The sequence below is a fragment of the Grampus griseus genome, assembly GCF_964374135.1.
Source record: "Grampus griseus genome assembly, chromosome: 18".
NCBI classification, from domain to species: Eukaryota; Metazoa; Chordata; class Mammalia; order Artiodactyla; family Delphinidae; genus Grampus; species Grampus griseus.
The window spans coordinates 38,158,367-38,302,545 of NC_139012.1; positions in this window are offsets into that span (position 1 = coordinate 38,158,367).

Below are 144,179 nucleotides of genomic sequence, written 5' to 3' on the forward strand. Positions count from 1 at the left end.
ACTCTAGTCCACCATCTTCTCAGACTCCTGGCTTTCTGAATAAAGTCATTATTTCTTGCTCCAGCACCTCGTCTCCCAATTTATTGGCCTGTCATGCAGTGAGTTGAATGAGCTTGGACTAGGTAATACCTTGATGCTTAGCTGTATACTGAACAGCAGAAAACATAAGCATCTGTTGAGTCTCACAGTAAGGGTTTTCTGACTGAATGGGTCTGAAGCTGTTTCCTAGAATCTGTAGCTGTTAGGGGACTGTTGACTGAAACCACCTGTCTTGGACAGGCCTGCTTGCCTGAGTTGTCTCACAACAGAAGGTCCCTATATAGAACATGGTACTGCTGCTGAAGAGTAACCTGGAGAATTCTGAAAGGGTCAAAAGAGGAAGAGGATGACCAACCTCCCAGTGTCTTTCTCGCTGAAATCCATCTTGGCTGAGAGACGCTTGCACCACCAGGAAGGACCGAGTCAGACTATGGGCCAAGAAGATGATTGGCCAGAGACAAGCTGGAAACCAACCACATGACCATAAAACATGAGACTGCAAGCCACATGCAGAGCAGTTCTCCTGGATTCCCTTACCCTGCGGCTCTCTGCCCGGGTGTCCCTTCCCAATAAAGTTTCTTGCTTTGTCAGCACATGTGTCTCCTCGGACATTCATTGCTGAGTGTTGTACAAGAGCCCATTCTCAGGCCATGGAAGGGGTCCCCCTTGCTGCAACATAGTTATAAAAGAAAACATACCAAAAGCAAAGCAAAACAAACAAACAAAACAACTTTTCCCAGGTAATGCAGATGATCAGTAAATTTTAAATACTAGTGCCTACAGCACATATAATGTCAAAGTTAAATAACTTTAACTGTTTCTTTAAGTAACTAGAAATGTCTTAAAGAGTTAAAGAAGTATGGTTATAGGATTATTAAAAATGTTGCTAATTAAACATGGAACTGATTTTGAAATTAGTACAATTAAAATTACTAGTTATATTAAGATATTTAAGAAATTGAAAACGTAAAAAATATTTAAACATTACATTTTTACTTAGTGTGGCTTATTCTAGGAAATAATTACTTGCTATTAGTATAACTACTAATATAATTCATCATAACAATGGATCTATTGAGGAATATCAAATGTTTATCTCTGCAAATGCCAAATGTTATTTATACAGATATATTTTATTTATTTTCCTTCAGTTATTCCTTGGAAGAATTGAGCTCTTCTCTGTATATGAAAGCTAATAATAATATTTATTTATTATAATTTATCATTTAAAAGTTAATGTATTTATTGAAAATACTTTATTAATTCATCTGTAGAGATTCTTTAAATCAAATTTTTTTCTAAATATATGTGTAAATTACCACTTGCCAAACAATCTATATTTTTGCATTTGGTCTGTGTGCTTCTATTCATTCCACTGTCAACTGAAAAAAAAGCACAATCTAAAAGTTGAGAATTACATTTTATTCAGTGGGCTTCCTGAAGCCTTCAAGCCCCGGAGGCAGCCTCTCAGATAGCTCTAAGGGACTGCTCCAAAGAGGTAAGGGAGGAGCCAGAGTATGTAGGAGTTTTAAACCAAAAAACAGGTAGTCAGAACATCAAAAGATTACTATTGATTAAAGAAAACCAGACATCTCAAGTTAATGAATTTAGGGCTTTTCTATATGTGGGAAGATGCAAGAGTCTGGACTCATTGAAATCATTCCTTTGATATGCACCTCAGCTATCTGGGGCCAGTATCCTGTGCTTTCCAATTCTGACTCTCCTCAGGGTGCATCACTGGGGTTGGCTACAGTGGCTGACTGCTTGATGGAGGGCATCCTGTTTCCATCATGATTTTCCTCAGGGTTCACCATTGGGGGTGGCTGTAATGGATGACAGTTTGATGGACACAACATCCATTGTTTATTGATATGGCTGGGTGGAATTCTTAGTCCACGCCATCTTTGGGGGATTTTGTTAACATCAGAGCTTTGAACAAAGATTAACTATTAACTTTTCATTACTCATGAGTAATTGGGAAGACTTGTACTATGAAGCTTAAAGGATATAAAGTTATCCACCTTCTCCCTATGAGATACAACTTAATCTACCACTTTAGAGTACTAATTCTATGATAGATCTAAACATTAAAGAAAGGTAAACAATGTTATGCTAATAAGATAGCTGCAATAAAAAGCACATTTGGGGTAAATCATACCACTACGACAGAATATTGTAAAATATATACTGATATAAGAACTTAGATTAGAAATAAAGATGTATTTCTGCAATTACAATTAGAAATAAAATAGTACATGCAAAATACTGCTTACTTAATATAGAAAACACTGGCATTTAATACAGAAAATATTGGTATAGAAAAACACTGTTCAACATGCATTTCTCCCCCACCTATCTTGCTAGTAGAACATTGCTTTCTTTCAGGTCTCCTACCCTACTCAATATGACTCAGAGGATGGTGACTTCATCATCTGTTCCACGTTAAATCTGTTGACCAGGTTTGTCCTTTGATCTGCATGAACCCAGAGAGTTCCCCATGGTCATACATGGTTTTCTCATTGGATAGTGTCCTTACTTGGGATGCATATCTTTAGGATCCCACTTTCCTTTTGTGGGACTCTAGTAGGCTAGTGATAACCTTGGGGATGAAAAGTCGTAGGCTATTTCAGGACATACTGGGGTTTTGGGACAAGGTAGTAGTCTTCAGAATTTATTAGATTTATGGTTTAGCTGTCATATAAGAAAATAATTTATTATTATGAAATACTTCTTTTTTTACATCTTTATTGGAGTATAATTGCTTTACAATGGTGTGTTAGTTTCTGCTTTATAACAAAGTGAATCAGTTATACATATACCTATGTTCCCATATCTCTTCCCTCTTGCGTCTCCCTCCCTCCCTATACCACCCCTCTAGGTGGTCAGAAAGCACTGAGCTGATCTCCCTGTGCTATGTGGCGGCTCGCCACTAGCGATCTATTTTACGTTTGGTAGTGTATATATGTCCATGCCACTCTCTCGCTTTGTCACAGCTTACCCTTCCCCCTCCCCATGTCCTCAAGTCCATTCTCTAGCAGGTCTGTGTCTTTATTCCTGTCTTACCCTAGCTTCTTCATGACATTTTTTTTTCTTAAATTCCATATATATGTGTTAGCATATGGTATTTGTCTTTCTCTTTCTGACACACTTCCTGACATACTTCACTCTGTATGACAGACTCTAGGTCCATCCACCTCATTACAAATAGCTCAATTTCATTTCTTTTAATGGCTCAGTAATATTCCATTGTATATATGTGCCACATCTTCTTTAACCATTCATCCGATGATGGACACTTAGGTTGTTTTCATCTCTGGGCTATTGTAAATACAGCTGTAATAAATATTGTGGTACATGACTATTTTTGAATTATGGTTTTCTCAGGGTATATGCCCAGTAGTGGGATTGCTGGGTCATATGGTAGTTCTATTTGTTGTTCTTTAAGAAACCTCCATACGGTTCTCCATAGTGGCTGTACCAATTCACATTCCGACCAGCAGTGCAAGAGTGTTCCCTTTTTTCCACACCCTCTCCAACATTTCTTGTTTCTAGATTTTTTGATGATGGCCATTCTGACCAGTGTGAGATGATATCTTATTGTAGTTTTGATTTGCATTTCTCTAATGATTAATGATGTTGAGCATTCTTTCGTGTGTTTGTTGGCAGTCTGTATATCTTCTTTGGAGAAATGTCTATTTAGATCTTCTGCCCATATTTGGATTTTTTTTTTTTTAATGAGCTGCATGAGATTCTTGCAAATTTTGGAGATTAATCCTTTGTCAGTTGCTTCATTTGCAAATATTTTCTCCCATTCTGAGGGTCATCTTTTGGTCTTGTTTATGGTTTCCTTTGCTGTGGAAAAGCTTTGAAGTTTCATTAGGTCTCATTTGTTTATTTTTGTTTTTATTTCCATTTCTCTAGGAGGTGGGTCAAAAAGGATCTTGCTGTGATTTATGTCATAGAGTGTTCTGCCTACGTTTTCCTCTAAGAGTTTGATAGTTTCTGGCCTTACATTTAGGTCTTTAATCCATTTTGAGCTTATTTTTGTGTATTGTGTTAGGGAGTGATCTAATCTCATACTTTTACATGTACCTGTCCAGTTTTCCCAGCACCATTTATTGAAGAGGCTGTCCTTTCTCCACTGTACATTCCTGCCTCCTTTATCAAAGATAAAGTGAACATATGTGTGTGGGTCTACCTCTGGGCTTTCTATCCTGTTCCATTGATCTATATTTCTGTTTTTGTGCCAGTACCATACTGTCTTGATCACTGAAGCTTTATAGTATAGTCTGAAGTCAGGGAGCCTGATTCCTCCAGCTCTATTTTTCATTTTCAAGATTGCTTTGGCTCTTCGGGGTCTTTTGTGTTTCCATACAAATTGTGAAATATTTTGTTCTAGTTCTGTGAAAAATGCCAGTGGTAGTTTGATAGAGATTGCATTGAATCTGTAGATTGCTTTGGGAAGTAGAGTCATTTTCACAATGTTGAGTCTTCCAATCCAAGAACATGGTATATCTTTCCATCTATTTGTATCATCTTTAATTTCTTTCATCAGTGTCTTATAATTTGCTGCATAGAGGTCTTTTGTCTCCTAGGTAGGTTTATTCCTAGATATTTTATTCTTTTTCTTACAATGGTAAGTGGGAGTGTTTTCTTGATTTCACTTTCAGATTTTTCATCATTAGTGTATAGGAATGCCAGAGATTTGTGTGCATTAATTTTGTAACCTGCTACTTTACCAAATTTATTGATTAGCTCTAGTAGTTTTCTGGTAGCATCTTTAGGATTCTCTATGTATAGTATCATGTCATCTGCAAACAGTGACAGCTTTATTTCTTCTTTTCTGACTTGATTCCTTTTATTTCCTTTCTTCTCTGATTGCTGTAGCTAAAACTTCCAAAACTCTGTTGAATAAGAGTGGTGAGAGTGGGCAAACTTGTCTTATCCCTGATCTTAGTGGAAATGCTTTCAGTTTTTCACCATTGAGGACGATGTTGGCTGTGGATTTGTCATATATGGCTTTTATTATGTTGAGGAAAGTTCCCTCTACGCCTAGTTTCTGCAGGGTACTTTTCATAAATGGGTGCTGAATTTTGTTGAAAGCTTTCTCTGCATCTATTGAGATGATCATATGGTTTTTCTCCTTCAATTTGTTAATATGGCGTATCACGTTGATTGATTTGCGTATATTGAAGAATCCTGGCATTCCTGGAATAAATACCACTTGATCATGGTGTATGATCCTTTTAATGTGCTGTTGGATTCTGTTTGCTAGTATTTTGTTGAGGATTTTTGCATCTATGTTCATCAGTGATACTGGCCTGTAGTTTTCTTTCTTTGTGACATCCTTGTCTGGTTTTGGTATCAGGGTGATGGTGGCCTCCTAGAATGAGTTTGGGAGTGTTCCTCCCTCTGCTATATTTTGGAAGAGTTTGAAATGATAGGTGTTATCTCTTCTCTAAATGTTTGATAGAATTCGCCTGTGAAGCCATCTGGTCCTGGGCTTTTTTTTGTTGGAAGATTTTTAATCACAGTTTCAATTTTAGAAAGACTTGTTGAGTGAGGTTTTCTCTTACTTGGAATCAAATGCATTCTAAATACCATATAATACATATCTATGGGTTCCATATATAGTTCCATGCATTTAATTAAGCAGTTTACAGATATTAACTGATATAATTATCAAAATAACACTATGATGAATTATATTGTTAATAGTCAGATTATTAATTAATATACAGGTTAATTTTTACAGATTAACAAATAAAACTTGCAGAGATTTGGTAAACTGCAATGGTCAACCAAAATGAAAGTGATTCCAAGGTCCTTCTTATGTGGTCTTTATCTCAAACTTATAACTTTCTCTCCTAAAATTAAAAGATATAAGCTCCTTTTTAATTTCATAGTTCACATATTAGAAGTGCATTTAATCTATATTTTCTTTGAAACTTATGCAAAAATACATTTGAGTCAAGAAATCTTAGCACAGGAAGAAAATCTCTTGAGTTAACATTTTTAAAATAAAAAGAACCTCATTTTTTTCTTATTATCCAAACTATATATAAATATCATGAGTAATTTTCAGCTTTACTGCCTTTAACATTAGAAGAAAAACACACAATAAAATTATAAGTAATAATTCCTTCTCCCTTAAATTTTTGGCCAGTGAGTCTGAATTTCTATATGATTCTATCCAAACTTTTCAATGAATAATAAAGAAATAATGCATTATTTATCTTACTATTCCATTGAATCAGATTCTGAAGTATCTTTATAATCAGAATTCTGTTCACTTAAAGCTGAAACATATCACAGACAGCTTTATGTTATGTGACAGTCATTCAAGATAAGAGATACAAAAATAATAGCACCAGAAGAAGCAGGGAACCATGGGGATGTTATTTGTTTAACACATGTCAGTAATTTAGCTCTCTAAAAGAAGAAAAAAAATCACTCTTACTTGAAATAGACATCAAAATTTTTTAATGCTTTTGGTATTAATAAATAGGTATCAGCCTTTATTCTAAAGTCTAAACATGCTTAACATTTTAAAATATATTTTATTTGGGTCAATGTAGTTCTAGAATTAAAGAAGTCTATGTGCAATTAGCCTTTTAAAACTTTGTAGTGCTTACAGATATTTTTCAAATTTATATATCATATAACGTGCAGCTCTGAAGGGGTATGGAATATTGGAAGAATGTAATGCTTGTGTTTTGAATTTGAGATAAATCTGAGCCAAAATGTTTACTAAATAAGAAATCATAATCAGAAAGCAGAAGACAGAACCCAACTTGAAGCAGTATAATAAAACATTGTGTGAAGTAGTTATGGCAAGAATAATCAAAAAACAAAAAAGTCAATAGGTTGAATATAACAATGGGGATAAGAGTTTAATGTGATCAATGAAGCAAGAACTCAGATTCAGGATTCCAGTCACAGTAATAAAGTATGAGACCAGGCTTTAATCCTGGAAGAAATGGTCTCTTCAAGTGTAATAATAAATTAGATGAGGTAGAAAAATTGGACATTGTATTAAGGAAGAGGGTATGACATGGCAGAGAATGGTGGAACCAAAGTAAGTTTTGCTTATTTGTCTTTTTTTTTCCAGAAATGATTAGGAATATCCTTACCAGCAATGAATCATTAAATCAGAGCAATGCCAAAAGGAGAAATTTTTAATTTGTAGCAGAATCACTTCTGTACAAATCTAAATAATTCTTAAAATAATTAGTTTTGATTTCAGAGACAGGATTGTGATGTGGCCAACTCTGTGATAATTTTTTAGCTGTTGCAAAAATATTTATTTTGCATTAAAATTTTATCTGGCACTTCCTTTTGCAGCATAAATTCCTGCCTATTACATTGTGTAGGTTGACTTTCACAGAAAAAAAAAAATATTTATTTAAAGATAAACATAAAGTAACAGTTGGGACATGGACAGGGACATGGACAAGGACTTAGGACTGTTAAGAATTTCCACTACTTGAGTAGTTTTGTATTCCAGAGTGTATAGTTTCTTTGGTTGTTGTAGTGGCATCTGTGTCAACAAGAAAGCCCCTTTATTGTTCAAATGTATTTATAAATAATGCATTGGTTTTTGTCCTATGATGACATAGTCAACTAGTCGGTACAATACAAGACCACAGTTGGTTACAAGGTGTATTTATGAATAAGGGCTAGAGAAAGCTCTAATCACTGACCTCAGAATTTGGACTAAACAAGTGATATTGATATATTACTTCCCAAATTGATAAGACATGCATGTTTGCACAATTTGTTCTCTTTTCTAAAGAAACTTAACCCTTAGTCCTCAAGGCCGGGTTTAATCAGAAGTTTCTTTAACCTATTCTTCATATATTTTCCATGGGGTACTCTATTATAACATCCAGTGGACAAAGGGAAGCAAGGTACTGTTGCTGGAAGAAATGTTCTATACATGTCAATTAGGTAAATTTGGCTGATAGAGATATTGAGGTCTTCTACATCCTTCGTGATTTTTCACCTACTTGTTCTATTGATTACTAAGAGATGCTTACCTTGCAGAGTTGTCTAATTTCTCCTTTGAAAGTTCTAGCAGTATTTACTTCATGAACTTTGAAACTTTGCTGTTAGGTACATACATGTTTAAAATTGTTATATCTTCTTGGTAAATTGAACTTTTAAATCAATTTTAATAACCTTTTTATCCATGGTAATTTTCATCATCTCAATGACTACATTGTTGATACAATAGAACCATTCTAGCTTTCTATGGGTTATCTTTGTATAGTATATCACTTTTAGTCCTTTTATCAATATAATGTTCACTATTAAAATATTAATCTTATTTACATCATGTAGTTGAGTAGTATCTTCTTAATCTGCCCTGAAAATCCGTCTTTTAACTTGTGTGTTTTGATCATTTTCATTACAATACTTATTAATGTGGTTGGATTTAGGTATACCATTTTGTTTGTTTTGCATTTGTCTGGTCTGTTTTTGATCAGTTTCCCCTTTCCTGCCTTTCTTTGGGATTATCTGAATATTTGTAGCGCTCCACTTCAATTTAGATATTGGCTTCTTTGTCTGTTTCTCTTTGTATTATTTTATAGTGGTTTTGGGAATATGTGTATAACATATATAATTATATATATATCATATACATATAAAGCACATAAACAAATACACATATGCATATACAATTGTTTATTTTTAAAATTGATTTACAATGTTGTGTTAGTTTCTGGTGTACAGCAAAGTGAATATATATATGCTTTTCTCTTATGTTTTATCACAGGATATTGAATATAGTTCTTTGTGCTATACAGTAAGATCTTGTTATCTATTTTATATATTGTAGTTTGTATCTGCTAATCCCAAACTCCTAATTTATCCCTACCCTACCCCTTTTCCCCTTTGGTAACCACAAGTTTGTTTCTATGTCTCTGAGTCTTTTTGTTTCATTAAAAAGTTCATTTGTATTACATTTTAAATTCTACATATTGTGATATCATATGGTATTTGTCTTTCTCTTTCTGACTTATTTCTCTTTCACTTAGCATGATAAACTCTAGGTACATCCATGTTGCTGTAAATTGCATTATTTCATTCTTTTTATGGCTGAGTAGTATTCCCTTTATCCATTCATCTGTCAAGGGCCCTTTAGGTTGCTTCCATGTCTTGGTTATTGTAAGTAATGCTGTATGAACATTGGGGTGCATGTAGGTTTTCAAATTACAGTTTTCTCCAGGTATTTGCCCAGGGGTGGGATTACTGGATCATGTGGCAGCTCTATGTTTAGTTTTTTTTTTTTTTTTCCTTTGGCCCCAATTCATGGCATGTGGGATCTTAGTTCTCTGACCAGGGATTGAACATATGCTCCCTGCAGTGGAAGCACAGAGTCTTAACCTCTGGACTGCCAGGCAAGACTTTATTTTTAGTTTTATAAGGAACCTCCATACTGTTTCCATAGTGGCTGCACCAATTTACATTTCCACCAACAGTACAGGGGAGTTCCCTTTTCTCCACAACCTCTCCAACATTTATTTTTCATAGATTTTTGATGATGGTCTTTCTGACTGCTGTGAGGTGATACCCCTCACTCTAGTTTTGATTTGCATATCTTAATAATTAACCATATTGAGCATCTTTTCATGTGCCTGTTGGCCATCTGTGTGTCTTCTTTGGAGGAATGTCTGTTTAGGTCTTTGGCCCATTTTTTGATAGGGTTGTTTGATTTTTGGTATTGGGTTATATGTGCTATTTGTATATTTTGGAAATTAACCCCTTGTTGGTTGCATTGTTTGCAAGTATTTTCTTCCAGTCTATAGATTATCATTTCATCTTGTTTATGGTTTCCTTGCTGTGCAAAAGTTTATAAGTTTGATTAAGTCCCATTTACTTTTATTTCTATTGCTTTGGGAGACTGACCTAAGAAAACATTGGTAATATTTATAAAAATTGTTTATTTTTAAATTTTATACAATAATATTCACTCTTGGTATACAGTTTTATAAATTTTGACAAATTTAACCAAACAGTTCAGTAATCCCTACAACAATGACTCCCTCATGCTACCAACTTTATAATAATCCAAATCACCTCTCTTCTTAATCACTGGCAACCACTGATCTTTTATCCTTCATTAAAGTTTTGTTTTTTCCAGTGTGTGATAAAGTTAGATTCATAGCGTTTTGAGACTTCTTTTATTTGGCAAAGTTCATTCAAGCTCATCCATACTGTTGTTTTTATCAATAGTTCATTCCATTTTATTGCTGAGGAGAATTTAATTGGATATACTACAGCTTATTTATTTACCACCTTATTGGGACATTTCAGTTATTTCCAGTTTTTAGTAATTATGAGTAAAGCAACTATAAACACTTGATAATTGTGGGCTATGTGTGTATCTGTGTATAAACAGTCTTTTATTTCACTTGTGTAAATACCTAGAATTGGGATTGCTGGATAATATGGTAATGCATGTTTATAAGAAACTTCCAAACTGTTTTGCAAATCTGATATACCATTTTATATTCCCACTATCAACACATGAGTTTTTGTGTTACCCTTTGTCCTCACCAGTAATTAACATTATCAGGTTTTTTTCTCCTTTCTAACAGCTATTTCACTGATGTCTCATTGTGGTGTTACTTTATTTTTCCTGAATAACTAGTGAGATTAAGCATCTTTTCATGGATATCTTTGTTATCTGTATGCCTTCTTTGAATTAGTATTTGTTCAGTTTTTCCCACATTTTTGTATGGTTGGTTGTCTTATTGTTGTGTTGTGAACTTTCTTTTTATAGTCTTATTTATATATATATATTTTTTAATATATTCATCATTATTTGAAAACATTTTCTCCCATTTTTAACTTTTTCCATTCTCTTAGCATTGTAGTTTTCAGAGCAAAAACTTCAAATGTTGATGAAATGTGATTTATTGTTTTTTTCTTTTAAAGCATGGTTTTGATGTTATATCTAAGAACTTGTTGCTTTATGTTTTATTCTAAAACTTTAATTTTTTATTTGTTATATTTAGTGCTATTATTCAATTTTTAACAATATTGAGGTATATATTGAGGTTTATATTTTATGTTTGCATGTCCAATTAAAAATAATATCCTTGCTTTTGCACTTTTTTTCAAAAATCAATTGCTCATATTTGTTTAATGTCACCCTTTATATCTGGTAATTTTCCTGGTTCTGAAGTAATATTGTATGCTGTTAATATATACATTCCAGCTTTCTTTTGGTTGGTGTTTGCATGGTATATTTTTTACCATCTTTTGCTTTTAATTTACTGATACTTTTGTAATTAAATTTTATTTTCTGTTGACAGCATATAATTCTTATATTTTTATCTGATCTCACCAATAAGCTCTATATTTAAATTGTTGTGTTTTGGTAAGTTACATTATTTTTAATTCTAATTTTATTTTGTTTGCTATTTGACTATCTCTATTTTTATTTTTATTACTTTAGCATGGAGATTATAACCTGCATACTTAATTATTCACAGGCTATTTGCAGGTAATATTTTACCAGTTAACTAAAACTTAGAAGGCTTACGAGCTAATGAAATAAAATTATTTTAAGGCAGAGCAAGAAAAAGTCAAACATAAAATTCTTCTCTGCCCATGTGGGCCACTACTCCCTCACTTTTAATGTGCAATGTTTATTTGCATTATACATTAACCAGATCTCCTTAGAAGAAACAGGCGTGCCTACTAGACCAAAAAGAGCAATTTTCTGGTGACAGCAAGGTAATCTCTTAGGAGATAATTCCTTTCTTAATCCTGTAAGAGATCATGATGACTCACCATGTATGTGCAGACCTGGATTATGTAAACTATCAGTATGTTACTTTAATGTGTAATCCTCTGTCTTGAAAATATATATAATATGTTTTGATCGCTAAGGGGTAGAACAGTCCTCAGAGCTTACTGAAACACTGTATCCCAAGTTATAATCCTCAAATTGGCTCAAATAAAATTTTTGATTTCTTTCTTAGACTGAAAGAAATTGAATTTTTTGGTTGTTTTTGACAAATCATATGTCCCTTTACTCTTCTCTCTTTATTATTGTTAATAATATTATGATTATTCTCACATGAACTATACCTGCATATATTACAATTCTTCAGACAATAAAAGAATTTTTGCTTCCTAATCTAGTCTATTATATTTACCAGATACCTACCAATTATGCTGCTCTTCCTTTATTTCTGAAATTCCTAATTTCTATCTGGTATAATTTGTCTTCAACCTGGAAATCTTCTTTTGCATTTCTTTTGGAGCAGGTTGATTGGTCACAAATTCTCATACCTTCCCCTAATCTGCAAAGATCTTTATTTCATCCTATCCCTTATGAAGTTGATAACTGTTCATAAAATTTTGAGTTATTAGTTCTTTGATTTAGCACTTTGATTATGATGTTGCTGGGCATTGTTTTCCTTCAGTTTATCTCTCCACTCCAGGGATTATTTCTCACCCCCTGGCTTCCATGGGCACTTTTACTGGTCTACTGGCTAGAAAGCAGGGGTAACTCAGAATTTTAGCCACCCTCACCCTTCCCTGCTCTCTTACAGTTCCATGAAACTTGGGGGAAGTGTCTTGTGTTGAAGTGGTAAGAGAAAAGACAGAAAAAATACCACAGATTTCCCTCACACTCCATGGATCACAGGAGCCCCTTTCCTAGTTCCTCTGCATAGAGAGATGAACTCTCTCTGTGTCTTTTTTTAAATTGAGATAAGTTGACATATAATATTGTGTAAGTTTAAGGTGAATAATATGTTGATGTGATGCATTTCTATATTGCAGCATGATTACTACCTTAGCTTTACCTAAAAACTATATCACTTCACATATTAATTTTCTTTTTTGTGGTGAGAACATTTAAAATGCAGTCTCTCAATAATTGTGAAGTATATAATACAGTATTTTTGGCTATAATCACTATGTAGTCCATTAAATCTCCAGAAGTTATTTCTTTACAAGTTGCAAGTTTGTACCTTTTAACATCTATGAGTCTTATTAATATGTAATACTGTGGCTTGTTGCTTGGACTTGACTTTGAAAATGGTTTGAGAAAAAGTTTTTTCTCCCACACTCTCCTGAATGCATAGACCCTTTTTCTTATTCCTCTAGCTGGAAAGTGTAGCTTTCTCTCTGATTTTTTGCAATCTGCATTCAATGTCCAGTTCCAAGAATTGGCCTATTCTTAGATGAAAATCAATAGATAAAGGAAGGGGGAAAATAATAAGAAGAAAATAAACAGTGAAAACTAAGACACCTACTAGGCACTGGTGGGAGACCTCGGACATCTAAGGGGATAGGAGGAATCCCTGTGCAACCAGGTAAGAAGTAGGAAAGAAAGATGGGGGAAGAAGAGTGGAGGCAGGATGGGACTGGTGCCCCTGAAGGGGGATGGAGGAGGAGTGAGGTTCCCACACACAGAAGGGTCCACTCACAGTGAGAGGATCATCAGGGACAGAGAAGGACCTTTGGGGGGTTGGGGGATTAGATGCAAACATGGCCAGAATCTCCCCAACCCTTTCATGCCTCAGTGATCCTGCTGAGGTCCCAGATCTGAACCCCAACCTCCTGGGACCACCTCTGGATGCACAGGTCCTGGGCTTGAACCCACCTGTACTCCCTGCTAAGGCCTCTTTTGGTCATATGAGTCCTGGGCCTGAGCTGAGCCCCCCACCAGACTCCCCATGGTTGCATGGGTCCTGGGCCTGAACCATCTCCTGCCAAGGCCTCTTCTAACCATGCAGGTCTTGGGCCTGAACCCCAAACCTGCCAAAGCCTCCGCAGGCTGCGTGTGTCCCAGCTGACCTGAGTACCGCCCTCCACAAGGCCTGCACAAGCTGTGTGGGTTGCAAAAGCCTGTGTACTGACCCAATAAAGCCACTTCCAGCTGAGCAGGTCCCAGTCCTGAGGCCTGTCTCCACCAAAACTTCCTCTGGCCTTGTGGGTACTGGCAAACCAAGTGCCACCCCTCACAGGGCTTCTTCTGGCTGTGTGATCCAGGTGGGCATGGCTGTGTAAGCCTATGCAACAACTGGCTTACATGGGTACATGTGCTAAGGACCATCTCCAGAAACAGATGCTGGTGAGAAGGACACATCCAGAGGTGGGACTGACACAGTGGGTCCAGAGTCCTACCTAGAGGTCTTGGAGGCCTACTGTGGAGGCAGGGGTAGGCTATAACTCACTGTGACCACAAGGACACTAATAGAGGAGGCACCAGGGAATTTTTTATTTAAATTTTTTTTAATTTTTCTTAAACTTTTAAAATTTTTTTATCTTTTATTTTTATTCTTTTTCATCTTTTAATTTTCCTTATTTTATTTTTTTTATTTTTCTTTGCTGTTGTGGTTTTGTTTTGTTTTTTTGATTTTACTTCTTTATTGTTATTTTCTCTAATATGTTTTAATTTTTCTAATTTTATTTTATTCTTTTTTATTGTTCTGCTCCTTTCTGTTTTTTGCTTTTATTCCTTTTCTTTCTTTCTTTTCTCTTCTGTGCCACAGGGCTTGTGGGGTCTTGCTTCCCAGGCCTTTGGTGGAAGCGCCAAGTCCAAGCCACAGAACAAAGAGAGATCTTCAGGTACCAGGGACTATTAATCAGTGTGAGGTCTCCAAGAGGTCCTCATCTCAGCACCAAGACCCTGCTCCACCTAATTGCCTGCAAACTCCAGTGCTGGACACCTAAGGCCAAACAAACAGCAAGATAAGAACACAGCCCCAGCCATCAACAAAGATGAGATGACAGAAAAGTATGTTACAGACAAAGAAGCAAAGTAAAAACCTACAGGACCAAATAAATGAAGAAGAAATAGGCAATCTAAATGAAAAAAAATTCAGAGTAATTATGCAAAGATGATCCAAAATCTTGGAAATAGAATAGAGGCACAGATTGAGAAAATACAAGAAATGTTTAACAAGAACCTAGAAAAACTAAAGAACAAACAAACAGTGATGGACAGCACAATAACTGAAATGAAAAATACACTAGAAGGAATCAATAGCAAAATAACTGAGCCAGAAGAATGAATAGGTGAGCTGGAAGATAGAAAGGTGGAAATAACTGCTGAGAAGCAGAATAAAGAAAAAAGAATGAAAAGAAATGAGGACAGTCTCAGAGACCTCTGGGACAACATCAACATTCAAATTATAGGGGTCCCAGAAGAAGAAGAGAAAGAGAAAGTGTCTGAGAAAATATTTGAAGAGATTACAGTTGAAAACTTCCCTAACATGGGAAAGGAAATAGCCACCAAAGTCCAGGAGGCAGAGAGAGTCCCATACAGGATAAATCCAAGGAGAAATACACCAAGACACATATCAATCAAACTAACAAAAATTTAATTCAAAGAAAAAATATTAAAAGCAGCAAGGGCAAAGCAACAAATAATATACAAGGGATTCCTCATAAGGTTATCAAATGATGTTTCTGCGGAAACTCTGCAGGCCAGAAGGAAGTGGCAGGATATATTTAAAGTAATGAAAGGGAAAAACATACAACCAAGATTACTCTGAACAGCAAAGATCTAATTCAGATTTAATGGAGAAATCAAAAGCTTTACAGACAAGCTAAAGCTGAGAGAATTCAACACCACCAAAGCAACTTTACAACAAATGCTACAGGAACTTCTCTAAGTGGGAAACACAAGAGAAGGAAAAGACCTACAAAAATAACACCCCCTGGGCTTCCCTGGTGGCGCAGTGGTTGAGAGTCTGCCTGCCGATACAGGGGACACGGGTTCGTGCCCTGGTCCGGGAAGATCCCACATGCCATAGAGTGTCTGGGCCCATGAACCATGGCCGCCGAGCCTGCGCGTCTGGAGCCTCTGCTCCGCAACAGGAGAGGCCACAACAGTAAGAGGCACACGTACCACAAAATAAATAAATAAATACATAAAATAAACCCCAAACAATAAAGGAAATGGTAATAGGAACATGCATACTGATAATTACCTTAAATGTAAATGAGTTAAATGTTCCAACAAAAAAGCACACACTGGCTGAATGGATACAAAACTAGACCCATATATATGCAGTCTAAAGAGATCCACTTCAGGCCTAGAGAAACATACAGACTGAAAGTGAGGGGATGGAAAAATGATACTCCATGCAAAAGGAAATCAAAAGAAACCTGGAGTAGCAATGCTCATACCAGATAAACTAGACTTTTAAAGAAAAACTGTTATGAGAGACAAGGAAGGACACTACATAATGATCAAAGGATCAATCCAAGAAGAAGACATAACAATTATAAATATTTATGCAACACAATACATAAGGTATATATTAACAGGCATAAAGGGGAAATTGATAGTAACACAATAATAGTGGGGGAATTTAACACCACACTTACACCAATGGACAGATCATCCAGACAGAAATTTATGAACTTTAAATCACACAACAGACCAGATAGACTTAACTGATATTTATAGGACATTCCATGTGAAAGCAGCAGAATACACTTTCTTCTCAAGTGGGCTAGGAACATTCTCCAGGGTAGATCACATCTTAGGGCACAGATCAAGCCTCAGTAAATTTAAGAAAATTGAAATTGTATCAAGCACCTTTCCAATGACACCACTATGAAATTAGAAATCAATCACAGAAAAAAAAAATTGTAAAAAACACAAACCAATGAGGCTAAACAATACACTACTAAACAACGAAGAGATCACTGAAGAAATCAAAAAGGAAATTAAAAAATACATAGAAACAAATGACAACAAAAGCACGACAACTCAAAACTTGTGGGGTGCAGCAAAAGCAGCCCTAGGACGAAAGTTTATAGCAATTCAAACCTACCTCAAGAAACAAGAAAATTGCAAATAAACAACCTAATCTTACACCTAAAGCAACTCGAGAAAGAAGAACAGATAAGACCTAAATTTAGCAGAAGGAAAGAAATCATAAAAATCAGAGCAGAAATAAATGAAACGGAAACAAAGAAAACAATAGCAAAGATCAATGAAACTAAAAGCTGGTCCTTTGAGAAGATGAACAAAACTGATAAACATTTAGCCAGACTCATCAAGAAAAAAGGGAGAGGATTCAAATCAATAAAATAATAAATGAAAAAGAAGAAATTACAACTGACACTGCAAAATACAAAGGATCATAAGAGACTACTACAAACAACTCTATGACAATAAAATAGACAACTTGGAAGAAATGGAGAAATTCTTGGAAATGTACAGCCTTCCAAGATTGAACCAAGAAGAAACAGAAAATATGAACAGACAGATCACAAGTAATGAAATTGAAAATGCAATTAAAAATCTTCCAACAAATAAAAGCTCAGGACCAGATGGCTTCAGAGATGAGTTCTATCAAACATTTAGAGAAGAGCTAATACCCATTCTTTTCAAACTCTTCCAAAAAATTGCAGAGGAAGGAACACTCCCAAGCTCATTCCACAAGCCCACCATCTACCTGATACAAAAACCAGACAAAGATATATATATATAAAAAAAAGAAAATTACGACCAATATCACTGATTAACATACATACAAATATCCTCAACAAAACACTGGCAAACAGAATCCAACAACATATTAAAAGGAGTATACATCATGATAAAATGGGATTTATCCCAGGAATGCAAGGATACTTCAATATATACAAATCAATCAATGTAGTACACCATATTAACAAATTAAAAATAAAAATCATATGATCATCTCAATAGATGCAAGAAGAAGCTTTTGACAAAATTCGACACAAATTTATGATAAAAACTCCAGAAAGAGAGCATAGAAGGAACTTACCTCAATATAATAAAGGCCAAATATGACAAACCCACAGTAAACATCATTCGCAATGGTGAAAAACTGAAAACATTTCCTCTAAGATCAGGAATAAGACAAGGATGTCCACACTCACCACTCTTATTCAACATAGTTTTGGAAATCCTAGCCACGGCAATCAGAGAAGAAAAAGAAATAAAAGGAATCCAGATTGGAAAAGAAGTAAAACTGTCACTGTCTGCAGATGACATGATACTATATATAGAAAATCCTAAAGATGCCACCAGAAAACTGCTAGAGCTAATCAATAAATTTGGTAAAGATGCACAGTACAAAATTAATGCACAGAAATTTCTTGATTCCTATACACTAAGAATGAAAAATCAGTAAGAGAAATGAAGAAACACACCATTTACATTGAAACAAAAAGAATAAAATACCTAAGAATAAGCCTACCTAAGGTGGTAAAAGCCATGTACTCACAAAACTATAAGACACTCATGAAAGAAATCAAAGATGACTCAAACAGATGGAGACGTATACTATGTCCTTGGATTGGAAGAATCAATATTGTGAAAATGAATAGCCAAAGCAACCTTGAGAAAGAAAAACAGAGCTGGAAGAATCAGGCTCCCAGACTTAAGATTATACTACAAGGTTACAGTAATCAAGGCAGTATGGTGCTGGCACAAAAACAGAAATATAGATCAACACAACATGATAGAAAGCCCAGAGATAAACTCACGCACATATGGTCACCTTATTTTTGATAAAGGAGGCAAGAATATTCAATGGAGAAAAGGCAGCCCCTTCAATAAGTGGTGCTGGGAAAACTGGACAGCTACATGCAAAAGAATGAAATTAGAACACTCCCTAACACCATACACGAAAATAAACTCAAAATGGATTAAAGATTTAAATGTAAGGCCGGACACTATAAACCTCTTAGAGGAAAACATAAGCAGAACACTCTGACATAAACCACATCAAGATCTTCTTTGACCCCCCTCCTAGAGTAATGAAAATAAAAACAAAAATAAACAAATGGAACCTACTTAAATTTAAAAGCTTTTGCACAGCAAAGGAAGCCATAAACAACATGAAAAGACAACCCTCAGAATGGCAGAATTCATTTGCACATGAAGCAACTGACAAGGGATTTTTCTCCAAAATATACAAACAGCACATGCAGCTCAATATCAAAAAGACTAACAACCCAATCAAAAAATGCGTGGAAGACCTAAATAGACATTTCTCCCAAGAAGATGTACAATGGCCAAAAGGCACATGAAAGGATGGTCAACATCACTAATTATTAGAGAAATGCAGATCAAAACTACAATGAGGTATCACCTCACACCAGCGAGAATGGCCATCATCAAAAAATCTACAAACAATAAATTCTGGAGAGGGTGTGGAGGAAAGGTAACCCTTTTGCACTGTTGGTAGGAATGTAAATTTATACAGTCACTATGAAGAACAGTATGGAGGTTCCTTAAAAAAACTAAAAATAGAAGTACCATATGACCCAACAATCCCAGTACTGGGCACGTACTCTGAGAAAACCATAATTCAAAGAGACACATGCACCCCAATGTTCATTGCAACACTATTTACAATATCCAGGTCAAGTAAGCAATACAAATGTCCATTGACAGATGAATGGATAAAGAAGATGTGGTACATATATACAATGGAATATTACTCAGCCATTAAAATGAATGAAATTGGGTCATTTGTAGAGATGTGGATGGACATAGGGTCTGTTATACAGAGTGAAGTAAGTCAGAATGAGAGAAAAAACTATCGTATATTAACACATATATGCAGAATCTGGAAAAAGTTAGATATGAACCTATTTTCAGGGCAGGAATAGTGACACAGATGTAGAGAATTGATGTATGGACATTTCAGGGGGAAGGGGGATAGGATGAATTGGGAGATTGAGATTGACATATATACACTACCATGTGTAAAACAGATAGCTAGTGTGAACCTGCTGTATAGCACAGGGATATCAGCTTGGTGCTCTGTGTTGACCTAGATATGTAGAATGGTGGGGTTGAAGGAGGTCCAAAAGGGAGAGAATATATGTATACATATAGCTGATTCACTTCATTGTATAGTGGAAAGAAACACAACATTGTAAAGCAAATCTACCCCCACAAAAATATAACAGTGTAAGTTACCACAATAGAGATTCTTCAATTATGATTTCTGCCTTCCTCCACCTGTTATTCTTTAGTTTTTGGAGTTATCATAGAGTTGCTTTTTGTTCTGTCCAGACATTTTTTAGATACAGTCAAAGGGAAAGATAGGCTGATGTAGACTCTCTCCATCTTAACTAACTAAGAAGTCAAACCAGTGTCTTTTAATCTGAAATTTGTTAAAAGGAAAATAAAAGTGTTTAGAGTAGTTTTGGGTTAATTGAAATTTGAGAATAATAAACACATATAATTATCTTTATCAATTACCTTTATAATTATCTTTATCAAAATGAAAAGCAAGTCTTTATGTTAGTAGTCATTCCAACAAACTCTGAAAGAACTAACATTTAAAACACATCTTTCCAGGTTTTGTGCTCTAAATTTAGAAAATTTGTTGGAAAAGGCAAAATGAAGACCAGTTATCAGAAGAGAGAAGATATAAACATATTTTCTTAGAGAAAAAAAGCAATCTATACTCAAGATTTTCAAAATTTACAATAATAAATAGCAATCTTAAGGAATTTAGAAATAGAAATTTAACACATTGTCTTTATAAAATACAAACTGTTTTCTGGGCACAGGATGACTTAACCATTTTATGGAAAGAAACAAATTCATATTTGTCTCTTCTTGTATAATATTCATATAAAATACCTAAGGGTTTTTGTTATTCTTGTTTTTTACTAGTATATATATACCTGTAAATACATGTGGTTAGACATATACCAATACATAATTATAAATACAGATGATATATTTAAAATACTTCACTTTTAAACATACTTAGATCCACAGCATAATATGTAGATAACATACGTATTATAATACATTTTTATCTCAACAAATTGAAAGCTTTTTCTTGTAAAACAAAAAGATCATATTTATTTTCCTTTCTATGTTCATGTATTATAATAACTATTATACCTAGTAAAATCTCAAATATTATATAAAATACCAGTTAAATTGGTAATCAAAGTAACCAAGTTTTATTTATAAGACACAAGAACAAAATAAAAGATGGAAAATCAGGAATTTCCAAAATGCCTTCTCATAATCACACATTTCATTTTAATTTACACAATTTGATTAACAAATAAAAGGAAATATTAATGTCAACATTTTATATTGTATAAAAAGTAAGAGTAAATTAAAGAAATGTAAAATGATCAATATTTTGTGCTTTTTCTTCATCAGAAATATTTCAGGTTTCCACAGAGTAATCATTATTTAATTCAATTTAATAAAAGTATAGTATTTAAAAGTTAACTAAGAATCTGGATATTAATTATAAAACCAATTGAAAGATTAAAAAATAAATAAGTCATAAGAAGTAAAACCCTAATCTTGCAAACAATAAAAATTCAGATATGGTATTACATTATTTTTACAAGGTGGTAGAAGTCAGGAAGAAGTCAGAGTTACTTTTAAATTAAAATTATTCAGTCATTGAATTAGTTCAAAGAGTCACACTGATAAGTATATAATATAAAGTTCTTAATACTAATTTCTATCTCTATCTTTCAAAGATGTTAAAATCATGTTAATGTTTTTCTATGTTTGTGAACCGATAACCAATGCCTTTCTGTCTTGTCCAGTGTTCTAATACCAAAGCCATATTTTACTTGTTCTCAATTGCAGTTTTGAAAAACAACAAAATCATATTTTACTTATTCACATTTAAAGCATTAAAAAGCTTTATTTTTTTCTTTGTTTTAAATTCAGGTGTGGACTGGATGGATTCCATGACTGAGGGAACATCTCTGCATCAACAAACTGTTTGAGGGCTTGCACACTCATATCTATATCATGCTAGAATCTGAGTGTTTATTTCTTTTTGTTTGTTTGTTTTCTATGTTTTAACTATCTTGGGTATTTATTTATTTGAAAATATTTTAATTTTATCTTGGAGTATAATTGGTTTGCAATGTTCTGTTTGTTTCAGGTGTAGATCAAACTTATGTTATACATATACATATATCTATTCATTTTCAGATTCTTTTCCCATATAGGTTATTCCAGAGTATTGAGTAGAGTTCCCTGTGCTATACAGTAGGTCCTTGTGGATTATTCATTTTATATATAGTAGTGTGTATATGCTAAACCTAACATCCTAATTTTCCCTTTCCCCCCAACTTTCCCTTTGGTAACCATAAGTTTGCTTTTAAGTCTCTTAGTCTGTTTCTGTTTTATAAATAAGTTCATTTGCAACTTTAGATTCCACATGTAAGTGATATGATATTTTTCTTTCTCTGTCTAATTTACTTCACTGAGAATGATAATCTCTAGGTCCGTCAATATAGCTGCAAATGGCATTATTTCATTCTTCTTATGGCTAAGTAGTATTCTGTTGCATATATGTACCACACCTTCTTTATCCATTCATCTCTCAATGGACATTTAGGTTGCTTCTATGTCCTGGCTACTGTAAATAGTACTGCAATGAACATTGAGGTGCATGTGTCTTTTGAAGTATGGTTTTCTCTGGATATATGTCCAGAAGTGGCATTGCTGTATCATATGGTGGCTCTATTTTTAGCTTTTTAAGGAACTTCCATACTGTTTTCCAGAGTGGCTGCACCAATTTACAATCCCACCAACAGTGTAGGTGGGTTCCTTTTTCTCCACACCGTCTCCAGTATGTATTATTTGTGGACTTTTTTTTTTTTAAGATTTTTTTATTTGGTTTTTGGGGCTGTGTTTGGTCTTCGTTGCTGTTCAGGCTTTCTCTAGTTGTGGTGAGTGGGGGCTACTCTTCATTGAGGTGAGGGGGCTTCACATTACAGTGGCTTCTCTTGTTATAGAGCATGGGCTCTAGGCACGTGGGCTTCAGTAGTTGTGACACATGGGCTCTAGAGTGCAGGCTCAGTAGTTGTGGCACATAGAGTTAGTTGCTTTGTGATATGTGGGATCTTCCCCAACCAGGGATTGAACCCATGTCCCCTGCATTGGCAGGCGGATTCTTAACCATTGTGCCACCAGGAAAGTCCATTTGTGGACTTTTCGATGATGGCCATTCTGACCAGTGTCAGGTGATACCTCATTGTAGTTTTGAATTGTATTTCTCTAATAATTAATGATGTTGAGCACCTTTTCATGTGCTTTTTGGTCATCTGTATGTTTTCTTTAGAAAAATATTTTTTTAGGTCATCTGCCCATTTTTTATTGGGTTGTTTGTTCATTTATTTTTGATATTTAGCTGCATGAGCTGTTTACATATTTTAGATATTAATCTCTTGTCAGTGTCAGGGTTTGTAAATATTTTCTCCCATTCTGTGTGTTGTCTTTTCATTTTCTTTTATGGCTTCTTTTGCTGTGCAAAAGCTTTTAAGTTTAGTTAGATCTCACTTGTTTATTTTTTTGTTTTTATTTTCATTACTCTAGGAGGTGGATACAAAAAGATTTTCCTGCAATTTATGTCAGAGATTGTTCTGCCTATGTTTTCCTCTAAGAGTTTTATAGTAACCAGTCTTACATTTAGGTTTTTAATTAATTTTGAGTTTATTTTTGTATATGAAGTTAGAGAATGTGAAAATTTCATTCCTTTACATGTAACTGTCCAGTTTTCCCAGCACTACTATTGAAGAGAGTATCTTTACTCCATTGTATATTCTTATCTCCTTTGTCATAGATTAATTGAAACATAGGTGCATGGGTTTTTCCTCAGCTTTCTATCCTGTACCAATGATCTATAAGTCTGTCTTTGTGCCAGTATAATACTGTTTTGCTTAATGTACTTTGTAGTATTGTCTGAAGTCATGAAGCTTGATTCTTCCAGCTCTGTTTTTCTTTCTCAAGATTGCTTTTGCTATTCAGGGTCTTTTGTAATTCCATACAAATTTTAATATTTTTAAATTGTAGATCTGCAAAAAATGCCATTGACAATTTGATAGGAATTGCATTGAATCTATAGATTACCTTGGGTAGTATAGTCATTTTGACAATATTGACTCTTCCAATCTGAGAACATGATATATCTTTCCATCTGTTTGTGTCATCTTCAGTTACTTTCGTCAGCGTCTTATAGTTTTCAGAGCACAGGTTTCTGTCTCATTAGGTAGGTTTATTCCCAGGTATTTTATTCTTTTTGATGCAATAGTAAATGCTGTTCCCTTAATTTCTCTTTCTGATATTTCATTGTTGGTGTATAGGAATGCAAGGGATTTCTGTGGATTAATTTTTTATCCTGCATCTTTACTGAATTCATTGAAGTCTTCTAGTAGTTTTCTGGCATCATCTTTAGGATTTTCTGTGTATAGTATCATGTCATCTGCAAGCACTGACAGTTTTACTTCTTCTTTTCCAATTTAGATTCCTTTTATTTCTTTTTCTTCTCACATTGGCGTGGCTAAGACTTCCAAAATTATGCTGAGTAAAAGTGACTAGTGTGAACATCTTTGTTTTGTTCCTGTTCTTAGAGCAAATGCTTTCAGCTTTGCACCATTGAATATGATTTTAGCTGAGAGCTTGTCATATATGGCTTTTATTATGTTGAGATAAGTTCCCTCTCTGCCCTTTTTCTGGAGAGATTTTATCATAAACTGGTATTGAATTTTGTCAAAAGCTTTTTCTGCGTGTTTTCAGATGATCATATGGTTTTTATTCTAGTTTGTTAATGTGGTGTATCACACTGATTGATTTGTGGATATTGAAGAATGCTTGCATCCCTGGGATAAATCCCACTTGATCATGGTATATCATCCTTTTACTTTTTTGTCGGACTCAGTTTGCTAGTATTTTGTTGAGTATTTTTGCATCTGTGTTCATCAGTGTTTTGGTCTGTAATTTTCTTTTTTTGTAGTATCTTTGTCTGGTTTTCGTATCATGGTGATGGTGGCCTCATACAATGAATTTGGAAGTGTTATTTCGTCTGAAATTTTCTGAAATATTTCCAGAAGGATAGGTGCTAGGTCTTCTCTAAATGTTTGATAGAATTCATCTTTGAAGACATTGTGTTCTCTACATTTGTTTGTTAAGAGATTTTTAATCACAGTTTCATTTTACATATGATTGATTTGTTTATATTTTCTATTTTTTCCTGGTTCAGTCTTGGGAGATTGAACCTTTCTAAAGATTTGTCCATTTCTTTGAGGTTGTCCATTTTATTGGGATATAGTTGCTTGTATTACTCTCTTATGATCCTTTGTATTTCTGTGGTGTCAGTTGTAACTTCTTTTTCTTTTCTAATTTTATTGATTTGAGTCCTCTACCTTTTTTTCTTGATAAGTCTGGCTAAAGGATTATCAATTTCGTTTATCTTTTCAAAGAACCGACTTTTCGTTTCATTGATATTTTTATTGTTTTCTTCATCTAAATTTCTCTTATTTCTGCTCTAAATTTTATGATTTCTTTCCTTCTATTAACTTTAGGTTTTGTTTGTTCTTCTTTCTCTAGTTGCTTTAGGTTTAAGGTTAAGTAGTTTGAGATTTTCCTTGTTTCCTGAGATAAGGTTTTATCACTATAAATGTCCTTTTAGAACAGCTTTTGCTCCATTGAATAGGTTCTGGATCACCATGGTTTCGTTTTCAATTGTCTAGGTGTTTTTTGATTTCCTCTTGGATTTTTCCAGTGATCCGTTGGTTGTTTAGTAGCATTTTGTTTAGCTTCCATGTGTTTGTGTTTTTTACATTTTTTTATCTTGTAGTTGATTTCAAACACATATCTTTGTGATTTGAAAAGATGATTGATATTATTTCAATTTTCTTAAATTTATCAAGACTTCCTTTATGGCCCAGCATGTGATCTATCCTGAAGAATGTTCCATGTGCACTTGAGAAGAATGTGTAGTCTGTTTCTTTCGAATGGAATGATCTGTAAATATCAATAAATATCTATAATTATCAATAAATATCTATTTGTTCTAATGTCATTTAAGGCCTGTGTTTCCTTATTGATTTTCTGTCTGTATATTCAGACCATTGATGTAAGTTAGGTGTTAAATTTCCCCACTATTATTGTGTTACAGTTGATTTCTCCTTTTATGCCTGTTAGGATTTGCCTTATAAATTGAATTGCTCCTATGTTGGGTGCATATGTATTTAAATTGTCATATCTTCTTCTTTGAATGATCCCTTGATGGTTATGTTATGTCCTTCTTGGCCTCTTATAAGAGTCTTTATTTTAAAGCTCTTATAAGAGCTGACATGAGTATTGCTACTCCAGCTTTCTTTAGATTTCCATTTGCATGGAATACTGTTTCCATCCCCTCACTTTCAGTCTGAATGTGTCCCTGGATCTGAAGTGGGTCTTTTGTTGACAGCATATATATACTGTTATTATTTTTGTATACATTCAGCCAATTTATGCTTTTTGGTTGGAGCAATTAATCCATTTACATTTAAGGTCATTACCAATATATATGTTCTTATTGCCATTTTGTTAATTGCTTTGGGGTTTTTTTTAGGTCATTTTTCTTCCTTTCTTCTTTTATTCTCTACTATTGTGTTGATGACTATCTTTAGTGTGGTGCTTTTTATTCTTTTGTTTTTTGGTGTGCATATGCTTATTGTAGATTTTTGTTTTCAGTTTCCATCAGGTGTTTTTGTTTTAACTTTTTATTTTATATTGCAATATAGCTGACTAAAACTTTTGTGTTAGATTCAGGTGTACATCAAAATGATTCAGTTGTACGTATACGTGTATCTATTCTTTTTCAAATTGTTTTTCCATATTGGTCTTTACGTAATATTGAGCAGAAGTACCTGTCCTATACAGTAGGTCCTTGTTGGTTAACCATTTCATATATATCAGTTTGTACATGTCAATCCTAAAGTCTCTCACTTACTCCCATCACCCTTGCCCTCTGGAAACCATAAGTTCATTCTCTGAGTCTGTTTTTGTTTTGTAAATGAGTTCATTTGTATCATTTTTTTTAAGATTCCACATATAAGTGATATCATACAATATTTCTTTCTCTGACTTACTTCACTCTGTATGACAGTCTCTAGGTCCATCCATGCTGCTGTAAATGACATTATTTCATTATTTTTAATGGCTGAGTAATATTCCATTGCATATATGTACCACATCTTTATCCATTCTTCTGTTGATGGACATATAGTTTACTTCCCTGTCTTGGCTATTGTAAACAATGCTGCAAAGAGCATTGGGGTGCATGTATCCTTTCAGATGAAGTTTTTCTCGGTATATACACTCAGGACTGGGATTGCAACATCATATTGTAGCTCCATTTTTAGTTTAAGTAGTCATGAGGTTATTGTGTGGTGTGCCTGGCAATAGAGTGTGCATATATTTATGTGAAGATATAAATTGTACTCAAGGTTTTAAATACAAAACGAACATATTAGAAACTGAGTTTTTCTTTAAAGTAACCAGATGTAGAAAAAAATTGATGACACCTATTACACAATAATTTTGGGAAGTTATTAAGTTCCTAATATTTTTACAAGAAGAAATTCTTAAATTTATTCATGTTGCTCTTTGGTGCTCAGTGTAATCCAGTAATTGTCTGAAATACATACACATATACTACTTAACTAATCATTGGTACATATAACAAAATGTATATTCACACAAAAATAATTTCTACATTTACAAAATATGTGCTAAACAGTATCTCTAAACCAACACTTTCAGAAAATTCAGATTTCATCTTTTCTGTTTAAAGTTGCTCCAAGCTTCTTTTGCACTTTAAGACTTAATTTGTATAATAGTTATTGTCTATGTAGTAACACTGAGCTTTTCATGGTTCTTCAAATAGTTCCTCATTATCCACTTCTTCCTAAATGGACAAAAAGTTTCAGAAATTCACATATTAAAATTTTAAACTTCTCTTTGATCTCACATCACTTACCACTTTGCATAATGCCTGATTTTGATATCTTTTTTATATGGTTTTTCAAATTAATATCCACTCTCCAAACCATCAATCTGTATTAAGCTGTAATATATATGAATGTTTGAATCATTACTAATATTCCTGCTAAAAGGTTAAAATTTGTGTCATGCATTACAGTTTTATAATAATTTTATGCCAAGACTACCTTACATTAACTTCAATTTCCAGCACGTCTGTCAGAAACTTTTATTTTGCCAGAGACTTCTCAGTGGAGAAGTGATTCTTGTAGCATGTAAAAACTTGAGTCCAGCTCCTTGATTTCATTAGTATCAATTATGATAAACTCAAATAACAAAGCAATGATAAAAAGTATAAATTGCAAAGAACATATTATATCAATGAACAAGACTGACCATTTGCTACTAGTTTGTTTCCAAAGACTATTTATAGTATTGACTTCAGTTTTTAATTTTCTATATCATTGGAACAGTTATTTTGTGAAAGTATTTCTATTTCACCTTAGGCTAACAAGGATAAGGTGGAGTATTTCTGCTAAACAACTACTAGATTCCTTTGTTTTTACATGTTTGTTTTTGAAAGAAAATCTCATTTCAGACTTGTTAAAAATAATGTGAAAGAGTTCATTGGAGGAAAATACCACATTGTTTGATGGACATATTGTACCGACTTTCAATTATTATGTACCGACTTTATTTAGTCAATCCCCTGGTACATTTAAATCTGTCTATATAAAACTTTTAATAAAATGTTATGATTGGTAAATTTGATACCATCACAAATGAAAATTCTACTAAAATTACTTTTTAATTGGAGAAAAGTATTTTAACTGAGAATAATTTGTAAAGTTTTTAAAATTCAAAAACAAACTAGTCTAAGGAAATTCAATATAATGTGAACAAGTTATCCTTTTCTGATGAGAAGGAGACAAGAAAGTCAGAGAAAGAGTAGTGGACATAATGATGGAAGCAGAGGTAAGAGAAACTTGAAGATGTTGCACTATTGTTTTGAAAATTGAGGAAGGGGGCCATGATCCATGGAATGCAGGTAACCTCTAAAATCTGTAAAAGACAAGGAAAGAGATTCTCTCCTGGGGCTTCCACAGTATAGCCTACCAACACATGGATTTTAGGTCTTCAGATCTCCTTAACTGAAAGATACAAAATCTGTGTTGTTTTAATCCACTAAGTTTATGGTAATTTGTTACAGCAACTACAGGAAATTAATACACTGTTATTAACTAATTAATGTAATAATACATTCATTAAAACAAACTTTGACTTGTTTATGAACTGAGAATAAATGTGTTAAAAATTTTTATTTATGATTTTAGCTTTTACTTATGAATATTTGCTATGAGACATCTCTGTGCTAATCACTTATCTCAATTAATACTCCAAAGGTTAAGAGATAAAATTTATCCAGGTTTTATTTTTGTAGCACCTTGTTTTTATATCAATTAACAGAACTGAAATGCAATCTATTTTAGATATATTTATTACATTTACTTTTATCACTGAAATACAATAACATCTTTTTATTATACAGATATTTAGTTGTTTTAACTACTTTTTATCATACTTAGAAAACTTAGTCTTAAGTTTAGTCCTAACAAAATGTTTTTGGTGATATGGTGAACTTTTATCAATAACTTCTTAAAGCTCCTAAAATTTGCAAATTCTCAACTTTTTACAAGGTAGATGAGTATAAAAGTTATTTTCAGTCTTAATTTAGCACATTAAAATTTTATCTCAGAAATTATTCAGTCCAGGTATACCTCATTTTATTGCATTTAAAAATTTTTTTTTAATTTTTTTACAAACTGAAGGTTCGTGACAACCCTGAGTCAAGCAAGTCTATTGGTGCCATTTTTCCAACAGCATTTTCTTACTTCCTGTCATAGTGTGACATTTTGATAATACTCATAGGATTTCAAACTTTCTAACTATTGTCATGGCGATCTGTGATCAGTGATCTTTGATGTTGTTGTTGTAATAGTTTCAGGGAGCTACAAACCACCCCCATTAAAACTGGCAAACTTAATTGATAAAGGTATGTTCTGACTGCTCCCCTTACACTCCATTGTCTATCTCTGTTCCCCTCCTCAACCTCCCTGTCCCCTGAGACAAAATAATAGTCAAGTTTGGCCAGTTAATGACCCTACAATAGTCTCTAAGTATTAAGGTGAAAGGAAGATTTGTCCATATTTCACTTTAAATCAAAAGCTAGAAATAGCTTAGCAAAGAAGGGATGTTGATAGCTGAGACAGGCTGAAAGCTAGGCCTCTTGTGCCAAACAGGCAGGTTGTGAATACAAAGCAAAAGTTATTGAAGTAAATTAAAAGTGCTACTTCAATGAACATGTGGATGAAACAGCCTTTTTGTTAATATGGAGAAAATTCTAGTGGTCTGGATAGAAGATCAAACCAGCCACAACATTTCATTAAGCCAAAACCTAATCCAGGGCAAGGTCCTAACTCTCTTCAATTCTGTGAAGGCTGAGAGAGGTGAGGAAGCTGTAGAAGAGAAGCTTAAGCTAGCAAAGGTTGTTTCATAAGGTTTAAGGAAAGAAGCTCTCTTCATAATATAAAAGTACAAGATGAAGCAGAAAGTGCTAATGTAGAAGCTGTAGCAAGTTATCCAGATCTAGCTAAGACAATAAATGAAGGTAAGTACACGAACAACAGATTTTTTATGTAGATGAAATAACCTTTTATTGAAAGAAGGTCCCATTTAGGACTTTCATAGCTAGAGAGGAGAAGTCAATGCCTGGCTTCAAAGGACAGGCTGGCTTTCTTGTTAGGGGCTAATGCAGCTAATGTCTTGAAATTTAAGCAAATTTAAGCTCATTTACCATTCTGAAAATTCTAGGTCCCTTAAGAATTGTGCTAAATTTACTCTGCCTGTGCTCTATAAACGGAACAACAAAGGCTTGATGACAGCAAATCTATTTATAACATGGTTTAGTAAATATTTGAAGCCTACTCTTGAGACCTACTGCTCAGAAAAAAAAATATTCTTCTCAAAATATTACTGTTCAATGACAGTGCACCTGGTCACCTAGGAGGTCTGATGGAGATATAAAATGGGATGAATGGTGTTTGCATACTTACTAATACAACACTCATGCTGCAGTCCACGGATCTAGTAATACTTTTGACTTTCAAGTCTTATTATTTAAGAAATACATTTTCTAAGGCTATAGCTGCATAGTGATTCTTCTGATGGATCTGGGAAAAGTCGATTGAAAACTTTCTGGAAATTATTTGCTTCTTATGGATGAGCAAAGAAAGTGGTTTCTTGAGAGGGAATATACTACAAATGAAGACTGTTGAAATGCAAACAAAGAATTTAGAATATTACTAAACTTAGCTGATAAATTAGGGGCAGGCTCTCAGAGGATAGACTCCAATTTTGAAAGAAGTTTGACAGGGGGTAAAATGATATCAAAGAACTTAAAGAGAAATCATTTGTGAAAGAAAGAGTTAATGTAGCAAAATTCACTGTTGTCTTTGCCACAACCATGCCAGCCTTCAGCAACCACCACTTTGATCAGTCAGCAGCCATCAACATTGTGGCAACACTCCAGCCTGAGAGGCAGACAGGACAGTCTCACTGCATGAGTGACCTGTAGGAGAGGCAAACCCAATTTATAGGCAGTGCAAGAAGGTGGTCTGGAGATCAGTCCAACCATTTGGAAAGCGTGGAACTCTGCCAAAGGATCCTTTTAAAATCTGTTAAAAAGAAAAATCCTGCTGTGTTCTAAAAAAAAACAAACCAAACAAAACAAAACATTGAGGCAAGACACACCACCAGCAAAAAATTACAAGTCACTGAATGATCAGATGACGGTTAGCAGTTTTTAGCAATAAAGACTTTTTAAATTAATGTATGTGTATTATGTTTTAGACATGCTATTTTGCATTTAATAGACTACAGTATATTGTAAACATAACTTTTATATGCACTGAGAAATGAAAAAAATCATGAACTTACTTTATTGTGATATTTACTTTATTGTGGTGGTCTGGAACTGAACCTGAAATATCTCTGAGATATGCTTGGGTTCATTAATGCTCTTCACCTTATAAGCCCTGTTTCCTTTTTTCTGGAACATAATAGAATTGCACATTCCCTACTTTTTTGAAGATAAGCACAGTCGTTACATTGGCCAGTGAAATGCAAGAACAAGAAATAGATATCAGTACCCTGTTGAAATATTCATTAAATGCCAGTACACATTTCCATGTCAAAGCACAGGTGAATAATTGCATTGATATGAGGTCTTCATTAGCTTCTATCTATTTGTGACCTGTCTGCCCCTTCTTGGTCATGTGGTGTAAATGAGAAATAAACTTTGTTGTTTTTAGACAATAAGATTTTAGGTTAAATTTTGTTAACCACCACATAACAATTTAACCTAACTGATATACTAGCACCCAAAACAAAGTAATTTTAATTAAAAAAACTATACCACATTTAAGCTAATTACTAGTTTTTTCACTCTCATTTACACTGTCATTATAGAATCTATATTCAATTTTGGAGATAAGGTGATAAATATCTGTATCTTGATTATCTACCTATTCTCTATAAAGGAATACATTTTAATTGTTATAAAATCAACTGAATTTCTGTTCATAAATTTAATTTCTGCTTGAGATATAACATATGCAGGGCATAAATGCTTAAAAAATAATTTGGTTCTGCCACTGTGCCAGAGAGGCTTGCTGTCAGATTTGATATAGGAAACTTGCAAGAGACAATATATTCTTGACTTTCAAATGCAAAAGTATAAATTATAAAAGTTATTTGAAAGAAGCAAATTTGAATTCAGGATTTTATTGGAATGTAAACCTTATATTTCTCCTTGTTTATAACTTTACTCTTTTCTTAAATTTTTGTCAAGTTGTAGAGCCCCACAATATTAAATTCTTCTCTGTCATATTTAGTAATTTAATATTTTACTTCTATAGCAGGTATGTAATGTGTGAACTTAAGCCAAAGATCTAGCCACCTCCTTCCCAACCTAACATGGCATTTACCACTCTACAAATACCCTCTCTCTCTCTCTCTCTCTCACACACACACACACACACACACATACACACAGAAATTTATGACTATCTCCATTTTTCATTAAGAATTTCAGCTGATACCACAAAAGAAGCTCCAGTTGAATATTATATAGGTGATATATTTAATTGAACTGGCCTATTATATGCTGTTATGTTTTAATATACATAACATTTACCATATTGTTCTAAGATTACCTGAGACAACAAAATTCATTTTTAAGCCATTCTTTGGTCCTATATTATATTCCACACTCAATCCCACTTCCATCAGGAAAAAAAATTATGAACTTATGCTTTTAGTATACAATACAATTGTCTCCCTTCTTCACACTTACTAATTTGTACAGTTCCAAATTATCATTTCCCCACGCTGGAAGTTTCCTGCCAGATTATATTTTTCATGTTATACTGGTACATTTCTCATGTGTTCTCCTACTTCCTATCACCACTGAGTTCTCATTTCAGAAAAAGTTTCAAAGTTAATTTATTTTATAACAGTTTTATTGTGGTATAATTCACATACCCCCTTTAAAAATTATACAATTCAGTGGATTTTGGTATATATCCACAGAGTTTTGTTATTGTTATTACTTTCTAACTTTCAAATATTTTATAACTCCCCTCAAAAAGCCCATAGATATTATTACTCATTTTCCATTCCTCTCTTGCAAACTAGCCCTAGCAATCACTAATCCACTTTCTGTCCTTAAGGGTTTGTCTATTCTGGACATTTCACAAGAAAGGAGTTATAGGCAACTGTGAAATCAAAGGCAAGTAGGCAAATTCACAGGATATTAAAAAGCAAGTTCATACCACACCAATAAAAGTATTCAGTATAATAAAAAAAAAAAACTAGTGTTTCACTAATGATGGACTTTTCTACGTAAAGAGTTGATTCCATTTGTATTTTCTATTCTGCAACCTAAAGCCTTCAAGATAATGAATAATTCTAACCACTAGAATCACTCAATGAAAAGGATAGTGTATAAACAGGCAAGGACATTGATTTTTCTAAAACCTTAAGTCTATAATTACATTTAACTTATTCGTTTTTGTACCAAGACTCGAATGGAACAACTGGAGAGCTAAATGCTTCTGTGGGACAGATAGCTAATGGGAGATAGTTCTTTTGGTATTACTTATAACAACTTTATGCAATATTCAAACACTATCATGTGATTGCTGTTTTGATAAATTATTGCTATTTAGAATTAACAAACTTTTATTTTGTCTGTTCCAATTTATTCATAGATATGAAGAAAACAGGAGATAACTTTCTAAAATATTTACAATAAAATATATTGAAATTTTAACCTAAAGATTCAAAGTATTTTAAAATGATTAGAATTAGTCTTTGGAAATCTAGCTTCATAAAGTCATTATTTACATTGTTCTGCATAATAATGCAATAAACAATACAAATCACATATAAAATAAATTATTGCATTATTTGATTTACTATTTGAAACTATTATTAAATTTGAGTATTTTGCAAGAAGAAAAACACTTCAAGAAGTCTTCTACTTTCACAAAAAAGTTGAATAAGATTATACTTTCTAATGATTTGAGGAATATGAATAAGTTATCTGTCCTCAAAGTAGCAGAAAGAATTAATTTTTGAGCACAATGAAATTAAAATTTTTTAGCTTGCCTGATCTGAACAAAGTAAGATAAAATTTTAATACAGTGAATTAATTAGGCACATAATGAGGAATAGAATACATAATATTTCTAATTCAGATAAATAGCAAAATATCTCAGATTCTAAAAGAGATAAATATCATCCATCATAGACACATCTTAAGTTATGTTTATTGGAAAATATTAATGGCAACAGACATAATAGAATATTAGATGGATTCTATGGCTGATTTTGTTTCATGAAACTACATTTTATTTTGACCTTCATTTGTAACTTTCTGTGGAGTTAATCTTAGAACATTACTCATTTCTGAAGGTGTTAATGTACAATAAAGGATTTGTATTATTGTTAGACATTATCTTTTCCAAGTTTTACATGTTCTCTGCATCTGACCTGAAGTTCATTTAACAGCTTAAAAATCTTTGTGATCATATGATGTGTTTCTTTAACTGTCTGCATTTTTTAAGATTCTGAAACATGCATTATAAAATTATAATTTTAAAAACTTTTTAATATAACACAACTCCTATGTATTAATTTTAAATCTTCCAATGTATATACATATATGGAGATTATATTAATATGCTGTATGATATGGTGACTTGGGATCGAATCTCTGAAAGACAAACCATTTTACATTTTCCAAATTCAGTTTCTTAATCTACAAACCATTGTGTTTGAACTGGATGACATACAAGCAGTAGCATTTAAAAAATTGTTTTTGGTTTTATGATCATTACTAAATTTCAAAGTATTATGCACAATAAAATGATGAATAAAATATTATTTCATATGTTAAAGAGATTCCTTAGACAATCACATAGACTATACAAAAATATATTTTATATTTATTTTACATTCCGTATTTTTAAGCATACATGCCTAAATATACACCCTTTTTGGTGCCAATTAAGTAGAATTTGAATTAACTATTTAAAGAAATAGAATCAAAATATGTCTTTATATAGTTTGATCACTCAACTACATGAACAAGAGGCTAAGAAAAATATTTAATTGAAACATGTCTTCTTTCTAAATAAAAATTATTTAATGATAATTAGGCTAAAATATACATCTAAAAATATAAAGCCATTTCACAAATACTATTGTAAAATAAGAGGTTGAGACTGAACTTTAGTCCTTATGTTAATTTGTTAATGATCCTTTAAAATCTATTTCATAAACCATTATGAGTTAAGCAGCTTTCTTATAGTAACTTGTGCATATATCTGACTTGAGAACACACCCTTCTGGGTACCACTGCATACCCACTGAATCAGAAATTCCAAGATTTAAAATTTTCTTTCCCCCTTCTCTTCCCCACTCCTTCTCTTTCTTTCTCTCTCTTTTTCTTTCTTTCCATCTCCCTCCTCTTTCTTTTTTTTTTTTTGTGGTACACGGGCCTCTCACTGTTGTGGCCTCTCCCGTTTTGGAGCACAGGCTCCGGACGTGCAGGCTCAGCGGCCATGGCTCATGGGCCCAGCTGCTCCACGGAATGTGGGATCTTCCCGGACCAGGGTACGAACCCGTGTCCCCTGCATCTGCAGGCGGACTCTCAACCACTGCACCACCAGGGAAGCCCTTCTCCTCTTTTTTTTAAGTAATGTCTCTGTGGTTCTTATCAACAGCAACATTTAGGAAAATATTTAGATTTATCATTGGAAATAATGTTTAGAGTTTAAGTGATAAACCTGTTTTTTTAATAACACATTTAATTAATTAGAAAGAAGTTGTATATATCATTAAGCCATAAACTAATATTGAATAGAATTTTTTTTAAGTCAGAATGCATACATTGGGTTCTTTGTAGGCTCCTCATGAACTTTCTTCTTTTTTTTTTAACATCTTTGTTGGAGTATAATTGCTTTACAATGGTGTGTTAGTTTCTGCTTTATAACAAAATGAATCAGTTATACATATACATATGTTCCCATATCTCTTCCCTCTTGTGTCTCCCTCCCTCCCACCATCCTTATCCCACCCCTCTAGGTGGTCACAAACCACCGAGCTGATCTCTCTGTGCTATGAGGCTGCTTCCCACTAGCTACCTATTTTATGTTTGGTAATATACATATGTCCATGTCACTCTCTCACTTTGTCACAGCTTTCCTTTCCCCCTCCCCATATTAAATCGATGGTTACAATGGACTTGTTTTGGAACTACAATATAACTATACTTCCTACAAGTGCAGCATATATTCAGAAATTCTAAAAACCTGTACTATCCAGTAGCTCTATTTTTCCAATATTTTTTTTTTAATTTACAAATAAGAAACAGAGACTCAATAAGGTAATAGATTATTTTAGCAGATGTCTAGGCAAAGTTGTTATGTAGTTTCAGTCCTTACTTTGACAGGTATTTGGTTTTTTACAGAACTGCAAATTGAAATTCAGACATGATACCTCTAATATAACATTTAAGGAAAGCTACATTTTAATATAGATTTAAACTAGTATGATTGAGTGGCATGAGTTCCTAATGCTTTGTGTGTGCTTACTCATTTGATTCTTGCAATAACTCAATGAGATAAGTAGAAACTTATAAATAAAATTATAAATGTAAAGTTGTTAAATGTTCATTCCAAATGTTTGACAAAACATTTGGCAAATTGTTGTTGGTTTTGGTATCAACTATTATGTGACTGTGGACATTTTATAGTAATAAGAGAGGATGTTTTAAGCTGTTACTATTTACTTGAATCCTTGGTCTCTGGATTAGTTATCTTGTTTCCCATTGCTTTTTGATTCCTTGGTATTACTCTGTTCTCTCATCTCTCATTTGATGTAATAAGAAGACCTAAATTAACAGTTATACAGTTAATATTATCTTCTTATGAAAAATACAAACATCTAATATATATCCTTAGATATAGTAAATTTTTTTCCTATACTGAGAAATTATTACAAGGTAGGATATATACATATTCTTGTCACTGGCTGGTAGGTTCATTATCAGAGTTATTAACAAGTGCACATAGCTATTTATACATGACCAGGAATGGAGAATCTCTTAAAAACATAACTTATGGATTTCCAAACATTAATTATTACTGGACTGTGGGTATTGTTCCCAATAGAGGCTTCCAAATTTTTATATAATAAAAAAATATAATTAAAAATCAAAAAAAGTTAAATTTTACCTAATTTCATAATAGAATTACACTTAGGTCAAAGAGAAAAGAATGATAGTCATAGTCATCATATTAATGACTTATTCTAAAATAATAGAGTGAGGAATAAATATTGGTTAGATATACTCAATCTATTCATTATCTTCCTTATTTCATTCAACATTTTTTTTCCAAAGTGAGGCATTTAGGGACACGGTAGTGGCCAAAAATATCAAGAGACTGGCCCCATGTAGGTCATTACTCAAGCTGTGAAGACTAGTAATAAATAAACAAGATAATTCAAATTTTAATAAATGCTGAATGAAATTAATAGAGTGATGAAATTTCAAAGGAATGATGGTACTATTTTATATAAATAGATCTAAAAGCCTCTGTGAGGAGGTGTCAGATGACCTGAGACCTGATGGATGAAAATATATCAACTATAGAAGCAAGAATACTAATTTGAGGAATATGAGGAGTGCATTATGATTAAGGAAAATAAGAAAGACCAACTGACATGGCTGAAACAAAGGCATTAAAAGCAAGGAGTTGAATAAATTGGAGATTTAATCAAGCTGAAGATTATACACTATATAGAAGGTAATAGTAAGGAGTTTATTCCAAGCTCCAAGGGATGACAAAAGTATATATGTGGGGAAATTGTATGACTTCTCTGGATACTGTGGGAGTAATAGGACTGTAAAGTTGTTGTCTCAGAAGAGATTTTTACCAATATATAATAACAAAACATAAATAAATATTATGTAGAAATAAATATAAATACTATATTAAATATTTATAATATACATATATATTTTCTTTTTTTAATGAAACTCTGGTTTGATTGTGGTACCATTTACTGAGATGGGAAAGCTGAGAGTAGGACAAGCCCAAAATGGTGGAATGAGTAGTGAGAGAAACAAGAGCTCCATTTTGGGACATTTTAAATTTGAGGTCTATTTAAGTGGAAAGGTCAAATAAGCTTTGGAATATATGTTGTGAAACCTAGAAAGGAGTTTGTGGATTTCAGTCTTTTTAAATTGTCATAATCTATTTTTAGACAAAACTATATGATTTTGTAACTGATTTCATGAAAGAAATGTAGAAGGAATAGACTGGGTCCAAAATCAGTCTGGAACATAGGAGAAAAGCTAATATGAGAATAAAGGGAACAGAAAGTGAGGGAATAGAAACACCAGGAACCTATGTTGTCAATGCAACTTCAGGACTCAACATGATTGTAAGCCTCAGGTCAGAATTTTCTGCCCCTAGATTTGTAGTTTATTTGGAAATAGATTTCCCACAAATGTTTACTTGATTTCTAATCTTATTGAGTTTTATACTCTAGTAACAAAATGCTAATATACTTCTCAATTCTGCTTTATTTCTTATTTTCTTGCTCCATTCCTCTCTCTCAACCTAATGGTGTCTACATTGAAAATATCAGGAAAAATAGGTGTAAAGTCTTCATCCTTAATCTATTTATCCCTGAATCATTATATTATTTTGTTCAAAGCTTTTTTTAATCCCCTTTCTACCTATTTAGGATATAAGAGCAGTAGTTTTGTCTAGTTCTATAAGGCTCTTATCTTTTTTTGAAAATTATTGAATCTGCTGATTCTTTCCTCCATCTCCTTCTTGTAATATCTTGATAAACATAGTCAATAAATATCAATGCATATTTTTAAACCTCTTTTTTTTTTCTTAAATGTCATGGCTGAGGGAGGAAAGAGTCTTCTTTCCTACTTAGAACAGATAGCAGTATTACTAAATATTTTACCATTGCCTGATACAGATAATCATCATTCCAATCTTCAAGAATAATTTTGTCACTGATATCCGTTCAGATACTAAGCCAGATATTATTTTTTGTGAGAGCTACACCCTCCTTTTGGCACTAATTTCTATATCACATTCACTTACATTTTTTATTGAAGTAAATTAATTTACAATACTTGATTTAGATTTACAACATGGTGATTTTGTTGTTTTTATACACAACAAAATGATCACCCCAATAAGTCTAGTTACCATTTGTCACCATACAAGATTATTACAATATTATTGGCTCTATTCCCTATGCTGTGCATTATACCCTGCTCACATTTTTTTTTACAACAGAACTAGTCACATGGCTCTAACCCAATTTCATGAAGGACTGGTTTTAGAGGTGTGGATGGGAATTCTCTGAGCACTAACAGTATTGTCCACACTGTATTATAATGATTTCCCTTTTAACTTGTTTTCTTTCTTCAAATAGTAGAGGAGAGGAAGGAACAGGACAGAAGAAGGAATCAGTTCTGCACAAGAATGAAAGACTTTTTTCCCTAAGGTAATGTTTTTAAGGGGTTGCTTACAGAAAGTTGTGCAGAAGCAACAGAATGTAAATTCAGACTTGCAAGAAGATTTTCTTAGGGCAGAAAGACTGGATATAGCAGTGATGTCCAAAACTGGCTCATCAAAATCTTTAGTTTCTTTTTTATAAGTGTAAGCATCAGTCCATTCTCATTCCTAGATCCATGAAATGAGACTAGCTAAATATAGTACCCTGCATTCTATGTTTGCTACAAATATGGTATCATCTTTTTATGCAGCTGCTTATAATATGAAAACAAATTTCCACTTTCTGTGATTCACAAAACATTCTTTTCATAATATAGTGAGCTACGTAAAATATATTCTCAAATGAACTCAATATTAAAAGTCACCAGTTTGGTCACTACAAATAGAATTCTAAATTTCATGAATGTAAGTCATAAACTTTAATTGCTCTGTTGAATATTGTGACATTTTTAGGGTTCCAAATAAATTTTCAGTACCAGAATAGGTCTGCAAATTGCATTACAGAAATCTGACTCATACATTATGATTACTGAGATTAGTAATTCTAAGTTGGCACATAGATAATTTGGAGAAAATCAGTTTAAATAACTTTTTTTATGCTTTAAATTGAGGACATTAGCATCATATTATTAACATAACTTACAGAAGTTCTCTCAAAATGAAAAGTATCTGTTTTGGAAGTTTCAGACAGGGTATTAGCATAAAAGATTTACTAAATAGAAAAACACAGGGAGTGCTTAATAAAGAGAACATTTATAAAGTGTGAGCAGAGTATAGCAAATCAGAAAGGCTGATATGATTCTAGGGAGTTTATAACAGCAAAGCTATTACCACTTCTAGAACTAAGATAAAGAAGGGAGGGAACAATTAACAAAACCTGGACGAAAAGTACAGATAGCTTGTGAAAATCAGTGCTCTACAATCATGGAACCCAACCAAACTAGGTTAACATGGCAGGGAAAGATAAATGCCTTCACTTCATGCTCCAACTTCTGGTTGACATCCTGTCTAGGATCTCATTCACTGAAATAAACCAGTAGCCAGGAAACAGACAAAAAAAATTCTAATGATAGAGTACATATATGCCAGGGTAGACATTTAGGTGAAGAAGTGTAATGAGTAGATCTAGAGGGGCAAATGGAAGTTATCCAACACAGTTTGAGATTAGATGAAAGGGAAAAATTAAGTTGCCCATTAAAAATAGGAAAAGAATAGAATAATGAAATATTGACCATTTACTTTATTTTATAAATATTTTTCATCACAATTCTTCTAGTTGATACCATTTACTGACTATTGTTGACTGACGGATATGGCAAAATTTTCTTTATAATGATCTTATCAAAGCTGACATTAAAACTACAGTGTATTTGGGTAACTATTGCTGGAACCACATTTCTAACAGAATATTAATACTTTATGAAGTTTATTTGATATATAGCTCTAATACAATACGATTTTTGATTGATAAAAACAAAGTATACTTTAAAGGAAAAGATTAAATGTTATTAAAATTACTGAATTTGCTAAAGTAAACAAGTGTCATATTCAATTAAAAAAATCTGAACTTCTAAAATTTTTGTAAACATTCCATGCAATACAGTTGGCTTCAGTACATATAAATGAACAGATATGTGATTGTTCTGTATATGCTTTTTTTCCATATAATATATCAAATTAAATCTGATTTTGGCCCCAGCCTTATGATTTCTTTTAACCTTAATTATCTCCTTAAAGACCTTGTCTCCAAACACAGTCACATTGGGCATTAGGGTTGCAGCATATGAATTTGGGGAGAACACAATTTATAATTCAATCCATAACAAATGGTATTTTATTAGTTCAAAATTATGACTACTTTTGTCCATAAAGCCAATTAAAATAATAATTAGTATTTTTATAAACACAAATTTTGTAATATCTAATTATTCACTTTCTATAGTTTGCATGTTGATAAAATACATTTTTTTATGAAAAATAGGTATAAATTTAAAAGTTTTGTTTTTAAAGGATAAATTACATAGCTGAAATTCCAAAACAGAGTCTTGGAATAATTTTTACTCCTCTTTTATTAGAGTAACAGTCTAAGTACTCTCTAGATTCCATAATTGACAAAAGATTACTTTTGAAGCAATCAATGAGAATATTTTTAAAATTCTTATTATTTAATAGAACTTATAATATTATAAGTTGTGCATTCTTTTTAACATTTCAGCTATTAATGTACCCAACTCTACTGAGTATTCATACAAAATGTCAAGCATTAAAGAGCTAATTCCTTTGCTTTTGTATTGTAAGTTCAAACATTTAAGTTGTCATTTATCACTAATGGTTTTTCTTAAAGCCATGTTAATTCAATGAATCTACATTAGCTGACAGTAGTAATTTCAACTGTTAAAATTATCACCAAGATTTTAGAGGTGTTCAGTAATGGAAAAGTTTTTTTTTTCCTGCTATTGTATATCCACATCAGTACATTTTACTTCTTAGATATGGCACCAAAAAATAAGTGACAAAAGAAAAAGTATATAAACATTAAAAATTTTTGTGCTTCAAAGGACACCATCAAGTGAGAAGACAACTCACAGAATGAGATAAAATGTTTGCAAATCTATATTTGACAAGGGACTTGCATCCAGAATGTATATTAAAAAAAGAAACAAAACAAAACTCTTACAATTACACAATTAAAGGACAAGTCACCCAATTAAAAAATAGAGATTTCTTAAACAGTATATACAAAGTACAGTGAAAAGATGTTCAAAATAATCACCCACATGGGAAATGCAAATCAATATGACTTCACTTCCTCTAGGGTGGCTATGACCTAAAGGACAGATAAAAACATGAATGTGGAGAATGTGGAGAAATTGCAACCCTCATTTATTGCTTATGACAATTGTGAAATGATGCAGCTCCTTGAAAAACATCTTGGCTGTTCATCAAAATGTTAAATATAAGGTTTTCATATGACTAATCAATTCCACTTCTACGTACATAGACAATAGATATAATAGTATACATCTAAACAAAAACTTGTAAATGAAGGTTTATAACAGCATTATTCATACTAGACAAAAATATAAAGAGCTCAAGTGTCCATCAACTGATAATGCATAAAAAATATGGTATATTTATGCAAAGGAATATTTTTCAGCAATAAAAAGAATGAAGTACTGATACATGATACAACATGGATGGACATTGAAAACACTATGTGGAGTGAAAGAAGCCAGTCCTAAAAGACTATGTATTATATGATTCCATTTACATGAAATGTCCAAGATAGACAAATCAAAAGAAAGGAAAGGAAAGTAGTGGTTGCTAGGGGTCAGGGATAGGTGGGATGGAAAGAGATGTGTATGGTATGGGGATTCCTCTAGGGGGATACATATTTTCAAAAATTATTTTCAATGGTTGTACAACTATGGTGAATGTATTAAAAATAAGTTGATACTAGTGATGTTGAACAATTTGTCATGCACCTGTTAGTCATCTGTAAGTCTACTCTGGACAAATGTCTATTCAGGTCATCTGAACACTTTTTGATTGGGTTGTTTGTTTGTTTTTGATAATGAAGAGTATGAGTTGTTAATATATTTTGGGCATTAACCTCCTGTCAGTCATATCATTTGCAAATATTTTCTCCATACCCTAGGCTGTCTTTTCATTTTGTTAAATTTTTTTCTGTGTAAAAGGTTTTAAGTTTAATTAGGTCTTGTTTCCTTATTTTTGCTTTTTTTCTTTTGCCTTAGAAGATAGATCCAAAAAACTATTGCTCCAATTTGTGTCAAAGTGTGTTCCACATATATTCTCTTCTAGGAGTTTTATGGTTTCTGGTCTTATATTTAGATTTTTAATCCATTTTGTTTACTTTTGTATATGGTGTGAACTAATGTTCTATTCTTACTGCTTTACATGTAACTCTCCAGTTTTCCCAGCACCACTTATTGAAAGACTGTCTTTTCACCATTGTATATTTCTGCTCCTTTTGTTGTAGATTAATTAACCATAGGTACATGGGTTTATTTCTGGGCTCTCTATCCTGTTTCATTGATCTATGTGTTTGCTTTTGTGCCAGTAGCATGCCATTTTGATTAGCTTTGCAGTATAGTCTGAAGTCTGGGAGGAAATGCAAATCAAAAAAAGCAATGATATATTACCATATACTTGTCAGAATGGTTATCATCAAAAGTCTACAAATAACAAATGTTGGCAAGGATGTGGAGAAAATAGAACCTTTGTACACTGTTGGTGGGGATGTGAATTGGTGCAGCCACCATGGAAAGCAGTATGAAAGTTCCTCAAAAAAAAAAAAAAAAAAAAAGATAGAACTACCATATAATCCAGTAATTCTACTCCTGGGTATATATCTGGAAAAAAATGAAAACACTAATTTGAAAAGATACATGCACCCCAATCTTTATAGCAGCACTATTTACAATAACCAGGTATAGAAGCAACACAAGTGCCCATCAACAGATGAATGGATAAAGATGTGGTATACAATATTGGGATACTACTCAGCTATTAAAAAAATAAAGCAGTGAAATTCTGCCATTTGCAGCAAGGTGGATGGACTTAGAGAATATTATGCTTAAGGAAATAAGAAAGAAAATGACAAACACTGTATGATATCAATTATATGTGGGATCTAAAAATAATACAAATTAATGTATGTGTAAAACAGAAACAGACAATATAGAAAACAAGCTAGTTCTTACCAAAGGGGAGAGGGAAAGGGTGAGGGGCAAGATAGGGGTATGGGATTAAGAGATACAAACTACTATGCATAAAATAGACAAGCAACAAGGACATATCATATAGCACAGGGAATTACAACCATTATCTTATAATATTTTTTAATGGAAAATTAAATCTCAAATAAAAAACTTAACCTACCTCCTAAAATAACTAGAAAAAGAACAAAAAAACTAAAATCAACAGAAGGAAGGAAATAACAAAGATCAGGGAATAAATAAAATATGTACAAAAAACAGTGGAAGTGCTTCCCTGGTGGCGCAGTGGTTGAGAGCCCAACTGCCGATGCAGGGGACATGGGTTTGTGCCCCAGTCCAGGAAGATCCCACATGCTGTGGAGCAGCTAGGCTCATGAGCCATGGCTGCTGAGCCTGCGCATCTGGAGCCTGTGCTCTGCAATGGGAGAGGCCACAAAAGTGAGAGACCTGCATAGCGCCAAAAAAAAAAAAAATGCAATGGAAAAAATTTAATAAAACCAACAGCTGGGTCTTTGAAATGGTAAACAAAATTGACAAACTTCTGGCCAGGCTCACCAAGAAAAGAGAGCTCAAAAATTATATATAAATAAATAAAAATGACACATAGGAAATTACAACTGATACCACAGAAATACAAAAAACAAACAGACAAACAAAAAACTATAAGAGAATGCTATGAACAATTATATGTCAACAAATTGGGCAACCTAGAAGAAATTGACAAGTTTCTGGAAACATACAGTCCACCAGAACTGAATCAAGAAGAAATAGATAATTTGAACAGATCAACCACTAGCAATGAAATAGAATCTGTAATAAAAAAACAGAACAAAAACCTCCCTGAAAACAAAAGTCCAGAACTAGATGGCTTCACTGGGGAATTCTGCCAAACATACAAAGAAGAAATTTTACCAATCCTTCTCAAACTCTTCCAAAAGATTGAAGAGAAGGAAACACTCCCAAAGTCATTCTATGAAGCCACCATCACCCTGATACCGAAACCAGACAAAGACACTATCAAAAAATAAAATTACAGTCCTATATCTTTGATGAATGGAGATGCAAAAATTCTCAACAAAATATTAGCAAACTGAATCTAACAACACATAAAAACTGTCATACACCATGAGCAAGTCAGATTCATCCCAGGGCCACAAGCATTGTTCAACGTATGCAAAAGAATCAATGTGATACACTAACCACATCAACAAAAGAAAACACAAAAACCACATGATCATCTCAATAGATGCAGAAAATACATTTGATAAAATTCAGTGTCCATGCATGATAAAAACTCTTACCTAAGTGGGCATGGAAGGAACATATCTCAACATAATAAAAGCTATTTATGACAAACACACAAGCAACATAATATTCAATGGTGAAAAGCTGGAAGCCTTCCTCCTAAAATCTGGAAAAAGTCAAGGATATCCACTCTCACCACTTCTATTCAACATAGTACTTGAAATCCAAGCCACCATAATCGGACAAGAAAAAGAAATAAAAGGTATCCAAATTGGAGGGGAAGAGGTAAATTGTCATTATATGCAGATGACATGATACTATATATAGAAAACCCTAAATTCTCTGCACAAAATCTACTAGAACTGATTGACAAATTCAGCAAGGTAGCAGGATACGTGATCAACGTACAGAAATCTGTTGCATTTCTTTACACTAACAATGAAATATCAGAAGGGGAAAGTTAAAAAAAAATTCCCTTTTAAAATCACATAAAAAAAAAAAAACAACTTATGAATAAACCTGCCAAGGAGGTGAAAGATTTACATTCTAAGAACTATAAAACCTGGATAAAGGAAATTGAAGATGATTTAAAGAAATGGAAAGATATCGCATGCCCTTGGATTGGAAGAATTAATATTTTTTAAATGGCCATACTACCAAAAACAATCTACAGATTAAATGCAATCCCTATCAAATTACCCATACTTTTTTCACAGTTCTAGAATAACTAATCCAAACATGTATATGAAACCATAAAAAACCCAGAATGGCCAAAGCAATTTTGAGGAAAAAGAACAAAGCAGGAGGCATAACCCTCCCAGACTCCAGGCAAAACTACAAAGCTACAGTAAACAAAAAAGCATGGTATTGGCACAAAAACAGACATATGGATCAATGGAACAGAACAGAGAACTTAGAAATAAACCCACACATGTACCTATGATCAATTAATCTTTGAAAAAAGAGGCAAGAATATACAATGGGGGAAAGACAATCTCTTCAGCAAGTGGTGTTGGGAAAGTTGCACTGCTGTCTGTAAATCAATGCAGTTAGAACACACCGTCACACCATACACAAAAATAAACTCAAAATGGTTTAAAGACTTCAATATAAGATATTACACTATAAAACTCCTAGAAGAGAATATAGGTAAAACATTCTCTGACATAAATTGTAACAATGTTTTCTCAGGTCAGTCTCCCCAGGCAATAGAAATAAAAGCAAAAATAAACAAATGGGACCTAATCAAACTTATAAGCTTTTGCACAGCAAGAGCAACCATAAACAACATGAAAAAACAACCTATGGACTAGGAGAAAATATTGCAAATGGTGTGACCAACAAGGGCTTAATTCCCAAAATACACAAACACTTCATACAACTCAATAACAAACAAAACAAACAAAACAAAACAAAAAAAACAATTGAAAAATGGGCAGAAGACATAGACATTTCTCCAAAGAAGACATACAAATGGCCAACAGGCACATGAAAAGATGATCAACATCACTAATTATTAGAGCAAATCAAAACTACAATGACATACCACTTCACATCAGTCAGAATGGCCATCATTAAAAAGTCTACAAATAACAAATGCTGGAGAGGGTGTGGAGAAAAGGAAACCCTCCTACTCTGTTGGTGGGAATGTAAATTTGTGCAGCCATATGGAGAACAGTATGGAGTTTCCTCAAAAAAAAAACAAAAATAGAGTTACCACATGATCCAGGAATCCCACTCCTGGACATATATCTGGACAAAACTGTTATTCAAAAAACTACATGCACCCTTATGTTCATAGCAATATTTACAATAGTCAAGATATGTAAACAACCCAAATGTCCATTGACAGATGAATGGAGAAAGAATATGTTGTATGCATATAATGGAATATTACTCATACATTAAAAAAAAACAGTAAAATAATGCCAGTTGCAGCTACATGGATGGACATAGAGGTTATCATACTAAGTGAAGTAAGTCAGAAGGAGAAAGACAAATACCATATGACATCACTTACATATGGAATCTAAAATATGACACAAAAATCTACAAAATGAAAATGTACAAAAATCTACAAAACATAAAAAGACTCACAGACATAGAAAACAGACTTGTGGTTGCCAAGGCAGAGGGGGATGGGGGAGGATTGGAGTGAGGGTTTGAGACTAGAAGATGCAAACTATTATATATAGAATGTATAAACAAAAAGGTTCTATTGTATAGAACAGGGAACTGTATTTAATATACTGTAATAAACCATAATGGAAGAGAATATGAGAAAGAATGTATATATATATATATATATATATATATATATATGTATACTTATTTAGTATATATATGTATACATATTCAGTATATATATATAACTGAATCACTTTGCTGTACACCAGAAACTAACACATTGTAAATCAACCGCACTTCAATTAAAAAAAAAGAAAATATTCCTAATGTATATTTTAATGTTGTATCAGAAGCAATCTTCACATGCAACGATCATTCAAAAATTACCCATTAATCAATGGGTGGTGCTTTTGAAACTATTGAAAATTAAACAAATTTTAATTGCTCAATTTCAAAAATTGGAAATTTTAATGAATTATAAACGCATTTTCTTAAGATTATATTTTTAAGAAAAAAAGGATAAATACAATTCAGTGCCAATGCTCCCTTATAATTAAAGCCTTCACTGAACACTAAAATGTCATATTTTCACCTCCCATTAACTACTGTCTACCCTCTCTTCCCCATTACATTTTTTTAAATAGAATTTTTTATACCTACTATTCTACATACTTTGCTTATATTCTTATTATATTTCTCCCCCAACAAAATATGAACTCCTTGAGGGGAGGGATTTCATTCATTGCTAAATCCTTTTTGCTTGCAACAATGGCCATAGATTGCACACACTTAGTACAGTGTTTTGGAAGGAAGGAAAAATTTCACTCTCAATACACATAAACATACTTAGACATAAGTTTGAAGTTGATGTATCTTTTTTTACTCAGGCCTAATATACATTTTGTATGTTTGTTAATTCCCATTTCTCTTTTATTTCTCTAATTAGCAGTAAGAATTTTAAAAACATCTTTTTAATCTACATATAAAAGTATATTTTACGATATGTATGCATTAATCTGTACATTTAAAAATTATACTTCTGACATCCTCATAAGACTTATATTTTCACTACACCTTTTGTATTAGACATCTGTCCATTCTTCATACACATAGATCTATTCATTTATTTTATTTCTTAATTTGAATACCATTACATGAATATATAATATTGATCTTTTTTATTCTCCCTATTTAGGTTAGTTCCAAGTTAGGCTATTGGAAAAAAATAATGATGCAATGTACTTCTTTGAACACTTTTCCCTAGTTTGCATAAACAAGAATTTCTCATATATACATACATATGCACTAACTCAAGATTGTGCATTTTTCAACATTTCGAGTAAAAATTTGCCTCTCAAAAGTTTATACAAAGTTATATTTCCAAAAGCAACTTCAGAGTTCCCATTTCACTACATCATCACTAACACTGAGCATTAGCATGCATTAACATTCTTTTCCAGTCTAATAATTGTGGCATATTTAATTTAGTTTCTTGATGACTAGTGCAACTGGATATTATTTCATATGCCTTGCCCATTTGTATCTATTTCTAGATGAATTTCCTGTTTTTTAACTTTGTCCAATTTTATTGGACCATTTTTCTTTCCTTTTTTTTTCTTACTTCAAAAATGTCTCTTACACAGTGAAAATACACATTACTTGTCTGTTTCTGGTCTTGTAATATCATACCTTTTCATCTAGTTTGCTTATTAAGTGTAATAATACTCATCAGTCCTTTATTTTATGATTTGTGCTGTTTATGCTTTTTAAAGCAGACATTTGCTATGCCAATTCTCAAAGATATATATGAAATATGTTCAAATTTTAAGCATTTTTATTTGTAAGTTGCTTTGGGAAATACGCTGAAATAGTGTTGTAATTTCATTTTTTCCCCCTATGGATAGGATATTGTCCCAAGTCACATATTGAGTTTCTTTTTCTATACTGGTTTGTAAAGCTAATCTCTATAGCAAGTATGAATATATTTGTGGATTTAACTCTGTGATTTCTGTTTTGTTTCATTGAAATAGGTTTTAAATCATGTGACCATAACAATATTATTTTACTTATTTTTTAATTTAAGCAATATTGTTTTAAATTTTTTAGCTTTATTGGGATATAATTGACATGTAACTTTGGGTAAGTTTAAGGTGTGCAATATGATAATTTGATACATATATATATATTGCAAAATGATGACTACAAGAGGGTTACTTAGCATTTCCATCACCTCACATAATTACCATGTTTTTTTTCATGGTATGAAGTAGCTCTTCATTTAAGAGCTACTCTCTCAGCAAATTTAAGTATATGATACAGATTTGCTAACTGTAGTTACCATGTTCTATATTAGATCCCCAGAAATTATTCATCTAATAACTAGAAGTTTATGCCCTTTGACCAACATCTCCCCATTATCTCCATCTTCCCAGCCCCTAGAAACCACCATTCTAATCTGTTTCTATGAGTTTGACTTTTTAAGATTCCACATATAAATGAGATCATACATCTTTTAATGTACCTGTTTGGCATTTGGATGTCTTCCTTGGAAAGATGTCTATTCAGTTCCTCTGCCCATTTTTTAATCAGACTGTGCTTTGTTGTTGTTGCTATTGGGCTGTATGAGTTTCTTTTATATTTTGGATATTAACGCTTTATCAGACATTTAGTTTGCAACTATTTTCTCCCATTTTGTAAGTTGTCTTTTCATTTTGTTGATTATTTATTTTGTTGGGCTGAAGCTTTTTAGTTATTTATTTTTTGTTGCTTATGCTTTTAGTACCATATCAAAAAAAAAATCATTGCCAAGCTCAATGTCAAAGGGCTTTTAACCTGTTTTACACTTAGATTTTTATGAATAAAGGTGTTACATTTAAGTCTTTGATACATTTTGAGTTAATTTTTCTGTGATGTAAGAGACAGGTTTAATTTCATTTTTCTGTATGAGATTATTCAGTTTTTCCAAACCATTTATTGACAAGACTATTCTTTCTCCATTAAGATTTCTTGACCACTTTGTCAAATATTGTTTGACCTTTTATATGTGAGAGTTTATAAATTTAGTAGTGAGGCAGGTAAGAACAAATCATATACAACACTGAAGAATTACTGAGAATTTTTATATTATAGGAAAGGTACTTGATTCATTTTATTTACTTCATGTTTCTCTTATAAAATACTACTTTCCTATTTCCTGTCTATTTACCAAAAAAAAAAAAAAATCATAAACAATGTAAAACTTTGTTATCAATTAGATTTTTTTTTTTTTCATTTTGAAGGGTCCTTTATTGCCTCTTTCAGAAGGGAGAAAGGCTGTTTTAAGTCCTAAGTTATAAGCACAGGCTCTATTTTGTGAAGCATAAAGATTATATTTTTAAAAATATGAACTGCAGTTTAATTAACTATGTATTCAATAATCACACAGTAAGGCAATAGGATGTTAATATATACTCACAAAGATTTTGTGAATGACTCCTGACTACTTTATTCATTTTATTTATTTTATTTTTATTATTTTATTTATTTACTTATTTTTACATCTTTATTGGAGTGTAATTGCTTTACAATTGTATGTTAGTTTCTGCTTTATAACAAAGTGAATCAGTTACACATACACATATGTCCCCATATGTCTTCCCAATAGAGTCTACCTCCCTCCCAGTCTCCTTATCCCACCCCTCTAGGTGGTCACAAAACACCGAGCTGATCTCCCTGTGCTAGGCAGCTGCTACCCACTAGCTATATATTTTACGTTTGGTAGTGTATATATGTCCATGCCACTCTCTCACTTTGTCACAGCTTAACCTTCCCCCTCTCCATATCATCAAGTCCATTCTCTAGTAGGTCTGTGTCTTTATTCCTGTCTTACCCCTAGGTTGTTCATGATATTTTTTTTCTTAACTTCCATATATATGTGTTAGCATACGGTATTTGTCTCTCTCTTTCTGACTTACTTCATTCTGTATGACAGACTCTAGGTCCACCCACCTCATTAAAAATAGCTCAATTTTGTTTATTTTCATGGCTGAGTAATATTCCATTGTATATATGAGCCACATCTTCTTTATCCATTCATCCGATGATGGACACTTAGGTTACTTCCATCTCCTGGCTATTGTAGATAGAGCTGCAATGAACATTTTGGTATGTGATGCTTTTTGAATTATGGTTTCCTCAGGGTATATCCCCATTAGTGGATTGCTGGGTCATATGGTATTTTTATTTGTAGTTTTTTAAGGAACCTCCATATCATTCTCCATAGTGGCTGTACCAATTCACTTTCCCTCAGGCAGTGCAAGAGTGATCCCTTTTCTCCACACACTCTCCAGCATTTATTGTTTCTAGATTTTTTGATGATGACCATTCTTAAGGGTGTGAGATGATATCTCATTGTAGTTTTGCTTTTCATTTCTCTAATGATTAATAATGTTGAACATTATTTCATGTGTTTGTTGGCAGTCTGTATATCTTCTTTGGAGAAATGTCTATTTAGGTCTTCTGCCCATTTTTGGATTGGGTTGTTTGTTTGGTTTTTTTTCTTTTTTTTTTTTATTGAGCTGCATGAGCTTCTTGTAAATTTTGGAGATTAATCCTTTGTCAGTTGCTTCATTTGCAAATATTTTCTCCCATTCTGAGGGTCATCTTTTGGTCTTGTTTATGGTTTCCTTTGCTGTGGAAAAGCTTTGAAGTTTCATTAGGTCTCATTTGTTTATTTTTGTTTTTATTTCCATTTCTCTAGGAGGTGGGTCAAAAAGGATCTTGCTGTGATTTATGTCATAGAGTGTTCTGCCTACGTTTTCCTCTAAGAGTTTGATAGTTTCTGGCCTTACATTTAGGTCTTTAATCCATTTTGAGCTTATTTTTGTGTATTGTGTTAGGGAGTGATCTAATCTCATACTTTTACATGTACCTGTCCAGTTTTCCCAGCACCACTTATTGAAGAGGCTGTCCTTTCTCCACTGTACATTCCTGCCTCCTTTACCAAATATACGATGACCATAGGTGCATGGGTTTATTTCTGGGCTTTCTATCCTCTTCCATTGATCTATATTTCTGTTTTTGTGCCAGTACCATACTGTCTTGATTATTGTAGCTTTGTAGTATAGTCTGAAGTCAGGGAGCCTAATTCTTCCAGCTCTGTTATTCGTTCTCAAGATTGCTTTGGCTATTCAGGGTCTTTTTGTTTCCATACAAATTGTGAAATTTTATGTTCTAGTTCTGTGAAAAATGCCAGTGGTAGTTTGATACGGATTGCATTGAATCTGTAGATTGCTTTGTGTAGTAGGGTCATTTTCACAATGTTGATTCTTCCAATCCAAGAACATGGTATCTCTGCGTCTATTTGTATCATCTTTAATTTCTTTCATCAGTGTCTTATAATAGGCTGCATAGAGGTCTTTTGTCTCCTTAGGTAGGTTTATTCCTAGATATTTTATTCTTTTTGTTTCAATGGTAAATGGGAGTGTTTTCTTAATTTCACTTTCAGATTTTTCATCATTAGTGGTACGAATGCCAGAGTTTTTTGTGCATTAATTTTGTATCCTGCAACTTTACCAAATTCATTGATTAGCTCTAGTAGTTTTCTGGTAGCATCTTTAGGATTCTCTATGTATAGTATCATGTAATCTGCAAACAGTGACAGCTTTACTTCTTCTTTTCCAATTTGGATTCCTTTTATTTCCTTTTCTTCTCTGATTACTGTGGCCAAAACTTCCAAAACTATGTTGAATAAGAATGGTGAGAATTGTCTTGTCTTGTTCCTGATCTTAGTGATAATCCTTTTAGTATTTCACCATTGAGAACGATGTTGGCTGTGGGTTTGGCATATATGGCCTTTATTATGTTGAGGAAAGTTTCCTCTATGCCTCCTTTCTGCAGGATTTTTATCATAAATGGGTGTTGAATTTTGTCAGAAGCTTTCTCTGCATCTATTGAGATGATCATATGGCTTTTCCCCTTCAATTTTTTAATATGGTGTATCACGTTGAATGATTTGCATATATTGAAGAACCCTTGCATTCATGGAATAAACCCCACTTGATCATGGTGTACGATCCTTTTAATGTGCTGTTGGATTGTGTGCTAGTATTTTGTGGAGGATTTTTTTAAACATCATATTGGAGTATAATTGCGCCACAATGGTGTGTTACTTTCTGCCCTACAACAAAACGAATCAGCCACATATATACATGTGCTCCCATATCTCCTCCCTACCATGTCTCCCTCCCTCCCACCCTCCATATCCCACCCCTCCAGGCGACCACAAAGCACCAAGCAGATCTCCCTGCACCACGTGGCTTCTTCCCACCAGCTAACTACCCCACGCTTGGCAGTGTATATATATCCATACCTCTCTCTCACCCTGTCACACCTTATGCTTCCCCCTCCTTACATCTGTTGAGGATTTTTGCATCTATGCTCATCAGTGATATTGGCCTTTAGTTTTCTTTCTTTGTAACATCTATCTCTGGTTTTGGTATCAAGGTGATGGTGGCCTCATAGATGAGTTTGGGAGTGTTCTTCCCTCTGCTATATTTTGGAAGAGTTTGAGAAGGATATTTGTTAGCTCTTCTCTAAATGTTTGATAGAATTCGACTGTGAAGCCATCTGGTCCTGGGCTTTGTTTGTTGGAAGATTTTTAATCACAGTTTCAATTACAGTGCTTGTGATTGGTCTGTTCATATTTTCTATTTCTTCCTGATTCAGTCTTGGCAGGTTGTGCATTTCTAAGAATTTGTCCATTTCTTCCAGGTTGTCCATTTTATTGGCATAGAGTTTCTTGCAGTAATCTCTCATGATCTTTTGTATTTCTGCAGTGTCATTTGTTACTTCTCCTTTTTCATTTCTAATTCTATTGATTTGAGTCTTCTCCCTTTTTTTCTTGATGAGACTGGTTAATGGTTTATCAATTTTATTTATCTTCTCAAAGACCCACCTTTTAGTTTTATTGATCTTTGCTATCATATTCTTCATTTCTTTTTCCTTTATTTCTGATCTGATTTTTATGATTTCTTTCCTTCTGCTAACTTTGGGAGTTTTTTGTTCTTCTTTCTCTAATTGCTTTAGGTGCAAGGTTAGGTTGTTTATTTGAGATGTTTCCTGTTTCTTATGGTAGGACTGTATTACTATAAAATTCCCTCTTAGAACTTCTTTTGCTGTATCCCATAGGTTTTGGGTCATCGTGTCTCCATTTTCATTTGTTTCTAGGTTTTTTTGTATTTGCTCTTTGATATCTTCAGTGATCACTTCTTTATTCAGTTGTGTATTGTTTAGCCTCCATGTGTTTGTATTTTTTACAGATCTTTTCCTGTAATTGATATCTAGTCTCATAGCATTGTGCTCAGAAAAGAAACTTGATACAATTTCAATTTTCTTCAATTTACCAAGGCTTGTTTCTTGACCCAAGATATGATCTATCTTGGAGAATGTTCCATGAGCACTTGAGAAAAATGTGTATTCTGTTGTTTTTTGATGGAATGTCCTATAAATATCAATTAAGTCCATCTTGTTTAATGTATCATTTAAAGCTTGTGTTTCCTTATTTATTTTCACTTTGGATGACCTGTCCATTGGTGAAAGTGGGGTGTTAAAGTCCCCTACTGTGAATGTGTTACTGTCGATTTCCCCTTTTTATGGCTCTTAGTATTTGCCTTATGTATTGAGGTGCTCCTATGTTGGGTGCATAAATATTTACAATTGTTATATCTTCTTCTTGGATTGATCCATTGATAATTATGTAGTGCCCTTCTTTGTCTCTTTTAATAGTCTTGATTTTAAAGTCTATTTTGTCTGATATGAGAATTGCTACTCCAGCTTTCTTTTGGTTTCCATTTGCATTGAATATCTTTTTCATTCCCTTCACTTTCAGTCTGTATGTGTCTCTAGGTCTGAAGTGCATCTCTTGTAGACAGCATATATATGGGTCTTGTTTTTGTATCCATTGAGCCAGTCTGTGTCTTTTGGTGGGAGCATTTAGTCCATTTACATTTAAGGTAATTATCAATATGTATGTTCCTATTCCCATTTTCTTAATTGTTTTGGGTTTGTAATTGTAGGTCTTTTCCTTTTCTTGTGTTTCTTGCCTAGAGAAGTTCCTTTACCATTTGATGTAAAGCTGGTTTGGTGGTGCTGAACTCTCTCAGCTTTTGCTTGTCTGTAAAGATTTTAATTTCTCCATCAAATCTGAATGAGATCCTTGCTGGATAGAGTAATCTTGGTTATAGGTTTTTCTCCTTCATCAGTTTAAATATGTCCTGCCAGTCCCTTCTGGCTTGCAGAGTTTCTGCTGAAAAATCAGCTGCTAACCTTATGGGGATTCCCTTGTGTGTTATTTGTTGTTTTTCCCTTGCTGCTTTTAATATGTTTTCTTTGTATTTAATTTTTGACAGTGTGATTTATGTGTCTTGGCATATTTCTCCTTGGACTTACCCTGTATGGGACTCTCTGTGCTTCCTGGACTTGATTAACTATTTCCTTTTCTATATTTTGGAAGTTTTCAACTATAATCTCTTCAAATATTTTCTCAGTCCCTTTCTTTTTCTCTTCTTCTTCTGGAACCCCTATAATTCGAATGTTGGTGCATTTAATGTTGTCCCAGAGGTCTCTGAGACTGTCCTCATTTCTTTTCATTCTTTCTTCTTTATTTTGCTCTCCAGTAGTTATTTCCACTATTTTATCTTCCATGTCACTTATCTCTTCTTCTGTCTCAGTTATTCTGCTATTGATCCCATCTAGAGTATTTTTAATTTCATTTATTGTGTTGTGCATTGTTGCTTGTTTCATCTTTAGTCCTTCTAGGTCCTTGTTAAATGTTTCTTGCATTTTTTCTATTCTATTTCCAAGATTTTGGATCAACTTTACTATCATTATTCTGAATTCTTTTTCAGGTAGACTGCCTATTTCCTCTTCATTTGTTAGGTTTGTTGGGTTTTTACCTTGCTCCTTCACCTGCTGTGTGTTTTTCTGTCTTCTCATTTTGCTTATCTTACTGTGTTTGGGGTCTCCTTTTTGCAGGCTGCAGGTTCATAGTTCCCGTTGATTTTTCTGTCTGTCCCCCGTGGCTAAAATTGGTTCAGTTGGTTGTGTAGGCTTCCTGGTGGAGGGGACTTGTGCCTGTTTTCTGGTGAATGAGGCTGGATCTTGTCCTTCTGGTGAGCAGGTCCGTGTCTGGTGGTGTGTTTTAGGGTGTCTGTGAACTTATTATGATTTTAGGCAACCTCTCTGCTAATGGGTGGTGTTGTGTTTCTGTTTTGCTAGTTGTTTGGCATAGGGTGTCCAGCACTGCAGCTTGCTGGTCGTTGAGTGAAACTGGGTGTTGGCGTTGATATGGAGATATCTGGGAGGTTTTTGGCATTTGATATTATGTGGAACTGGGAGGTCTCTTGTGGACCAGTGTCCTGAACTTGGCTCTCCCACCTCAGAAGCGCAGCACTGACTGCTGGCTGCATCACCAAGAGCATTTCATTCACACAGCTGAGAATAAAAGGGAGAAAAAGTCAAAAGAAAGAAAGAAAGAAAGAAAGATAGATAGAAAGAAAGAAAGAAAGAATGGATGAAAGCAAGTAAACAAGTAAGAAAGAAAGAAAGAAGGAAGGAAAGAAGGAAGGAGGGAAGAAAGGAAAGAATGAAAGAAGATAAAATAAAATAAAGTTATGAAAATAATAAATATAATTATTAAGAAAATTTTTTTTATTTTAAAAAAGAAAAAATAAACAGACGGATAGAACCATAGGACAAATGGTGGAAGCAAAGCTCACAGACAAAATTTCACACAGAAGCATACACACTCACAAAAACAGGAAAAGTTGCAAAAATAATAAATCTTGCTCTCAAAGTCCTCCTCCTCAATTTGGGATGATTCGTAGTCTATTCATGAATTCCACAGATGCAGGGTACATCTCGTTGATTGTGGAGCTTTAATTCACTGTTTCTGAGGTTGCTGGGAGAGTTTTCCCTTTCTCTTCTTTGTTCATACAGCTCTCGGGGTTCAGCCTTGGATTTGTGACCGCCTCTGCATATAGGTTGCCGGATAGCATCTGTTCTTCGCTCAGAGAGGGTGGGGTTAAAGAAACCGCTGATTCGGGGGCTCTGGCTCACTTAGGCTGGGGGGAGGGAGGGGTATGGAGTGCGGGGTGAGCCTGTGGGAGCAGAGGCAGGCGTGACATTACACCAGCCTGAGGCGTGCTATGTGTTCTCCTGGGGAAGTTGTCCCTGGATCCTGGGACCCTGGCAGTAGCTGGCTGCACAGGCTTCCCAGAAGAGAGTTGTGGAGAGTGACCTGTGCTCACACACAGGCTTCCTGGTGGTGGCAGCAGCAAACTTAGCGTCTCATGCCCGTCTCTGTGGTCTGCACTGTTAGCCGAGGCTCACGCTGGTCTCTGGGCCTCCTTTAAGCAGTGCTCTTAATCCCCTTTCCTTGCACACCAGGAAAAAAAGAGGAAAGAAAAAGTCTCTTGCCTCTTCCGCAGTCCAGACATTTCCCCGAATCCCTCCCGGCTAGCCGTGGTGCACTAACCCCCTGTAGGTTGTGTTCACGCCATCAACCCCAGTCCTCTCCCTGCCCTCTGCTCCGACAGAAGCCCGAGCCTCAGCTCCCAGCCCCTCCCACCCCAGTGGGTGAGCAGACAAGCCTTTCGGCCTGGTGAGTGCTGGTCGGTACTGATCCTCTGTGGGGGAATCTCTCCACTTTGCCCTCCGCACCCCTGTTGCTGTGCTCTCCTCTGTGGCTCTGAAGCTTCCCCCCTCTGCCACCCACAGTCTTCACCTGTGAAGGGGCTTCCTAGTGTGTGGAAACCTTTCCTCCTTCACAGCTCCCTCCCACTGGTGCAGGTCCCTTCTCTATCGTTTTGTCTCTGTTTATTGTTTTTTCTTTTGCCCTACCCAGGTACGTGGGGGGATTTCTTGCCTTTTGGGATGTCTGAGGTCTTCTGCCAGCGTTCAGTAGGTGTTCTGTAGGAGTTGTTCCACGTGTAGATTTATTTCTGGTGTATCTGTGGGGAGGAAGGTGATCTCCACGTCTTACTCTTCTGCCATCTTCCCGATGGCCCCCTGACTACTTTATTCTTTATCTTCAACAGCAGGAGATTCTTGCTTTTACTGTAATATATATAATTTTACCCTCCTTTGTCATATAGCCTCCTGTAATAGAAATAGATATTTCTCTGCTATTAATAGCTTTTTATCCTCAAAATCTTTAGATATTTATCTTATTTGAATAGATAAAATTGTGCTAACTTTGTATTTATATTGGCCAAAAAAATAAGATTGATGTAGACTGAAAACAAATCTATGCTTAGAAAATAAGAAATGCATTCATAGTTTGTGTAGGTAACATTAGAATGAAAAAATATAAACTTTATTTTTAGTTTACCCTTCCTTCCTCTCTCATTTCTTTCTTTCTTTCTTTCTTCCACTATTTCACTTAATGCATAGACTGAATGCATTAGATACCTTTTAAAGTAATATAAAAATTATATTATAAAATTTTCTCTCTTCTTATAACATGCAAAATTATACATAGTAGGTAAATCAAGACTTGTTTATTTTTAAACCAGGATGGCATTTTGCTGTTAATATTATACTAACTTAATAACAAATTGATTTCCTCAAACTGATAAGGAAATTGCTGATTATATGAGGTTTCCATATTTAGTAGAGATGAATATTAATATGTAAAATGATGAATTGCTAATATGGGACACTGAACTTGCAATCAACTATAAAATATCAACAGTATAAAAGAAAAGAATTTATAGCAGTAATTTTAGAACTCAATTCCATTTCTAATGTCTTGTATAACAAAGAAGTAGGTAATTCAACACCTTTGTATAGGAAGAAATGATTTTTTTCTTTAAAAATGCTTATTTTATTATATTTGGCAAAAAAATTAGCTGTGCAATCATTATCAGAATTTTATTTTAAAATGTGTTCCAGGGGCTTCCCTGGTGGCGCAGTGGTTAAGAGTCCGCCTGTCAATGCAGGGGACACGGGTTCGAGCCCTGGTTCAGGAAGATCCCACATGCTGCAAAGCAACTAGGCCCGTGCGCCACAACTACTGAGCCTGCGCTCTAGAGCCCTTACGCCTAGAGCCGGTGCTCCGTGACAAGAGAAGCCACCCAATGAGAAGCCCACGCACTGCAATGAAGAGTAGCCCCCACTGCCCTCACCGCAACTACAAAGAAAGCCCATGCGCAGCAACAAAGACCCAACACAGCCAAAAATAAGTAAATAAATAAACAAATTAAAAAAAAAATGTGTTCCAGAAAGAAAGGAAAATAAGAAAAAAATGCCTGCATGGTGGTATAAAATAAATGCTTATTGAAAATGTTATTTAATTAAAATTATAGAAGTCATTCTTCATTCATAACCACAAGTAATCAAGAAACGTTATGTTAAATTTAGCTCCATTTCAGTCAAGATGTATTGCTGTATTGTCTTGTTTTTCTTTAAATGTAATAGAACACCACTCTTTGTATCTAATTTTGTTTAAATATATTAGAATTGTAATCTTAACAGACAAAAATATAAACTTAACTATTAATTCCTTTTATTGACATTAAGGAAAAGTTCTAAGATTATGCTAAGTAACCAAGTATGATATATTGATATATATGTATAACTAGGTATGATATAAATTCAACCCAATAAAACATCTTTTAAAACAGAGGTATCAGACTATATGCATTTAACTATTTATTTGTTCCAGATTTTAAAAGAAACCTCAGAAAATGTTATAACATATATGACAAAAGATTAACATCCCTGTTATTTGTATGAAGAACCTCTTGTGTACCACTTCAGATCCTCCTGTGTCTCCCTGGTCTTGGATAGGTGTTCCAAACCAGATATTGCTATAGCACCTGTCACTTTGCAGCTTGCCCCTGATTTCATGTGCACGGGTCCTTACTAAGGCCAAGCTCATGTAAGCTTGGTTTGGCCAAGCTCAGGCCAAGATTTTCCCTCCAAACCTGGGTCTTCCCTGAAACTTGGGGCTTCCCAAGTCGACCTTGAGGCTTAAAATGTCTCAGCTCATATGCATGAAAAACTGAACTTTGCAGGTCAGTTAAATGTAAAATGTAGGAGTGCAAATCTTTGACTAACATCATTTAGGATGTAATTTCTTACCTCTCCCTCTTTCATATAGTCTCTGCTAAGATGCATCCATTTTACTGTTACTCAAAAGAATATAATAAGATCAAGCAGTCAGTAGTGTTAATATTAAGTGATAACCATCTTGCACTGACTTCCTCTTTCCCTTCTTGTCCCCTTGTTCTTCACTCTCACTCTTCTGATTTTACATTTCCTCAAAAAATAAGTATGACATAAACACTTGTCTCCAGCTATGCTTTCTGGGAATCCCACCATACAAACCTTTGTTAGAAATAAAAACGGCGAGAGGTAAATTCTATAATATAAAAATAAGCAAATAACATGAAACATAATTCACAAACCAAGAAATGCTACAAAAATATTGAAAAAAAATTTCTATTTATGAGACACAATGTAAAATGTGATCTCCCCAAATTTAACTGTGTTTTTATACTAATAAGAACATCAAACATTGCTAATTTTGAGGGAGAAATCATACATTGTTGAATAAAATGAAAATTGTTCATTCTCTCTTCAAAAAAATATGTTTACTAATTGATTACTATAGGACAGTTATTTTTCTTAGTGCTTTGCATAAATAATGCAATTCTTAAACTAACTCTACTATAGGTAACATTGCTTTTATTTTTCAGATAAAAAGTGGAGAATCAGAGGTGAAGTTGTTAAGAGTTCAAACTCAGCACTCTCACTCCAGAAGACCTGTTCTTTATTGCCTGCCCACTCTCCTGCCTATTATGGATTGCAGACACTATGGTAAGTTGTAGACATATGTACTTCCAACTTCAGGGTATCCTCCTGGTGCTGACTTCAGTGCCTAAACTTCAGATTACTGAGACAGCCTCCCCAAACTCAAGGTCATCAAATATCTGACTTACAAAAAGGGTTGATTAATCATTTTTATGCCATGGAACCCTTTGGCAGTCTGGTAAAACCAATGGATCCCTTCTGAGAATAATAAAGGTTTAATTTAATAAAATAAATTAGAATTAAGGAAAATAATTTTATTTAAATATAGTTTACAAATATTGAATAAGTAAATTTGTGATAAAGAAATGTATATGCTTCTTTAACAAGATCTTGTCATGGTTCCAATAACTAATTTCAAAGTAAGGATGGCTCAGAATGACTCTGAATGATATTTCAAGATATCACTGCAAGAATTCATGAGCCCTGAATTAGAATTTCTGCCAAAGGTTTCAAAAAACCCAGTTTTTAGGACAATGGTTAGTTCGAGTGGATTTGAGTTGGGTATTTCCTTTCTCCAGGTTAGTTAAGCTCAGATAATATCCCAGGAATTTAGGCTCTGGTTAACTAGTTATCCCTGAGGGCAGGCCTTTTTAAGAATAACAGAGTTGTCCTAGGATATTTCAAAATGGTTCATTTCCACTCCCCCTGTCAGAAACATGAAAGGATTTTTCTTTGATATTTACTGTGAGAACTTATTCAATCTCCTGGAGATAAAACTCAAAAAAGTATGGAAGCCTGACTATAACTATGTCCCCTGGAATTTTTAACTCTTAGAATTGTCCACACTGAGCCTCCAGCAATTTAATTACCATTCAGTTTTTTCTATCTCAGCACTGGTTCCCACAGCAGTTTCTGCTCATCGGTCTCTTCTCCAGTAAGCCATGACTCCCTATATTCACCTCTCTCTGTCTCACCACCATTGGAGGCAGTCATTGTCCCTGTGTCCTTATGTAAGGATTTGAAAGGAATTGGTGAATTTTCAGTCTGCTCAGCTTTTTGCTTATTGTTAGGACAGAGTGGAGGCATTCAGGCTTCCTACATGTTGAACTAGAAGCAGGAAGTCCTATTATTTATTTGGGAAGAAAATAAATTTTAAAAAATTTAGTGTATGTCTGTCAAATTTACGCAGGATAACTTGATTGTTAAATTTCAAAGTCAGGGCCATATGTGGCTAGAGTATAAATAGATAACTAGGCTGTTTTTATAATTGTAAAAGATGTAAAAAACATCTTTTCCTATCACCTTGTCAAAAATTTTATATTTAAATGGTAGAAAATGGATAGAGTCAATATTCCAATTATATATTTCATTTACATTTCAAATGTCAAAAAAGTAATTTCATTAAATTAATGCTGCTCTTTACTAGAGTGAAATGTGTTTTATTTCACTTTAGTCATCCATTTAATGTAGCCACATTTAATATAAGCAATATTTTCACAAGCATTGTTTAGCAACATAGACCGAATTAAAACAAATCTTCAGCTCCAGCGATAAAATTTAAATTTGACCCCATTTCTCCCATGCTTAAATCTTTCAGTAACTCCCCATTATATATAAGAGGTTCATGACTTTTTCTGTAGAGATAATAAACATTTTAGGTTCTGTGGACCATACAGTCTCTGTCACAACTATATAATTCTGTTTTAACATGAACGTAATCACAACCACTACGTGACCATATTCAAATAAAACTTTATTTACCAAAAAGATAGCAGGGTTGATTTGACAACCTCTAATATGTAAGAAAAAAACCCACAATTTTAAGAATGTTTTACAAAGCACTTCAATACCTGCCCAACCTACATACGCATTTACATTGACTACTAGCCACTGCCCTCACTTTATAGCCTAGCCATTCTAAACAGCTTACCTTTCCTTAAAGGTATTGTTATGGAGGATCTTCAAGACTACCCTCGGGTAAATGATTCATTAGAAGGAATCACAGAACTCAGCAAAGCTACCATGCTATCAGTTGTAGTTTATTACAGTGAAAGGAAACAGGTTAAAATTAGCAAAAGAAAAAAGTGCATAGGGTAGAGTCTGGAAGAGACCAGGTGCAAGCTTCCAATTTTTCTCTCCAAGTGGAGTCACTGAGACCATGCTTATATGCCTAGCAACAATGTGTAGCCACATACATAAAGTATTGACAACCATGGAAGGTCATCTAATAATTGGTGTCCAGGGTTTTTACTGGGGATTGGACATGTTGGCACAGCTTGACTGCCTGCATAGATGACCTTAGTTACTCAGTCTGAAGCCCCTCTCAAGGTCAAACTGACATAAGGTGGTCAAAGCCTTCACCGTTTATCACATTGTTAGCATAAACTATCCGGCATGGCCAAAGCCTCAGATAAACAGAGATGTCAAAGGCATTCTTTTTTTTCTTTTTAACTTAAATATTGGAAGTGCATTTTAAATGTTTAAGTTAATACAACAGGAAACATAGGGGACCAAAATAACTTGGAAAGAACAAGAATCTATAAGCTCGACAGGCCATTCTTAACAGGAAGGATAGTGTAAGTGTTTAGCGATTAACTTCCATAAGTGAGGCAAACACCAAAACTTTCTTTGAAATGCACAAAATTTGTGCAACCCAGACCTGCGGAGTTAATTCTTTACTGTGCAGGTACCCAACTGTTTTGTACCTTTGTAGCTTTGCTCATACAAATGCTTTTCTACCTGTCCCATCCTCCAAAGAGAAATAAAGCTGACACTTAGTGTAAATTCCTTTTAGTATGGGCATTCTCTTAATTAGCTTTGTGTTCCTAGTGCATATATAGTGCCAAAAATATAGTAGTGGATAAGTGTTAAAAAAATGTGAACATGATATCACAATTCCACTCCTGGGTATTTATCCAAAGAAAATAAAAACACTAATTAGAAAGGATATATGCAACCTTATGTTCATTGCAGCACTATTTACAATAGCCAAGATATGGAAGGAACCTTAGTGCCCATAAATACATGAATGGATAAAGAAAATGTAGAATATTACTCAGCCATAGAAAAGAATAAAATCTGGCTATTCATAACAACATGGATGGACCTAAAGGTATTATGCTAAGTGAAATAAGTCAGACAAAAAATAATAAATACTTTATGATATTATTTATATATGTGGAATCTAAAAAACAAAACAAATGAACAAACATATCAAAACTGAAACAGAGTTATAGATACAGAGGACAAACAGGTTGTTGCCAGAGGGGAAGAGGTTGGGGGAAGGGAGAAGTAGGTGAAAGGAGATTAAAAGGTACAAACTTTCAGTTGCAAAATAAATGAATCATGGATATGAAATTTACAGTGTGGGAAATATAATCAATAATAGTGTAATATCCTTGTATTATGGCATACTGTAACTAGACTTATTATGGTTATTATTTTGAAATGTACAGAAATATCCAATCTCCATGTTGTGTAACAGGAAATAACACGGTTTTATAGGTAAATTATATTTCAAAAAAACAAAGAAACTCATAGAAAAAGAGATCAGATTTGTAGTCACCAGAGGCAGAGGGTGGGGTGAGGTGAAGTTGGATGAAGGCACTCAAAAGATATAAACTCCCAGTTATAGAATAGATAAGTACTAAGGATGTAATGCACAACATGATAAATATAATTAACACTGTTGTTACATTATATATTAAAATTGTTAAGAGAATAAATCCTATGAATTCTCATCACAAGGAAATTTAATTAAATTAATTAATTAATTTTGTATCTATATGAGATAAGGGATGTTCACTAAACTTGTGATAATCAGATCACGATGTACGTAATTCAAATCATTATGCTGTACACCTTAAACTTATACAGTGCTGTATGTCAGTTACATCTCAATAAAACTGGAAGAAAAAAAATTATTCTGAACAAAAATAAATCAAAATTTATTCTTTTCTTAAATTTATTTTTATTTATTTATTTTTTACGGTACGCGGGCCTCTCACTGTTGTGGCCTCTCCCATCACGGAGCACAGGCTCTGTACGTGCAGGCTCAGTGGCCATGGCTCACAGGCCCACCTGCTCCGCGGCATGTGGGATCCTCCCAGACCGGGGTATGAACCCGTGTCCCCTGCATTGGCAGGCAGACTCTCAACCACTGTGCCACCAGGGAAGCCCTTTTTTTAATTTTTTTTAAAAAATTATGTTGTTCAGGAAGTATACATTGGAATGCATCAATAACATAAAAATGCCCTCTAGTTATTGTCAACAATTTTTCATCTTACTGAATTAAAACATCTGCATATAGCTTTCATATTAGAAACAGATGAAATGTGGGAAAAGAAATCTAATAATTAAGGATAAAAATTAAAGCAGGGGGCTTCCCTGGTGACGCAGTGGTTGAGAGTCCACTTGCCGATGCAGGGGACACGGGTTCGTGTCCCGGTCCGGGAAGATCCCACATGCCGCGGAGTGGCTGGGCCCGTGAGCCATGGCTGCTGAGCCTGTGTGTCCAGAGCCTGTGCTCCACAGTGGGAGAGGCCACAACGGTGAGAGCCTAGTGTACAGCAAAAAAAAAAAAAAAAAAAAAAAAAAAAAAAAATTAAAGCAGGAAATATACAATATCATTAAGGAGAAATTAAATTTTATATTATGTAATTTTCAAGCATTATTCCTGTAAGTTTCATATAGTTCTAATAGGTCAACAAACTATAACCTGCCATCTAAATCTGGTCTGGTGCTCCTTTTTTTGTAAATAAAGTTTTATTGGAGCTCAGCCATTCCCATTCATTTATGTATTGTGTATGGCTGCTTTTACATTAAAGTGGCAAATTTGAATACAGTAGTTTACCCTTTGCCATGGTTTCACTTTCTGCATTTCAGTTACCTGTGCTCAACCATAGTCCAAAAATATTGAATGGAAGATTCCAAAAATAGTTCAGAAGTTTTAAATCGTGTACTGTTCTGAGTAGCATGATGAAATCTCATGCTATTCCCTCCATCCTACCGTGGACATAAATCATCCCTTTTTTCTGAATATTCCACTTAGTAGCCCTTGGTTATTATATTGATTGTGTTCAAGTCATCCCTATTTTACTTAATAATGGTTTTAAAATGCAAGAGCATTAGTGCTGGCAATTCGGACATGCCAAAGGTAAGGTGTAAAGTGCTTCTTTAGGTGAAAAGGTGTAAGTTCTCAACTTAATAAGGAAAGAAAAGAAAAAAAAATATCTTGAGGTTGTTGAGATCTATGGTAAGAACAAATCTTCCATCCATGAAATTGCGAAGAAGGAAAAAAATTTGCACTAGTTTTGCTGTCACAACTCAAACTGAAAAAGTTATGGCTGCAGTGCAAAATAAGTACTTAGTTAAGATGGAATAGGCATTAAATTTATACTATGAGATATTTTGAGAGAGAGAGACCATATTCCCATAACTTTTTCCATAGTATTTTATGATTAGTTATGGTTAATCTCTTACTGTGCCTAATTATATTTTTAATTTTTAAAATTTTTTAAAATTAATTTTTATTAGGGTATAGTTGACTTAAAATGTTGTGTTAGTTCCTGCTGTACAGCAGAGTGAATCAGTTATACATATACACATATCCACTCTTTGTTTTAGATTCTATTCTCATATAGGTTATTAGAGTATTGAGTAGACTTCTCTTTGCTATACAGTAGGTTCTTATTAATTATCTATTTTATATAAAGTAGTGTGTATATGTCAATACCAATCTCTCAATTTATCCCTCCCCCTCCTTTCCCCCTTGGTAACCATAAGTTTGTTTTCTATATCTGTGACTCTATTTCTGTCTTGAAAATACGTTCATTTGTACCATTTTTTTTTTAGATTTCATATATAAACAATATCGTATGATATTTGTCTTTATTTGTCTGACTTACTTCACTCAGTATGAACATCTCTAGGTTTCAAATGGCATTATTTCATTCTTTTTATGACTAATATTCCATTGTATATATGGACAACATCTTCTTTCTCCATTCCTCCATCAATGGACATTTAGGTTGCTTCCATGTCCTGGATATTGGAACTAGTGCTTCCGTGAACATTAGGGTACATGTATATTTTTGGATTATGATTTTCTCCAGATATATGCCCAGGAGTGGGATTGCTAGATCATATGGTACCTCTATTTTTAGTTTTTTAAGGAACCTCCATACTGTTCTCCATAGTGGCTGTACCAAATTACATTCCCACCAACAGTATAGGAGGGTTCCCTTTTCTACACACACTCTTCAGCATTTATGGATTGTAGATTTATTTATTTATTTATTTATTTGTGATACGCAGGTCTCTCACTGTTGTGGCCTCTCCCACTGTGGAGCACAGGCTCCGGACGTGCAGGCTCAGCAGCCATGGCTCACAGGCGCAGCCTCTCTACGGCATATGGGGTCTTCCTGGATTGGGGTACGAACCCGTGTCCCCTGCATCGGCAAGTGGATTCTCAACCACTGCGCCACCAGGGAAGCCCAGATTGTAGATTTTTTGATAATGGTCACTCTGACTGGTGTGAGTTGATACCTCATTGTAGATTTGATTTGCATTTCTCTACAATTAGTGATGTTGAGCATCTTTTCATGTGCCTCTTGGCTATCTGTTTGTATTCTTTGGAGAGACAAGGAAGGACACTACATAATGATCAAGGGATCAATCCAAGAAGAAGATATAACAAATTTAAATAAATATGCACACAACATAGGAACACCTAAATATATAAGGCAAATGCTAACAGCCATAAAAGGGGAAACCAACAATAACAAAATAATAGTGGGGGATTTTAACATCCCACTTACACCAGTGGCAGATCATCCAGACAGAAAATTAATAAGGAAACACAAACCTTGAATGACACATTAGACCAGATAGACTTAATTGATATCTATAGGCCATTCTATAGATATGAAAGCAGCAGAATACACTTTCTTGTCAAGTGCACATGGAACCTTCTCCAGGATAGATCACATTTTGTGTCACAAATCAAGCCTTGGTAAATTTAAGAAAATTGAAGTAATATCAGCATATTTGCTGACCACAACACTATGAGATAGGAAATCAATTACAGTAAAAACTGTACAAATCACAAACAAATGGAGGCAATACAATATGTTATTAAATAACCAATGGATTACTGAAGAAATCAAGGAAGAAATCAAAAAATACCTAGAGTCAAATGACAACAAAAACACAATAATCCAAAACCTATGGGACACAGCAAAAGCAGTTGTAAAAGGGAAGTTTATAGCAATACAATCTTACATCAGGAAACAAGAAAAAATTCAAATAAACAACCTATCCTTACACCTAAAGTAACTAGAGAAAGAAAAACAAACAAAACCCAAAGTTAGTAAAGGAAAGAAATCATAAATATCAGGGGAGAAATAAATGAAATAGAGATGAAGACAACAGTAGCAAAGATCAATGAAACTAAAAGCTAATTCTTTGAGAAGATAAACAAAATTGATAAACCTTTAGCCAGACTGATCAAGAAAAAAGCGAGAGAACTCAAATCAGTAAAATTAGAAATGAAAAAGCATAAGTTACAATAGAAACCACAGAAATGCAAAGGATTATAAGACATTACTACAAGCAACTATGTGCCAATAAAATGGACAACGTAGAAGAAATGGCCAAATTCTTAGAAAGGTACACCTTCCAAGACTAAACCAGGAAGAAATAGAAAATATGAACAGACTAATCACAAGTACTGAAATTGAAACTAATTTTAAATTAAACTTTATTTTAGATATATCTGTAGAGGAAAAAACAGTGTATATTGGGTTTGGTACTATCAATGGTTTCAGGCATCCACTGGAGATCTTAGAATGTAGTCCCTGAAGATAAGGGGGGACTACTGCAGTTGCAAGGAAACCAGAGATCATATGGCCCAGAAAGCCTAGGATATTTTCTATCTGACTCTTTTCAAAGTTTAGTGAGTTCTGCCTTAGGTGAACAAAAACAACTATAAATTCAAAATATATAGTTTTAGTCACTTGATTGGTTGTACTTCTAAAGCTTACTTCCACTTAATCTATTAAAATTTTCCAGGAAAATAATTGGTAATATTAAAAGTATCTCATATATATATTTATATCAGAGTTTTCTCTTTTATACTGTCTCCCTGTCCTTTCTTTGAAAGAGGTTACTTCCTAAATATATTGTTTTATAAATTGGTCTTCTGGTATAAAAAATACTGACTTTTATCTATAAGATCTAAATTTATGATAGCTAATGCTTTAACAGTATTAATTCTGTTTCAATAATATTACTATTAATTTGCCTTTAATGTGTATCTAGTGATGAAATAATGGTTCCCATTTTTCCCCATTAAATAAGGCTTTTTAAAAAATCCATATCCTTGGACCAGGAGTGCTGAGTGCTTTGAAATTGTTTCAGATCTGGTATTGAAGAGGTTGTTCCCCATGACATTTTTTTTCTTAACTAGGGTTTGGCTGATTAGGTCAAGGAGATCATATTGAGCTCTGTGTGAAAGATCCATATTAAATCAATTTCAAATAGCAGGCAGGAGGATGAAGTTCTTGCTGCTTAGCTCTTACTTCCAAAGAGATGTAGCAAGAAGGATGGGAAGAGATCCCAACAGACACTCAAATCACACCATCAGAAACAATATGGCCACAAGTATAAGAGGTGAACACAGTTATAGGACACAGATGTTTGCCAAATTTTAAAAAATCAAGTTGTATTTTATGACAAAATTCAATGATAATGTGAGGGAAACTGGGTCACTGGGCTTTGAACCAGGCAGATATTTGGAAACACAGAAGAAATTGGGAACCTAGATATGGGAAGAAAGTGAGAGGCAAGGAACCAGTTCCCAGTAATATGGAACAAATTCATAGTGGAAGCAACTGAAAAGATATTTAATGAATAACTAATAATCTCGTTCTTTGATTTAATTTTTTTTTTTTAGATTGGTCAATGAATCTGAGGAAAGGTGAAAATGTTAGGTGGCATTAAATGCTCCAAAATTCAAAATTAACATGACACAGGGTCATGGAGCTAAGAAAAACATTACAAATAATTATTTATACTCATTTTAAATGTTTTCTTTATGAAATGTACGTAAAAATAGACCAATTTCTCTCTTGATTACATTCTTGATTACATTTTACTTTTTCTCTCTAGAATCTAGAAGAAATCTAGAAATAATTTCCTTTCTGGATTTGATTTGTTTTTTTTACCAAGTATTTATATTTACAGAATAAAAGAAGTATAATGCCATGACTTTATCAGAAAATAAAATTGAAACTATGTCAGCCAAAATTAATGAAGTGAAAAACACTGTGACAACTCAAAGGAGTTTAGAAGGAGAACACTGCTAGAGTAAACACTGTTTTTGCTATTTATTTTATTACTTCAACTTGTTGTTATTCAATGAAACATGCAGAAATAAGCACCAATCAAGTTTATTAGAAAAATATAGACTATAGCATAGATGGATTATTATCCATCATAATGTTATTATTCATGAGAGTTACTGAATAACTTTTATAGAGTATTTTTGTTATAAATGGACATATAAGAAGGCCATAAGGAGAATAGATTTTGAATTCAGACAGCCTGCTTTTGATCTTGGCTCTGCCACTTAAAAAACTCACTTAATCCCTTTGTTCTTTGGAGTCATTTTATCTGAAAAGCAATGGAAGAAGAGCATCTCTTTATTGTGCTGTGAGGATTAAATAGGTTAGTTCAAGTTGTGTTCACACCTGCGCCTTACTGAAACAAGTCTCAATAAACATTAGCCATTACCTTATACCACAAGAACTGGAAAAATATAGATATATATAAAATCCAAAATATATTTTAATGTGAAATTTATATTGGAAGGTTATTGGTCTGTATACTTCTGTAACTAAGTTGCTAACTTAGAACTGAGATGTTAAAAGCTTTGCAACTTGAGAGCCATCATGGCTCAGAATTAAAGTGCTATCGGCTGCAAGTAACAAAAAATCCAAGTAAAACATAAAGTGTAAACAAAGAATAAAATAGAATATTATTCAACATAGCATTAGGTAGGAAAACAACCAGTTTCTTTATCTCTGGTCTTTTAATCAATGCTTGTGTTTCCTCTAAGATTATTCCCTCATTGACATAAAATGTCAGTCAGAGAAACTGGAGCAATATTCTAGGTTCTAGTTCACAGCCAAAGAGAGAAAGTGATAACCGTTTCTTCTCAAGCATGGAGTAGGAGTCTTTCCCTTTAAACTGATTGTTTCTTGTTCACCTTGTCCATGCACCAATTGGCTTACTTAACTGCATCTATTCCTACAGGATAGGGGCACGGGTTTTAGGAAGTTTCTCTAGATTTATGCAGTTCTGTGGCATTCAGCAGAGAATAGAATAATATTGTTTATTTGGTAGAAAACAATTAGGAGTAAGTAAATTCTAAATAGACAAAAACAATGTCAATAATAGACCACAGTAGTAGACACTTTAATTATATCTTACTGATTTTGTTCTATTTAAGATGTTATTTTAGCAGGTAAATTATGCACCAATAGAGTAAGTTGTTGCTAATGTAAAGAATTTCTTCCCCACCTGTGTATCAGTGCATGGATTTTTATTTTTCTAAACAGTGACATGTTGTTATAGGTAATAGTGACAAAATGCACATTTATGTAGAAAGAACTGATAAAAATACAATTTACTCTAAATATATTTTGACTAGGAAAACAGGCAAAGAAAAAGAAAATACAGGGCTTCAAACATTTCTTATAGGTGGTGTGTTACAAAAAGACAGAAGGATGAACATGTGAAATAGGAATTTCCCTCATTGCTAATTCTTGTCAGGATTGACATTCATAAGAAATATGTTTATTTTTATTTTTTAACTTTATTTTTGCTTTGGCAAGCTCTATTTATTTATTTAACATCTTTATTGGAGTATAATTGCTTTACAATGGTGTGTTACAATGGTGCTCTACAATGGTATACATTTTCTGCTTTATAACACAGTGAATCAGTTACACATATACATATATCCCCATATCTCCTTCCTCTTACGTCTCCCTGCCACCCCCCTATCCCACCACTCTAGGTGCTCACAAAACACTGAGCTGATCTCCCTGTGCTATGCAGCTGCTTCCCACTAGCTATCTATTTTACATTTGGTAGTATATATAAGTGCATGCCACTCTCTCACTTTGTCCCAGATTACGCTTCCCCTTCTATGTGTCCTCAAGCCCATTCTCTAGGTCTGCATCTTTAGTGATGTCCTGCTGCTAGGTTCTTCATAAACTTTTTTTCTTAGATTCCATATACATGTGTTAGAATACTATATTTGTTTCTCTCTTTCTGACTTATTTCACTCTGTATGACAGACTCTAGGTCCATCCACCTCACTACAAATAACTCAATTTCCTTTCCTTTCATGGCTGAGTAATATTCTATTGTATGTATGTGCCACATCTTCTTTACCCATTCATCTGCCGATGGACACCTAAGTTGCTTCCATGTCCTGGCTATTGTAAATAGAGTTGTAATAAACATTGTGGTACATGACTCTTTCAATTATGGTTTTCTCAGGGTATATGCCCAGTAGTGGGTTTGCTGGGTCATATGGTAGTTCTATTTGTAGTTTCTTAAGGAAACTCCATACTGTTCTCCAGAGTGGCTGTATCAATTTACATTCCCACCAACAGTGCAAGAGGGTTCCCTTTTCTCCACACCCTCTCCAGCCTTTATTATTTGTTGATTTCTTGATGATGGCCATTCTGATTGGTGTGAGAGGATACATCATAGTAGTTTTGATTTGCATTTCTCTAATGATAAGTGATGTTGAGCATTCTTTCATGTGTTTGTTGGAAACCTGTATATCTCCTCTGGAGAAATGTCTATTTAGGTCTTCTGCTCATTTTTGGATTGGGTTGTTTGTTTTTTTGATATTGAGCTGCATGAACTGCTTGTATATTTTGGAGATTAATCCTTTGCCAGTTGCTTCACTTGCAAATATTTTCTCCCATTCTGAGAGTTGTCTTTTCATCTTATTTATGGTTTCCTTTGTTGTGCAAAAGCTTTTAAGTTTCATGAGGTTCCATTTGTTTATTTTTATATCCATTTCTCTAGGAGGTCGGTCAAAAAGTATCTTGCTGTGACTTATGTCATAGAATGTTCTGCCTATGTTTTCCTCTAAGAATTTTATAGTGTCTGGCCTTACAATTAGGTATTTAATCCATTTTGATTTTATTTTTGTGTATGGTGTTAACGAGTGTTCTAATTTCATTCTTTTACATGTAGCTGTCCAGTTTTCCCTGTACCACTTATTGAATAGGATGTCTTTTCTCCATTGTATATTCTTGCCTCCTTTATCAAAAATAAGGTGACCACATGTGCGTGGGTTTTTCTCTGACCTTTTTATCCAGTTCCATTGGTCTATATTTCTGTTTTTGTGCCAGTACCATACTGTCTTGACTAGTGTATGTTTTTAGCATAGTCTAAAGTCAGGGAGTCTGATTCCTCCAGCTCCATTTTTCTTTCTCAAGATTGCTTTGGCTATTCGAGGTCTTTTGTGTTTCCATACAAATTGTGAAATTTTTTGTTCTAGTTCTGTGAAAAATGCCATTGGTACTTTGATAGGGATGCATTGAATCTGTAGATTGCTTTGGGTAGTATAGTCATTTTCACAATGTTGATTCTTCCAATCCAAGAACATGATACAAACATTTGTTTGTATCATCTTCAATTTCTTTCATCAGTGTCTTATAGTTTTCTGCATACAGGTGTTTTGTCTCCTTAGGTAGGTTTATTCCTAGGCATTTTATTCATTTTGTTGCAGTGGCAAATGGGAGTGCTTCCTTAATTTCTCTTTCAGATTTTTCATCATTAGTGTATAGGAATGCAAGAGATTTCTGGGCATTAATTTTGTATCCTGCTACTTAAGCAAATTAATTGATTAGCACTACTAGTTTTCTCATAGAGTCTTTAGAATTCTCTCTATATAGTATCACGTCATCTGCAAACAGTGACAGTTTTACTTCTTTTCTGATTTGGACTCCTTCTGTTTCTGTTTCTTCTCTGATTGCTGTGGCTAAAACTTCCAAAACTATGTTGAATAATAGGGGTGAGAGTGGACAACTTTGTCTTGTTCCTGATCTTAGAGGAAATGGTTTCAGTTTTTCACCACTCAGAATGATTTTGGCTGTGGGTTTGTCATATATGGCCTTTATTATGTTGAGGTAAGTCCCCTCTGTGCCTACTTTCTGGAGAGTTTTTATCATAAATTGGTATTGAATTTTCTCAAAAGCTTTTCTGCATCTATTGAGATGATCATATAGTTTTTCTCCTTCAATTTGTTAATATGGTTTATTACATTGATTGATTTGCATATATTGAAAAATCCTTACATTCCTGGGATAAACATCACTTGATTATGGTGTATGATCCTTTAAATGTGCTCCTGGATTCTGTTTGCTAGTATTTTGTTGAGGATTTTTGCATCTATGTTCATCAGTGATATTGGCCTGTAGTTTTCTTTCTTTGCAACATCTTTGTCTGGTTTTGGTATCAGGGTGATGGTGGCCTTGTATAATGAGTTTGGGTATTGTTCCTCCCTCTGCTATATTTCGGAAGAATTTGAGAAGGATACGTGTTAGGTCTTCTCTAAATGTTTGACAGAATTCGCCTGTGAAGCCATCTGGTCCTGAGTTGTTGTTTGTTGGAAGATTTTTAATCACAGTCTCCATTTCAGCACTTGTGATTGATCTTTTTATATTTTCTATTTCTTCCTGGTTCAGAGTTGGCAGGTTGTGCTTTGCTAAGTAGTTGTCCATTTCTTCCAGGTTGTCCATTTTATTGACATAGAGGTTCTTGTAGTAATCTCTCATGATCCTTTTTATTTCTGCAGTGTCAGTTGTTACTTCTCCTTTTTCATTTCTAATTCTATTGATTTGAGTCTTCTCCCTTTTTATCTTGGTGTTTCTGGCTAATGGCTTATCAATTTTGTTTATCTTCTCAAAGAACCAGCCCTTTCTACTGTTTCCTTCATTTCTTTTTCATTTGTTTCTGATTTGCTCTTTATGATTTCTTTTGTTCTGTTAACTTTGGGTTTTTTTTGTTCTTCTCTTGCTAATTGCTTTAGGTGTAAGTTTATGTTGTTTATTTTAGATGTTTATTGTTTACTGTTTCTTGAGGAAAGGGTGTGTTGCTATAAACTTCCCTCTTAGAACTGCTTTTGCTGCATCCCATAGATTTGGGGTCATTGTGTTTTCATTGTCATTTGTTTCTAGGTATTTTTTGATTTCCTCTTTGATTTCTTCAGTGATTTCTTGGTTATTAATTAATATATTGTTTAGCCTCCATGTGTTTGTATTTTTTACAGATTTTTTCCTGTAATTCATATCTAGTCTCATAACGTTGTGGTCAGAAAAGATACTTGATATGATTTCAAATTTCTTAAATTTACCAAGGCTTGATTTGTGACACAAGATATGATTTATCCTGAAGAATATTCCATGAGTACTTGAAAAGAAAGTGTATTCTGTTGTTTTTGGATGGAATGTCCTATAAATATTAATTAATTCCATCTTATTTAATGTATCATTTAAAGCTTGTGTGTCTTTATTTATTTTCATTTTGAATGATCTGGACATTGCTGAAATTGGGGAGTTAAAGTCCCCTACTATGATTGTGTTATGGTTGATTTCCCATTTTATGGCTGTTAGCATTTGCTTTATGTATTGAGGTGCTCCCACGTTGGGTGCATAAAGATTTACAATTGTTATATCTTCTTCTTGAATTGATCCCTTGATCATTCTCTAGTGTCCTTCTTTGTCTCTTGTAAGAGTCTTTATTTTAAAGTCTATTTTTTCTGATTTGAGAATTGCTATTTCATCTTTCTTTTGATTTCAATTTGTATGAATACATTTTTCCATCCTCTCACTTTCAGTCATGTCCCTAGGTCTGAAGTGGGTCTCTTGTAGACAGCCTATATATGTGTCTTGTTTTTGTATCCATTCAGCCAGTGTGTATCTTTTGGTTGGAGTATTCAATCCATTTACATTTAAGGTAGTTATCAATATGTATGTTCCTATTACCATTTTCTTAATTGTTTTGTGTTTGTTATTGTAGGTCTTTTCCTTCTGTTGTGTTTCCTGCCTACAGAAGATTCTTTAGCATTTGTTGTAAAGCTGGTTTGGTGGTGCTGAATTCTCTTAGCTTTTGCTTGTCTGTAAAGGTTTTATTTTCTCCATTGAATCTGAATGAGATCCTTGCTGGATAGAGTAATCTTGGTTGTAGGTATTTCCCTTTCATCACTTTAAATATGCCCTGCCAATCCCTTCTGGCTTTCAGAGTTTCTGCTGAAAGATCAGCTGTTAACCTTATGGGGATTCCCTTGTATGTTGTTTATTGCTTTTCCCTTGCTGCTTTTAATATTTTTTCTTTGTATCTAATTTTTGATAGTTTCATTTATATGTGTCTTGACGTGTTTCTCCTTGGATTTATCCTGTATGGGACTCTGCCTCTTGGACTTGATTAACTATTTCCTTTCCCATATTAGGGAAGTTTTCAACTATAATCTCTTTAAATATTTCTCTTTCCTTTTCTCTTCTTCTGGGACCCTATAATTCAAACTTTCTTGTGTTTAATGTTGTTCCAGAAGTCTCTTAGATGTCCTCGATTCTTTTCATTCTTTTTTCTTTATTCTGCTCTTCAGTCGTTATTTCCACTATTTTATCATCTAGGTCACTTATGCTTTCTTCTGCCTTAGTTATTCTGCTATTGATTCCTTCTAGAAAATTTTTAATTTCATTTACTGTGTTGTTAATCATTGTTTGTTTGTTCTTTAGTTCTTCTAGGTCCTTGTTAAACATTTCTCATATTTTCTCCTTTCTTTTTCCAAGATTTTGGATCAAGCTTACTACCATTACTCTGAATTCTTTTTCAGGTAGACTGTCTATTTCCTCTTCATTTGTTTGGGCTGGTGGGGTTTTACCTTGTTCCTTCATCTCCTATGTGTTTCTCTGTGTTATCATTTTTCTTAACTTACTATGTTTTGTGTCTCCTTTTCACAGGCTGCATGTTCGTAGTTCCTGTTGTTTTTGGTGCCTGCCCCCAGTGCCTAAGGTTGGTTCAGTGGGTTGTGTATTCTTCCTGGTCAATGGGACTAGTGCCTGTGTTCTGGTGGATGAGGCTAGATCTTGTCTTTCTGGTGGGCAACACTGCATCTGGTGGTGTGTTTTGGGGTGTCTGTGACCTTATTATGATTTTAGGCAGCCTCTCTGCTAATGGGTGGGGTTGTATTCCTGTCTTGCTAGTTTTTTGGCATAGAGTGTCCAGGACTGTAGCTTGGTGGTCATTGAGTGGAGCTCGATCCTAGCATTGAGATGGAGATCTCTGGGAGAGCTTTTGCTGTTTGATATTATGTGGAGCTGGGAGGTCTCTGTTGGACCAATGTCCTGAACTCAGCTCTCCCACCTCAGAGGCACAGGCTTGACACCTGGCCAGAGCAACAAGACACTGTCAGCCACATGGCTCAGAAGAAAAGTGAGAAAATAGAAAGAGAGAAATAAAAAAAAAAATAAAGTTATTAAAATAAAAAATAATTATTAAAAATAGAAATTTATAAAGTAATTAAAAAAGAAAAGAAAGAAAGAAGAGAGCCACCAAACCAAAAAACATATCCACAAATGATAGCAACCACTTAAAACTATACTAAAACAAACAAACAACAACAAAAACGGACAGACAGAAACCTAAGATAAATGGTAAAAGCAAAGCTATACAGATAAAAATCACACAAAGAAGCACACACTCACAAAAAGAGAAAAGGGGAAAAAATATATATATAGTTGCTCCCCAAATCCACGACTTCAATTTTGGGGTTATTCCTTGTCTATTCAGGTATTCCAGAGATGTAGGGGTACATCAAGTTGATTGTGGAGATTTAATCTGCTGCTCCTGAGGCTGCTGGGAGATATTTCCCTTTTTCTACTTTGTTCACATAGCTCCTGGGGTTCAGCTTTGGATTTGGTCCTACCTCTGCGTGTAGGTCCCCTGTGGGTATCTGTTCTTCACTCAGACAGGACAGGATTAAAATAGCAGCTGATTAGGAGGCTCTGGCTCACTCAGGCTGAGGGGAGGGAAGGGTATAGAATGCAGGATGAGCCTGCAGTGGCAGAGGCCAGCATGACGTTGCAAAAGCCTGAGACACGCTGTGTGTTCTTTGGATCACAGGACCCTGGCAATAGCGAGTTGCACAGTCTCTTGGGAGGGGATGTTTCGATAGTGACCAGTGCTTGCACACAGGCTTCTTGGTGGCAGTGGCAGCAGCGTTAGTGTTGTATGCCTGTCTCTGGTGTCAGCACTGATAGCCGCAGCTCATGCCTGTCTCTGGAGCTCGTTTAGGTGGTGCTCTGAATCCCCTCTCTTTGTGCACCCCAAAACAATGGTCTCTTGCCTCTTAGGCAGGTCCAGACTTTTTCCCAGACCCCCTCCTGGTTAGCTGTGGTGCACTAGCCCACATACCACTAGCCTTCAGGCTGTCTTTACACAGCCATCCCCAGTCCTTCCCTGGGATCTGACCTCCAAAGAAGCCAGAGCCTCAGGTCCCATCCCCAACACATCCTGGCCTACGGGTGAGCAGACAAACCTCTCAGGTTGGTGAGTGTTGATTGGCACTGACCCTCTGTGCAGGAATGTATCTGCTTTGCCCTCTGCCCCCCTATTGCTGCACTCTCCTCAATAGCTCTGAAGTTTCCCCCCCCACACCACTCCCTGTCTCTGCCAGTGAAGGGGCTTCCTAGTGTGTGGACAATTTTCCTCCTTCACAGCTCCCTCCCAGTGGTGCAGGTCACATCCCTATTCTTTTGTCTCTGTTTTTTTCTTTTTTCTTTTGCCCTACCCAGGTATGTGGGGAGTTTCTTGCCTTTTGGGAAATCTGAGGTTTTCTGCCAGTGTTCAGTAGGTGTTCTGTAGGAGTTGTTCCACGTGTAGATATATTTCTGATGTATTTGTGGGGAGGAAGGTGATCTCCACATCTTACTCTTCCTCCATCTTGAAGGACTCTCGAAAAATTATGTTTATTTATAGAATTAAGTATTCTGTAATTATTCTGTGAAACATCTTTTCAGATTGTTTTCTGAAGGAATAAACCTATGAGGGAAAGAGACAGTTAAATCATCAAATAATACAGAAACTTACATAAAATAAAGGAGGTAGATTTAGATAGAATTGGATTTCATGACTTTATTATTATTATTTTCTCTATTTAGCATTTACATCTGCATATAAATGTGATTGCAACTCAAATATATTTTACTGGGCAAAGTTATATTTGATTGTATTTTGGTTATCTTGAGAATAAATTTAATATATATCTAGGATTTAATTAGAACACCTAATACTCATTAGAAATTGTCTCCTACATTTTTTGGATTTATGCTTAAAATCATTTTTGTTCTTTGTTAAATTTAAAAAATCTATAACTGTAAATTAAAAAGGGTTGGGCTTCCCTGGTGGCACAGTGATTGAGAGTCTGCCTGCCGATGCAGGGGACACGGGTTTGTGCCCCAGTCCGGGAAGATCCCACATGCCGCGGAGTGGCTAGGCCCGTGAGCCATGGCCGCTGAGCCTGTGCATCCGGAGCCTGTGTTCCACAATGGGAGAGACCACAAGAGTGAGAAGCCTGCATACCGCAAAAAAAAAAAAAAAAAAAAAAAAAAAATTAAAAAGGGCTGAGAATCACAGTGGTTCTATATAGAATGGATATTTGTCATTTATTATGTTAAAGCTTAATTGAGCACACCTAGTAGGAATTTTAAAGTGCTAAATTACTTGAAGTATTTATTCAGAAATTATACATATTTTAACATATAAAGATAACAAAGAATTTAAATAGAATCTGGCACTCATACACAGTTCTTATGTATGATTATGCATTCAATTTCATTTTTCCAATAATGTACCTATTAGATTGAGAGTATGAATTTATGTCCAGCTTCACAATTTATTCCTTCTCCAAACATTAGAGAAATAGATTACATTTTGTGTAGAAATGCTATATGAATTGTTGTGTGCTTACTAATCATAGGACTTGTGTATCCTCTATTTTATCCTTCTTTGAGTTTATTGATTACTACATTGACTTTTCTATTTTCAACCTGTCTGTTCTTTCAGGCTAGTTTGCACCATTAGCAAAATATATAGTTTATGTTTTATTCCTCCTTTCAATACCTATTTTTGAAATTAGACTTTGAAATATAGCAGATGCTTGTCATTAAAATAAACATTTTAAATTTGCAATGAGACAAATTCCAGTGTTTTCTAAATTGAATAAAATATGAGCTGCTTTCAAAGTAAATAATGATACCCTAGTACAAAATAGCTTATTGTTTATAGGATATAAATATATAATAGTATTTAGATAGAAAAATATATATGTGTAAAACTGAGAGATGTACCTCAAGAATCTTTAGATGAGAATATTTTTACCGTTAGGATTTAATCTTTATTGGTACTTGCTATAGTTCAAAAACATTTTTTAAATCACACATTTCATAATATACCATTTGCATTTCTATATGATACAAAGTAAGGAATTGACCTTGGGTTGCTTCCGCCTGCAGTGGCTTGAAGCAGGATTTCCGTTTCCCAGCCAGAGATTGAAATCAGGCCACAGCAGTGAGAGTGCTGAATCCTAGCCAGTGGATCAGTGGCCAGTGAGACGACCCTGGACAGTAGGCTTTGTAGAAATGAATTCCCACGAAGAGATGGAAAGAAGTGAAACAAGTAAAATTGTTTATTAGGAGGAAAAAGGGTACATGTGGATAGACACATGGGCCAACTCAGAGAGAGAGTCGTGACCTTGTGGTAGATTGAATCACTTATATGGGGCATTTCTTCTGGCTTTCCTTTGACCAATCATCTTGCTTTACCTGGTTCTGAGTCCCTATTTGGTTTATCTCAGGATCCTTCCATATGTCCTCCATCTCTTAGCCAAGATGAATTCTAGAGAAGAGGCATATGGGTAGGTTGACATCACTTACCATGAGGTGATGTCCCCTCCGTTTTGACCTCTGAGGAACCTTTCATGCATGTGTAGTCTGGAAGGTCTCCTTGACCTCGAGAATGAGAAATATGTGGCCTCCTATTTGGGCAGGTCTCAGCTCCTCTCTCGTTCCTGCTATTATCTTCATCTTGAGTATCTATCCACAGGGGAAAAACTCCAGCTGCTCAGCCTGAGGCCAATCTATTTCTTGCCTCAGAATCATATAATTTAGATTCTTCATCATTTTTTCTTAGATATGTACACTTTCACAGCAATGAAGGTGAAATAATTCAATGAGTAGTTTTTTTCTCTTATGACAATATTTTACTCATGATTGAAAAACCCAAAATTTCTAAATTATCAGAGCTTCTTCCATAATATTATAGATTTTCATATCCTAGGCTACATGTTGTCGAATGAAAAAAATGCACAATCTAAAAGTTGAAGGTTATGTTTTATTCAGGGCACATTCTTAGGACTTTGAGTCTGGGAGGCAGCATCTCAATTAACCCTGAGAAAACTGCTCAGAGGAGGTGAGGAGAGAGCTAGAATATATAGGAGTTTTGCAAGAAGGGCAGGTAGTCGGAACAAAACATTACCATTAATAAAAGAAAACAAGATAACTCAAGTTAAGAAATTTAGCACTTTTCTATGTATGGGAAGATGCAAGAGTCCAAGCTCACTGAAATTATTCCTTTGATATGCACTTCAGCTATCTGGGGCCAGTATCTTGTGTTTTTACATCCTTAGTTTCCTTAAGCTGCACCCTTGGGGGAGGATGCAGTCTGATGACTGCTAGATGGCAGGTATTCTTTGTTTCCTTCCTGAGTTCCCTTAGGCTAACCATCGGGCAGCTACAATCACTGATGACTGTGACATCCTTTGTTTACTGATATGGCAGGCAATTTTTAATTTCTCAATGTTGTCTTTATTATAAATTAAAAAACTGTGAAAATTACACACATGGGTTATATTGTGGCATATGTATATAATTTTGTCAGAGCTAAAACTAACCAAAGCCCGGTATTCTATTTTAGATACATACTTCTACACAGGGAAAACTTATAAAGCAATGACTTTGAAACAAATATGCTTCCTTTGAGTATGCTCAACAACATGTTTCAAAGTGGCAACAAAACTAACAGTAATGACTGCTCAATGCCACAAAGGACCAACACTCCTTAATTCAGGTTTTGTTAAATTGTAAGTTACATGAGCGAGGATTTTTATTTTACTTTTTATTCAGTGTTATATTTCTGTCACCAGGTTGACGTGCGTTGTAACAAAACAGCTTCAACCGCGGATGTCAATGGAAGACCTGGACCAGCAATCTTGGTCCCGTGATAGTAAGCAAAGAATTAAAGTACCACTTTAAGCTCAAGCACAAAACAAAGTTTATTCAAGCATAGGTACACTCTCAGAGAGGGAAATAGAGAAAGAGAGAGAAAGATCGACAGTGGGCTGTTTATGAGAGTGGGCTGTTTCAGCAAAGCAAAGCAAGCCCAAAGCAAAATTTATCAAAGCACTCTCAGAGAGAGAGAGCGGGCTGTTTCTGCGAATTGAGAGCAGTATTCCCGTACAGGCTTAAGGGCACTTTTAAGGAGCAGTTTTCAGGGAGGTGGGGGTGAATGACAGGGGATCATTATTTGATTGATGGTCCTGAGCTATGTAACAAGTTTACTACTGTGCGTACTCTCACCTTTAATGATGGTAAAATGAGTTTGTGTTTACTATAGGTTATATTCCTGTCTGGTCTGGACATGTGCAGCCCAGGGAAGTTCCCTCATGTTACTGTGCTCCTCTTCATCAGGATAAGCTGCCCACCACACAACCACAGGTTCACCCATTCTGGGTGGAGTCAGGGGAGAGAATCCAGGTGGTTGGGTGTGACATGATTGCTCCTTCTTGTCTTTCTCACCACTGTCACCTCCTTGCTGCTAATGTCTAACTACCTAACATTCCTCCTCAAGAGTATGGGACCCAATTCTTTGGGACATGGACAACAACCTCTCTGGCTGCTTCCTGCTGGTAAGGGGTAGAGTTTTGATTGGGTCCCTCTTCTTGCTCTCTTTCAGCAAGGGGCTGGTCTGGAGTGATGACCATCAAAGGACCTCATGTAGATCTCAGTCTCAGGGCTAGGCTGAACAGACAAGTAGCCACCTCGCAGAACCATTTGGAATCAGATAGCTTGTAGGCATTCTGAAATGAGTCAAACAAGTAGGTTAATGCTACAAGGGCCTAACAACAAAACAAAGACTAACAGGACTAATGGTCCCAATGAGGCCATGTCCATATCTTGGTATCCATAGAGGAGAGGAGGGAAGAAAGCCAGCTAGGGCTTTGTCCTGCTCTCTCTTTCAGATTCTCTATTAGTTTGATGTTTTTCTTTAAAACCCAAAGGTTTTCTTCAACCTGCCTGGAGGTATTAATATAGAAGCAGCACGTTTCATTTAGCAGGGCACAGACACCTCTAGCCTTAGCTGTCATAACATTGAGGGCTCTCCTGTTTTGTAAAACCACCTCGGCCAGAGAATCTAAGGCTGATTGTTGCTCCTCAATGGCTGCTGCTGTAGCCTTCCAAGATTCCTGGATCATGATGGTAAGATTGAGAATGCTCCTCTCTAAGAGGGGTATATCACAAACCAAAAAACTCCCCTAAAGACACTGTGGATCACTTCGGGCCTATCAAGAACTGGGCTATCATGAGCATGTCCCCACCCCCCCACAGACAATAGGTCATTTTTGTCTCTTTTGGACAGGTTTTAAGACTTCTTCAAGGAATGATCCAAGGTTGGGACATCTCCTGAGGAAGCTAAATCCTTTGTAGTCATAATAGATGCCTCTGGGAGAGCAGCAGTGATTGTGCAGGTGCCCCTCCAAAGTGTGGGAAGATCTAGATATACCCTGGTAAAACATGGGAATGAAAATCTGGTGGCCCTCAAGAATATCCTGGTTGTGCGTCTCCAGAGCCAGGCCTTCACCTGTTGGGAGTTTTCCTCTGGAAAATGGCTGGGGTCCCATGGCCTAGGATTATATTTGGAAGGCCAAACACCGAGGAAGTAATCATCTATACACAGAGGGGAGAATCCGGGTTCTGACTGATTATGAGTGTGATGGGGGGATTGACATAACAAATTTCTGAATATTAACTAGATTACATTATATTTTGGAGGACGATTTTGTAGGAAAGTTATGTTAAGTGTCTAGTGGTCATGCCAATCCCTACATACTCAGTTCCCAGGGCTTATCTGTTTATGGGGATATGGTCCTCAGTAATATTCTTCTTAGTTGAATTTTTCCTTGAGTTTCCCCAATACAAAGTGAAATTACCTTTGTGTACATCATATTCATCTTCTTCTGACCATGGATCCCATCCCAGACTAGTCCAATTAAAGTTGAGGGTATAGTTACAGAAAGAGTCATTTAACCAGTCCAAGATGGGTCCCTATCCCTCCAGGTTCTGGAAACAAAGTTGTGCCTTTCTTAGAAGTTTGGAGGCTGTACCTACACAGACAGCTAGGCCTAAGGCAAAAGAGTCAGGGTCTACTTGGCTTTGGCCCTCATATAAAAGATAATACATCCCATAATATGGACCTGCTAAGTTATACAGCTGTTTGATGGAGGTAGGGAGGGCCAATAAGTAGAGGTCCTCTAGGTTTGGGGTTCCCTTGGGGCATATCCAAAAGTCAGTTTTATTGGTTAATTTTGCAACTTGATTTACAGTGGTTGTCAGTAGATGATAAGAATATGAAGAAATAAAGGGAAAGGAGCAAAGTCCAATAACTGCAAGGAGAGATGTCATATTAGGGAAAGAAGAGGCAGCATGCAAATTCATTTTGTGACGAGATGCAGAATAGAATGAAAGTGAGCACAGTGAGACAAGTCAGGAGATACAGTAGGCCTATTACTTCTGCCAGCTGTGGGAATGGTGGGTTCATGGATATAGAATTTACTTATCTTGCAGTTTTCATTTGAACAGGATCTGGAGGTTCTCCAAATGTTCACAGGTATACTTCACTGGGGAGATGTCCTCAGACTCGGTGGCTGTCCAGGGCTTTATCTGGGAATGGTGAATCCAACTGGTAATCCCTGGTACTTTAACAACTGTAGGAGAAGAGAGCAAGACTGGATAGGGTCCCTTTCAGGTCAGCTGAAGTTGAGAACCAGGGGAGCCATCCTTCCAAGTTTTGATGAGTACTTGTGTTCCTGGAGAGTAAAGGCAAGGAGCAGACTCTGAGGAAGGAAGACATTTTATCCCGTAATCCTGGAGGGCTTGTTGGAATTGTCCAAGGGGGGTGATATAAGATGTAATGGCAGAGGTGTCAGCGTCCATCAGTAGGTCCCCTTATAAGAAAGGCCTACCATACAGCGTTTCATAAGGGCTAAGGTAAAGTAAGGCCTTTGGGGCTGTTCTGATCTTTAAAAGAGCAATAGGGAGGGCTTCCTTACAAATGAAGGAGGTCTCTTGGGTTATTTTTCTTAAGGTATTTTTAAAACGTTGGTTGGCTCTCTCTACCTTTCCTGAGGATTGGTGTCTCCAGGAAGAATGAAGGTGGTACTCAATATCTAGAGCCTTGGTTATCTGCTGAGTAATTTGGGAAACAAAGACAGGTGAGTTATCACTCTGAAGAGACAACAGAAAGCCAAACCTAGGGATAATTTCAATTAAAAACTTCTGGACTACCTCCAAAGCTTTTTCTGCCCTGGTACAGAAAGCTTCTACCCAACCGGTAAACGTGTCCATGAACACCAAAATGTACTTATATCATCGGTAAGGATGAACCATTGTAAAGTCCATTTTCCAGTCTTCCCCTGGATATGTTTCATGTCTCTGAGCCAGAAGGACCAATGATGGTGGCTTACTTCCCTGAGGATTGTTAGTCAGACAAGTAGGGCACGATGATGTTACCTTATTAACTACATTGTAAAGTCCCTTCCCAGAGAAGATAGAAGAAACAATCTCGTATAAAGTATCTCTCTCTAGGTGAAAAGCCTCATGTAAAGGTTTAATAATTTTCCATTGTAGCAATTGGGGCAGGTGAGTTAAGCCTTCTCTCTGGTACCATCTGTCTGGGTCCAGGTGCTACCCATGATTTATGGCTCATTTAATCTCCTCAGGCAGGTGAGACAGGGAAGGGAGAGAACTAAGGGAAGGAACTAAGGCACACGCTATCACAAAGGACTGAAGGGCTGCCTATCAGGCAGCCTGATTGGCTAGCTGATTTCCTTTTGTTATTTCATCATCACCCTTCTGGTGACATCTGCAATAAATCACTGCTACCTGGGAAAGCTTGAGGACTGCGTCCAAGAGGGAGAGAATTTGAGGCCCATACTTAATCAGGCTGTTTCAGGCCATCAGGTAGCCACGTTCCTTCCAGATAGCAGCTTGAGCATGTAGAACCAAAAAAGCATATTTAGAGTTAGGGCCTTATTTTCAGCTAGGGTTAAGGCTCAAGATAAAGCAATTATTTCTGCTAATAGGGCTGAGGTTCCTGGGAGAAGAGTCCAAGCCTCAGTAACCTGTGTCAAGGAGACCACCACATATCCTGCCCTTCTACATCCTTTGGAAACAAAACCACTTCCATTGGTGAATCAAACCTCCTCAGGGTTTTGTAATGGAATATTGCTTAGATTGGTTCAAGGCAACAAGGAATGAGATATTATATCTTCACATGGGTGAACTGGTAGATCTTCCTCAGGGAGGGGGAACAGGGTAGCTGGATTTAAAGAAGAGCAGATCATGACACACAAGTCTGGATTCACCAACAGTAATGCCTGATACTTGAGGATTCTGCTATCTGTGAGCCAGAAATGACCTTTCCCTTCCAAGAGAGAGGTAACCTGATGGGAGGTGTATACTGTCAGGGGTTGCCCCAACATAAACTTGGAGGTTTCTTTAACCAATAAGGCCAAGGCAGCAGCTACCCTAATACAGCTAGGCCATCCAGTGGCCACCAGGTCCAGTCTCTTTGACAGATAACCTACAGGCCTCCGGACAGGGCCATGTTCCTGATTTAAGACTCCTAAAGCCATCGCTTGTTTTTCTGCCATAAATAGTTGAAAAGGTCTATCAGTTCTTGGGATTCCCAAAGCTGCATCCTGGTATAAGAATGTCTTTAGCTGCTGGAAAGCTTGGGTTTGGTTAGGGTCCCAGAACAGAGGTTCAGAGTCAGATTTTCCTTTCAGGACCTCATAAAGAGGTTGTGCTTTTAGTCCTTAATTAGGAATTCATAATCTGTAATACCCCGTGAGGCTTAAAAAGGCTCAGAGCTGTTTTAGGGTAGTTGGCTCTGGCAGATCTAAAATCCCTTGTATTCTATCAGGAGAGAGGCTTTGTTCCCCTGGAGAGAGGATTACTCTCAGATATTTGATTTCTTATTGTGCCAATTGGACCTTCGACTTGGAGACTTCATAGCCTCATTTGACCAAAAAATTGAGGATCTGTGTAGCATGAGTTAAGCCTCTCTTATAGTCCGGAGAGCAAACAAGAAGGTCATCCACATACTGGAAGATGGTCCCTTCCTCCAGGTGTAGATCTTGGAGGTACTTGGCCAGGGCCTGGCCAAAATGGTGAGGACTGTCTCGGAACCCTTGGGGTAGGACTGTCCAGGTGAGTTGTTGTCTTCTATTTGCTTCCTCATGCCACTCAAAAGCAAATAGGTGGTAGGACCAGGGTTCCAGAGGTATGGCAAAGAAGGCATTATTTAGGTCTAACACAGTAAACCAGGAGGCTGTGCCAACACGTTGTATGGGTTGGGGACTACTGGATGGAGTGGGCAACTGCCTCATTGATAGCTCTTAAGTCTTGGACCAGTCTGTATTCTCTATTTGGCTTCTTTATAAGTAAGATAGGGGTGTTGCAGGGAAAACTGTGAGGAATAAGTAGCCCACATTGTAAAAATTTAGTTATGAGCGACTGCAGTCCCCTTCAGGCTTCTGGAAAAATAGGATATTGTTTCTGATTGGGGAAAGAGGTTGGGTCCTCCTCTACTGGGGAGGCAGTTATAGCTATCCCTGGTATTCTATTGGACCAGACCTGGGTGTCTACTGACAAATCAGCTAAGGCTGGTGTGCCAGTCCTCAGAGGAGGCTGTGTCTCTAAGACTAAGAACTAGAGGGTGTTACTGGGGTGATTCCCTCGAGTACCAGTTTGGCTCCCTGCTTGCTCATGATGTCCCGACCTAATAGTGGGAGGGAACATTCAGGTATGACCAGGAAGGAATGACAGAAAGTATATCCTTCCCAGTAACAATATAAAGGAACAATAAAAGACCTAGGAGTAAGTTTACCTGAGACTGCTGTAACCTGACAGGAGCTGGAGGAGAAGGGTTCAGAGAAGGAAACTAGGACAGAATAGGCAGCCTCCGTATCTAATAAGAAAGATATGGTCCTACCTGTCACATCCACGTTTGCCCTTGGCTCCAGTCCAGTAATACTGACGTTAAACAGGGGGGCCATCTGGAGCAGAGGGTCCCGTCAATGTAGGGCCATCTGAGGGCCTGAACCTGGGCCCTTTGGCCCAGGGGAAAGTTGTTTCCCCAATGGCCACTTTTTTGGCATTTTGGACAGGACGTTGTAGGAGGCTTGTCCTCGTTGGGGCATTCCCTCTCCCAGTGGCCAGGCTTTTTGCAGACCTGGCATCAGTCTTTCTTTCTATTGGGGCAGGTCAGGGCTTCTCTGCATGGTTGTTGCCCCTGTAGGGCTGCCAATAATTGGACCTGCCTATTCTCTTTCTTCTTTTCCCTCTCCCAAGCCTTGACCTGCTCCTCCTGGTCCCAGTTATGAAAGGTAGTGGTGACCCTAGCTAAAAGTTCATCTAGATTAACATTGGGCTTCTGCATAAGCTTTTGGAGTTTCCTCCTGATGTCCGTTGTGGACTGGGTAAAGAATCTATCTTTTAAAGTGGGTTGTCCTTTCCTATACCAGGTCTAGGTTGGTATATTTAATTATTGCCTCCTTGAGCCTTTCCAGGAAGGCTGTACGGTTTTCATTGGGTTCCTGGCTGATGGAAGAAATCTTTGAGTAGTTAATGGGTTTCCTTCTGCTTGCTTTGAGTCCAGCTTTTATACAGGTTATAAAATGTTATACATTTTCATTCACTTATACTTTGGTTCCCAGCTCTGAGGCTGTTCCACAAGTACCATTCATTATACACTAGTGCTCCCACCATGACAAGAGTACCCACAAGTCAGACCTGGTGCCATGAGGGATTCCCACAGCCATAGACATCCCTGTGTGAGAAAAAGGGATTAAAACATCCCCAGCAGCCTTTGCTACAGAAGACCACAGTAGCCCTTGCCACTGCTACAGATACCCTCAGCTTTAGCCACTGAGGATCCCTGTGATCTTCACAAGATGCTGACCCCAACTAATGAAGGGGCATAGAGACTATAGCACTGGGCCTTCCCTGGAGCTAGAACCACTAAACGTCACCCAGCTGACATCCTCACACTCACCCAAGGTGAAGACCTTTCCCACACACACACACAAAAAAGTCTATAAAATCTGGAAGAGGAAACTGCTCCATAAAATGTGCAGACATCAACACAAGACTTACCCAGAAAACAAAAGGTGAGGGAGTTCATCACCGTTAGATCTTCCTTATAAGAAATGTTAAAGGAGTTTCTTCAAGTTAAAATAAAAAGACAATCATTTTTATCAAGAAAATAAACACAATTTTATCTAACATCAAAACCTATGTTGTTCAACATAATAATATATTTCCTTTGGAATCTAGCACAGCTTATAGTATACCTTTTGTTATTTTACAGTAAACACAGGACTCTTAGGAAAGGCAAAATCATATTAAGTAAAAACAAAGTTACAAGATATATTTGTTTTATCAGATTAATTACTTCCATTTAAAAAGATTTGAGTGGCCTGACATTGATGTCTTGATTACCAATTAATTAATATTTATAATTTATATATTTATATAATACCTACCTAATTGAATAGGTGTTCAGCTCTACATTATAGCTATTACTTTGTCTTCAATGATTTTGTTCAAAGTGCATGCATAATAAGGGGTACTATCTGAGTATTACAGAGTATATTGCTGTATTATTTTCTAAACGTCAGCTGTGTTATAATGTTATAATTATTTTCTATAATGTCACCTGCCTCTATGGTGGCTTTAACCATGACTCTCCTTATTTATACTTGTCATACACATATAGCATTAAAGTAACGGTTGAATGAGACAAAATCACTCAAACTGCATATCATTACAGTGGTTATCAGGCAAGAGTTACCTTCAAAGGCTTTAAAATCATTTTCACAAAATTATGTCAATCATTGTCAAAAGGAAAACTTCCTATAAGTATATTCAAGAAGTAAATTTCAATAGTGTTTTTCTTTGGTTCAAAATATTATATTCCATACTTTATCTTAAATTATATGAAAATTTTTTTTCAAACATATTTATATTGTCTAACCTGTATTTATAAAACTAAACTAAGAGGAAACACAAAACAAAGTTATTTATTTAATTACCAAATAAACTCACTATTTCATAATCAAAGTCAGGTACTCCAGGGCATGAATTGCATCGTGTTAATTCACCCTTAGGTGTATTGATGGCTCAGAGCCTTCAGTCTTATGCGTAACAACACACTAGGTGTGAAACATTACAACATAATTCACAACCTGTCATGTATTATGACTTAAATTAGGAATGTTTATGATCTTGTTATTCATACTCTATTAGTAACAGATAACTTAAAAAAGGGACAAGGGACAATAAGCACAATAGCATCATCATCACATAAGCTGAGAGCTCAATTGTGGCTTAATTCAGTCTGGAATGGTAACTGAAGAAATAATGGAAATAAACATCATAGGAGAATAGCACAGCACAAATATTTTGCCCAGAAGAAGAACTATGAAAGAACATATACAAATATTCTTTGACCACATTATTTGGTACACTAATATTTGAGGATATTTACTTAATAACCTAAGAGACATTCAGGTAAGAAATCACTATATCTATCTATCTATCTATTTATCTATTTATCTATCTATCTATTTATCTATCATCTATCTATCTATCATCTATATATCTAGATATAGATATGTGAAAAGAGGAAATAGAATTAGGCCATCAACATACTAGAAGATTTTTGACTCTTTAATACCTAAACTTAAAGATGATTTTGTTTTATTCTCTAATGATGTAACAAATGTTTTCAATATTGCTTATAACTAAATGACTACATAGAGACTCCAAAACAGTTAGATACTGTTTTTATTTTCATATCTATGCAGTAGTAAATATTTAATCATTTACACTAGTTAAGAATTATGTTGTATTAGAAGAAAGTTCATCTTAAGACTGTTAGTGTAAAGAGCACTTACAGAATAACCTGAGAATTATAATACATGCAGAAAAGATTTAGGAAAGAATTTTAGTAAAATAGGATTTAAAAATGTATATATAAAGGAATCAGACCCAATCAAACAGAAGTGTTTTATTTTTACCTGTGATACCTACTGTAGATTTACCTAATTTTTTTTATGTAGTCAGGAAAAATAGATTTCCATGTCTGTACTGGTCAGAACATGAATATCTACTAGAGCTTGTTAGTGGATAGTAGTTAAAACACTACTAAAAAAAATATTTTTTTTTATGTTTCTCCACTTTATCCCTTAGCTCAAGGGTTCAATTGTTTTTCCTGACCCACAAGGACTAAATATTATTTATCATGACATCAAATATGTCTTAAAACCAGATTGCTCTTAAGTGTTTTGTGAAAGTAGGAAAGGCACTATTTTCTTGGTACTTTCAACTAAAACTGCACTGAACATATTTTTCTTTTTTAAAAATGTTTATTTTGTATTGGAGTATAGTTGGTTTACAATGTTGTGCTAGTTTCAGGTGTACAGCAAACTAATTCAGTCATACACACACATGTATCTATTCTTTTTCAGATTCCTTTCCCATATAGATTATTACAGAATATTGAGTAGAGTTCCCTGTGCTATACAGTAGGTCTCCTCTTGATTATCTATTGTATATATAGTGGATATGTTAATCCCAGCATCCTAATTTATCCCTCCCCCCACAACCTTCCCCTTTGGTAGCCATAAGTATGTTCTCTAAGTCTGTGAGTCTGTATCTGTTTTGTAAATAAGTTGATTTGTATCATTTAAAAAATACTTATTTATATATTTGGCTGCACCAGGTCTTAGTTGCAGCACGTGCGATCTTCATTATGGTATGTGGGATCTTCATTGTGGCATGTGAACACTTAGTTGGGGCATGTGGGATCTGGTTCCCTGACCAGGGATGCAACCCAGAACCCCTGCATTGGGAGAGTGAAGTCTTAGCCATTGGACCACAATGGAAGTCTCCTGTATCATTTTATTTTTAAGATTCCACATATAAGTGATATCATATGATATTTGTCTTTGTCAGACTTACTTCACTTAGTGTAATAATCTCTAGGTCCATCCATGTTGCTGCGAATGGTATTATTTATTTTTTTTATGGTTGAGTAATATTCCATTGTATATATGTATCTTTTTTATCCATTCATCTGTCAGTGGACATCTAGATTGCTGTCACGTCTTGGATAGTATAAATAGTGCTGCAATGAACACTGGGGTGCATGTATATTTTAAATTATTATTTTGTCCAGATATATGCCCAAAAGTGGGATTGCTGCATCTTATGGTAGCTCTATTTTTAGTTTTTTAAGGAACCTCCATACCGTTCTCCACAGTGGCTGTACCAATTTACATTCCCACCAACAGTGTAGGAGGGTTCCATTTTTTCCACATGCTCTCCAGCATTTATTGTTTGTAGAATTTTTTTATTTTGGCCATTCTGACCAGTGTGATACATCCAGTTTGGAGAATTTTATTTCTTTTTCTTGTCTTATTACTGTGGCTAGAACTTCCAAAACTATGTTGAATAAAAGTGGAAAGAGTGGGCATCCTTGTCTTGTTCCTGATCTTAGAGGTAAAGCTTTCATCTTTTTACCATTGAGTATGATGTTAGCTGTGAGTGTGTCACATATGGTCCTTATTAGGTTGAGGTATGTTCCCTCTTTGCCCACTTTTTGGAGAGTTTTTTTTTTTTTCCTGCAGTACATGGGCCTCTCACTGTTGTGGCCTCTCCCATTGCAGAACACAGGCTCCAGACGTGCAGGCTCAGTGGCCATGGCCCACGGGCCCAGCCGCTCCACGGCATGTGGAATCTTCCTGGACCGGGACACGAACCCATGTCCCCTGCATCAGCAGGTGGACTCTCAACCACTGCACCACCAGGCAAGCCCGAGAGTTTGTTTGCTTTTTTTTTTTTTATAATAAATGGGCATTGAATTTTGTCAGAAGTTTTTCTGCATCTATTGAGATGATTATAAGGTTTTTATTCTTCAATTTGTTAAGGTGGTGTATCATACTGATTGATTTGTGGATATTAAAAAGTCCTTGCATCAGTGGGATAATTCACACTAGATCGTGGTGCATGAAATTTTTGGGGTATTGTTGGATTTATATTACTAACATTTTGTTAAATATTTTGTTGAGAATTTTTGTATCTATGTTCATCAGTAATATTGGCCTGTATTATTTTGTTGTTGTTTTCTTGGTATCCTTGTCTGGTTTTTGTATCATGGTAATGGAAGCCTCAGAGAATGAGTTTGGGAGTGTTTCTTCTGCAATTTTTTGAAATAGTTTCAGAAGAATAGATGTTATCTCTGCTCTAAATGTTTGATAGAATTCCCCTGTGAAGCTATCTGGTCCTGGACTTCTGTTTGCTGGGAAACTTTTCATCGCAGTGTCAATTTCAGTACTTATGATTGGTCAATTCATATTTTCTATTTCTTCCTGGTTCAGTCTGGGAGATTGTACCTCTCTAAGCATTGTCCATTTCTTTTAGGCTGTCCATTTTATTGGTATACAGTTGCTAATATTAGTCTTTTATGATCCTTTGCATTTCTTTGATGTCAGTTGGAATTTTTCCATTTTCGTTTCTAATTTTATTGATTAGCACCCTCTCCCTTTTTTTCTTGATGAGCCTGGCTAAAGGTTTATTAACTTTTTCATCTTTTCAAAGAACCACCTTTTGGTTTCATTGATCTTTTCTATTGTTTTCTTCATATCTTTCATTTATTCCTGCACTTATCTTTATGATTTCTCTCCTGCTACTAACTTTGGGCTTTTTTTTATCTTCTTTCTCTAGTTGCTGTAGGCATAAGATTAGGTTGTTTATTTGAGATTTTTCTATTTTCCTGAGTTAAGCTTGTCTTGCTATAAACTTCCCTCTTAGAACTGCTTTTGCTGCATTCCATAGGTTTTGGATCATTGTGGTTTTGTTTTCATTTGTCTCTAGGTATTTTTTATTTCCTCTGATTTCTTCAGTGATCCATTGGTTGTTTAGTAGAATATTGTTTAGTCTCCATGTGTTTGTGTTTTTTACAGTTTTTTTCTTGTAGTTGGTTTCTAATCTCATAGTGGTGAGGTAGGAAAAGATGCTTGAGATACTTTCAATTTTTTAAAATTTACCAAGGCTTGCATTATTGCCAAGTATGTGATCAATCCTGGAGAATGTTCCATGTGCACTTGAAAAGAAAGTGTATTCTGTTGCTTTTGGATCAAATGATCTATAAATATCCATTAAGTCCATCTGGTGAAATGTGTCATTTAAATCTGGTGTTTCCATATTGATTTTCTGTCTGGATGAACTGTCCATTGATGTAAGTGTGGTGTTAAAGTCCCCCATTATTATTGTGTTACTGTTGACTTCTCCTCTTATGGCTCTTAGCATTTGCCTTATATACTGGGGTGCTCCTATGTTGGGTGCATACATATTTACAATTGTTATACCTTCTCTGTGGATTGATCCTTTGATCATTATGTAGTGTCCTTCTTTGTCTCTTGTAAAAGTCTTTATTTTAAAGTCTTTGTCTGATACGAGTATTGTTACTACAGCTTTCTTTTGATTTCCATTTACACAGAATACATTTTTCCATCCCCTCACTTTCAGTCTGTATGTATCCCTAGATCTGAATTAGGTCTCCTGTAGATAGCATATATATGGGTCTTGTTTTTGTATCCATTCAGTCTATGTCTTTTGGTTGGATATTTAATGCATTTACATTAAAGATAATTACCAATATGTGTGTTCTTATTGTCATTTTTGTTAATTGTTTTGGATTTGTTTTTGTAGATCTTTTTTCTTACCTTCCTGTTTTGGTCTCTTCGCTTGTGATTTGATGACTATCTTCAGTGATGAGTTTGGGTTCTTTTTTCTTTTTTGTGTGCATATGTATTGTAGATTTTTGGGTTTTGGTTACCATAAGTTTAGCCATCTATATACATACAAGAATGTTTTAAATTTCTGGCCTCAATTTCAAATGCATTTCAAATAGCCTGTATTTGTACACTCCTCTTCTCATGATTGCTGCCTTTGATATTATACCTGTGTGTGGATGGTTTCCTACATTTTCTGTATTTTTGCTTTTACTGGTGAGCTTTCCCATTCATAATTTTCTGGTTTCCTGTTGTGGCCTTTTCTTTTCTACCTAGAGAATTTCCTTTAGCATTCATAGTTAAGCCAGTTCGGTGGTGCTAAATTCTTTTAGCTTTTGCTTGTCTGTAAAGCTTTTGATTTCTCTGTCAAATATGAATGACAGCCTTGCTGAATATTCTTGGTTGTAATCTTGCCCTTTCATCACTTTAAGTGTATTGTGCAATTCCCTTCTGAACTGCAGAGTTTCTGCTGAAAAATCAGCTGATAACCTTATGGGGATTCCCTTGTATATTATTTGTTGCTTTCCCTTGTTGTTTTTAATAAGTTCTATTTGTCTTTAATTTTTGTCAATTTGATTTACATGTGTCTTGGCATGTTCCTCCTTGGGTTTATCCTGTATGGGTTTATCCTGTATGGAACTCTCTCTACTTCCTGGACTTGGGTGACTCTTTCCTTTCCCATGTTAGGGAAATTTTCAGCTATTATCTGTTTAAATATTTTCTCAGGCCCTTTCTCTCTCTCTTCTCCTTCTGGGGCCCCTATAATGCAAATTTTGGTGTGTTTAATAATGTCCCAGAGGTTTCTTAATCTGTTCTCATTTCTTTTCATTCTTTTTTCTTTATTCTGTTCCTTGTCAGTGATTTCCACAATTCTATCTTCCAGCTCACTTACCCATTCTTCTGCCTCATTTATTCTGCTATTGATTCCTTCTAGAGTATTTTTCATTTCAATTTTTGTATTGTTCAACTCTATTTGTTTGTTCTTTATATATTCTAGCTGTTTTTTAAACATTTCTTGTATCTTCTATGTCTGTGACCCCATTCTTTGTCTGAGATTCTGGATCATCTCTACTATCTTTACTCTGAATTCTTTTATGGGTATATTGCCTATCTCCATTTCACTTAGTTGTTCTTCTGGGGTTTTATATTGTTCCTTCTTCTGGAACATATTCCTCTGCCATCTCATTTTGTCTTACTTTATGTATTTCTGGTTTCTGTTCCACAGGATGCAGGACTGTAGTTCCTCTTGGTTCTGGTGTCTGTATCCTGACGGGTGAGTCTGGTCTAGAGGCTTGTGTAGGCTTCCTTGTGGGAGGGACTAGTGCCTGCCCACTGGGGGGTAGAGCTGGGTCTTGTTTCTGTGGTTGGTAGGACAGTGTCAAGGGGTGTGCTTAGAGGTGGCTGTGGGCTCGGGAAGACTTAAGGCAGCCTGTCTGCTGAAGGGTGGGGCTGTGTTCCTGCTCAGTTGGTTGTTTGGCCTGAGGTGTCCCTGTACTGGCACCAACAGGGTATTGGGTGGGACCGGGTTTTGATGTCTAAATGGCAAATTGCAGGAGAACTCATAACAACAAGTATACCCTGGTACCTCTGACACCAATGTCCTTGTCCACACAATGAGCTACAGGTGCTCCTTGAGTCTTCAGGAGACCTTCTAAGACCAGCAGATAGGTCTGGCTCAGGCTCCTATTAAGTCAGTACATTTTCCCTTCATCATGGTGCAAACAAGACGCGTGTGCACCCTCCAAGAGTAGAGTTTCTGTTTCCCCCAGTCCCATGGAATTCCTGCACACAAACACTGCTGGCTTTACCAAGACCTGGACACAAACCTGTGTCCCCTGCATCAGCAGGCAGACTCTCAAACACTGCCCCACCAGAGAAGCCCGCATGGTGACTTTTTGATAGTCAAACTTCCTAAAGGTGGCTTAGCACTCCAGAAAGTTTTCCAGTGAACAAAGTGAAAGTCCCATGGCCTCTTGTGACTAAACCTCTAAAGTTAAATATTGCAATTTCCATAGCATTCTAATGGTCAAAGAAGTCACAAGTTTACCCAAACTGAAGAGGAAGAGATATAGAATTTACCTCTCAATGAGATGAGTCAAAGACTATGTGCCTTTGTTTTTTTTTTTTAATGATCACATAAAAGAATGAAAAATGTTGTATCAGGGATATCAAAAAACACAATAATTTTCAAAATTTACAATTAGACTGGAACAACTGGGCTTTGAGCTTATGTACTTAATTTTAAATATAGAGTGAAATCTATACATAAATCTTTAGAAAGGAGTAAAATTTAACAGTGGCAAAGATTTCAATACACTTTGTCATATATGCTTTAAAAATAGGTGGAAAAGTTTAAAAAAAAGTCAGTGAGTTTAAATTGGGATTTATGTGATATTTAGAAATATCAACATATTTAACTTATTTGGACATGAAATGATCTAACTTATCATTGCTGTAATAAGATAGCCAAGACTGATGTGGTGATTAAGCTTGTTTACTAAAATCAGACAGCAAATTTTTCCTTGAAACTTTAGCCTTCAAAAAAGAAAGTGGAAGATTGTTACAAGATAAGAAAGATGTATTTATGTAAAATAAAACAGCTTGGTAGAAATCAGAAAAAAAAGAAAATCCCAAACTGAATCAGCCCACTTCTTTGGGAGGAGAAAATAAGATAAACATCATTGTTACCTTTGGGGGAATCTCAAGAAGAACTTTGTAGAAAGGCATATATAATTCTTCATTTGCTGTCTCAGTCTGAGGAAAGATTATAAAATCTAAATATTTATTTAATTTTAATTGTTTTCCCTCAAAGTTCAAATCCATATTTTTGGGACATGGTGAACTACAAGATTTATAGAAATTAGAAAGCCCTTATATATAAAACAGATATGTTTCCTACTGGTTTATGATCACAACTATGTGCTGTCAATTTGAATGTTTGGGGATCATAAATATTATAGTCAATTTCCAAAGCTCAATATCAATAAATCTGGAAAATATTTTATTAACAGTATTCTAAATATGTCGATATTCCTTGAACTATATTATATTAGGCAAATTCAGGTGATTCTTTCTGAAGAGAAAAAGTCATCATTTAATTTCTCCCATTTAAAATCCTCCCTCTTTGAGAAAGTGTTAACACGCCTTACAAAGACTTTTATACTTTCACCCTATCCAGTGTTACATTGCAGTTTAAGGGAAATTTTATGATTTTGCTTCTTTCTTATTCTTAAACTCTTTTCATCTGGTGCTTTCTTTTGTGTTCTTTCCCTGAATAACTCCTCTTTGTTGCTGAGGTCATAAATTACATTCTATATCATCCTTAAACTTTTTCTTTATCCTTCTTTAAACCTTTAAGTTAGGGAGAAATGTCACTTTAAATTCTTTCCATGACAAATTGTACAGGTGATCATGGTAACATCATGATTTTCTAAATCATACTCACTATGTTAAAATAGAAAAAAATCCGAATTAATATCAAAGCTCTGACACAATGCAGCTAGTCCTTTTCAATGTTTGGTTTTTACTTTTTACTATTTTCATAAGGTAATAAGTTAGAAAAGCTCTCCTGGTTATGTCATAGTCATTATTATAATTCCTTGAATTATGCTCATCCAGGTAAGTAATACCTATGAGTCTTTTCCCTTTATATATAATTTTCATGCATAATTCCATATTCTCCAAACCTAATATTTCCTTTATAACATATATTACATTTCATATTACTATATACATAAATTTATTTCACCTCCTCTGGAGGAGTAAATCATATCTTCTCATTTATCATTGTAAATTTTACTCACCAGAGTACTTCACAAGACTAGTATAATGCCTTGCTCTTGGCAATCACTGAATATTTGTTAAACTGAATCAAATCAAATTGAATATGGGCCAATAATCAATATTCATATCATTTTTTCATCCAGAGCAAATTAAGTTATAGAATCACAAATTCATCCAGCTTGTCCTCAAAATGGAATGAAGAGACGAAGATATATATATATATATATATATATATATATATATATATATATATATATATATATATATATATATATATATATGATATTTTTATGGGAATTCAAATTTTTTCTGTCTTGGGCAAGTTGTTTTATAGTATATATAAAAGTATATATAAGCTCCATAGTATGTTTAGAGCTTTTAATCTCAATCTATATTTTAAAACAATTTTTTGGAGTGTAATTGCTTTACAAAGAAATGTTGTTTTAGTTTCTGCTGTACAATGAAGTGAATCAGTTATATGTATACATATATTCCCACCCTCTTGGAACTCCCTCCCACCCATCTAAATCCCACCCATCTAGGTCATCACAGAGCACCTAGCTGAGCTCATTGTGCTATACAACATGGTCCTACTAGCTCTCAATTTTACACATGGTAGTGTGTATATGTCAATTTTAATCTCCCAATTTGTCCTGCCACCCCCTTCCAACCTGTGTCCACAAATCTGTTTTCCACATCTGTGTCTCTGTTCCTGCCCTGCAAATAGGTTTATCTGTACTGTCTTTCTAGATTCCAAATATATGTGTTAATATACGATATTTGTTTTTCTCTTTCTTACTTACTTCACTCTGTATGACAGACTCTAGGTCCATCCATATCTCTACAAATGACCCAATCTCATTCCTTTTTATGGCTGAGTAATATTTCACTGTATATATGTACCACATCTTCTTTATCCATCATCTGTTTGTGTACCTTTATGTTGTTTCTATATCCTGGCTATTGTAAATAGTGCTGCAATGAACATTGGGATGCATGTGTCTTTTTGAATTTGGTTTTCTCAAGGTAGTGCCCAGTAGTGGGATTGCTGGAGCATTTGATAGTTCTATTCTTAGTTTTTTAAGGAATCTCCATACTGTTCTCCATAGTGGCTGTATCAGTTTACATTCCCACTAACAGTGCAAGAGGGTTCCCTTTCCTCCACACCCTTTCCAACATTTGTTTTTGTAGATTTTTGATGATGGTCATTTTGACCAGTGTGAGATGATAACTCATTGTAGTTTTGATTTACATTTCTTTAATCATTAGTGATGCTGAGCATCTTTTCATGTGCCTCTTGGCCATCTGTATGTCTTCTTTAGAGAAATGTCTATTTATGTTTTCTGCCCAGTTTTTGATAGTTTTTTTTTTTATATTGAGCTGTATGAGTTATTTCTTTATTTTGGAGATTAATCCTTTTTCAGTTGCTTTGTTCCCAAATATTTTTTTTCCCATTCAGAGTGTTGTCTGTTCATCTTTTTTATGGTTTCCTTTGCTGTGCAAAAGCTTTTAAGTTTAAATAGGTCTCATTTGTTTATTTTGTTTTTATACCCATTACTCTAGAGGGTGGGTCAGAAAAGATCTTGCTGTGATTTATGTCAAAGAGTGTTTTACTTATATCTTCCTCTAAGAGTTTTATAGTATCAGGTCTTACATTTAGGTCTTTAAGCCATTTTGAGCTTATATTTGTGTATGGTGTTAGGGAGTGTTCTAATTTCATTCCTTTACATAGAGCTGTCCAATTTTCCCAGCACCACTTATTGAAGAGACTGTCTTTTCTCCATTGTATGTTCCTGCCTCATTTGTCATAGATTATGTGACCATAGGTGCATGGGTTTATATCTGGGCTTTCTATCTTGTACCATTGATCTATATTTCTGCTTTTGTGCCAGTACCATACTGTCTTGATGACTGTAGCTTTATAGTGTTGTCTGACATCAGGGAACCTGATTCCTCCAGCTCCATTTTTCTTTCTCAAGATTGTTTTGGCTATTTGGGGTCTTTTGTATTTCTATACAAATTGTAAAATTTTTGTTCTATTTCTGTGAAGAGTGACATTGGTAATTTGATAGGGATTGCATTGGATCTGTAGATTGGGATAGTATAGTGATTTTCACAACATTGATCCTTCCAATCCATTTTCATGGTATATACTCTCCATCTGTTGGTGTCATTTTTGATTTCTTTTATCACTGTTTTATAATTTTCTGAGTACAGATATTTTACCTCCTCAGCTAGGTTTAGTCCTAGGTGTTTTATTCTTTTTGTTGCATAGGTAAATGGGATTGTTTCCTTAATTTCTCTTTCTGTTCTTTTGTTGTTAGTATATAGGAATGCAAGAGATTTCTGTGCATTAAATTTGTATCCTGCAACTTTACCAAATTCATTGATTAGCTCTTAGTTTTCTGGTGGCATCTTTAGGTTTTTCTATGCAGAGTATCATGTCATCTGCAAACAGTGACAGTCTTATTTCTTCTTTTCCATTTTGGATTACATTATTTCTTTTTCTTCTCTGATTATCTTGGCTAGGACTTACAAAACTATGTTGAACAAGAGTGGCAAGAGTGGACATCCTTGTCTTGTTCCTGAACTTAGAGGAAATGCTTTCAATTTTTCACCATTGAGAATGATGTTTGCTGTGGGTTTGTCATATATGGCCTTTACTATGTCAAGATAGGTTCCCTCTATGCCCACTTTCTGGAGAGTGTTTATCATAAATGGGTGTTGAATTTGGTCAAAAGCTTTTTCTTAATCTATTTTTTATTAGCTTCAAAATTCTGCTGCTTGACAGCTTTCACATTACATAGTCCTTTGTCATAAAATAAAGTCTCCATTATTAATTATCACAAAGCTCAGCACAGCAGAATGTTATAACAACAGAAGGATCAACTACATGGGAAAGCTTTCAACAAGAAGTTCTGAAACAGAGTCCTCTGCCTGAAAGAATTAACTTCCAAGAAAGGCAATGGTTTAGAACAGCTTGTATACACTATTCTATAGATAAGGTTCATTCTTCAGAATATAAATGTTACAAGCTAGTAGAAATATTTATTTTCTGTGATTTAAAATTCTATCTTTAAAAATGCCAGTGTTATCACAAATTAGTATTTCATAATAATTTCCTACTTTGAAAATTTCAGCAAACATAATAAACAGTATAGTAACATAATTTTATTTTGTTCACTAAACTCTTGGTCTATCCACTGTTTATTCTAATATTGTTAGGGGCTTTCTTCAACATTTTTTGGTAAATGAATTATATTATTCATTTCTTTTTCATCCTGTATTTGTATACTAATATAGAAAAACAATAATTTGAATTGAATGTATTTCTTCTTTTGCAAACAAATGTTTCCATACTGAAGTCTAGTTTGGTATTTTAACCAAATATACTATTTATTCTTTGTGATGTCATTGTGTTATTAATATTATTTGTATATTATATGATTCAATAGCAAATATGTAAATTGGCATATGGTACACAGATAGCTCATTAGAATACCTCTAATTTAAAAATATCTTCATTTTGACATGAATTCACGAAAGCTTTTTCAACTGCTTTACCACATACACTCTAAATCCTTTAAAAAAGTTTTTAGCAATTATGAATTCTGCTAATTAATTAGTTGTATGTAGCTATGCATGGCATTTAGCTATATTTCTGTGATAGTTGGTATAAAATATATAAATTTAATGAATGTTAAGGGACCTTAAAATTAATTTTGATCATCTATTTTTGATATTTTGTTATTCTGTTTCTTTAAATTTATGGTTAAACTTATTAATAATAAAAAAATTAGGAATAGATTGAAGCATGAGGCTATTTATACTAGACTAGAATACTGTGGAATTGAATAGACAGAATGAACTATGAAATTGCAGCACTGAACTTTAAATTTGACTCTTAAAAAGATATCAAAAATTGATAAAGTGGTAGGAGTTGTTGAACGTCGTACTAATATGATGAGTAGAATGCCAAAATTGATCTACTTGAATAGTTGTTCCTCAAAATTAATACATACCAGTGAATTATTTGCAGTAATATTTGGACAACCAGAAGAAACTTAACAGATTAACTTAGGTGACCTGGAATGAATCTATTTATCAGTTGCCAATAGCAGGATAATTTCTAGTATTGTGGGGATTTAATGAAAATGAAGTATGTATTTTCAGTGTAGGAGAGAGTCTATGTAGAAGCTTATGAAATTGGATTACAGGAGTAGAGATTCACTCAATGTTTATGGCAGATATTGTATAATAATTTCTCTTAGAAGATTGGATTATCTATCTTTGCATGTTAGTCTGGGAGTGATGGTAGATTAAAAAAACAAATTATTTAGAAAGTGATATGGGCCTTCCAAATCTAAGATATGAATCATGATATAATATAGCTTTATATGTTGTGGTTACAAAAATATTCCTTAAGGAGCTGAGCAGTAGTGTCTAAATTTACATGAAACAGAGTAGGGGGTAAAATGAAGACATGGTATATGCACGGAAAAGAGTTATATAATCTCAATGGAAACAGAAAAGTCATTTGACAAAGTTCAATACAGTTTCATAATAAAAGCTCACAACAAAGTCAACAAAGTAGGTATAGAAGAAATATGTCAAAATAATGAAGACCATATGTGAAAAGTCCACAGTAAACTTCATACTCAATGGTAATAAACTGAAAGCTTTCCTCCAAGATCAGCAACAAGGCAAGATTGTTAATTCTTACCACTTCTATCTAACGTATTACTGGAAACCCTAGCCAAAACAATTAGGCAGGGTAAAGAGAGAAAAAAGCATCCAAATTGGATAGAAAGAAGTAAAATTATCTCTTTTTGCAGATGACATACTCTTACATGTAGAAAACCTAAATATCCACCCCCCCACACACTTACAGTTGTTAGAATCCATAAATAAATTCAGTAAACTTGTGGGGTACAAAGTCAACAAACAAAAAACAGTTATGTTTCTATACACTAACCATGACCCTTTGTAAAAGAAAAGAGGAAAATAATCCAATTTCCAATAGTATCAAAAATAATAAAATACTTGAGAATTAACTTAACTAAGGAGGTGAAAGATGTACACTGAAAACTACAAAACACTGATGAAATAAATTAAAGAACACAAATAAATGGAAAGACATTCTGTCTTTGTGGATTGGAAGATTTAATATTGTTAAACTGTCCATAGTACCCAAAGGGACCTACAGATTCAGTGAATTCTCTATAAAAATCCCAATGGCATTTTTTACAGAAATAGAAAAATATAAATTCTAAAATTGATGTTGAACAACAAAACATCCCAAATAGCCAAATCAATCTTGACAAAGAACACATACTAATTTCAAAATATATTACAAAGTTATAATTAATAAAACAGTATTGTACTGGCATAAAAACCGACATATGGACCAATGGAAGAGACTAGAGAGCCCAGAAATAAACCCACAAAAACATAATCAAGAAAGGTGCCAATATATAATGGGGAAAGGATAGTCTCTTCTATGTCTGGATATACACCTGCAAAATAATGAAATTGGACACATTTTACACCATACACAAAAATAAACTCAAAATAGATTAAAGAGCTAAACACAAAACTATAAATCTCCTAGGGGAAAAAGTTCATGGTTACTCTTAGCAATGATTTCTTGCATGTGACACCAAAAGCACAAGCAACAAAATCAAAAATAGATAAGTGAAAAGGAGAAAAAAACAACAGAATTAGAAGTTTACCTACTGAATGGGAAAAATATTTATAAACCATATATCTGATATGTGCCAAAACACATAAGGAACTCCAACAAGGCAATAGCAACAAAAACAAAAATGTGGCCAAAGGAATTGAATTGACATTTCTCTAAATAAGACATATGGAATGACCAACAGGTACATGAAACTGTGCTCAACATCATAATCATGAAGGAAATAGATATCAAAACCACAAGGAGATATCACCTCATACCAGTTAGAACAGATATTAACAAAAATAAAATAACAAGTGTTGGCAACAATGTGGAGAAATTGGAACCCTTGTACAATGTTGATGTAAATGTAATTTGCTGCAGCCACCATGGACAAGGTATGGATATTCCTCAATAAACTAAAAATAGAACTATAATATGATCCAACAATCCTGCTCCTAGGTATATATCCACAAGAATTGGAATCAGGATCTTGAAGAGCTAACTGCAGTCCCATGTTCACTGCAGCATCCAAAATAGGGAAACAATCTAAATGACCATAGACAGATAAATGGATAAAGAAAATTTGGTATACACATAAAATGGAATATTATGAGCCTTAAAAAGGAAGAAAATACTACATGTGCAACAACAAGAATGAACGTGGGGAACATTATGCTGTGAGACAATCAAAGCACAGAAGAAAATACTGTATGACTCCACATTTATGAATTATTTAAAATAGTCAAAATCATAGAAGCAGAGAGTAAAATGGTTGTTGCCAGGTGTTGAGGAGAGGGAAAATGGGGGGGCTTATGTTCAACAGATGCAGATTTCAGTTGGGTAAGATAAATGATTCTAGAGACCTGCTGTACAACATTGTATCTTGTGCTTTTAAAATTTGTATAAGAGGGTAGATCTCAAGTAAATGTCCTTACAACAATAAAAATAAATAAATAAATGCAAAGAAAAAGTAAAATAAAATTGAAGAGAAAAAATTTTAAAGTAAAAAAGATGAATATGAAAAAATAAAATGTTTATTAAATTACAGAGATATATCTGGTTAAGCAAAACTGCCTTTTAGTGGAAAAATCTGTGAATAAATCCAGTTGTGGTTATTTGAGTCACATATCTATTAAGTCGTCCCTTGGCTTCTGTCCTTGTGCAATGTGAACATTTTTTCAATGTAATTTTTTTTTTTAAGAAATAGGGATAGTTTTATTTATTTATTTATTTTTAACATCTTTATTAGAGTATAATTGCTTTATAATGGTGTCTTAGTTTCTGCTGTAAAAACAAAGTGAATCAGCTATACATATACATATATCACCATATCTCCTCCCTCTTGCATTTTCCTCCCATTCTCCCTATCCCACCCCTCTAGGTGGACACAGAGCACTGAGCTGACCTCCCTGTGCTATGTGGCTGCTTCTCACTAGCTATCTATTTCACAATTGGTAGTGTGTATATATCCATGACACCCTCACTTTGTGCCAGTTTACAATTCCCCCTCCTCATGTCCGCAAGTCCATTCTCTATATCTGCATCTTTATTCCTGTCCTGTCCCTAGGTTCTTCAGAAACTTTTTTCTTTTTTTAGATTCTCTATATATGTGATAGCATATGGTATTTGTTTCTCTCTTTCTGAATTACTTCACTCCGTATGACAGTCTGTAGGTCCATCCACATCACTACAAATAAATCAATTTCATTTCCTTTTATGGCTGAGTAATATTCCATTGTATATATGTGCCACATATTCTTTATACATTCATCTGTTGATGGACACTTAGGTAACTTCCATTTCCTGGCTATTGAAAATAGAGCTGCAATGAACACTGTGGTACAAGACTCATTTTGAATTATGGTGATTTCAGGGTATATACACTGTAGTGGGATTGCTGAGTTGTATGGTAGTTCTATTTTTAATTTTTTAAGGACCCACCATACTCTTCTCCATAGTGATGTATCAGTTTATATTCCCACCAACAATGCAAGAGAGTTCCCTTTTCTCCACACCCACTCCAACATTTACTGTTTGTAGAATTTTTATTTATTTATTTATTTATTTATTTATTTATTTATTTATTTATTTATTTATTTATTTATTTATTTATTTATTTTTTGCTGTACACAGGCTTCTCACTGTTGTGGCCTCTCCCGTTGCAGAGGACAGGCTCTGGATGTGCAGGCTCAGCAGCCATGGCTCACGGGCCCAGATGCTCCAAGGCATGTGGGATCGTCCCGGACCAGGGCACGAACCCATGACCCCTGCATCTGCAGGCAGATTCTCAACAACTGCACCACCAGGGAAGCCCTGTTCTATCTCTCCAACTGCTTGTATCATCTTTAATTACTTTCATCAGTGTCTTATAGTTTTCTGCATACAGGTCTTTTATCTCCATAGGTAGGTTTATTCCTAGGTATTTTATTCTTTTTGTTGCTATGGTAAATGGAAGTGTTTCCTTAATTTCTCTTTCAGATTTTTCATCAGTAGTGTATAGGAATGCAAGAGATTTCTGTGCATTAATTTTGTATCCTGCTACTTTATTAAATTCATTGATTAGCTCTAGTAGTTTTCTGTTAGCATCTTTTCCATTCTCTGTTGTATCATGTCATCTGCAAACAGTGAGAGTTTTACTTCTTTTCCAATTTGGATTCCTTTTATTTCTTTTTCTTCTCTGATTGCTATGGCTAAAACTTCCAAAACTATGTTGAATAATAGTGGTGAGTGTGGGTAACCTTGTCTTCTTCCTGATCTTAGTGGAAAAGTTTTCAGTTTTTCACCATTGGAAACAATTTGGCTGTGGGTTTTTTATATATGGCCTTTATTATGTTGAGGTAAGTTCCCTCTATGCTTACTTTCTAGAGGGTTTTTATCATAAATGGGTGTTGTATTTTGTTGAAAGCTTTTTCTGCATGTATTGAGATGATCATATGGTTTTTATCCTTCAAATTGTAAATATGGTGTATCACATTGATCAATTTGCATATATTAAGGAATCCTTACATTCCTGGTATAGACACCCTTAATCATGGTGTATGATACTTTTAATGTGCTGTTGGATTCTGTTTGCTAGTATTTTGTCTAGGATATTTGCATCTATGTTCTTCAGTGATGTTGGCCTGTAGTTTTGTTTTTTTGTGACATCTTTGTCTGTTTTTGGTATCAGGGTGATGGTAGCCTTATAGAATGAGTTTGAGAGTGTTCCTTCCTCTGCTATATTTTGGAAGCGTTTGAGAAATAGAGGTGTTAGCTCTTCTCTCAATGTTTGATAGGATTTGCTTGTGAAGCCATCTGGTCCTGGGCTTTTGTTTGTTGGAAGATTTTTTATCACAATTTCAATTTCAGGGCTTGTGATTCATCTGTTTATATTTTGTATTTCTTCCTGGTTCAGTCTCAGAAGGCTGTGCTTTTCTAAGAATTTATCCAATTTTTCAAGGTTGTCCATTTTACAGCATATAGTTGCTTGTAGTAACCTCTCATGATCCTTTGTATTTCTGCAGTGACAGTTGATACTTCTCTGTTTTCATTTCTAATTCTATTGGTTTGAGACTTCTTCCTTTTTCTTGATGAGTTTGGCTACCGATTTATCAATTTTGGTTATTTTCCCAAAAAACAGCTTTTAGTTTTATTGATCTTTACTATCATTTCCTTCATTTCTTTTATATTTTTTTTCTAATCTGATTTTTATGATTTCTTTCCTTCTGTTAACTTTGTGTTTTTTTTTTTTTGTTGTTGTTGTTGTTCTTTCTCTAATTGCTTTAGGTGTAAGGTTAGATTGTTTATTTGAGATGTTTCTTTCTTCTTGAGGTAGGATTATATTGCTATAAACTTCCCTGTTTGAACTGCTTTTGCTGCATCCCATTATTTTGGGTCATTGTGTTTCCATTGTCCTTTGTTTCTAAGTATTTTTTGCTTACATCTTTGATTTATTCCATGATCTCTTGGTTATTTAGTAGTGTATTGTTTAGCTTCCATGTGTTTGTAGTTTTTACATATTTTTTCCTGTAATTGATAACTAGTCTCATAGTGTTGTAGTTGGAAAAGATACTTGATATGATTTCAATTTTCTTAAATTTACCAAGGCTTGATTTGTGACCCAAGATATGATTTATCCTGGAGAATGTTCCATGAACACTTGAGAAGAAAGTGTATTTTGTTGTTTCTGGATGGAATGTCCTATAAATATCAATTAAGTCCACCTTGTTTAATGTGTCAGTTAAAGCTTATGTTTTCTTATTTAATTTCATTTTGAATCATCCATCCATTGGTGAAAGTGGTGTGTTAAAGTCCTGTTCTATTATTGTGTTACCGTCGATTTCCCCTTTTATGGCTGTTAGCATTTGCCTTATGTATTGAGGTGCTCCTACATTGGGTGCATAAATATTTGCAATTGTTATGTCTTCCTCTTCGATTGATCCCTTGATCGTTATGCAGTGTACTTCTTTGTCTCTTGTAATAGTCTTTATTTTAAAGTCTATTTTGTTTGATCTGAGAATTACTACTCCAGCTTTCTTTTGATTTACATTTGCATGGAATATCTTTTTCCATCCCCTCACTTTCAGGCTGTTTGTGTCCCCTAAGTCTGACATGAGTCTCCTGTGGGAAGTATAGATATGGGTCTTGCTTTTGTATACACTCACCCAGTCTATGTCTTTTGGTTGGAGCATTTAAGCCATTTACATTTACGGTAGTTATTTATATGTAAGTTCCTATTACAGTTTTCTTAATTGTTTCGGTTTAGTTTTTGTAGGTCTTTTCCTTCTATTGTATGTCCTGCCTAGAGAAGTTCCTTTAGCATTTGTTGTAAAGCTGGTTTGGTGGTGTTGAATTCTCTTAGCTTTTGCTTGTCTGTAAAGATTTTAATTTCTCCGTTGAATCTGAATGATATCCTTGCTGGGTAGAGTAATCTTGGTTGTAGGTTTTTCCCTTTCATCACTTTAAATATATCCTGCCACACCCTTCTGGCTTGCAGAGTTTCTGCTGAAAGATCTGCTGTTAACCTTACAGGGATTCCCTTGTATGTTATTTGTTGCTTTTCCCTTGCTGCTTTTAATATATTTTCTTTGTATTTAATTTTTGATAGTTTGATTAATATATGTCTTGGCATGTTTCTCTTGGATTTATCCTGTATGGGACTCTCTGCACTTCCTGGACGTGACTGACCATTTCCTTTCCCATATTAGGGATGTTTTCAACTATAAACTCTTCAAATATTTTCTCAGTCCCTTTTTTTTTTTTTTTTTTTTTTGTGGTACGCAGGCCTCTCACTGTTGTGGCTTCTCCCATTGCGGAGCACAGGCTCTGGACATGCAGGCTCAGTGGCCATGGCCCACGGGCTCAGCTGCACTGTGGCATGTGGGATCTTCCCGGACCTGGGCACAAACCTGTGTCACCCACATCGGCAGGTGGCCTCTCAACCACTGTGCAACCAGGAAAGCACTCTCAGTCCCTTTTTTTTTTTCTCTTCTTCTGGGACACCTAAAATTCTAATGTTGCTGAGCTTAATGTTGTCCCAGAGGTCTCTGAGACTGTCCTCAATTTTTTTTATTTTTTAAATTTTTCTTCTGCTCTGTGGCAGTTATTTCCAATATTTTATCTTTCAGGTCACTTATCTGTTCTTCTGCCTCATTTATTTTGATATTGCTTCTAGAGAATTTTTTTTTTTTTTTTTTTTTTTTTTTTGTGATACGTGGACCTCTCTCTGTTGTGGCCTCTCCCGTTTTGGAGCACAGGCTCTGGACGCGCAGGCTCAGCGGCCATGGCTCATGGGCCCAGCCACTCCAAGGCATGTGGGATCTTCCCGGACCAGGGCACGAACTCATGTCCCCTGCATCAGCAGGTGGACTCTCAACCACTGCACCACCAGGGAAGCCCTCCTTCTAGAGAATTTTTAACTTAATTTATTGTATTGTGCATCATTGTTTGTTTGCTCTCTAGTTCTTCAAAGTCCTTTTTCAACGTTTCTTTTATTTTCTCCATTCAATTTCCAAGATTTTGTATCATCTTTACTATCATTACTCTTAATTCTTTTTCAGGTAGACTCACTATTTCCTCTTCATATTTTTGGTCTGTTGGGTTTTTACCCTCTTCCTTCATCTGCTGCAGGTTTCTCTGTCTTCTCATTTTGCTTAACTTACTGTGTTTGGCATCTCTTTTTCACAGGTTGCCGGTTCATAGTTTCTGTTGTTTTTGGTGTCTGCCCCAGTGATTAAGGTTGTTTCAGTGGATTGTGTAGGCTTCCTTGTAGAGGGAACTTGTGCCCGTGTACTGGTGGATGAGGTTGGATCTTTAGGCAGCCTCTGAAAATCTCTGCTAATGGATGGGGTTGTGTTCCTCTCTTGCTAATTGTTTGGCAAAGGGTATAGCACTGAGGCTTGCTGGTCGTTGAGTGGAGCTGGGTCTTAGCATTGAAATGGAGATCACCGAGAGAGCTTTTGCCTTTTGGTATTACATGGAGCAGGAAGTCTCTGATGGAACAATGTCCTGAAGTTGGCTCTCCTACCTTGGAGGCTCTGGACTGACACCTGACTGGAGTACCAAGACCCTGTCAGTCACACTGTTATGTACCTTGTAATTTCTTGGCCTTTGGGAAGTCTGAGATCTTCTGCCCAAATTCAGTAGGTATTCTCTAGGAGTTTTTCCACATGTTGATGTATTTTTCATGTATTTGTGGGGAGGATGGTGATCTCTACTTCTTACTCCTCCACCATCTTGAAGTCAAATGTGCAGGGATAGTTTCAGACAAAACAGACACCAACCTTTCCTGTACCTAATGTTATAGCTCCACATCCAAAGGTTCTGTTCTAATTTCTGAGCACCGTGACTCCTTTCCACTCACTCAAATAGATCTCAATGTAAACTTTTAAGGGTGAAACGAATCTGATTTCCAAAGAAAGATAACAATTTCACCATATATACTCTTTTACCACTTGATATCTCATTGAAGTGAAAATAAAGTTGAAAACATTAGTACAGAAGAAAAATAGGAATATAGTACTGAGTAAAAAAAGTAATTACAAAAGTTTTGGATGATAGAAAATAGATAGATTCAGTAATGTAAATGACTTATTATAGAAAACTATCCAGATGACTAAGTGAAAAAATTAGCCTCCTATAGCCCATAAGATGACTCAAAAAGTCCTGCTGATGTTTCCAATGACACATAAAATTCAATATGATGAAAAAAAACACTAAGACTAATCAGTCACTATCTTTTTCTTTTGGTAAATGACAGCAGTCAAGAGATTGGCCTTCAGACAGAAAACAGCTGGAATTACAAAGGAAAGAACTCAAGTGTGTTTGGTGAAATTTGTTTGTTGCTTGACAGAGAACCTCCCTCATTCTCATCATCTTGAAACTTTTCTTATGAAAAAGGCTTTTCTTATGAAAACAAACTTTCAATCAAACTTTTACTTCTGAATTTTAAATATGAAGTAAATTAAATGATAACAATTACCAACAGTATTTCAGAAAATTATCCAACATGAATGAATCAAGAAAACAAGTACCACAACAAAACAAATGTGAAAGGAACAGAGACAATGAGAGTGTCATGACTGAGACTAAGAAAACAACACTAATCATTAGAGAAATGCAAATCAAAACTAAAATGACATATCACCTCACAAGCCATCATCAGAAAATCTACAAACAGTAAATGCTGGAGAGGGTGTGTAAAAAAGGGAACCCTCCTATATTCTTGGTGGGAATATAAATTGGTACATTTGCTATGGAGAACAATATGGAGGTTCCTTCAAAAAAATAGAAATAGAGCTACCTTATGATCCAGAAATCCTACTCTTGGACATATATCTGGAAAAACCATAGTTCAAAACCATAAATGCATCCCAATGTTCATTGCAGTGCTGTTTACAATAGCCAAGACATGGAAGCAACGTAGATGTCCATCAGCAGATGAATGGATAAGGAAGATGTGGTACATATATACCACGTTGGAATATTAGCCATTAAAAAGAATGTAATAATATCATTTGCAGCAGCATGGATGGACTTGGAGGTTATCATACTAAGTCAAGTAAGTAAGATAGAGAAAGACAAATATCATATATCTCTTATATGTGTAATCTTAAAAAATAATACAATTGAACTTATTTACAAAACAGACTCACAAACTTTGAGAAAGAATTAATGGCTACCAGGAGAGAAGGGTGGTGAGAGGATAGATTGAGAGTTTGGGATTGACATGTGCACACTGCTATATTTAAAATAGTTAACCATCAAGTACTTACTGTATAGAAGCAGGGAACTCTGCCTGGTATTCTGTAATAACCTAAATAGGAAAATAATTTGAAAAATAATAGATACATGTGTATGTATAACTGAATCACTTTGCTGTACACCTGAAACTAATACAACACTGTAAATAAACTATACTCCAATATAAAATAGAAATTAAAAGAAAAACAAGTATAGCATTTTGCTCAGTATTGTACAGTATTTATATAGTAATAATAATGCAAATCCATACTAATAATTCAATTAAAATTGGAATGCACAGAATCCATAGACATGTAAATGAATTGAAACAGTGAAAAATCTTTATTTACCTGATAGCAATAAATATGGTCAAAAATTTCAAAGATATATTATTTAGAAACATGGAGGTAGGGCCAACCAGAAAACAGTAAAAATTAGAAAGTTTTCATTCTGGGAGTAAGACTAAGAAGAGGACACCTGTTAGTATTGTAATGTTAATTAATAAATTTTTAGTACGATTTATACATTAAGTTATGTTTATTCATGCTACTGATGAAAATATAGGTGTATTTTTTCTAATACAAAGTTAAATTAGTTGTTACCTAAGATAATGACTAGCATTATAGTTATAAAAATATGAAATAAAAATTGTTATTGATGCTTACCAATAAAAATGTCATTACCAAAGTCACAAAAGCTGTAACTATTCTCATATATTTCTTGTTTCTGACAGAACACATTGATAACATTCTAGATTTTTCCTTTTGTTGGTGTTATGGGAAGTACAGGGAAGAAGGGTTAATTTAATGGATATACACCCTTTGTCAAAATAAAGTAGCTCATCCCTTTAGAGAAAGGATCACTAATACTATTAACATAGTTACTAGGGACCTTTCCAGGAGTATCCCTTACAATTGAAGAGCTGCCATGGTGCTGTAATAAAAATTTAAAAGTCACAAACTGCAAAACAAAACATTTTGCTTCTTGAATAAAATGTCATATGTCAGAGAGTCTTTTAACCCTGTTATGTGTCCCTGGTTTAGTTCAGGTTTTATCTTTAATATTTCCTTGGTCATCTCTATCTCAGCATTATTTTGGGTAGAAAAACTGAAAAAAGTTCTTAAAGAAAATAATTGTGTTTATTTCTTCAGATCATAATAATAGGCATACTAGTTAGGCATACTATTCTGCTGAGCAAATATAACTTATTAATTGCCTGGAATGTCTGATACTTACCTGATATCACTCCCTCATTTGTCAACCAGAAACAAAATAACAGCCTTTCAATGATAAAGATAACCTTAGTTTTCATCAAGTTTAGTTAAAGAGCAGACTGTCTTTTTTTTTTTTTTTTTTTTTGTATAATGTTTTGCCCTGAAAATGCATCCAATCTCTGTGTGGACTCTCTCAGTATGGAGCTTACTAATTTAGGCAGCCTCCTATTCATTTGTAAAGTAGGTTTAATAGTTAGAATTAAAATATATATATACTAAGGAGATGAGCCTCTTTATTGATTATGTCCTCTCTTCTTACTTTTACCTCTGATTAAGTGGATTTCATCATTCAAATGACAGTTTCCCCAAAATATGAAGAGAGTAATTTGGTCCCTCTTGAATATTCAATGTTAACTCTACCTAGTTCTTTCAATCATTTTTCTGTTAAATTATTTTTAAGGTCATTTAATATACTGTCTGCATTCCACCCACAAGTACCTAGTTGATCAATATTCACTTCAAAAGTAGTGTCCAGGGGTTTCCCTGGTGGTGCAGTGTTTGAGAGTCTGCCTGCCAATGCAGGGAACATGGGTTCATGACCCAGTCTGGGAAGATTCCACATGCTGCGGAGCGGCTGGGCCCATGGGCCATGGCCGCTGAGCCTGCGCATCCAGAGCCTGTGCTCCACAATGGGAGAGGCCACAACAGTGAGAGGTCTGTGTACAGCAAAAAAAAAAAAAAAAAAAAAAGGAATGTCCAAAACTGAATAATGCTATTTCAACTAACTTCAGAATCACCATAGAGTGTGCTATGGATGTTCAAATTTTATCCCTTAGTGACTCACCTACATTTCAACTTATTAGATGCTGATTGTGCTGGGTATTTAGCAAAATTGTTAAAAAATAATTTAATTGCAATTTTAAACTTTTATTTTCCATATTATATTTTATTAGATTATTTTAGTTTCTGTTTTACATAATTTCATCCAAAAGTCTTGAAACTTTTTGAAAAGGATAGACATTCATCTCTTCTAAATACTTTCAGTCCCTGTCCCTGAATGCCTGTGAGAATATGAACACTATTCAATAATTGTAGGGTTGATTTGTTTTGCTGTGGTGGTGATGGATATTGTTTTTGATGTTCTGTCTTATAGTAGATGTTGAGCTCCCAATTAATGGTGCTATATTCATCTATGTATCCCCAGATATTTATCCTCTAAGAAAAAAACATAAGCTTTTATTTAATTTATTTTCTATTGATTTAAATTTATTTTCTTATTATACACATGAACTGAATATTATGTTTATTAAGTACCTTGACTAACATTTTATTTGTCCAATGGAACATTCATTTAAGTATAAATACATTCTTAATAATATTGACTCAGACAATAAGGAAGATAAAGACAATAAGAAAGATAAAGATATAGAAATGGAAGCAGATCTAATAGTGTCAAATGTCTCATACTTCTTTTTTTCCTATTTTTTTCTCATTGGAAAAAATATCATTACTGAAAAGTTTGAATTTAACATTCAGAATCATTTGTCCCTCATGAACTGTACTAAATTCCTAGACAATAGTGAAGTCAGAACAGCATATATGAATTTTTCAGGAGAAAATTTCATATTCTTTACATTATTAGTAGAAATGAAATTTTCTGTTAATGCAGTTATTTCTTTGTTAAAGTTAGAAAAACAAATTTTCTTCTATGATTTATGGTCTTTAGCTATATTTTGAACCTAATACAATTTCAAATGAAAAAAGAGTAAGTCTTAATTGAAAATTTATTTAAGCTGTATTCAATTGTATATTTAAATAATCTTTTAAACATAATACACTATATTTTCTTATAGTTTAAATTATTTTTAATAATGTTATTTTGAACAAATTAAGTCTTATATAGCTCTGTCAAGAAAAACAATTAGTATTGGTCTGATAAAAGTTGTACTACAGCAAAAGAACTATGATATAAATAGACCAATTCTAGTTATGTATTTATTCATGAATTTTTTTAATTGTCTCAATAATTATTTTTTGAATATAATAAATCAAAGGCATTCATGAATTTAATAGTACAGCTTTATTCATTCATGTATAAACCTAAAATTATATTTCACATTGAAGTTTTAATTTTACTGAGACTCAAATTTCATTTGCACGTGTTGAAAATCAGTTGAATTGAGTCTTGCATATTGTATTTGTTTTCTATTTTTGCCACAGTACATTTCTGCACAGTTAGTGACTTAAAACAAGACAACTTTATTACCATATGGTTCTTTAGGTGGAATTCCACACAAGTTTCACTGGGCTGAAATCAAGGCATTGTACAGCTGCATTCCCTTTAGAGGGCTCTGTGGGAATTTCCTTGCCTTTTCTAGCTTCTAAAATCTTTCCTCATTCCTTGGCTGTGATGCCTTTCATCTGGCAAGGTATCATCCTTCTGTTCCTGCTTTGGTCCTCACATCTCTTTTGCTGGCCACAGATGGAAGGGTTCTCCCCTGTCAGTGATTTATATGATTAATTGATTCCACCTGTATAATCCAGACTTCTCATTTCAAGGTCTTTAACATTAAACACATCTGCAAAGACTTTTTGCCATGTAAGGAAACACATTCTCAGGTTCTTTGGATTAGGGCATGAATATCTTTGGGGAGATCATAATTCTTCCTAATACACATAACATCCAGCATAGTTTTTTTTTTTTTGCATTTATTTTTCCATTCTTTTTTTAAAAGAAATTTATTTTATATTGGAGATAGTTGATTTACAATCTTTTTTTTTGTATAATGTTTGATTGATAATCTAGGTATAATCTAGGTATTCTTTTGATTTCCCTTTGTGTGGAATACCTTTTTCCATTTCCTTACTTTCAGTCTGTATGTGTCTGTAGATCTGAAGTCGGTCTCAGTGGGTTGTTTTAGTTTCAGGTGTACCGCAAGATGACTCAGTTACACATATACATATATCTATTCCTTTTCAGATTCTTTTTCATATAAGTTATTACAGTGTATTGAGTAGAGTTCCACATGCTGTGCAGAGGGTCTTTGTTGATTACCTATTATGTAGATAGTAGTGGGTATATGTTAATCCCAAACTCCTAATTTGCCCTCTCCCCACCTTTCCCCTTTGGTAATCAAAACTTTGTTTTCTAAGTCTATTAGTCTGGTTCTGTTCTGTAACTAAGTTCATTTGTATCATTTTTAGATTCCCCATAAAAGTGATATCATATGATATTTGTCTTTCTCTGACTTACTTCACTTAGTATGACACTCTCTAGGTCCATCCATGTTGCTGCAAATGGCATTATTTCATTCTTTTTAATGGCTGGGTAACATTCTTTTGTATATATGTACTACATCTTCTTTATTCATTCCTCTGTCAATGAACATTTTTGTTACTTCCATGTCTTGGCTATTGTAAGTAGTGCTGCAAAGAACATTAGGGGTCATGTATCTTTTTGAATTATGTTTTTTTCCAAATACATGCCCAAGCAGGGGTCTTACTGGAGAATATGGTAGTTCCATTTTTAGTTGAACCTTCATACTGTTTTCCATAGTGGCTATGTCATTTTACATTCCCACCATCAGTAGAGGAGGGTTCCCTTTGCTCCACACCCTCTCCAGCATTTATTGTGTGTAGGCTTTTTAATGATGGCTGCTCTGACTGCTGTGAGGTGATATCCGATTGTTTTGATTTGCATTTCTCTAATAATTAGCCATGTTGAGGATCTCTTCATGAGTTTCTTAACCATGTGTATGTCTTCCTTGGAGAAATGTCTGTTTAGATATTCTTCCCATTTTTTTTATTGTGTTGTTTGTTTTATTGCTATTGAGCTACATATGTTTTTTGATTATTTTGAAAATTAAACCCTTGTCAGTAGCGTCAGTAGCATCATTTACAAATATTTTCTCCCATTCTGTGGGATGTCTTTTGGTTGTGTTTATGGTTTCCTTTGTTGTGCAAAAGCTTTTATGTTTAATTAGGTACCATTTATATATTTTTATTTTCTTTACTCTAGGAGATGGATCCAAAAAGATACTGCTGTGATCTATGTCAAAGAGTGCTCTGACCAGATTTTCTGCTAAGAGTTTTATAGCATCCAGTCTTTCATTTAGATCTTCAATCCATTTTGACTTTATTTTTGTATATTTTGGTTCTAGTTCTGTTAAAAAAGCCAATGGTAATTTGATAGGAATTGCATTGAATCTGCAGATTGCCTTGAGTCGTATAGTCATATTGATAATATTGATTCTTCCAATCCAAGAACATGGTATATCTTTCTAGATATTTGTCTCATCTTTGATTTATTTCATCTGCATCTTATAGTTTTTGGAGTACAGGTCTTTTGTCTTCTTATGTAGGTTTATTCCTTGGTACTTTATTCATTTGGATGCTATGGTAAATAGGATTGTTGCCTTAATTTCCCTTTCTGATCTTTTGTCATTAGTGTATAGAAATGCAACATATTTCTGTATATTAATTTTAAGTCCTGCAAATTTACTGAATTCATTGATGAGCTCTAGTAGTTTTCTGGTAGCATCTTTAGGATTTTCTATGTATATTATCATGTCATCTGCAGTGACAGTTTTGCTTCTACTTTTCCAATTTGTGTTCCTTTTATTTCTTTTTCTTCTCTGATTACTGTGGCTAGGACTTCAAAAACTATGTCAAATAAAAGTGGCCTGGGTGGACATTCTTGTCTTGTTCCTGAACTTAGAGAAAATGCTTTCAGTTTTTCATCATTGAGTACAATATTACCTGTGGGTTTGTCACAAATAGTCTTTATTATGTTGAGATATGTTCCCTCTATTACCACTTTCTGGAGAGTTTTTATCATAATTGCTGTTGAATTTTGTCAAAAGCTTTTCTGGTCTATTGAAATGAATATATGATCTTATTCTTCAATGTGTCATTGTGGTGTATCACACTGCGTGATATTGGAAAATCCTCGCATCCATAGGGTAAATCTCACTTTATCATAGTTTATGATCCTTTTACGGTATTGTTGGATTTGGTTTGCTAGTATTTTGTTGAGGAATTTTGCATCTATGTTCATCAGTGATATTGCCCTATATATTTCTTTTTTTGTGGTATCTTTGTCTGGTTTTGGTAACAGGGTTATGACAGCCTCATAGAAAGAGTTGGGGAGTGTTCCTTCCTTTGCTGTTTTTTGAAATATTTTCAGAAAGATAGGTGTTATCTCTGCTCTAAATGTTTGTTAGAATTCACCCGTGAAACCATCTGGTCCTGGACTTTGGTTTGTTGGGATTTTTTCAATCACAGTTTGAATTTCAGTGCTTGTTATTAGTCTGCTCATATTCTCTATTTTTTCTTGGTTCAGTCTTGGGAGATTGTACTGTTCTAAACATTTGTCCATTTTTTCTAGGTTGTCCATTTTCTTGGCATATAGTTGCTTGTAATAGTCTCTTATGATTCTTTGTATTTCTGTGGTGTCAGCTGTAACTTCTCCCTTTTTCATTTCTGACTTTATTAACTTGAGCCCTCTTCCTTTTTTCTTCATGTGTCTGGCTAAAGTTTTATCAATTTCATTCATCTTGTCAAAGAACAAGGTTTTAGTTTCATTGATCTTTTTTGTTGTTTTCTTTGTCTCTATTTCATTTATTTCTGCTCTGATCTCTATGATTTCTTTCTTTCTACTAACTTTGGGTTTTGGTTGTTCTCCTCTCTCTAGTTGCTTTAGGTGTAAGTTTAGGTTGTCCATTTGAGATTTTTCTTGTTTCTTGAGGTAAGATTTTATTGCTATAAACTTCCCTCTAAGAACAGCTTTTGCTATGTCCCATAGATTTTGGATTATCATGTTTTTATTTTCATTTGTCTCTAGGTATTTTTTTATTTCTTCTTTGATTTCTTCAGTGATCCATGGTTGTTTAGTAGCATATTTTTTATTCTCCAAGTGTTTATGCTTTTTACAGTTTTTTCTCTTGTAGTTGATTCATAATCTCATAGCGTGTTGGTTGAAAAAGATGCTTGATATGATTTCAATCTTCTTCAATTTACCAAGGGTTGCTTTATGGTCCAGCATGTGATCTATCCTGGAGAACATTCTATGTACACTTGAGAGGAATGTATATGCTGCTGCTTTTGGATGGAATGCTCTGTAAATATAAATAAGTCCATCTAATCTAATGTGTCATTTAGGGCTTCTGTTTTCTTATTGATTTTCTGTCTGGATGATCTGTTTATTGATGTCAGTGGGATGTTCAAATCCTCCACTATTATTGTGGTACTGGCAATTTCTCCTTTTCTTGCTGTTAGCATTTGCTTTATAAATTGAGGTGCTCATATGTTGCATTCATATATATTTACAATTGTTATACTGTCTTCTTGGATAGGTCCCTTGACCATTTTGTAGTGCTTTTTTGTCTCTTGTAACAGTCTTTCTTTTAAAGTATATTTTGCCTGATATGCATATTGTTACTCCAACTTTCTTTTGATTTCCCTTTGTGTGGAATACCTTTTTCCATTTCCTCACTTTCAGTCTGTATGTGTCTGTAGATCTGAAGTGGGTCTCTTGTAGATAGCTTATATGTGGGTCTTATTTATTTATCTATTCAGCCAGTCTGTGTTTTTGGTTGGAGTATTTAATCTATTCACATTTTATGTAATTACCAATATGTATGTTCTTATTGCCATTTTGTTAATTGTTTTGGGTTTGTTTTTGTAGGTCATTTTTTCTTCCCTTCCTTTTTTGTTCTCTTCTCTTGTAATTTGATAGCTTTCTTTAGTTTTATGTTTGGATTCCATTTTTGCATGTGTGTTAATATCTATTGTGGATTTTTGACATTTTTTTTTGGCCACACCACACAACTTGTGGAATTTTAGTTCCCCAACCAGGGATCGAACCCAGGTCCTCAGCAGTGAGAGTGTTGGAGTCTTTGCCAATGGACTGCCAAAGAATTCCCTCTATTTTAGATTTTTGTTTTGTGGTTACCATGAGGTTTTGATTAGGAGTCTGTATATATACAAGATTGTTTCAAGTTTCTGGTCTCTCAATTTCAAGTGCATTTCAAATATTCTGCATATGTGCTCTCCTCTTCTCACAGTTGCTTGTTTTAATATTATATTTTTGTGTGGATGATTTCCTAACTTTACTGTATGCTTGTCTATACCAGAGAGCTTTCCCATTAATTTTCTTCTTTCTAGTTGTGGCCTTTTCTTTTCTGCCGAGACAAGTGTCTTTAGCATTTGCTGTAAAGCAGGTTTGATTGTGCTGAATTCTTTCAGCTGTTTCTTGCCTGTAAAACCTTTGATTTCCCTGTTGAATCTGAATGACAGCCTTGCTGCATAGAATATTTTTGGTTGTAGGTTTTTCCCTTTCATCACTTGAAATATATCATGTCACTCCATTTTGGCATGCAGAGTTTCTGCTGAAAATGCTATTTGCTGCTTCTGCCCTGTTGATTTTAATATTTTCTCTTTGCCTTTTATTTTTGTTAATTTGATTAATATGTGTATTGATGTGTTCCTCCTTAGGTTCGTCCTGTATTGTACTCTCTTTGCTTCCTGGTCTTGGTTGACTGTTTCCTTTCCCATGTTAGGGAAGTTTTCAGTTATTATCTCTTCAAATATTTTCTCAGGCCCTTTCTCTCTCTCTCCTCCTTCTGAGACCACTATAGTGTGAATGTTGGTGCATTTGACGTTGTCCCAGAGGTGTCTTAAACTGTTCTCATTTCTTTTCATTCTTTTTTCTTTATTCTGTTCTGTGGAAGTGATTTCCATCATTCTGTCTTCCAGCTCACTTCTTTGTTCTTCTGCCTCATTTATTCTGCTATTGATTCCTTGTAGTGTATTTTTCATTTCAGTTATTGTATTGTTCATCTCTTCTTTATATCTTCTAACTCTTTGTTAAACATTTCTTGTATCTTCTTGGTCTGTGCCTCCATTCCTTTTCTGAGATCTTGGATCATCTTTACTATCATTACTTTGAATTCTTTTTCAGGTAAATTGCTTATCTCCACTGAACTTAGTTGTTCTTCTGGGGTTTTATCTTGTTCCTTTTTCTAGAACATATTTCTCTGCCATCTCATTTTTCCTAACTTTCTGTGTTTCTTGTCTCTGTTCTGCTGGCTGCAGGATTGTAGTTGTTCTTGTTTCTGGTGTCTCTCCCCAGTGAGTGAGGCTGGTCTAGAGGCTTGTGCAGGCTCCCTCATGAGAGGGACTTGTGTCTACCCACTGGTGGGTGAAGCTAGGTCTATATCCCTGGTGGACATGACCATGTCAAAAGTTGTGTTTAGAGACAGATGTGGCTTCAGGAAAACTTTAGGCAGTCTGTCTGCTGATGGGTATGTCTGTGTTCCTGCCCTGTTGGTTGTTTGGCCTGAAGGATCCCAGTTTACAGACTGTTGGGTGGAGCCATGTCTTGGTGTCCAAATTGCTGCTTCCAAGATAGCTCACACCAATGAGTACTCCCCAGTGCTTTGCCACCAGTGTGCTTGTTCCCACAGTGAGCCATGGTTCCCCTGCTCCACCTTCCCAGGAGACACTCCAAGACCAACAGGTAAGTCTGGCTCAAGTTCCTATGAAGTCAGTGTTTTTTCCCTGGGTCCCAGTGTGCATGAGACCTTGTGTGCACCCTTCAAGAGGGGAGTTTCTGGTTTTGTCAGTGTTGTAGAATTTCTGCAAGCAATCCCCACTTGCCTTCAAAGTGAAATGCTTTGGGAGATCCTCTTTCTGATGCCAGATCCCCAGACTGAGGAGCCTGATGTGGGGCTCAGAACTGTCATTCCTATGGGAGAACCTCTGTGATATAATTATTTTCCAGTTTGTGGGTCACTCACCTGGTGGTATGGGAATTAATTATATTTCAAATATGACTTATTTTTTGTCTTTGTGTGAAGAATATCTTTTAAGTTCCTGCTTTTTTTGGGGGGGGGGGTGATTGTTCAACAGTTAGTTGTGATTTTGTTGTTTTCATGAAAGGAGTGTGAGTTCAAGTCCTTCTACTCTTGTCTTCTGCCTCTATTTTTCCATTCTTTAGAGAACAATACCCATGGCAAAAAATTGCATATTTTCTTAAAATTGCTATTAAGTATATAACACATGTTTAAAGTTTAGCAGATGGCATATGAGTAGAGGCCCAGGAAATAGTATAGAAAAATAGTTTTTATTTCAAGGGAGACAATTTTGCATATTTGGGGATTTTCAATGACTTCAGCTTAAATCACTTCAGACTATAAGGAAGGAGCAATAACTGGAAAAGAGAAAGTAACAAAAGAGATAAAAATTAACATTTTTGAGAATGTGCTAAACATAAACATTGCATTAGGAATTATATATTCAGAGGACATAAGTATTTATTTATTTCTTCATAAAAGGAACATTTTTTCTTTGATTATTTGATGATGATGCCATGTGTCCATCATTACAAGTCTCCAGAACTGCACATATAAGAAGATAAAATTTTACCTTGAGAATACCCTTAATAATAGAATACACAGAAAAGTTACTACAAGTTTAACAAATAATATAGTAATTATTATAAACCTAAATATATATAGTTAGTTATTGGAAAAATGAGCACAGGTAGTTATTATTCTTGGATGACAGAGAGGAAGGAATTAGAAATATTTTTCAAAGATATGTGCTCTTGTTACCTGGTTGTGAGCTTCTTACTGTAAAGGAATGTTTCTTGTTAAGATTTGTGTCCCTATGTTCTATTATGGTGCTGAGTGTTCAACATAAGTTTGTTGTTTATAAAGATCATGTTTCAGACTGTAAAGAAGAAACAAACATTAATTATTTTCCAAGTGCTGACACTAAATACACATTGCTAAACCCAATGACCATATATTGAAAAGCACACCCATTATTTTGATGAAGATTTGGAAGTTCAAAAATTAAATGACTTGCTACTCAAAAGAAACCTTAACAATTAAAGTATAGATTCAGGATTTTAGTGATTTTGTGGCAAATCAACATACATGTCATTCAAAAAATTAGGTTATTTCTGCTGTATTGGATTGTAATGTAATAATTTTAAAATCTCATATTTCTTTATGGTAACTTAAAATGTTTAACTTCCTCAGAAGAATCTCATATATTTCTTCTCCTCTTTATTGGGGGAACATATCCCCCAATCTAAAAATCAATTCCAAATGATAAAATTGGTACTTCATATTCAGCATATTATTAACTAAGAATATTTTGTCAAACATTATTTCATTCAGCTTGTAGGAATCAAATATTTTCATTTAAAAACATGAAATTAAATATTTATCCCAGGGTACAGAATCCATGAAGATTTTGATTTGCATTTTCTAGGAGTAAACTTTCTTACAATTAATTAATAAATATTAAAGAATACCTATATACTTACCCTAATTCATCTCTGAAATTAATTTTTGTAGCATTTAGCATGAAATAAAATATGAAGACATCTAGAATGAAGAATAATAATAAGAAAAAAGTAAAAAATTCTAGGAGTATGAGAAATAGCACATTTTGAGAACTGGTTATTAATAAACTTCAAGGTGAACAAAAGAGATTAGGGAATGATGGCAATTGATATTTATTGGCTCCAACCAAATGCCAGGCAATTATCTGACTACTGGAAATATGATCAGATAATGGAGAGACTATACATAACACGTACATATATGGAAATTTATAAATATATAAGTGTATTTAAAAATGTCAATTGGCATTCTAGTAAATTGAAATCCATTTTGGAATAACTTAGAAATGTATTTTGACTTAATGCTCTTGAAACAAAATAGTAGTTTGGCAAAATAAATGAAGTGATTCAGAGAAGTCACCATAGGACCTATGAGTTTAGAACTTGGCTTGTCTGATTTCATGATGATAAACTGGACAAGGAACCGGAAGAGTGTTATAATTAAGACTAGTGGTGTTACATAAGTTGTAAAAGTAAGGTAAAATTTATATAATGTGGGCAATGAGACAACTGGCCTTTTTAGTCATCTTATAAGGTATGACATGAATTTGAAAATGTATATGTGTGGAAAAAAAGCATTCCTTTCTATTCACTAATTTTCTATGTAATTAAAAAATAGTATTTTTAGTTAAAAAAAAACACTAAATAATTCTAGTAATGAAGCTATGCCATGGTAAATATGAGACAATATCCAGTAATTATGTTTTTATCTCTTCACAAAAACCTTCATGTTACATAATATTAACTTGAAAAGCAGGGTCTATAAAGCCAGAGTAACAACTTGGTGAAATAAATTTTTGAAAATATAAATTCACAGATTACACTATCCAAACATACATACTTGCAAGTGTAATGTATTTCAACATAGATGTTGTAAGGATAGAATATTATTATACTAAAAAGACCAAAAATAAATATGCAATATCATAAATAAGAACATTATACTTTCTCTTATAATTTTCTTTATATGTGCTTCTCTATTTCAATTATCATTCTGATTTTAATGGATAAGGTAACAACTTAGGCACTTTCTACTTTAGGTCTTATTACTTTACTCATGCCTCAATTTGATGTTACCAAAATTAACATTCAGAAATTCTTAGTTTTCTGAAAGCATTCTTTTTTTTTTTAGTTGAAGTATAGTTGATTTAAAATGTTATGTTAGTTTCTGGTATACAACAAAGTGATTCAGTCATATATACACCTTATTCTTTTTCATATTTTTCCATTATAGTTTATTATAAGATATTGAATATAGTTCCCTGTGCTATATAGTAGGACCTCATTGTTTATCTATTTTATATATAGTAGTTTGTATATACTCATCCCATACTCCTAATTTATCCCTCCCCCAGCCCTTTGTTGCTTTGGTAACCATATTTGAACTGTTTCTGTTTTGTATCATATTTTAGATTCCACATATAAGTGATATCATATATCTGTTTTTCTCTGACTTATTTCACTTAGTACAATAATCTCTTGATCCATCCATGTTGTTGCAAATGGCATTATTTCATTCTTTGTTATGGCTGAGTAGTATTCAATTTTATGTATGCAAATATATATATATATATATCTTATGTATGTATGTATGTGTGTATAGATAGATAGGTATATCTTCTTTATCCATTCATCTGTTGATGGACACTTACATTGTTTACATGTCTTGGCTATTGTAAATAGAGCTGCAGTGAATACTGGGCTGCATGTATCTTTTTGAATTAGAGTTTTCTCTAGATATATGCTCAGGAGTGGGATTACTTGATCATATGAAGTTAGAACAGTCCCTCACAGCATACACAAAAATAAACTCAAAATGGCTTAAAGACTTAATTTTAAGACAGGAAACCATAAAGCTCCTAGAAGAGAACATAGGCAAAACATTCTCTGACATAAGTTTTAGCAATATTTCCTTAGGTCAGTCTTCCAAGGAGATAGAAATAAAAGCAGAAATAAACCAATTGGGACTTAATCAAACATAAGCTTTTGCACAACAAGAGAAACTATAAACAAAATGAAAAGACAACCTATGGACTGGGAGAAAATATTTGCAAGTGATGTGACCAACAAGGGTTTAATTTCCAATATATACAAAGAGGAAATACAACTCAATAGCAAAAACAAAACAAAACAACCTAATCAAAAAATGTGCAGAAGATCTAAATAGACATTTCTCCAAAGAAGACATATAGATGGCCAATAGGCACATGAAAAGATGATCAACATCACCAATTATTAGAGAAATGAAAATCAAACTACAATGAAGTATCACCTCACACAGGTCAGAATGGCCATTAGTAAAATGTCTACAAATAATAAATGCTGGAGAGCATGTGGAGAAGAACAAACTCTCCTGCACTGTTGGTGGGAATGTAAATTGGTGCAGCCACTATTGAAAACACTGTGGAATGGATTTAAATACTACCAAATGTAAAATAGATAGCTAGTGGGAAGCAGCCACATAGCACAGGGAGATCGGCTCAGTGCTTTGTGACCACCTAGAGGGGTGGGATAAGGAGGGTGGGAGGGAGACGCAAGAGGGAGGAGATATGGGGATATATGTATATATATAGCTGATTCACTTTGTTATATACCAGAAACTAACACACCATTGTAAAGCAATTATACTCCAATAAAGATGTTAAAAAAAAAAGTCCCTTAAAAAACTAAAAATAGAGTTACCATATGAAAGCATTTTTTGATGTAATTTCTGTTTTTCTGTGATTCAGAATTATTATTTTTGTTATATAAATTCATAATCTAACTTTTTATGATTAATACTTTTCTTTGAAGGAAAATAACTGATTTCTATACAAAATTTTATTTTAACAGGTTATGTATTATCCAGCTGCATTATAATAACTCTGGGCTTATACAATTTTAAAAAATGACTTTTAACTTCTAAATTATTTCCAAAATCAAAAGTATATTTTTAATTTTTAAGGAAAATAATGTTCAGTGCATTTCTGTGTTAAAGGGTAGAATGAAGTCTTTGTTTTTGCTGTTAAAATTATTTCCAGTTTTACTTAATAAGCTTAAATGTTATTCTTCAGTGATGCTAACATTGAGTAAGTTCTGTAGTAAAAAGTGTACATATTCTCTTTCAGGGTTCTGATTGAATGTGTTATTATTTTTAATTCTTGGTGGAAAACAGAATTTATACCATAAGAACTTTTTTTTTTTTTTTTTTTGCAGTACATGGACCTCTCACTGTTGTGGCCTCTCCCATTGTGGAGTACAGGCTCCGGATGCGCAGGCTCAGAAGCCATGGCTCATAAGCCTAGCTGCTCTGCAGCATGTGGGATCTTCCCGGACCGGGACACGAACCCATGTCCACTGCATCGGCAGGTGGACTCTCAACCACTGCGCCAACAGGGAAGCCCTATACCATAAGAACTTTGAAAGATTTCTCTATTTTTTTTTATTCACCTCAATTCTTTTGTTGAATGAATAACCATGCACCAAGCCTATACCATAGAGAGTTCCGGAGCTTTAACTGATTCTCTCAACTTAGTTAAGGAAACTTGAAAATCACTGTTCACAGTCCTCTGTGTTACAATTAGGAGAGAGACTACATTATTATATATTCTCTTATGGAAGCATAATGAGCCCTCAGGCTAAATAACATAATAGGAAATATTACACTTAGGTTTCGATATCGCCATGCAACAGACTATCTATATGAATTTGTGTGTCATGTTACATAAATAAAATGATAAATGAGATGTACATGAAACTTAATAAGTCATACATGAATATTTTCATCTCATAAAAATATAAACGAGTGCCTGTTTTCTTACTAGTTAATTTATAGGATGAGGATAAAATTCTACAAATTTTATGTAAGACCTACAATATACCAGGAAATGTGCTGAGAGTTTCACATTTGTTAAAAATTAAAAAACTACAAGTCCATCATAAAGTCACTAAAAAGCCTGAGTGCAATGCCTTTGAGAGAGCTCTGTTTCCAAATAATATTTTACATACTCATGGTGTTCTCAATAAAGTTTTTTTTTTAATATGCCATTGGTAAACAAAAGCAAAACCAAAGAAAAATTATATATATATATATAATGTATATTCTATATATTACATATAGAATGTGTACAATTGAAGAATGTGATCTACTCTAGGGTTAATTGTTCTTCCTAAAATACTATAACATATATGGGTATAATAACAAACTTTTCAAAGTAATAGTGATATTGGGTGGTATCTTGTTATTTTTAATATTCTTATATAATACAATAAAAATTGATAATAAACATATTTATTCACCTTCTTACTTTATTCCTTTCTTTATTCATTTATTATTTCATGATTACATTTATTCATTTAGAACCAATCACTGTTCTACATGCTGTGGATAAAGCAATAAACAACAACAAAACAGTTTTCTTGAAGCTAACTTTCTACGAGACGTATAGTTCAAGTAATGCTGGCTGCTGTAACAGATAATTCTAAAATACCCAATAGATGAAACAAACAAAGGTTTAATATATTTTTATGTCACCCTACAGTAAGAATATTCCTAGTTGGGGCCTTCCATGTGATTAAATTAAGCAAACAGCTTTTTTTTTTTTTTTTTTCTTTCCATCTTGAAGCATCATTTCCCTCAGGGCCTTGGATTACATTCCATTCAGATGGCTGATGGGGAAAGTGAACAAGGGAGGAAAGCACAGCAGTCTTTTAACTATTTCATCTAAAAAGGGACAAATTACTTTTGTTCACATTTCATGAGTGAGAACCAGGTTTAGGCCCTAGGGAATGGGGAGCAACACAAGGGAAATGTAATTCTGACTTCACAACTGATTCCAAACAAAATTAGACCCTGTGGATAGAGCAAGATGTTAATGGTCAGCTAACTGTCATTGCAACTGTCCACCATGATGATATACAAACCTTGCTTCTGCTTTTCTTTTCCAACACAGAACACATTTTCCTTTCCCCAAAGAAGGCAAACCAAGTTACCTTTAAAACAGCAACCAATTTAAAGTCCAGTTTATGAAAAGTTTCCTCCATAAGTTCTAGATATGGTTCTCCTCAGGGCAGCAAACTGAGATAAAATTGATTAGTGTCTGCCACTCCAAATCTCAGAATGTATAGGAGTAGAGCTGGGACAAAGTAAAATTACAATTAAAACAAAAACAAATAGTAACAACAAACTTGAGAAAGGAAAGAATTAGGGCCACACAGCACTTATCATCATAGGTATAATGAAATCTGAGTTGAATGACATTGTGAGGATGACTGTTCTCCTTTTTAAGTTAGGTACAATTTCTTATTTTTGGTAGAAATTCTTTTATCCATTGTTCTTCATGAGTTCTTTCTCTGTATGGCAATGGGAGAAGTTATCCCTTGTGCATTATTCTCTTTGGCAACATCTGAAGCTGAGATGGAAACTGTGCCTTCATGAGATGCTGTAAATTTCTTTAGTCAGCTTTAAGACTTAGCAAGCTTAATGCCTGAGAATTATTTTAATTCTCAAAATAAAAGGAGGGTTTTTTTTGACCTGGACAAACAAGATACATAATTAGAATTCCAGTTTTGAACTTTTTTGCTTAGATCCATAGTTTCAATGAGTAAATGTTTAACCTTGAATGTTATGTCAGAAATTTTGTTTTGTTTTCCATGCCACCTACTAAGCCAATGATATAGCTAATCTTTACTTTAAGAAACACATTTCATTATTATTCGTTAGAATTTAAGGTCATTCTAGATGTAGTAAAGATCAGTTCTGAATTCTTGACAACTTGACATAATCAATCTTGATTTTATTTCTGGGTCACACTCTACTAAGAATGCTCCTGATCAAGCAGCCTTCCTTCTGGTTATTTTTGAAAAATGACAGACACTTCCATATTGTGACTCAGTACCCTTCTTTGCCTTCAGTTTCCTCTCTATTAAAGATAGGTAGGGGAAAATCTTCTTAGAGAGCACACTTGTTTGTTAACTCAGAAGGGACACACAAGTTTTATGCTTACATTTTATTTACTGCAAATAATCATGTGGCTCCACTAGATAAAACAATGGTTTAGGAATGTAATCATAAGCAGGCATTCTCTTTTAGGCAATGATTTTATGTAGTGAATGGAGTCTGTGTCTTTGATCAACTAGTTGCTTTTAACACATGATTAAAGACACTAAAATTAAAGGAAAAAAAGGATGACATAAAATGTCAAATTATGTTATATATTATGAAGTAAAACAAAATTGGTTAAATGGATAATAAGTGATAATTGGAGAGGGGCTTATTTCATCTTATAGGGTATAAAAACCTGAAGAGAGGAAGGGGGTGATCCATGTGGGTATTGACTTCCAGCAAATGAAAAAGCAGCAAATGAAAATATTTTAGGCAAAATGTGCTTAGAATTTTGAAGGAGAAAGTGGAAGGATATTATACATGAAACAGTCAGTGAGGTGAGTATGGAAAAAGAATGATCAGAGATGTATCTGGATCTGAATCACATAGCATCTTACAAGATGTTAATAATTTTGGAATTTGCTCTGAGTGAAATGGGAAGTTATTAGATGATTTTAAGCAGAAAGGCAATATGATCTTACAAAAAAGTGGCAAAAATGATATTCCAAGAACCCACGTATATCTTCACTGTTTCCCCTGATGTTTACATTAAAACAATTATAGTGAAGATGTCAATCCAGGAAATTAATATTGATACAATATTACTAATTCACAGATTTTATTTGAATTTTACTAGTTAACTCAATACAGTTCTTTTTCTGGTTGAAGATCTAATCCAGAATTGTACGTTTCTCTTAGTTGTCACATCTCCTTAGTCCCCTTCAATCTAGAGCAGCCCTTCAATTTTTACTTTTCTTTCACAGTCTTGACCATTTGGAAAAACACTGACTGATAGAATATCCTTGGAAATGGATCTATGTGATGTTTCCTCAGATTAGACTGAGTTTGTGCAATTTTGGCAGGAATATAAAAGAAGTGTTGCTTTGTTCTTTTCAGGGTAATATACCAGCAAATAATATTGGCATGTCTTCTTACCAGTAAAATTAGAGCATTTTGGGGGAGTAGTACCTGCCAGGTTTCTCCACTATAAATTTCTATTTTTCTATTCGTAATTAATCACTATCTGTTGGGAGATATTTTGATACTATGAAAATATCCTGTTTATCATTAAACTTTTGCCCAATTAACATAATATCCCTCAGTTATTGCCTACAACAATGATTATTTTGGTATTTGTCAAACGGTGATTTTCTATGTCCATCCTTCTTTCTACATTGATTAGTATGAATTCTAATATAAGGAAAAATTCTTCTTTACTCTTCATTAATTCACTTGGTTCTTTATATCAGTATGTAATCATGAATATTTATTTTCTTCTAACATTATAATTAAGTAGGAACATTGCTTATTTCATTTGTTAAAAATATTATTTGGCCATTGAGAAATTCTTCCTAGTAAGTCCTATAATCTCTTGATATGCCCTCATCATTTTGTTAAAACAATTTCTTACTTTCTGTCACCACAAGATATTGCAGTCTCATTTTCTACTTTTCAGTCACAGCCCTAGAATCAACAATTTATCCAAAAAACTTCTTTGTTGCATTGTATTTAAAAACCAACATCTAGGTGCTGAGTGTTCCTATTAATGCCAGATGCCATTTTTTGTAAGTCTCTTTAATGAACAGTGGTCAAAAATATACATATAAACACTCAAAAAACTGCTTCAATCTCTATATATATTTAAGATAAGAAAGCCTAGTGTAACTGATGTGCCTGTGGACATGAGAGTAAAATAAAGTGAGGTTAACTATATCCAGGGCAAGGTAATCTGTGGTCTTGTACACAATGATAAGTCTAGCTTTTATTGTAAGAGTAATGAGAAGCCATTGAAGGGGTAAAGCTTGTGCAGCATATGATGTGATTCACGATAACAAAAGATAACTTTACCTGTAAAAAGATGATTGCAGTTAGGATATACTGGGATGTGAGATTTAAAATAAGTAAAGGGCATAAAAGAAAATAAATGAGATTTAAAAGATAGTAAGAAAAGAAGTGGGGGAAGAAGCTAAGGCACACAGTTATCTCTTTCTAAGCATTTACATTAATATTATGGCCAAAATTCATAAGCTTGTCTTCCCATAGCAAGGGGGAAAACAAAAATAACTTTTGGGTAGCAATGAGTTAACCTGCAGAAATAAGTGCCTTAAGAGGTATTTGTCATTTTGAGTAAATGGTTCATGACTGACCTTGTGTTGGAAAAATAGTTCAAGTGTCTCAACATGTATAAGTAAGAAATGGCTATGTAAAACAAACCTTATATCAGGAATGATAGAGAGATTTTAATCAAATTACACACAAAGGAAACCAGCTGAGACTAATCCTATGAATCATGGCCCTAGCTGAGCACTCTACTTGTTTCAGGAGATGAAAAAGACAGAAGTCAAGGCAATATTGCACACCCTCAAAATACTGATTGAAGACTAATGGAGAATATCAGTTAAGTAGACATGGAAAAAGTAAAACATATCCACTTTATACTTGGGCAAATAGAATGAGTTGGCTAAATATATATTAGAAAAAAATAACCCACATAATTATTTGCAAAGTACCAAAACAAAAAAAAAGAAAGAATTTCAAAAAAAAAGTTCAGATGGAAAAGGATAACATTCATGAAAAAAAAAACATTTCCAAGTAACATAGTTTTTCACAAAAATGCATAGTTTCCCAGATGTAAAAAGGAAGAAAAGTGATATTGTTAAAGAAAAAGAAAAAAAAAAAATCAGAGGCATGAGAGGGAGTATCTAAGATAGAAAAGTAGGAAGACCCTGATCTCACCTCCTCCCACAGGTATTCCCAAATTACAGCTATTTACAACTATCAATGAGAATGACTTGGAGCCTAGAAGAAAATATTTTCCACAACTAAAGATATAAAGAAGAAATCACAATAAGATGGGAGGGAGGGGAGGAGATATAGTATAATCAAGACACATAGCCCTGAGTAAGCAACCCACAAATGATGCCATAATAATTGCAGATGTTCTTCCCAAAGAGTGAAGGGTCCAAGCCACACATCAAACTCCTCAGCTCAGGAAATCTGCATAAAAAGCTTTTGCCTCAAGAATGTCTGGCATTGGGACTTGCACATGGGAGAGCTGGAGACCTGTAGGAAACAGAGACATTGCTCTTAAAGGTTGCATGCAAAATCTCACATGATCTGAGACCAAGCACAGAGGCAATGATTTGAAAAGATTCTGGATTAGATACACTTGCTGATTTTGGAGAGCCTCCCAGAGAGGCAGAAGGCAACTAAGACTCCCTTTGATAGTGGAGTTGCTGGTAGCCACCATTTTGGGGAGCTTTCTCTACCATGAGGACACCGGTGCTGACTAGAAATATTTTGGAGTCTTTCCCTGACCTGTTAGTGCTGGAGGGCTTACCCACCCAGCCAGTTGGCATCATTACTTGGACACCCCAGGCTGAGCATCAAGCCACATAGGGAGCCAAGCCGACACCCAAAAGGCAAGCACCATGTTCCCACAAGCCCCTCAGAAGCTGCCCTGGGACCTCGTACTAGCAGCTTGTAACAGTCCCACATCCTGTGGGCCATGCAGCCAACTGTGAATAGCTCTGGCCACACCCACCAGAGGGCTGGCAGCAATCACAAAAGACAGGGCTTAGCAGCCAGCTGGGCTTGGCCAAGCCCCACCTACCAGTAAACCCACAATATTTGTCCACACCACAACATAATGACACAAACAACACATATAGGGTGCATCCTGAGAGCATATTAGCTCTACTCACCATAAAGTAGTGTGCCACTGAGCCTTATAGGACATCTAAATAAAGCCATTTCTCCCAGGTCAAGAAATGTACCCAACATACCTAAGGCATAGAAATAAACATAGAGAATTAGATAAAATGAGGAGACTGAGGAATATGTTCCAAACAAACAAATAAATAAAAAGAAGACAAACCTCAGAAAAAGAACTAAATGAAATGAAGATAAGCATTCTACTTGATAAAGAGTTCAAAGTAATGATTAAGTGATTCAATGAATGTGGGAGAAGAATGAGTGAACAGAGTGAGAATTTTAACTAGAGTTAGAAGATATATAGAAGAATCAAACAGAGATTAAGAATACTGTAACTGAAGTAAAAAATATACTAGAGGGAATAAACAGTAGATTAAATGATATGGAGGAATGGATCAATAAACTGGAGGACAGAATAGTGGAAATCACCCAAGCTGAACAGGAAAAAGAATTTCAAAAATGAGGGTAGTGTAAGAGACCTCCAGGACAATATCAAGCATACTAACATTAACAGTCTAGACATTCCAAAAGGGGAAGAGAGAGAGAAAAAGGCAGATAACTTATTTGAAGAATTATAGCTGAAAATTTCCTAATTTAGAGAAGGAAATAGACATACAAGTCCAGAAAGTACGAGTTCCAAAAAAATAAATCCGAAGAGTCTCACACCAAGGCACACTATTATTAAAATGACAAAAATTAAAGATATAGAAAGAATCTTAAAAGTGACAATAGAAAAGCAACTAGTTACAGACAAGGGAACTCCCACATGGTCATCAGCTGAATTTTGCGTAGTACTTTTGCAGGCCAGAAGACTGTATACTCAAGATATATTTCGAAGGAATGAAATGAAAATCCAACAACAAATACTCTACCTGACTCTACCTATCATTGAGATTGAAGGAGACATAAAGTGTTTTATAAGCAAATAAAAGTTAAAAGATTTCAGCACCACTAAACCAGCTTTATAAGAAATATTAAAAGGGCTTCTCTAAGCAGAAAAGAAAAGGATACAATTAGAAATATGAAAATTAGAAAGGTAAGCCTCATTGGTAAATGAAATCATATAGTAAAGATATGTAGATCAACCATTTAAAAAACTAGTAGAAACTTTGAAAAACAAAAGTAATAAAATCATCTATTTCAAAAATAAGTAGTTAAGGGTTATACAATACAAAAATGTGTAAAATATAATGTTAAAAACTTAAAGGTGGTGAAGGAAATTAAAAAGGCAGGATCATTAGAATATATTTGATCTTAAGAGATCAACAACTTAAAATAACCATGAATATAAATATATATAGCTTGTGATAGATGAAGCTCATGGTAAAAAAATAAACAAACTAAAAACTTATAACAGATATACACACACACACAAATAGAAAGGAATCAAAACATAACACTGAAGATAGTGACCATATTACAAGTGAAGATAACAAAAGAAGAAGAAAGGAACTAAAAAGAACTACAAAAACAACCAGAAAACAATAAACAAAATGGCAATAAATACATACTTATCAATAATTACTTTAAAGGTAAATGGAATAAATACTCCAATCAAAATAATAGAGGGGCTGAAGGAATTCAAAATAAATTACACATATATATGCTGTTTATAGGAGACTCACTTGAGATCTAAAGAAGACACACTCAGACTGAAAGTGAGGAAATAGAAAAAGGTATTCTATGCAAATGGAAACAAAATGAAAGCTGAGGTACCCATACTTATACAAAGTACACTATAAAACAAAGAATGTAACAAGAGAAAAGAAGGACATTATATAATGATAAAGAATTCAACACCCAAGAGATACAAATTGTAAGTATATATGCACCCAACACAGGAGCACCTAAATACATAAACCAAATATTAAGAAATATCAAGGGGCTCTATGAGGAGGGCGGAGGGGAAGATGGTGGAAGAGTAAGACCTGGATCCTCCCCACAGATACACCAGAAATACATCTACACATGGAGCAACTCCTACAGAACACCTACTGAATGCTGGCAGAAGACCTCAGACCTCCCAAAAGGCAAGAAACTCCCCACGTACCTGGATAGGGCAAAAGAAAAAAAGAAAAAACAGAGACAAAAGAATAGGGATGGGACCTGCACAAGTGGGAGGGAGCTGTAAAGCAGGAAAGGTTTCCACACACTAGGAAGCCCCTTCACGGTCACAGGGGGGAGCTTCGGAGCCATGGAGGAGAGCACAGCAACAGGGGTGCAGAGGGCAAAGTGGAGAGATTCCTGCACAGAGGATTGGTGCCAACCGGCACTCACCAGCCCAAGAGGCTTGTCTGCTTACCCACCGGGGTGGGCGAGGCTGTGAGCTGAGGCTCGGGCTTTGGTCGGAGTGCAGGGAGAGAACTGGGGTTGGCTGTGTGAACACAGCCTGAAGGGGTTAGTGCACCACGGCTAGCCAGGAGGGAGTCCAGGAAAAGGTCTGGAGCTGCCAAAGAGGCAAGAGACTTTTTCTTCCCTCTTTGTTGCCTGGTGCACGAGGAGAGGGTTTTAAGAGCGCTTCTTAAAGGAAATCCAGAGACGGGTGCGAGCCATGGCTAAAAACACGGACCCCAGAGATGGGCGCGAGACACGGCTAAAAGCGCGGACTCCAGAGATGGGCGTGAGCTGCGGCTAAAAGCACGGACCACAGAGAAAGGCAGGAGATGCTAAGGCTGCTGCTGCCGCCACCAAGGGGCCTGTGTGCGAGCACAGATCACTATCCACACCCCTCTTCAGGGGAGCCTGTGCAGCCCGCCACTGCCAGGTTCCCGGGATCCAGGGACAACTTCCCAGGAGAACGCATGGCAGGCCTCAGGCTGATGCAATGTCAAGCCAGCCTCTGCCACTGCAGGCTCGTCCCACACTCCATACCTCTCCCTCCCCCCGTCCTGAGTGAGCCAGAGCCCCCGAAACAGTGACTCCTTTAACCCCGTACTGTATGAGCAAAAAACAGGCACCCTCCAGTGACCTATACGCAGAGGCGGGGCCAAATCCAAAGCTGAGCCCCTGAGAGCTGTGAGAACAAAGAAGAGAAAGGGACATCTCTCCCAACAACCTCAGAAGCAGCAGATTAAAGCTCGACAATCAACTTGATGTACGCTGCATCTGTGGAATACATTAATAGACAACGAATCATCCCAAATTGAGAAGGTGGACTTCAAGAGCAAGATTGATGATTTTCTCCCCTTTTAGTCTTTTTGTGAGTGTGTATGTGTATGCTTCTGTGTGAGAATTTGTCTGTATAGCTTTGCTTCCACCATTTGTCCTAAGGTTCTAACCATCCTTTTTTTTTTTTCGAAATAATTAGTTTTTAATTTAAAAACTTTATTATACTTTATTTTATTTTACTGTATATTCTTTCTTACTTTCTTTTTTCCTTCCTTCCTTCCTCCCTCCCTCCCTCCCTCCTTTCTTTCCTTCTTTTCTTCTTTCTTTCTTCCTTCCTTCCTTCTTTCCCTCCTTTCTTGCTTTCTTGCTTTCTTCCTACTTCTACTAATTCTTTTTCTACATTTTCTCCCTTTTATTCTGAGCCACGTGGATGAAAGGCTCCTGGTGCTGCAGCCAGGGGTCAGTGCTGTGCCTCTGAGGTGGGAGAGCCAACTTCAGGACACTGGTCAACAAGAGACCTCCCAGCTCCACATAATATCAAACGGTGAAAATCTCCCAGAGACCTCCATCTTAACACCAGCACCCAGCTTCACTCAACGACCAGCAAGCCACAGTGCTGGACAACCTGTGCCAAACAACTAGCAAAACAGGAACACAACCCCACCCATTAACAGAGAGGCTGCCTAAAATCATAATAAGGCCACGGACACCCCAAAACACACCACCAGATGTGGACCTGCCCACTACAGAGACATGATCCAGCCTCATCCACCAGAACACAGCCACTAGTCCCCTCCACCAGGAAGCCTACACAACCCACTGAACCAACCTTAACCACTGGGGACAGACATCAAAAAAAAAAAGGGAACTACGAACCTGCAGCCTGCAAAAAGGAGACCCCAAACACAGTAAGATAAGCAAAATGAGAAGACAGAAAAACACACAGCAGGTGAAGGAGCAAGATAAAAATGCACCAGACCTAACAAATGAAGAGGAAATAGGCAGTCTACCTGAAAAGGAATTCAGAATAATGATAGTAAAGATGATACAAAATCTTGGAAATAGAATGAACAAAATGCAAGAAACATTTAACAAGGACCTAGAAGAACTAAAGATGAAACAAACAATGATGAACAAAATAATAAGTGCAATGAAAAAGACTCTAGATGGGATCAATAGCAGAATAACTGAGGCAGAACAATGGATAACTGACCTGGAAGATAAAATAGTGGAAATAACTTGGCAGAGCAGAATAAAGAAAAAAAGAATGAAAAGAACTGAGGACAGTCTCAGAGACCTCTGGGACAACATTAAATGCACCAACATTCGAATTATAGGGGATGCAGAAAAAGAAAGGGAATGAGAAAATATTTGAAGAGATGATAGTTGAACACTTCCCTAATATGGGAAAGGAAATAGTTAATCAAGTCCAGGAAGCACAGAGAGTCCATACAGGATAAATCCAAGGAGAAATATGCCAAGACACATATTAATCAAAGTGTCAAAAATTAAATACAAAGAAAGCATATTAAAAGCAGCAAGGGAAACACAACAAATAACTCACAAGGGAATCCTCATAAGGTTAACAGCTGATCTCTCAGCAGAAACTCTACAAGCCAGAAGGGAGTGGCAGGATATAGTGAAAGTGATGAAGGAGAAAAACCTGTAACCAAGATTACTTTACCCATCAAGGATCTCATTCAGATTTGATGGAGAAATTAAAACCTTTACAGACAAGCAAAAGCTGAGAGAGTTCAGCACCACCAAACCAGCTTTACAACAGATGCTAAAGGAACTTCTCTAGGCAAGAAACACAAGAGAAGGAAAAGACCTACAATAATGAACCCAAAACAATTTAGAAAATGATAATAGGAACATACATATCGATAATTAACTTAAATGTAAATGGATTAAATGCTCTCACCAAAAGACACAGATTGGCTGAAGGGATACAAAAACAACACCCATATGTATGCTGTCTACAAGAGACCCACTTCAGACCTAGAGACACATACACTCTGAAAGTAAGGGGATGGAAAAAGATATTCCATGCAAATGGAAGCCAAAAGAGAGCTGGAGTAGCAATTCTCATATCAGACAAAATAGACTTTAAAATAAAGACTATTAGAAGAGACAAAGAAGGACACTACATAATGATCAAGGGATCAATCCAAGAAGAAGATATAAAAATTGTAAATATTTATACACCCAACATAGGAGCACCTCAATACATAAGGCAAAAACTAAGAGCCATAAAAGGGGAAATCGACAGTAACACATTCATAGTATGGGACTTTAACACCCCACTTTCACCAATGGAAAGATCATCCAAAATGAAGATAAATAAGGAAACACAAGTTTTAAATGATACATAAAACAAGATGGACTTAATTGATATTTATAGGACACTCCATCCAAAAACAACAGAATAGGGCTTCCCTGGTGGTGCAGTGTTTGAGAGTCCACCTGCCGATGCAGGGGATACGGGTTCGTGCCTGGGTCTGGTAGGATCCCATGTGTCCAGAGCACCTGGGCCTGTGGTCCATGGCCACTGAGCCTGCACATCCGGAGCTTTTGCTCCACAGAAGGAGAGGCCACAGTGGTGAGAGGCCCAAGTACCTCAAAAAAAATAAATAAATAAAACAATAAAAGAACAGAATACACATTTTTCTCAAGTGCTCATGGAACATTCTCCAGCATAGATCATATCTTGGGTCACAAATCAAGCCTTGGTAAATCTAAGAAAACTGAAATTGTATCAAGTATGTTTTCCAACCACAATGCCATGAGACTAGATATCAATTACAGGAAAAGATCTGTAAAAAATACAAACACATGGAGGGTAAACAATACACTACTTTATAAAGAAGTGATCACTGAAGAAACCAAAGAGGAAATAAAAAAATACCTAGAAACAAATCACATTGGAGACACAAGGACCCAAAACCTATGGGATGCAGCAAAAGCAGTCCTAAGAGGGAAGTTTATAGCAATACAAGCCCACCTTAAGAAGCAGAAAACATCTCGAATAAACAACCTAACCTTGCACCTCAAGCAGTTAGAGAAAGAAGAACAAAAAAATCCCAAAGTTAGAAGAAGGAAAGAAGTCATAAAAATCAGATCAGAAATAAATGAAAAAGAAATGAAGGAAACAATAACAAAGATCAATAAAACTAAAAGCTGCTTCTTTGAGAAGATTAAAAAAATAGATATACCATTAGCCAGGTTCATCAAGAAAAAAAGGGAGAAGACTCAAATCAATAGAATTAGAAATGAAAAAGGAGAAGTAAAAACAGACACTGCAGAAATAAAAAAGATCATGAGAGATTACTACAAGCAACTCTATGTCAATAAAATGGACAATCTGGAAGAAATGGACAAATTCTTAGAAATGCACAATCTGCCAAGACTGAATCAGGAAGAAATAGAAAATATGAACAGCCCAATCACAAGCACTGAAATTGAAACTGTGATTTAAAAACTTCCAACAAGAAAAACCCCAGGACCAGATGGCTTCACAGGCTAATTCTATCAAACATTTAGAGAAGAGCTAACACCTATCCTTCTCAAAGTCTTCCAAAATATAGCAGAGGGAGGAACACTCCCAAATTGCTTCTCCAAGGCCACCATCACCTTGATACCAACACCAGACAAGCATGTCACAAAGAAAGAAAATTACAGGCCAATATCACTGATGAACATAGATGCAAAAATCCTCAAAAAATACTGGCAAACAGAATCCAACAGCACATTAAAAGGATCATACAACATGATCAAGTGGGGTTTAGTCCAAGAATGCAAGGAATCTTCAGTATACGCAAATCTATCAATGTGATAAACCATGTTAACAAATTGAAGGAGAAAAACCATATGCTCATCTCAATAGATGCAGTGAAAGCTTTTGACAAAATTCAACACCGATTTATGATAAAAACCCTGTAGAAAGTAGGCATAGAGGGAAATTTCCTCAACATAATAAAGGCCATATATGACAAGCCCACAGCCAACACCATCGTCAATGGTGAAAAACTGAAAGCATTTCCACGAAGATCAGGAACAAGACAAGGTTGCCACTCTCACCACTCTTATTCAACATAGTTTTGGAAGTTTTAGCCACAGCAATCAGAGAAGAAATGGAAATAAAAGGAATCCAAATCGGAAAAGAAGTAAAGCTGTCACTCTTTGCAGATGACATGATACTATATGTAGAGAATCCTAAAGATGCTACCAGAAAACTACTAGAGCTAATCAATGAATTTGGTAAAGTAGCAGGATACAAAATTGATGCACAGAAATCTCTGGCATTCCTATACACTAATGATGAAAAACATGAAAGTGAATTCAAGAAAACACTCCCATTTACCATTGCAACAAAAAGAATAAAATATCTAAGAATAAACCTACCTAAGGAGAAAAAAGACCTGTATGAAGAAAATTATAAGACACTGATGAAAGAAATTAAAGATGATACAAACAGATGGAGAAATATACCATGTTCTTGGATTGGAAGAATCAACATTGTTAAAATGACACTACTACACAAAGCAAGATACATATTCAATGCGATCCCTATCAAACTACCACTGGCATTTTTCACAGAACTAGAACAAAAAATTTCACAATTTGTATGGAAACACAGAAGACTCCGAATAGCAAAAGTCATATTGATCACAAAAAACGGAGCTGGAGGAATCAGGCTCCCTGACTTCAGACTATACTACAAAGCTACATTAATCAAGACAGTATGGTACTGGCACAAAAACAGAAATAGAGATTAATGGAACAGGATAGAAAGCCCAGAGATAAACCCATGCACATTTGGTCACCTTATATTTGATAAAGGAGGCAGGAATGTAAAGTGGAGAAAAGACAACCTCTTCAATAAGTGTGCTGGGCAAACTGGACAGGTACATGTAAAAGTATGAGATTAGATCACTCCCTAACACCATACAGAAAAATAAGCTCAAAATGGATTAAAGACCTAAATGTAAGGCCAGAAACTATCAAAATCTTACAGGAAAAAATAGGCAGAACACTCTATGATGTAAATCATAGCAAGATCCTTTTTGACCCACCTCCTAGAGAAATGGAAATAAAAACAAAAATAAACAAATGGGACCTCATGAAACTTCAAAACTTTTGCACAGCAAAGGAAACCATAGACAAGACCAAAAGACAACCCTTGGAATGGGAGAAAATATTTGCAAATGAAGCAACTGACAAAGGATTAATTTCCAAAATTTACAAGCAGCTCATTCAGCTCAATAACAAGAAAACAAACAATCCAATCCAAAAATGGGCAGAAGACCTAAATAGAAATTTCTCCAAAGAAGATATACAGACTGCCAACAAACACATGAAAGTATGCTCAACATCATTAATCATTAGAGAAATGCAAATCAAAACTACAATGAGGTAACATCTCACACCAGTCAGAATGGCCATCATCAAAAAATCTAGAAACAATAAATGCTGGAGAGTGTGTGGAGAAAAAAGAACACTCTTGCACTGCTGGTGGGAATGTGAATTGGTTCAGCCACTATGGAGAACAGTATGGAGGTTCCTTAAAAAACTGGAAATAAAACTGCCATATGACCCAGCAATCCCACTATTGGGCATATACCCTGAGAAAACCAAAATTCAAGAAGAGTCATGTACCAAAATGTTCATTGCAGTTCTATTTACAATAGCCTGGAGATGGAAACAACCTAAGTGCCCATCATCGGGTGGATGGATAAAGAAGATGTGGCACATATATACAATGGAATATTACTCAGC